The 144,179-nt window shown below is 39.4% G+C and overlaps 1 protein-coding gene across 3 annotated transcripts; it reads left to right on the top strand.

The window, feature by feature from the left end:
- The first annotated feature begins 24,676 nt into the window (after nucleotides 1-24,676).
- Nucleotides 24,677-132,137, top strand: spef2 (sperm flagellar 2). Of its 3 annotated transcripts, none has more exons than XM_031894702.1 (37): nucleotides 24,677-24,862; nucleotides 30,556-30,658; nucleotides 32,470-32,722; nucleotides 33,547-33,717; nucleotides 35,961-36,101; nucleotides 36,305-36,381; nucleotides 38,596-38,785; nucleotides 49,275-49,463; nucleotides 51,108-51,295; nucleotides 53,095-53,263; nucleotides 62,499-62,718; nucleotides 64,306-64,436; nucleotides 65,437-65,509; nucleotides 66,298-66,377; nucleotides 67,079-67,182; nucleotides 67,393-67,649; nucleotides 69,027-69,123; nucleotides 70,299-70,456; nucleotides 71,591-71,761; nucleotides 72,376-72,459; nucleotides 74,379-74,521; nucleotides 76,119-76,246; nucleotides 77,387-77,525; nucleotides 78,863-79,000; nucleotides 82,599-82,759; nucleotides 86,776-86,956; nucleotides 87,401-87,563; nucleotides 88,848-88,979; nucleotides 89,287-89,425; nucleotides 92,836-93,065; nucleotides 93,674-93,780; nucleotides 94,309-94,491; nucleotides 98,316-98,408; nucleotides 98,758-98,931; nucleotides 99,259-99,453; nucleotides 131,522-131,644; nucleotides 131,889-132,137. In XM_031894702.1, exons 1-37 carry the CDS (start codon nucleotides 24,805-24,807, stop codon nucleotides 131,967-131,969), a joined length of 5,424 nt encoding a protein of 1,807 aa, XP_031750562.1. In that variant the 5' UTR covers nucleotides 24,677-24,804; the 3' UTR covers nucleotides 131,970-132,137. The 3 variants fall into 3 exon arrangements, with proteins under 3 accessions (XP_031750562.1, XP_031750567.1, XP_031750558.1); XM_031894707.1 differs by having other exon boundaries at nucleotides 64,306-64,439; nucleotides 88,851-88,979; XM_031894698.1 differs by having other exon boundaries at nucleotides 64,306-64,439.
- The last annotated feature ends 12,042 nt before the right edge of the window (nucleotides 132,138-144,179 follow it).

Genomic DNA, 144,179 nt, shown 5'->3' with positions numbered 1-144,179 from the left:
TCATGATAAGGTGAGTGTTACCTGGCTCCTACGGTAAGGTGAGTGTTGCCTGGCTCTCATGGCAAGGTGAGTGTTACCTGGCTCCTACGGTAAGGTGAGTGTTGCCTGGCTCTCATGATAAGGTGAGTGTTACCTGGCTCCTACGGTAAGGTGAGTGTTGCCTGGCTCTCATGGTAAGGTGAGTGTTGCCTGGCTCTTATGCTAAGGTGAGTGTTGCCTGGCTCTTATGCTTAGGTGAGTGTTGCCTGGCTCCTACGGTAAGGTGAGTGTTACCTGGCTCCTACGGTAAGGTGAGTGTTGCCTGGCTCTTACGGTAAGGTGAGTGTTGCCTGGCTCCTACGGTAAGGTGAGTGTTACCTGGGTCCTTCGGTAAGGTGAGTGTTGCCTGGCTCCTACGGTAAGGTAAGTGTTGCCTGGCTCTTACGGTAAGGTGAGTGTTGCCTGGTTCCTACGGTAAGGTGAGTGTTACCCGGCTTCTACTGTAAGGTGAGTGTTGCCTGGCTCTCATGGTAAGGTGAGTGTTGCCTGGCTTCTACGGTAAGGTGAGTGTTGCCTGGCTCTCATGGTAAGGTGAGTGTTGCCTGGTTCTTATGCTAAGGTGAGTGTTGACTGGCTCCTACGGTAAGGTGAGTGTTGCCTGGGAGCTACTTCACCTCCACTCTACTTCTCCTCAATATGGCAGATGCTGCTCTTTTTAATTTGGTTTGTCTAACTAATGACTCTTATGAGTTCCCTATGACAGAAGCTGTGATCCACTGCCTTTACCTCGATCATGAGATCCCAATCTCTGCTCCCTAACTTCTCTAGGTGAGACCAAAGATGAAAAGCCATGTTCCACCTCTCCTTACATAAACTACAGTATGGACAGAATGCCTTTAATCTGGAAAACAATGAAAACATTGAAGCCTATAAATATTTTAGGCAGTATTTGCTGTCTGTGCGTGGAATGACACTCAGTGTAAGCTCAGAAGCTCATTTTCATTCCTTTTGTTGCATGGTTCATATTTTCGGTCCACTAATGCCCCTTATGGGATTTGTATCGCCACCGATTATAACCGATTATTGCCTCAATAATTAAAACAATATCATAAAACTGCTAAGATTTTGGTTAATCTCTTTGCAAGATTTTAGATTCAAAGTGGTTTGGTTAAACTGGAGGGTGGTTGTGGGGTTCCGGGAGTTGCTGGCTACAACTGTGGGATCTTGGGATAAACATCAATCCAATGATCCATCTGTCAGCTTTCTATATTTAGCAACATCAAAATATTGTTGCCTCTTGCTGTCAAATCTCTGGCTCGTTGGCCTATAAAAGGCAAATAGATTAGACTAATATGATCTGCCCCTTGTAACACGGCACTTACACCAACTAATAATATTGTCATACCAAATGTAATCCTCAATTCTATCCCCTAGTAATCTTTTGTTGATGCAATTGCCGGCTGGATTGATAACAGCTGGGCAACCTGAAAGAAAATGCCGTTTGATACAATGGGTTGGATAAATCCCTTCTAAAGCATCTTTGGCTGCAGACCAGTCTAGGGCAGGAGGCTGAAGCGGATGGCATTTGTCAGAGTAGAGATTTGTCGGCACCATTTCGACACTGTTGATCACATCACTTAACCTCGGAGATGGTTACAGTGATTAATAGCGCACATAGAGCAAATCAGCCTACTTGTGTAAGCCGCTGTAATGTAGGCCAGGGTACAGTGAGTAAAAGATCCAGCTAAAGGCATTCAAGTGGCTACTCAGGCAGGGGGGGTTGGTGAGAAAATATAGAAATACATTTAAGTACTCGGCCTTTAACATCACAAGTATAAAAAACAAAAACTAATTATCCAAGTTGGTATAACCCATTATATCTAGCTGTTTTAAAAATATGCAAAAGGGTCATAAGCAACCCCAAGCCCCTTACTAGTAGTCTATTCAGTGGTGGGCATTCAGTACAGGTATTCATTGTGCCCCAGCTTAATGTGCTCAATCTAATGTTCTGGTGCAGTGGTTCTCAACCTCATGTTGTGTTGACCCCCAACCATAAAATTATTCCTAAGACCATCGGAAATATGTCTTTTCGGATGCTCTCAGGCGACCCCTGTGAAAGGGTTGTTCGAACCAGAGGTTGAGACCCAGAGGGGTCCCGACCCACAGGTTGAGAACCGCTGTTCTAGTGCTACCTGAATAGCCTCGTAATGGTGCCCATTTATGCACCTAGCACTTTCTCCTTTTGTAAGTAACTGAGCACTTATTTGTATGTTGAAAAGTGATGAGGGAATTTTTTTGTGAAAATACAGTAAAAATATGCTGGAAAAAAAATTGCATAAATACAGCCGTAAGCACTCACAGAAACGCTACACTGAGTCCTCTATCAAAAGAAACACAGGATTTCTTGTCTCTTTTTTTGGGAACATGTTCTTCTGTATCAGACTTCCTCTCTTTTAGGGCTCCTTCATTTTTGGGGCTTGAGTCTGCTCAGTTCTCTCCTCTTTCTCTCTCCTGCTCCCCCTCCCAAAAGAATGCATAAGAACTCACTTCCCCCATGCTTATTAATGTGTGATCTGAGCTACCAATGGCTATAACTGCAGCAGGAAGCTACCAAGACCAAGCTAAAATGGCAGCTGCTATCGGAGGGAGCTCCTAGGGCTTTCTGCACTAATGTGGTGAATCTATTGGCAGTAAAATGCCAAAATGACTTTCCTTCTCCTTTAATGCATTTGAAGTGAGAAAAAAAGTAGCACACATAAAAAGTGCATAAAAAGTTGTGTGTGTGTAAAATAAGTTGCGCGGTAGCCACGGAAAAATTCTGTTGACTTCAATGCATTTTACAAATGTTTCGCTGAAGCGGAACGGGTCAGATTCGCTCATCACTAATGTTGTACAAAGTAACCACCCATTCAGTCTCAGGTCAGTTGTGTTTTAGTGAAGCTTCAAATGAGATATATTTATGACTTGGGTCAAAAAGCACTGCAGTTTGAACATTCATTTTTAAAAAAGAAATTAAGTAATTGGAATGTCTTCATTTTGTCAAACACAAATTCTTTGTGCTCCAATTGGAAATCATGGATGGGGAGAACCAACTTCAGGGGCTGCCATGATGGTCTAAATAGTAAATCACTGAGATTTAAACATTTCTCTTTGAAATCAGATGTCTCTCTCTGCTGCAATGAGCCGCAATGCGGAAAATCATTAGGAAGGCGGGAACGTAATAAAAGTCATAATTGGAAAAAAAAAAACTGAGAACAAATATGAATAAAAACATGCATTGCAATTTATTATTCTTGATTAGACTGTTATTGTAGTGCAAATTTTAATTGAGCACTGTGAATGTACAAGACGTGCTTGAAGACGGTGTAATTGTGCGAAAATAACGTCTCGTCCATTAAAGGAGAAGAAAAGGTATAAACTAAGTAGGCTAGAGAGTCCTCTATCAAAAGAAACAGGATTTCTTGTCTCTTTGTTTTGCCAGAGACACACAGCTCTCTCCTCTCTCTTACCTCTCCTGCTCCCCCCTCCCTCAAGAATGCTAAGGACTCACTCCCCCCCTTAGGAATTTGTGATCTGAGCCAATCAGCAGGAAACTTCCTCATAGTCTTACAAACTGAGCATGTACACTGGTCTTGGTCTCGGTGCAGGAGCGAGGCATTATGGGAATTTTATTTACACAGCTCAGCATTTTTTTTCCTATGAGGCTTCTGATCATCTGAACAGGAGAAATATGGGGAGACTTAAGGGTACTATTGAGAGAACTGAAGGTATGCCTGCAGCTTGAGATTAACTCTTTACTAGCCTTTCCTTCTACTTTAAGCAGTTTTATTACTTATACTGCGCAAGCTAAAAAAAATGTGCAACCGCTTTCCTACTGTCACATAAGGAGCAATGGCTTTGCTAAAGGTATTTTACATTACGCAAAGGCAAAATTGTTCCCATGAGCGACCTGTATTACACTCCCCCATAAATACAGTCTGGAATTTGGCAAAATCCTGACACTTTTTTGCAAGATTTGTGCCAAATTTTGTTCAAGGATTATGTGGTTTTGCTGACTGTACCCTAATCTCAATATTTACATTTTTTGAATTTGGTTTGGTATTAGTCAGACTTTGTTGTGATGGGTTGAGTATTATATTGAATTTGGTACAAAACTCATATACATTTAGCGCTGACAGGCTTTACAGAGATTGATCGATTAGTTCAGTCCCGGTCCCAATCATGCATGAAATGTAAGGTTCCTATTATGCACACATTCTATAGGAGCATCGTTAATGGAATCAACCTCAGGAATTGGAATCAAACTCAGAACATGGCTACATGGTGGTAATTGAAACCATTGCACCACTAGGTTATCTGTGGCCAATTCAACTATCATTTCTGTCCTTAGATTTAAGGGCCAACTGTCCTGTCTTTGCTGTGAAAAGTCATAAAATGGGTGGTGCTTAGAGGGTAGATCGGTAGATCAGTGAGTGGGCTACGGTGGAGAGGGTGGATCAGTGAGTGGGCTACGGTGGAGAGGGTGGATCAGTGAGTGGTCTACGGTGGAGAGGGTGGGTCAGTGAGTGGGCTACAGTGGAGAGGGTGGATCAGTGAGTGGTCGACGGTCGAGACAGTGGATCAGTGAGTGGTCGACGGTGGAGACAGTGGATCAGTGAGTGGTCTACAGTGGAGAGGGTGGATCAGTGAGTAGCCTACAGTGGAGAGGGTGGATCAGTGAGTAGCCTACAGTGGAGAGGGTGGATCAGTGAATGGTCTACAGTGGAGAGGGTGGATCAGTGAGTGGTCTACAGCGGAGAGGGTGGATCAGTGAGTGGGCTACGGTGGAGAGGGTGGATCAGTGAGTGGTAGATGGTGGAGATCGTGGATCAGTGAGTTGTCTACAGTGGAGAGGGTGGATCAGTGAGTGGTCTGCGGTGGAGAGGGTGGCTCAGTGAGTGGTCAACGGTGGAGAGGGTGGATCAGTGAGTGGTCTACGGTGGAGAGGGTGGATCAGTGAGTGGTCTACAGTGGAGAGGGTGGATCAGTGAGTGGTCGACAGTGGAGAGGGTGGATCAGTGAGTGGTCGACGGTGGAGAGGGTGGATCAGTGAGTGGTCTGCAGTGGAGAGGGTGGCTCAGTGAGTGGTCAACGGTGGAGAGGGTGGATCAGTGAGTGGTCGACGGTGGAGAGGGTGGATCAGTGAGTGGTCAATGGTGGAGAGGGTGGATCAGTGAGTGGTCAACGGTGGAGAGGGTGGATCAGTGAGTGGTCTACGGTGGAGAAGGTGGATCAGTGAGTGGTCTATGGTGGAGAGGGTGGCTCAGTAAGTGGTCTACGGTGGAGAGGGTGGATCAGTGAGTGGTCGACAGTGGAGATGGTGGATCAGTGAGTGGTCTACAGTGGAGAGGGTGGATCAGTGAGTGGGCTACGGTGGATCAGTGAGTGGTCTACGGTGGAGAGGGTGGATCAGTGAGTGGTAGATGGTGGAGATCGTGGATCAGTGAGTTGTCTACAGTGGAGAGGGTGGATCAGTGAGTGGTTGACGGTGGAGAGGGTGGATCAGTGAGTGGTCTGCGGTGGAGAGGGTGGCTCAGTGAGTGGTCAACGGTGGAGAGGGTGGATCAGTGAGTGGTCTACGGTGGAGAGGGTGGATCAGTGAGTGGTCGACGGTGGAGAGGGTGGATCAGTGAGTGGTCGACGGTGGAGAGGGTGGATCAGTGAGTGGTCGACGGTGGAGATGGTGGATCAGTGAGTGGTCTACGGTGGAGAGGGTGGATCAGTGAGTGGTCGACAGTGGAGATGGTGGATCAGTGAGTGGTCTACAGTGGAGAGGGTGGATCAGTGAGTGGTATATATACATATACATATACATTTAGCGCTGACAGGCTTTACAGAGATTGATCGATTAGTTCAGTCCCGGTCCCAATCATGCATGAAATGTAAGGTTCCTATTATGCACACATTCTATAGGAGCATCGTTAATGGAATCAACCTCAGGAATTGGAATCAAACTCAGGACATGGCTACATGGTGGTAATTGAAACCATTGCACCACTAGGTTATCTGTGGCCAATTCAACTATCATTTCTGTCCTTAGATTTAAGGGCCAACTGTCCTGTCTTTGCTGTGAAAAGTCATAAAATGGGTGGTGCTTAGAGGGTAGATCGGTAGATCAGTGAGTGGGCTACGGTGGAGAGGGTGGATCAGTGAGTGGGCTACGGTGGAGAGGGTGGATCAGTGAGTGGTCTACGGTGGAGAGGGTGGGTCAGTGAGTGGGCTACAGTGGAGAGGGTGGATCAGTGAGTGGTCGACGGTCGAGACAGTGGATCAGTGAGTGGTCGACGGTGGAGACAGTGGATCAGTGAGTGGTCTACAGTGGAGAGGGTGGATCAGTGAGTAGCCTACAGTGGAGAGGGTGGATCAGTGAGTAGCCTACAGTGGAGAGGGTGGATCAGTGAATGGTCTACAGTGGAGAGGGTGGATCAGTGAGTGGTCTACAGCGGAGAGGGTGGATCAGTGAGTGGGCTACGGTGGAGAGGGTGGATCAGTGAGTGGTAGATGGTGGAGATCGTGGATCAGTGAGTTGTCTACAGTGGAGAGGGTGGATCAGTGAGTGGTCTGCGGTGGAGAGGGTGGCTCAGTGAGTGGTCAACGGTGGAGAGGGTGGATCAGTGAGTGGTCTACAGTGGAGAGGGTGGATCAGTGAGTGGTCGACAGTGGAGAGGGTGGATCAGTGAGTGGTCGACGGTGGAGAGGGTGGATCAGTGAGTGGTCTGCAGTGGAGAGGGTGGCTCAGTGAGTGGTCAACGGTGGAGAGGGTGGATCAGTGAGTGGTCGACGGTGGAGAGGGTGGATCAGTGAGTGGTCAACGGTGGAGAGGGTGGATCAGTGAGTGGTCGACGGTGGAGAGGGTGGATCAGTGAGTGGTCTACGGTGGAGAGGGTGGATCAGTGAGTGGTCTATGGTGGAGAGGGTGGCTCAGTAAGTGGTCTACGGTGGAGAGGGTGGATCAGTGAGTGGTCGACAGTGGAGATGGTGGATCAGTGAGTGGTCTACAGTGGAGAGGGTGGATCAGTGAGTGGGCTACGGTGGATCAGTGAGTGGTCTACGGTGGAGAGGGTGGATCAGTGAGTGGTAGATGGTGGAGATCGTGGATCAGTGAGTTGTCTACAGTGGAGAGGGTGGATCAGTGAGTGGTCGACGGTGGAGAGGGTGGATCAGTGAGTGGTCTGCGGTGGAGAGGGTGGCTCAGTGAGTGGTCAACGGTGGAGAGGGTGGATCAGTGAGTGGTCTACGGTGGAGAGGGTGGATCAGTGAGTGGTCGACGGTGGAGAGGGTGGATCAGTGAGTGGTCGACGGTGGAGAGGGTGGATCAGTGAGTGGTCGACGGTGGAGAGGGTGGATCAGTGAGTGGTCTACGGTGGAGAGGGTGGATCAGTGAGTGGTCGACAGTGGAGATGGTGGATCAGTGAGTGGTCTACAGTGGAGAGGGTGGATCAGTGAGTGGTCTACGGTGGAGAGGGTGGATCAGTGAGTGGTCTGAGGTGGAGAGGGTGGCTCAGTGAGTGGTCAACGGTGGAGAGGGTGGATCAGTGAGTGGTCTACGGTGGAGAGGGTGGATCAGTGAGTGGTCTACGGTGGAGAGGGTGGATCAGTGAGTGGTCGACGGTGGAGAGGGTGGATCAGTGAGTGGTCGACGGTGGAGAGGGTGGATCAGTGAGTGGTCTGCGGTGGAGAGGGTGGCTCAGTGAGTGGTCAACGGTGGAGAGGGTGGATCAGTGAGTGGTCTACGGTGGAGAGGGTGGATCAGTGAGTGGTCTACAGTGGAGAGGGTGGATCAGTGAGTGGTCGACGGTGGAGAGGGTGGATCAGTGAGTGGTCGACGGTGGAGAAGGTGGATCAGTGAGTGGTCTACGGTGGAGAGGGTGGATCAGTGAGTGGTCGACAGTGGAGATGGTGGATCAGTGAGTGGTCTACAGTGGAGAGGGTGGATCAGTGAGTGGGCTACGGTGGATCAGTGAGTGGTCTGCGGTGGAGAGGGTGGATCAGTGAGTGGTCGACAGTGGAGAGGGTGGATCAGTGAGTGGTCTACGGTGGAGAGGGTGGATCAGTGAGTGGTCTACGGTTGAGAGGGTGCACTCAGTGAGTGGTCAACGGTGGAGAGGGTGGATCAGTGAGTGGTCTACGGTGGAGAGGGTGGATCAGTGAGTGGTCGACGGTGGAGAGGGTGGATCAGTGAGTGGTCGACGGTGGAGAGGGTGGATCAGTGAGTGGTCTACGGTGGAGAGGGTGGATCAGTGAGTGGTCTACGGTGGAGAGGGTGGCTCAGTGAGTGGTCAACGGTGGAGAGGGTGGATCAGTGAGTGGGCTACAGTGGAGAGGGTGGATCAATGAGTGGTCTACAGTGGAGAGGGTGGATCAGTGAGTGGTCTACGGTGGAGAGGGTGGATCAGTGAGTGGTCTACAGTGGAGAGGGTGGATCAGTGAGTGGTCTACAGTGGAGAGGGTGGCTCAGTAAGTGGTCTACAGTGGAGAGGGTGGATCAGTGAGTGGTCAACGGTGGAGAGGGTGGCTCGGTAAGTGGTCTACAGTGGAGAGGGTGGATCAGTGAGTGGTCGACGGTGGAGACGGTCGATTAGTGAGTGGTCTACGGTGGAGAGGGTGGCTCAGTGAGTGGTCTACAGTGGAGAGGGTGGATCAGTGAGTGGTCAACGGTGGATCAGTGAGTTGTCTACAGTGGAGAGGGTGGATCAGTGAGTGGTCGACGGTGGAGACGGTGGATCAGTGAGTGATCCACGGTGGAGAGGGTGGATCCCGAAAAAGCACTCATGTCTTAAGCCTTGCCTAGAGCCACAGCTACAGGCTCCCAGCCATGCCAAGCAGTGTGTTTGTGTATCATATGTACAGTTACAAAACATGAGAGCTCCTTTCATTACTGAAATATGTCCCTTACTAGGAAACATGTTATCAGCAATTCCTAGTTTCAACACAGCCAATAACAAGTTACTGCCACTTTACCTGTATTTGCCTTGCCCAAGGGATGGAGCTGGCATGAAGCTGTTGAACAGCGGGACTGGAACAGACACAAGGACACACACGTGATTCCACCCATGACTTTCCCTATCCAAAGAATTTCTCATTGAGCTCCTAAATCTGCGGTATGTGGGAAAACAGGATATTCATTACATGGGAGAAGGAGCAGCACAGGCATGACTGATAGCCAAGTCATTTATATTCCTTCTCTCTCTATCAAGGCCAGTCCCAGGCACGTTTATATCCCCCGGGGAAAGGTTTCTCATCACTGCCTCTTTCTCTTTATCCTGCAGCGCTTATCCTCCCTTCTTATAATGAAGCCACTGCTACATTTAATTATCTGCCCTCCACCAATTATAGCGGTGGGTTTAATGATAAAGATGCTGATTTGGTTCCGACAGCAATTAGATGACTCAGACAGCAAGTGGCAGACTTTATCATTGCAATTATTGCCTTCTAATTTCTCTTGTGCAATAAGTGATATATTTGTTTACTTTTTAAAATCTCTAATAGAACCCATTTATGCTAGCCAAACTCTAACTGCTCATTATTTGGATGCACCATTCCAAACAATTCCCAGCATGCCATAATTTTAGGTCCCCCTGGATATAAAAGTCCACCTGCCCCAGTTCCAGAGAGCAACCTTAGCACTGGAATTCATGGCTGCTTGCATGGAGGTACGGGCATAGAGACTGGACAGGCAGGAGTGGGAAGGAATGGGCATAGAGACAGGACAGGCAGGAGTGGGAAGGAATGGGCATAGAGACAGGACAGGCAGGAGTTGGACAGAATAGAAGAAGAAACAAGATGGTAGGAGTGGGAAGGAGTGGGCATAGAGAAAGGATAGGCAGGAGTGGGAAGGAATGGGCATAGAGACAGGACAGGTAGGAGTAGGAAGGAATGGGCTTAGAGACAGGACAGGTAGGAGTAGGAAGGAATGAGCATAGAGACAAGACAGGTAGGAGTAGGAAGGAATGAGCATAGAGACAGGACAGGTAGGAGTAGGAAAGAATGGGCATAGAGACAGGACAGGCAGGAGTAGGAAGGAATGAGCATAGAGACAGGACAGGCAGGAGTGGGAAGGAATGAGCATAGAGACAGGACAGGCAGGAGTAGGAAGGAATGAGCATAGAGACAGGACAGGCAGGAGTGGGAAGGAATGAGCATAGAGACAGGACAGGCAGGAGTAGGAAGGAATGAGCATAGAGACAGGACAGGCAGGAGTGGGAAGGAATGAGCATAGAGACAGGACAGGCAGGAGTGGGAAGGAATGAGCATAGAGACAGGACAGGTAGGAGTAGGAAGGAATGGGCATAGAGACAGGACAGGCAGGAGTGAGAAGGAATGAGCTGAGACAGGACAGGTAGGAGTATGTATGTATGTATGTATGTTGTATGTATATGTTTATTTATAAAGTGCTACTTATGTACGCAGCGCTGTACAGTAGAATACATTAATACAAACAGGGGGTTATTAAGATAATAATAGATAAATACAAAGTATAACAATAAATACAGATAAATACAAGATACAGTTGCAGGAGTGGGACAGAACAGGACAAGTAACAAGATAGTAGGAATGAGAAGGAATGGGCGTAGAGAAAGGACAGGCAGAAACGGAACGAAGGCGCAGAATCAGGGACAGGCAGGAGCAGGATGGTGGGTTAGTAGGTGAGTGGGTGTAGAAACAGGAGCAGAAACAGGACCAGAGCAGGAATAGAACCAGAACAGGAACAGGAACAAGAGCAAAGGGAGCAAGAACAAGGGACGAGAGGCTCAGAGAGGCCAAGGTGTAGGCAAGGAAGTGAGGTAGGTGCTGTGTTTATATAGTGCATAGCTGTCTCTGATTGGTTGACCAATAACACTGCCAGGCTGTGATGGGAAGGCCAGCTGAAAACATGAGAATAAATGAGGATGAGAGTGAATGATAAAGAGGTAATAATGTGTTAGATACCATGTGTGTGGTTTGAAGTGGGTGGGTGTGGTTAGAAAAGGGGAGTGGTCATTATTAGTCCTCCACTATGTAGGCCAGAAAAATTCTGGCCCTCAGTACCACAGAAGTTGGACACCACTGATATAGACAATGGGGCACAATGTGCTCAGGTCCAGTAACCTATAGCAACTATTCATCAGTCTAGAACAGTTAGAAATGTCATTGGTTGATGTGAGTTGCCTTGTTGGGGCACACCTTGCCTGTTTTACCTCATAACAATTGCACTGATTCCATATAACGGGTTAATGTGGTTATAGACATCTTGTGGCAGCCTGGCTGTTTACCTTCATGTCCCAGTTTTCCTTGGGATTTATAGTTCTGTTGTATTTAGGGCACCACCACCAAAATGCTGCAGGGTCACTTTTCACATTCTAATTTCTGCATCACTACGGAAGCACGTGGGGCTCAGCAGGACAAACCCACAGTGACGATTATGTCCCCATCTGTGTATCAGTTTTATCTTTCTCTGTGATTCCTACAGTATGGCTTCCTTTCCTTTATAAAGCAGGACAATATGCACTATGGCTGGGCTTTGCATTTTTTGACGGTAGCTTAAATATACAAAGTTCATATTTGCACAGATAATAATTGTTCCAAAGCTCTTTCCAGTAGGCAGGATTGTTATTTATTTTGACTTTTCAATGCAGTTGAGAGTATATTTTGGTGTGTAAGGAGCGCCGCCTAGTGGTTATACATAGAAATAACTTGTTCTTCAATGCAAAGATCTGATTTATGTTTTCCAGCTTCTCTGTAGGCCTCAAAACTGATTTAATCAATTATTTCCCTACTTATTTGAAGGTTAAAGTGGACCAAACCCAGATCACCATGGCCAGGTAGTTTGGTTAGTGTCTATTTAACTGCCCAGTGGGTGTCAGTTTTCATAGACAGCACAGCAATCCCATTGGATCACAGTTGCTCTGTCTTGGCCTTATTTATTCAGAATAATTAACAAAATGTGGAGGCAGATTTTTTTTTAAAAAAAATTGTAAATTCTTTTCCACAAATGTCTGACATTTATCCAAAAAATCTGACAATAAAAGTGATTTGATTTGATTTGATTTGAACTGAAGAAGCACATGCAGGAAAGCGTTGCGGAAAACTGCAACTTTTTCGACTTGTCGTACGATAATCGTGACTTTTTTGATCGCACAAAAGTCGGCGTCAAAAATCTGAAAACCTCTAACAATTTGAAGCAAAGAAAGATCTTCCAGAAAAGGGAAGGGACGTCTGTCATTGACTTCTACATGATCTCGACAAGTTTTAGACGGAGTGTTTTTTTAATCGAAATTGTCACCGTTTTTGACGCATAGTAAATCATGACTTTTTTGCCAACTTTTAGAGCAAAAAAATCAGATTCGAGAAATGGGGGAGGGGGCGGGAATGGGGGCGCACTATGGGCACCTGCATTAGAAATCCGGTGTTGATCTCTACACCCTCCTTACAGCTTGTACCTAGCACCCATATCCCATATGGAAGCCCTGCTACCATCGGTTTTACTAACAGGGTCCATCCCAATATCTCTGGGATGGTGGGATGGGGCCCTACAGGGTTAGTGGAGGAAGGCTATCACAGAATTACAACTCTCAGTTTGATTAAATCAGTTGGGGGCCATTCTCAAGAAAGTAGAAGAAGGCTAGTCACAGATAGCTATAGTACAATTATTTAGCATTTACACATGATTGAAGCTTCCAGAAGCTTTTACCCATCAAGGGTTAATAATCAATGCATGAATTATGTCAACTTGTAAGTGTCCAATCCCAAGGCACTCCAAGTGCAACCTAGGTGGGAACACTGCTAATCTGCTAGCAGGACTGCTAATCCTTCTATACTCTGCATTGGAGCCTCAGGTGACCCACCAGCCCTGATCCTTACTCTCAGCCCAGGAGCGAGCTACCACTAAACCATCCCCACACTACCCTCACCTACTGGGCCTGCCTCCGACAAGGCTCTAGGTACCATCCACCTTCTCCAACAGGCAGGATCCAAAGAGGCCGAGCACATCTACATCTACTGGACAATTTTTGGGACAATTTTTGAACTACCAGGAACATTCTTTAGCCCAGCATAAGAAAACAGCTTCCCCCCCCTTACTATAAATTAGGGACTACACTTATCTGGCCAAACCTTGGGGGCCTGGAAGAATAAAGGGTAACTAAACTTTCAGTCCCCTACAGAATTGAATCCCCTTTAAACAGAGAAATCTGCTTGCCGTTCAGTCAGACAAAAGAGAAATGCTAATTATTTAGTTGTTTGATGCCTGAACAAAATCAGGATATTCAACTAATAGCTAATTAGGGAAAATCAACTTTAGGCATACACAGGGGGCTACAAAAATGCCCACCTGGAACACAAACATTTAGTAAAACTGATATTAATATCAACCTTTATGCAAAGAAAATGAAGGTGCTATTTCCAGCTTTGATCTGTATATAGAAGGGTGTATCATTCTGTATCCCATAGTGCACAAGTATAAGGAACATACAGCTACATACAGTATCCATGTGGGGCTTGGCAGGGAAATTCCTGATAAACTCTGCTCAGAATCAGTTGAAGACAGAAGCTGTTATTATCCTGTCATTAACCATCCTCAACATCATTTCATATGATAGTTTTTCCCAATGTTCTTACTATGGGAACAGAGAATCACAGCACTCTTGGTGGCCAGGAATAAGAATATTTTTGTTATAGGAAAAGTAAAATCCTGCAACAGCTGGTGGGTAGGAAATAATATCCCCCTGTACTGAGCACAATTCTGCATTGTACAGTGACCCATTGAATAAAAGAGTTGGGCAGTTAAACCCTCCTCGCTTATAGTAGCGGTGGTTAGTGGTTATTCAGTTCATTGTAGCAATTATTATTTATGACGATAGTATCTCTTTAAAGTGGAATATATCTGTGAGGGTTCTCATTCATCCAGGAATATCTATAGTAATAAGTTAAATCATCTGGACTTGCTGTGTTTTTTCCTTGAAGACATTTCACTAGTCATCCATCTGGCTCAATTCTCAATTCAGAAGGGGAAAAGAAAAGAAATATTACTGTAATCTGTTCCTTCAAAAAGTATGAATAAATACTATTTTTATATGCTGAAATCCAGCTGCAAAACAGTTTCTGCGTCATTCGAAATCCTGGCAGGGGAGGAGGGACTAAAACAATGATGTTACAAATTGTAACTTCCACAGCTAACAGACAGCATGCAGGAACTACATAACCCACAATGCATTGCACTGTGATGTTTTTTTTCCTTATTGACATCACGTGTGCAGGGAATTGTGGGATTGGGAGGATGCAGGCTGAAGGCAGGCTGAGGACAGGCGACTACTGTCACATTTTATTTGAGTCACAAAATAGTCAGCCAGATCAGCAGGGGAACAGGGGGCGGGGCTTAGGGAACTGTGATTACATAAAAAATCACGAAAAGGCTGTATAGCATTTAACTGATGTATATTGCAAAGTTGCTTGAAATGATAACATTTAAATCCCTTTTTTCCCATTTCCATAAATGCGCCACTGTGCTCTAATTGCTAAGATACGCTCTAGTAGAAAATGTCAAATTATACACAAGGGTGTAAATCTTCAGTCAACCCCCAAACTACGGTTTGACAATGGGTTTTGCGTAAGAAAATGAATGTGACTATAGAAAAGAATGTAGAAACAGGTTAGAGCACATATATACATGCAATTCTTCTCAACGGCAATGGTACATAATGTGATGGTACTAACCAACGTACCAGTGAAAATGACATAGTAATTAAGGTTGAAAAAAGACACACATCCATGGAATTCAACCTTTTGTGTAAATGAAACCTCCCCAGCTGCTACACTTATGAAAAATACCACGTCATAAGGTGCAATCTCTGGCACATTATATATCTCTGCATCTTTAAAAGCCCACTGTCTGTGCAAAACTGCTTTTGAGGAATAGGGGTATAGCTATGCTGGCATTAGTGTATGGCATCTGTGGCTACACAGGTTACTAGAAGGCTTTTAAAGGGTTAACTGCTACAGCAACTGCTGTAGTTAGTTGCCCCTTCAACTTATTACACCCCAGTTACATAATTGGGTTAATTTACAATGTAGAACGTAATGTGCCAAGTATAAAAAAAGGGTATTTTTTGCACTTTGCACACTGAATTCTGTCACATGATTAAAAAAGTTTGTGCACAGAAACAAAATTATAAATAGGAGAAAATACAGGTATGGGAGCAGAATCTAGAATGCTTGGGAAATGGGGTTTTCCGAATGAGGATGTCCATACCTTGGGTCATTTAAATATTAAATAAACCCAATGGGATTGTTTTGCCACCAGGAAGGATTACTGTAGCCAGGTACAAGGTACAAGGTACTTGATCCCAACTTTACTATTACAGAGAAAAAAGGGAATCAATTTTAAAAATGTGAATTATTTGATTAAAATGAAGTCTATGGAAGATCCCATATTTCAGAGCTTTCTAGGTAATGGATTTCTGGATAATGGATCCCATACCTGTACAAGATGATTTTATCCTATATTTACTCCTTTTTTATTATGCTTTTTCTTTCTATATACAAGCTTTTATATTTCTATAGAAGTTCACATATCGATTTATATTTCTATAGAAGCTCATATATCCAATTATATTTCTACAGAAGCTCATATATCCATTTATATTTCTATAGAAGTCCATATATCCATTTATATTTCTAAAGAAGTCCATATATCCACTTATATTTCTATAGAAGTCCATATATCCATTTATATTTCTATAGAAGTCCATATATCCATTTATATTTCTAAAGAAGTCCATATATCCATTTATATTTCTATAGAAGTCCATATATCCATTTATATTTCTAAAGAAGTCCATATATCCACTTATATTTCTATAGAAGTCCATATATCCATTTATATTTCTATAGAAGTCCATATATCCATTTATATTTCTATAGAAGTCCAAATATCCATTTATATTTCTAAAGAAGTCCATATATCCATTTATATTTCTATAGAAGTCCATATATCCATTTATATTTCTATAGAAGTCCATATATCCATTTATATTTCTATAGAAATCCAAATATCCATTTATATTTCTAAAGAAGTCCATATATCCATTTATATTTCTATAGAAGTCCATATATCCATTTATATTTCTATAGAAATCCAAATATCCATTAATATTTCTATAGAAGTCCATATATCCATTTATATTCCTATAGAAGTCCATATATCCATTTATGTATATCTTTATTTATAAAGTGCTACTTATGTACGCAGCGCTGTACAGTAGAATAAATTAATACAAACAGGGGGTTATTAAGATAATAATAGATAAATACAAAGTATAACAATAAATACAAATAAATACAAGATACAGTTGCAATAAGTTAAGAGTCAAAGACACAAGAGGATGGAGGTCCCTGCCCCGTAGAGCTTACAATCTATATGGGAGGGTAACTTACAGACACAAATGGGCAAATATAAGTGCTGTAGGTCACAGTGGGTGACACTACAATATAAGTGCTTTATATTACTATAGAAGCTCATATATCCATTTATATTCCTATAGAAGTCCATATATCCATTTATATTTCTATAGAAGTCCATATATCCATTTATATTTCTATAGAAGCCCATATATCCATTTATATTTCTATAGAAGCCCATATATCCATTTATATTTCTATAGAAGTTCATATAAAAATGAAATGTGTATGACCAGTAAGGTAATCATCACCCACTTAGCCTGTCATCACATATCTAACACTTTCAGAAAAAAGTTTTATCTTCATAAGAAAATATTTGAGTTGAAAGAAACGTTTAGTTTGATCCTCAGAACTAAAGGATGTCAGCACTGGTGTAACTGTAAATAGTAGTTGTAGCATTTAACCCTGACAGGAGTGATTATAGCCCCTACCCTGATATTTCACTCTAGAATTTGGGAATGAGTTTCCTGAGCTACTAAGAATGCAGAATAAATTGTGATAATGTAATAAACGGGTGCAAGGTTTACTAATGTTCTAGTAACCCATAGCAACCAACCAACCAGCAGGAAGCACTTTCTGATCAGCTTGTAGAAAATAAACATCTGGGGACACCTTCCACCTTTTATAAGAGTAAAAAAGGAAGCAGAACATCCTTGTTTCCATTCACAACCCCATTTTGTTTCATAGACATCTTAAAGGAGAAGGAAAGTCATTTTGGCACTTTACTGCCAATAGATTCGCCACATTAGTGCCACCTAGAACGTTATATTTATTCTGCAGAAAATTTGCCATACCTGAGTAAAGAGCCCTAGAAGCTCCCTCTGTTTGTTTAGTTTGGTCTCCGTAGCTTCCGTGCTGCAGCTCTAGCCTTTGGTAGCTCAAATTACACATTCTGATGGGAGGGGGAGTGAATTTTTATGCATTCTTATGGGGGGGGCAGGAGAAGGGAGAGAGGAGACAGCTGAGCAGACTTGGGAATGAAGGATTTTTCTGAGAGAGGAAGTCTGATACCGAAGTACATGTGTACACAAAAAAGAGACAAGAAATCCTGTGTTTCTTTTGATAGAGGATAGAGGATTTCTATGAATGCTTATGGCTGTATTTACATAGACTTTTCTGATAAAGCTTACTTAGTTTTTAATATTTTTTTTTTTAAATTTGCCAAAGAATTGTCATTTCCAGGTTCATATTCTCATTGAGAACAAGGTTCATTTGGTACACCAGGTCCAACATACAGTTCTTAGAAAATGTATTTGTGGGGGTTTTTTTGTGCAAATGTGTAAATACACCACCTAAAAGCTGTCGAGATCATGTAGACCAATGGGAACTGTACTGGGCAAACTGTAACACAAACACAACTTAAAGGAGAAGGAAAGGCATTTGGGCATTTTATTGCCAATAGATTAGTCACAATAGTGCAAGCTACAATGCTATTTTTATTCTGCAGAAAGCTTTACCATACCTGAGTAATCAGCCCTAGAAGCTCCCTCTGTTTAAGATAGTAGCTGCCATTTTAGCTTGGTCTCAGTAGCTTCTGTGCTGCAGCTCTGGCTGCTGGTAGCTCAGGGAGGGGGAGAGAGCAGAAAGGAGGGGGTGAGGAAAAAAAGGGAATCATTTTTACAAATTAGAATTATTTGCTTAGAATGGAGTCTATGGGAGATGGGCTTTCCATAATTCGTAGCTTTCTGGATAATGGGTTTCCAGATAAGGGATCCCATACCAGGATTTCCATGTCAATTTTTTTATGATCTGGCATCGGCATTACGTCATTGTGTCGCGTTTTGGCACAAAAATTGACAATAAAAAAGATGCCAGAGACACAGGTTCAATGCCTCAATATGCTTGTAACTTCCTGGATGCGATCTAAATTGCTTTTTTGGACTGATATTTCAATTTTTGACCCTTTTGCCTGATCCTGACTTCGCTGTTTGCTGCCTAAACCAACCTGTGCCTACAAATTAATTTTGAGACTCGTTAACCCTTCTGATACTGTGTTTTGGACTATTTTTTTGCCTGAACTCTAGCTTGCTCCTTGGCTACAAACCCAACAGGCCCTGTCATTAACCCTCAGCTGGAATAATTCTCAGCTGCCAATCTCTTCATGACTGTAGAGGAGTAGGGGGTCGGTGACTCCCCTCCACCACAGCAGTAGCCCATCCTGGAGGATCGGGTAGGGGTTAGTCCCTATAGGTAACTGCTGGAAAGCCAGTGGATCACTATTTACAAACTTCACAGTAGTAAGTCATCTGCTGCCCTATAACCAGGGGTGGTTGCAGTTTGCAACACTGTGTAAAACATTTGGTGATATAGGAGGCTCTGAGCACATCTACTTTGGTTAGACAGGTAGTAATGGCAGGACCTACTGGAACAAGGAATATGATTTTGGACAAGGTAGGAGATGAGTGTTATGTTATCCCTGCAATCTAAATAAAACCAGTGCCATAATGTGGATTCTGGGTAAGCACAGGCGGAGACAAAACTGGTTAAGGTAAAGTTATGTTTAAAAAAAAATAACACTAATGGACTCCCTGTTCATGCAAAGGGCACTGGAGACATATTTCCTGTAGCACCAAACACCTTAACAGTGCGGTGATAATGTTACATACGACTGCCAAAAGCACAAGCCATAAGCAATTTATAACAAACCTCGGGCCGGTGAAAGGATAGGACGGCTGATCTTGGCTTCTTAAGTGACGTTAATGTATTGCATGTGATAACTCCTGCTGTTCCTTCTCACTTTACACCAAATAGCTGTTTTCTCTGACAACGATAATGCATATCTGGGATTACTCTGTTCAAATAAATGGCCATAAATGCTACTAAATGGTTCTGCACACAATATCCCTAAGCTGTAATTAGTATTTAGAAAATATAGTTACAACAAACAGAAGAACCCCTGCATGGATTTCATCTTTACAAGTTTGTGCAAAAGGAATTCCGCTCCTTAAACAGCTTCGGTAACTACAAGTAAACAACCTCATAAAGTCCCTGGTGTTTTGCACAGTAAAGTCCTTTACCTGGGCTGAAGGCCAACAAACTTTCACTGAGCCCAGGAGGTATAATGTGCTCACTTGGGGGCCTCCTGCCAAGATTTAACTTGCATCATTCACTCCTTGATCATTACACAAAATGTACAGAGGGTGGACATAGGAACATATTCTATTTTTTTGTACAAGCAAGACTTTTGGTATGATATAGACAGTGATATTCTGAGACAATTTTCTGGTCTTCATTTTTTATTTGAATTATTTACCTTTTTGTTCAGCAGCTCTCCGGTTTGGAAGACAACAGCTATATGGTTGCTAGAGTCCAATTTAACCTGGCAACCAGGCAGTGGTTTAAAAGAGAGAGTAGAAAATGAATGGAGGACTAAATAGAAAGCCCCTATAACAATAATACAAACAAAGGAAATCAGCCCTGCTCAGACTCACCAAGTGGAAATGCAGCAAGTTAAAAGTTGTCCTAATTGGAAAGTCGGGTGCAATCTCCTCTAGCCACTCCAAGCTGTATCAACATGAAGGGAAAGAAACAAGAAGACTTGAGTAGATCTTTATTAGAACAAAATAAAAATAGGCAGCAGCATCAGACATCTGACTCATTTCGGGCGCATCCACCCTTAATCATAGGCATTTTAGGACAGAATCAGACCCAACCCGCAATGACATCAAAACAGGGACGGGTTAGGGTCATTGTGTTTGCGTCTATAAATTCACAAGCCGGGAGAAGAAGCCGGCAGTGTTATGTCACAGATGGGGAGGTCGAAAGGAAGAGCTCAACCTGACCTCAACTCAAAATTTTCCAAACTTGAATGCTTGCTTATTTAATTATGAAATTTGAATTAAACCATCAAAAAAAACCTTGAATGCATCAAATTTGTATTCTACTGTAATCTGTCCCTTTCGCTTTGCCAAAAAATTCCCGAAACTATGGAAAAATTCTGCAAAAAATTCATGAAATGTGGGTGCCATGGGCTCAGCATGCAACTTTTTTTGACATGACTGTGCCTATTTTCCCGCAACTGTGCCCTTTTCTGACCGACCGTGGCTATTTTGACGCAAACATGCCCTTTTTTTACCCGACCACGACCTTTTTTTACACCGATTTTGACAGGACTGTAAAATTTCGTGGAGGTTTCCAGAAACAATTCGCCAACTGCAAAATGCAGAAATTTGCTGCGAATCCATGCCTGGCGAAAAAATTTGCTCATCACTACCAGTGATTTATCTTTCCTTCTCCTTTAATAAATATAAGCATTGTAGTTTTGGAAACCATAATCTGAATTTTGGAGATTTTGCACAAAAAAATTAAAATTTGAATGCTGATAAATCAGACCCATAATTATATTATGCAAATCTATAGCCCAGTGTAGAATATAAACTGAAAAGTGATGCATAAAAACCAACACTGAGTGCTGCTGAGTATTTTGCACAACTTTATAAACTTCCCCCCCAAGATGCGGGCGCAGGAAAGCCACAAGGTTGCCAAAGGTTGTTTCTTTGTGCCGCTGTTCCCAGTTGACATTCAACTCTTCATTCCTTTCTTCTTGATTTCTGAAGTCTCGGCAGCTGCTTTTTCACTGTCACCATAAGAGCCAGCCTTGTGGGAAGCCGCTAGTGGGTGTAGATTGCTTGACCTGATTCCAAGCTAATGCAGTATAGGGCTGTGCATCAATCATGTTTATTTTTATTACCTTCAGACCACTGCCACGTTCAAGATCACTCAAGGAACTGCTGCCAAGACATTCTTTGCGGTGAACGTTAAAGGTTTGGATAATCCCCAAATCAAAGCTGCAACAAAAGGGGAAGCAGAGAAAGCATTTACTATGGGGGATAAGCCATAAATTGATCTCCAAAATGTACTGTGGCCCCTAAAAAGGCACTCCCTGAACTCCTAACCGAAACACCTCTGAAAAAAATGAACATTCCATCAGGGAGTTAATTTTGTTGATGTCACCATGCTAAGAGTCCTCACCACTCCTCATTGGATGTGTAGGTAAAGACAATCTGGGGCAAGTGACAGTAAAAGGTAAGTTACCCTCTACCCATATACAGAGGTTGTAACTCCCTAGGATAGCTGGCTGAAGAGACAACTAACTCGACACTGCAAAGAGTCAATTGGCAGATGCAAAAGGCTTGCCATTCATTTTGTATAAAAATGGAATCCATTTTCCGGAAACCCATTATTAGACTCCATTATGATCATATCATTCTAATTTTCAAGGGGACGTCAACCCAAACACAACTTCAACTCTTTGAAAAGTAAACATAATTTTAAGCAACTTTGCAAATATACATCAGTTAAAAAAATATGCAGACTTTTTTTGCGTTTGTCCGCAGGCCGAGAATCAGCCCCATGTGGCATTAGTCTAAAAGAGAAGTTTAAATCACTAGGCAATTCCAAATTAATCATGTGAGGGCCCCAGGCCCTCCTCACCTGAGACCTTACTGTGCCCCACTTCTGACTCTGGCAGCTTCTATTTATAAGTGTGTTGCTGCCCCCCACCTTGTGACATCAGAGTTGGGGCAGGCACGGGTTTATAAACAGAGGTGAAATGTCCAATCAGGTTGGGTGCAGGCAGGTTAGGGTCGGGTGCGGGTTCACTTTTGGTATGCACCAGCACAAAGTCCACGCCATTGTGAGCACTGTGTCACCATCTTTGCACAACTTCCCAAGAGACTGCAAACCTTGTAGAGCCCATCATTTACAGTTGCAAGATTTACTAACGTGCCAACCCCCAAACCAACTGGACCAATATCCATAACTATACTGAATATGGTGAAATAATACTGGTGTGTGCATGGCCTGCTTTATTTTCAGCATCACTGGAATTGCTGCTAGTTATCCGACTACTGGGAAATACTGCAGAGCTTTGCTCTCAGAGATGGTCCTATACTCTTTTCTTAAGTTTCTCAAATACCAGTTCATAGTTAACAAGATAAAAATTTGTACTACCAAAAATTACTACAACCATTTGCAATTTGCCTAAAAAAATCGCTCCCACAATCAGAGGGTACGGGCCCAGTGAATTCTGCTTGTGAAAGGGGCCCGGCTGCATCACAAAAGTTATGCAATTTGCAAAAACTTACCAAAACCTACCCGGAAACATTATGGTATACGTTTTATTTATAAATGACACTGTTTACACGGCAAATAATTCACTCTACCATTAAAGATTTTATTCTTGAACCAACAAATATATTTTTAGCTGTAATATTGGTGTGTAGGCGCCATCTCAGTGCATTGTGCCTGAGTCTGAGCTTTCAGCCAGCGCTACACATTAGAACTGCTTTCAGCTAACCTATTGTTTCTCCTACTCCCATGTAACTGGAGGAGTCCCAAGCCGGACTTGGATTTCTTACTATTGAGTGCTATTCTGATACCTACTGGGAGCTGCTATCTTGCTCCCTTCCCATTGTTCTGCTGATCGGCTGCTGTGAGGGGGGGGGGGGGGATATCACTCCAACTTGCAGCGCAGCAGTAAAGTGTGACTGAAGTTTATCAGAGCACTGGTCACATGGCTGTGGCACCCTGGGAAATGAAGAATATGGCTAGCCCCATGTGACATTTCAAAGTTAAATATAAAAAAATCTGTTTGTGTTTGTGAAAAACAGATTACAATGCAGGATTCTGCTGGAGAATCTCTATTAACTAATGGGTTTTGAAAAAACATGTGTTCCCGTGACAGCATTCCTTTAGAAACTTGTGTATCAAGTAAAATACAATGCAGAGAAGCTTGAGTGGGCAGTGAGGGGGCAAACGCCATTGACCACCAATGAATTAAAAACTTACAGAAAATTCCACTGTCTGCTACATGAACTTTTCAGCAGGCTAATGTCTGATTCTTGGGCCCCACAGCAACATCATTGAGCCCCTGCGCTTAAAGGAGAAGGAAAGGCTAATAAAGAGTTAATCTCAAGCTGCAGGTATACCTTCAGTTCTCTCAATAGTGCCCTTAAGTCTCCCCATACTTCACATGTTCAGAAGATCAGAAGCCAAACAGGAAAAAAAAAACGCTGAGCAGTGTAGAGAAGATTCCCATAATGCATCGCTCTTTCCAGACTTGGCGACTTGGTAGGAGCGGGGAGCAGCATGGCAGGAGCGGGGAGTGGCGGGGTTTGTGGCAGCATCATGGTAGGAGCGGGGAGCAGCATGGCAGGAGCGGGGAGTGGCGGGGTTTGTGGCAGCATCATGGTAGGAGCGGGGAGCAGCATGGCAGGAGCGGGGAGTGGCGGGGTTTGTGGCAGCATCATGGTAGGAGCGGGGAGCAGCATGGCAGGAGCGGGGAGTGGCGGGGTTTGTGGCAGCAGCATGGTAGGAGCGGGGAGCAGCATGGCAGGAGCGGGGGGGTTGTGTCAGCATGGCAGGAGCGGGGAGCATCACGGCAGGAGTGGAAGCGGCAGGGAAGGGGGGTGGGTGAGTGACAGATACGAGTAGCCGGCAGATATGGCAGTAGTATGGCAGATACGAGTAGCGAGCGATGGCGGCGCCGTTCACTGCAACAAGTATGTAGGTTCTAGTATGTGTATCTCTGTAAATCTTTCTCTGGGCAAGCCAGGAATATAGCGTTTTTACACAGCAATAGTAGTACTATTTAATAGTGTGCTTAATAGGTTTTGACTTTCCTTCTCCTATAAGCAATTTACATAACTTATGCAAAAACGTAGATTACTTTCTAATAAACTTATGCAACTTATTTTTTCACCTTCTTACACGCTGCCCCCTCACCAAATTAAACACTGACCTAGTAACACATTTTATTTTACTATTTTTGTGAACTAATACTGACTTGTTATTGGGCCCCTCAATTTGCATCATTTACGTAACTTCCATATGATGCAGATCAACTGCAGGAAGGAGTGTAGGGGTTAAACTTATGGGAAAACTCCACTAACCCCAAATGAACTGTTAATTACCACAAGAATTGATAGAACTCTATGAACTGGTTATTGTAGAGTAACATCAGCTGTTTATATTGCACACACAAGGGGCGTGGTCAAAATGTTAGTACTGCCCACTTGTGTTTATGGGGGTCCAAATAACTACGGGACCCAAATTTTCTGAGGGCGGCTCTGCCCACAAACATCAGTACACAGAGCGTAAGGAAACACACAAGCCACCGCTTCAGGGCTGCTCAGTGCTCAGAAAACAAAATGATTGGCTGCTTAAGGTCACCTGAGCGCTGTTCTACACTTTCTGAACCCCTCCAGGCTTCCGTCAGCGCTCTTGGTAACCGCTGCATAGCAACAGGTTGCCCTAGGAGACGGGACGCGACCAGGCAGCGCTGAACCGAATTAAGGGCAGCGAATCAGTGTTATGGTACCGGGCGGCGGGGCTCGCTAAGGCTCGGTCAGCATGTCGGACATTATCTGCCAGTGGCTTAATGAGGACCTCAAACTCTCCAAGCGTGTGGGTGAGTGACGAGCCATTCGGCTTCCTATTGAAATATAAGTATGGCCGGATGTTTAAAGGGGATATAAACCTACCAGAACCAGCAGGGCAGCCAGTAACAGACAGGTACTGCTTTCTATAGCAGCTACACAGAACAGTGATTATGTTTAATGAATGTATACTCAGATTTTACATCCTTTTATCTGACTGACAGGCACAATGCTTTTATTTTTCCCTCAGGGGGCTGCTAATAAAGTATAAATACCAGCATTTGTGGCATTCTTTGCTTGGGGCAGGTTGGGAGGTTTGTAGTATGGGACCCGTTCCCGATCCAGAATGCTTGGGACCTGGGGTTTTCCAGATAAGGGATCTTTCTGTAATTTGGATCTCCCACCTTAAGTCTATAAAAAAATGATTTAAACAGTAATTAAACCCAATAGGACTGTTCTGCCCCCAATAAGGGGTAATTATATCTTAGTTGGGATCAAGTACAGGTACTGTTTTATTATTACAGAGAAAAGGGAATCATTTAACCATGAAATAAACCCAATAGGGCTGTTCTGCCCCCAATAAGGGGTAATTATATCTTAGTTGGGATCAAGTACAGGTACTGTTTTATTATTACAGAGAAAAGGGAATCATTTAACCATGAAATAAACCCAATAGGGCTGTTCTGCCCCCAATAAGGGGTAATTATATCTTAGTTGGGATCAAGTACAGGTACTGTTTTATTATTACAGAGAAAAGGGAATCATTTAACCATGAAATAAACCCAATAGGGCTGTTCTGCCCCCAATAAGGGGTAATTATATCTTAGTTGGGATCAAGTACAGGTACTGTTTTATTATTACAGAGAAAAAGGGAATCATTTAACCATGAAATAAACCCAATAGGGCTGTTCTGCCCCCAATAAGGGGTAATTATATCTTAGTTGGGATCAAGTACAGGTACTGTTTTATTATTACAGAGAAAAGGGAATCATTTAACCATGAAATAAACCCAATAGGGCTGTTCTGCCCCCAATAAGGGGTAATTATATCTTAGTTGGGATCAAGTACAGGTACTGTTTTATTATTACAGAGAAAAGGGAATCATTTAACCATGAAATAAACCCAATAGGGCTGTTCTGCCCCCAATAAGGGGTAATTATATATTAGTTGGGATCAAGTACAGGTACTGTTTTATTATTACAGAGAAAAGAGAATCATTTAACCATTAAATAAACCCAATAGGGCTGTTCTGCCCCAATAAGGGGTAATTATATCTTAGTTGGGATCAAGTACAGGTACTGTTTTATTATTACAGAGAAAAGGGAATCATTTAACCATTAAATAAACCCAATAGGGCTGTTCTGCCCCCAATAAGGGGTAATTATATCTTAGTTGGGATCAAGTACAGGTACTGTTTTATTATTACAGAGAAAAGGGAATCATTTAACCATTAAATAAACCCAATAGGGCTGTTCTGCCCCCAATGGCACATACTACTAAAAAGTATATTTTTATGAAAATGGTTTATTTAGATAAAGCAGGGTTTTACATATGAGCTGTTTATGCAATATATTTTTATAGAGACCTACATTGGTTGGGGTATAGTTTTCCTTTAATTAGGCATCTTAAAGGTGTGGTTCACCTTTATGTTATAGAATAGCCAATTCTAAGCAACTTTTCAGTTGGTCTTCATTATTTATTTTGTATAGTTTTGTAATTAAGCACCTTCTTCTGACCCTTTCCAACTTTTAAATGGGGGTCACTGACCCTAACCTCTGTGAGGTTACAGTTTTATTATTACTTTGTATTACCGTATATACTCGAGTATAAGCCGAGTTTTTCAGCACAAAAAATGTGCTTAGAAACTCATGCTCGGCTTTTACTCAAGTGAATACTGGCATTCGGCGCGCGCACCGCAGCCGCACCCCAGCTGCAAATTTAATTATCATGCACATTTAACTATCATGCCATAACTTACAGCTGAGCATGTGTAGATAAGTTTTCCCTCCATCATCAACTTCACTTTGCTATTGCCGAGTACTGTAGCTCAGCGCGCGGTACGCACGCTGCAGCTGCACACCCCCCCCGCGCGTGTACTCGGGCGGTCAGGGGGGGGTGCGGATGCGGCAATAGCAAGGTGAGGTGGATGCTGGAGGGAAAACTTATCTAGACACGCTCAGCTGTAAGTAATGGAATGCTGCAAGGATCAAATCTAGTCAGGATAGATGGCATGATTAAATATATGATAAGCAATAGCAAGGAATTCTATTAAAGATGCACATAATACATGGCCAATTAGTAACCAGATCAGCTGTATACACTATGGATTTCATGGAAGTCTATGGCACGTATCTGAACTTATTCCTAAGTAGCAGCCAGACATGTGTATATGAAGTAGTACCCCGTCTATTACCCTGCCCTTTTCATGTTCTTGTACCTTAAACAGATTCTTAGCACTAAACATAATCAGGATCCTGGCCATTCTTGCCTCACATTCTGGCTTTCGCCATTTTATGGTATCTGGATAAGAAAATCCAGCTAGGTCAGTTTTAGCTGACTTTTAGGGGCACATTTACTAACCCACGAACGGGCCGAATGCGTCTGATTGCGTTTTTTTCGTAATGATCGGTATTTTGTGATTTTTTCCGAAAATTGTCGCGAGTTTTTCGTTACTGATACGATTTGTGCGAAAAAACGCGAGTCTTTCGTAGCCATTCCGAAAGTTGCGCAAAATCTGGCGATTTTTCGTAGCGTTAAAACTTGCGCAAAAAGTTGCGATTTTTTCGTAGCGTTAAAACTTGCGTGAAATGTCGCACCTTTTAAGTTTTAACGCTACGAAAAAGGCGCAACTTTTCGCGCAAGTTTTAACGCTACGAAAAAATCGCCAGATTTTGCGCAACTTTCGGAATGGCTACGAAAAACTCTCGTTTTTTCGCGCAAATCGTATTGGTAACGGAAAAGTCGCGACAATTTCCGAAAAGTCATACAGACACCGAAAAAAATCGCAAAAAATACGAAAAAGTCGCAAAATGTTCGTTTTCAAATCGGAATTTTTCCAATTTGGTTCAGATTCGTGTCTTAGTAAATGTGCCCCTTAGGGTTGCTGGTTCCACTAGCTGTAGCAGGATACAACTAAACCTCCAAATGGCATAAAAATCTATATTGACGTAAATGTGCAATACCAGGGGGCAGTAGCTCCAAAACATGATCATCTGAAGGATCCATCTTTATGGTATTAATTCCATGGTATTAATTCCTGAGCCTTCCAGATGGGAGTGACTATAATTATTTTAGGCTCCATCCACCTTTCCCTAATCTGCAGCTGCCAACATTTTATATTTATGAAGAGTTCACAGGGGGTCACGCTGAGTGTCCTTTATTAATTATTTGATTATTGAAACTTTCCCACCCTAGGCTTATACTCGAGTCAATACGTTTTTCCAGTTTTCTTAGGTAAAATTAGGTACCTCGGCTTATATTCGGATCGGCTTATACTCAAGTATATACGGTACTTCTATTTAAGTCCTCTCCTATACATATACCAATCTCTCATTTTGAACCCTAGCAACCAGGTAACTGTTCAAATTCCAAACTGAACAAAAAAGTGAAATAATAAAAAAACACAAATAATGAAAAAATGAAGACCAGCTGCAAATTGTCTTAGAATCTTACTCTCTGCATTATACTAAAAGTTAACTCAAAGGTGAACATCCCCTTTTAAATCTATAACCAGTGTTGGACTGGCCCAGCAGGATACCAGGAAAACTCCTCGTGGGACCAGGTGTCAGTGGGCTCTTCTGCTCACCCAGCCATTTGCCTTGTATGCCTATACCATGGCCATTACTCAATTCTATATGAGAAGAAACAGAAGAAATGGAGGAAACCCCTGTTATGCAGAATGCTCGGGATCTGGGGTTTTCTGGATCTTTCCATAATTTGGATCTCCATAAATTAAGTCTGCTAAAAATCATTTAAATATTAAATAAACTCAATAGGATTGTTCTGCCCCCAATAAGGGGTAATTATATCTTAGTTGGGATCAAGTACAGGTACTGTTTTATTATTACAGAGAAAAGGGAATCATTTAACCATGAAATAAACCCAATAGGGCTGTTCTGCCCCCAATAAGGGGTAATTATATCTTAGTTGGGATCAAGTACAGGTACTGTTTTATTATTACAGAGAAAAGGGAATCATTTAACCATTAAATAAACCCAATAGGGCTGTTCTGCCCCCAATAAGGGGTAATTATATCTTAGTTGGGATCAAGTACAGGTACTGTTTTATTATTACAGAGAAAAAGGAATCATTTAACCATTAAATAAACCCAATAGGGCTGTTCTGCCCCCAATAAGGGGTAATTATATCTTAGTTGGGATCAAGTACAGGTACTGTTTTATTATTACAGAGAAAGTTGAATCATTTAACCATTAAATAAACCCAATAGGACTGTTCTGCCCCCAATAAGGGGTAATTATATCTTAGTTGGGATCAAGTACAGGTACTGTTTTATTATTACAGAGAAAAGGGAATCATTTAACCATTAAATAAACCCAATAGGACTGTTCTGCCCCCAATAAGGGGTAATTATATCTTAGTTGGGATCAAGTACAGGTACTGTTTTATTATTACAGAGAAAAGGGAATCATTTAACCATGAAATAAACCCAATAGGGCTGTTCTGCCCCCAATAAGGGGTAATTATATCTTAGTTGGGATCAAGTACAGGTACTGTTTTATTATTACAGAACAAAAGGGAATCATTTTAAAAAATTAGAATTATTTGCTTATAATGGAGTCTATGGGAGATGGCCTTTCCTTAATTCGAAACTTTCTGGATAACAGGTTTCTGGATTAGGGATCCTATACCTGTATGTAAAAAGAAGTAGTTAAGAGACTAAAGAAAGCGAATGAACAAAGAAGGGGAGAGTGGGCCTAAGATTTTCTGGGGGGCCCTTGGCACCCCAGTCTATAACTGTGACCCTTCATGGGAAATTTTAACCCCTCATTTATATGCACGTGGAATAGATTCTTATTCTGAACATTGCAGATTCAAACTGCTAAAGGAGCAGAATTCAAGCAGTGAAGCATTGAATATGTCAAATATAGTTTATTTTAGTTTCCTTACTGAGCTTTTAGGGGGTTCTTAAAATGTTAAATTAATGTCTCAAAGGTAAAAAAAAAAAAAGTTAGCATGCCATTTCCCTGAGCTAAACAGCCCGTAATGTATATTGATGCCGTAGTTAGTAGAATCAAATACAGATTCCTGCCAGAAACCATCTCTGCACACTCATATCTATGTTTTATCTGCAGTATTGCCTTGATTTAATACATACAAATGAAGACTTGGCTCTTTAACTAAAAAAAAATTCAAGTTACGAAATGTAAAAGCACAAATAAAATTTCTTCCATTATACACCCCCAAACTGCATCCCCTTTACGCACGTAAGACATGTCCTTTGGGGAGATGGTAATGAAACAAACATTTCTGCCCCTAAGGATTTAGCAGTTGGAAGCTGGTATTCTGATTATGGGAGGTGCAGATATGGCAATGTATCTGTAAAGCCTGCAGCGGCTTTAGTAGCGGCTGTGTATTATGTGGGTCCTTTTTTACTTAAAGAGACAATAAATCATATAAATGAGTGGAATTTTTGAAGTGCTAATTGTTGCTTCTATAGATGATTGCATGACATATGTTACAATGTGTTTTCTATTTTGTGTTTCAGAACCAAAGTATTTAGCAAAGGAGTTTTCCAGTGGATATCTCATTGGGGAAGTTCTGAACAAATTTCAGCTACAAGAGGACTTTGATCAGTTTTCTCAAACTAGGTCAGTACTAACAGTGTCTGGTATTGATGCACGGGTTGAACCGTGACCCACGGGACCTGCTGGTTCACCATTTCACTGTATTGTGCATGATTGTGTATGACAATTTGTAAACCCACACAAATAATGTAATCATATCTAGGATTGCCACCTGTCCAGTTTTGACCCGGGCAATTCAGTTTTCAGAAGGGCTGTTCGGGTCAAACTGCCTGCCTGGTTTTACAAATTAGTAAAACCGGACAGGACTCTCCTAGATTATTGCGGCGGTCGGCCAATCACGATCATTGCTTAATATCTCCACCCCCTGTCCGGCTTTCGAAATGGGGAAAGGTGGCACCCCTATTCATATCCCCCTCTAGTAGTAAATGCAGATAAGAATATGTCATACTAACCAATAAGGCTTGTTCATTACTTCTTGCATCTGCATATTTAGGCAAAAGCAAACGAGCAAAAAAAAAAAGATAAATAACTTGCTTTCCACAAAATGACTGATGCTGCAGTGATAACCAGTAAGTTCCTAAGTGAACCAAAATCATAAAGAAACTCTTATATGGTTCTGAAAGTCCTGTATAACTAACCAATAAATGCTTGGGACTCGTGGGGAAGAGAATCGTCAACCTTTGACAACTTGCTTATTTTCTTATAAATATGTGAAATATGTTTAAATATCATAATATAGCAAAAGTGGCCGCTCATTGAACATTTCTTCATACTACAGAAGCCTCGTTGTTACAGGTCTGTATGTTTAAACTCTATTCAGTCTCCTGTTTTTGCCGCTTAATGGCACAGATGTTACCCCCGGACCTTAAAACATTTCCTGTTGAGACATCAGTAGCACATAAGTGCTTATAATGCACAGTCCAGGAATTATTCATCTAGTTCAGTTTAATGGCTCTCTCAATAGCTCTTATATAAAGGTATTCCTTCCTATGGAACGGCAGACACAGGCCAACTGTACAGATTAACTGCACTTTCTACTAAAACTATGACATGCACATGAGTAATTATGATCCATAACACACAATCCAAAGCAATTATGTCTTCTTTAGAGGCTCCCAAATAAGTGTCTTGAATAATCAGGTTCTTTTTTTAATACAGTAGGGTCAATTAACCAAATGCAAAGTCAGATAGGCTCGTGCCAGATGAGAGTAAACTTCATCTAAAGGGGATGTAAACCCAAAGATGAAATTGTTTTTCTATATTACTTTCTGATATAAATGAATGTTTTAATGATTGTAAAGTTATTTGTAAATGTAATTGCTATTGAAGTCATACCTGAGTGTCCCTTTCTATTGTCTGCACTGCTGGTTCTGACTTTTGAAATGTAGAAGCAGCTGATAGAGAAAACCTTGTGTTTATTTCAAATAAGTCTACTGCAACTACAACTTTTTTTTTTTTTCCACGATTCAAATTTTTTTTACGCAAATACTCCTAAATTCGAATGATGGTTTCCAAAATGTGAATGTTTGATTTTTATTAAGAGCAAAAAATTTGAAAAGCTTAATTGTAAAACTTGTTATCTTAAAGCTAGCAAGTTCAATGAGAGTTGTCCTAGGTAAACTTTTTTTTTATTTCCATTTTTTTTCAATTCAAGTTTTTGAATATCTCACATTTTTTGAGAGTTTGTGAAAATAACGAGAGGAATAAGCAAATATTTGAGTATAGTAAAATTTTGAGTTCATTCTAATTGAAAAAATGCAAACAGATGTGGTTCCAGAGTCACCATTACTAGTTTATACTGGTATATATTGGAATGAGTTAAGTAACACCTGATAAATGATCCTCAGTGTTTAACACAATTCTTCTTTCTGTAGAGTGGCCAACGGCAAGCTAAATAACTTTACCCGCATTGAACCAACGCTCCAGCTTTTGGGTGTTCCTTTTGACCAGAATGTGGCTCATAGTATTATGTCAGAACAGCACGGAGTGGCTACCCGGCTTCTGTATCAGTTGTTCATAGCATTGCAGAAGAAAAAGAAGGCAGGATTGACAGGAGTAGCCATGGAGACATTGAGACCAGCTGCTCCAGCAAAGCTTCAGAGCATTGGAACTGAGATGTACAGAGAGGTAGGAAACAGAGTTTTGCAGAATGTATTCTCTGAACAACAGCAACCTGTGCCATATGCAAGACCAGGCAGGACTGGGCAAGTTGAGAGCAAGTGTATTGAGAGCTGGGGCAAACCACAGTGCTCCAGCTAATGCTCAGGTAAGGTAAACGAAGAGCTTAAATAGGGTGTAACCAGCTTTTATTGCTATCAAATAAGGCTGCTGGGCTCTAATGAAAATGGAAGGTAAAAGGATCAGATTCACCGAGAACCTGCTAGCTGATCTCCTGGCGCCGTAGTTTAAGGTAGAAAATCCAGCAACCAGGAGGTTCCCTTTCAAACCCTAGCAGAGTTTTATAGATACATAATTGAGTGTTGGGACATAAGTGCCCCTTGGCACACCACAACTTTATGCATCATTCAGAATGGTCAAGGTAGGAGGCCCTGGGGACATTGGCAGGTGATAAGTACACATCCCTTCTCCATAGTAAATTAACCCTTATATTTTTTTCAACCTCAACAAATAAGCTAAACAAGTATTTTATGTTGTAATATTATTACATTGTATGAGAAATAGTTTATGGTATAATATATATTTACATGCAATATATACATGAACATATAAACAAACACATGCATGTCAGTCTAGAGATCCCTTTGAACTTGTTGCCCAAAAGGAATGGAAAAACAGTAGAGATACGAGTTCCTTTTCATCTTTTTAATTTGAAATGTATTAATGTAATGGATATGTTGTTCAAAAATGAGTAACACTTGCACTTACATAAACATATACTGACTTATATATATATATAGAGGTACATATCATGTTCTTTTATCTTTTCTTAGCGTTTGAAAACCATAATCCCCCGCCAAAGTGAAATCAGCCTGCAGAGGGTGTCAGAACAATTTGACCTGAAAGCAAAAGAAATCGAAGACAAAGTTGCACAGATTCAAAATGATGAACTTCGGAAAATACAGAAAATACAAGAAGAGCTAAGAATTCAGGATATTGAAAAGGTTATTACAAAATGGTCAATGCTTCTTGCCACTTACTTTTATATCTGAACTATCCTTTAGTTCTCTGTCATATAAGGATGCTTATATATTTGTTCATGTTTCCTCTGACCAGCACTTCCTTTGTTCTCCTCTTGTCTGCTCAGGTTTCCGTCCCTTCTTCTAGTTATCCAAGTCAAGTTTCTCTTCACTATCTCTCTCTCACCATCTGCCTCTCTTCATGCAGGAGTCAGATTTTGATTGAGAGTAAGGTCTAATACATCCTTTTGAGGGGTTACACCATGTGCCTGTAAGATGTATTAGAGCTCACTCTTTCAAAATAGAGAAAATTTTGTTTCTCTTCCAGAGTCAATTATTTTGGTAGTCTATGTTTGTGCTGGAGTCAGTTATTTGAGTTAGCTCTAATACATCTGCTAGAGTAAAGAGACCCTCTAAACGATTTATTAAACCGGCCATACAGGCACCAATATCATTGTACGAAACCTCGTTTCATATGATATTCAGTGTGTATATGGCGGTCAATAGGGCAGGTTAAAAGATTTTGATCTGGTGCCGTTGAAGGCACCCAAGCAAAATCTATGTTTAGGGTTGAATCAGCAGGTGGAGGTAGAATTTCTATTGTTTCTACCTCCATATCTGATGATTCAGCACTAAACGTCAATGGAGGGTGGGGATGATCTTTCTTGCAACCAGTGGTCGCACAAAAGATCGTTATTGCTACATGTATGGCCACCTTTAGATCTGTCAATCAGAATCTGACCCCAACTTCTTCATGAAAAAAGATAAAAAAAAGGGACAGATTGCAGAGATGGAGACAGTGAAGAGTAAATTGATTATTTCAGAAATGGTACAGAATTTCTTTATTATATTTAGAAAATGTCTTATTTTCATGAACTAAAGCTTATATTAAATAGGGATGCACCAAATCCACTATTTTCGGACAAACAGTCAGGGGATTTTAAGGATTCGGTTCGGCCAGGAGCGTGGATCCGGTTGAATCTGAATCCAGCTGAAAAAGGCCGAATCCCGAACTAAATCCTGGATTCGGTGCATCCCTAATATAAAAGTATGATTTTCGCTATAGTTTCCCTTTAAAGTAAAGTCGTGACTTTGTAAAAAGCTGAAGTGACTAATTGCCTCAGGCACAGGTCTCAAATGGTACGGGGGATTGAAAATAAACAACCCAGATTCCTTAAGTCTTTTCACTTATCCGCTGGTTTTATGTCCATTCAAGATGTGACAGCCCCCCTAAATAGGAAATGTGTGACTTGTGTGAATAAATCGATGTAAATCTACAAACCTACAAATTAACCTATACGGTTAATATGTTGCATTTTATGTAATGAACATACTTTACCAGCACAGCGGTTCATTAGCTCTGTAGCCGTAATGAACTGTATCGTCAAAGTTGTCCACAGGAGCACACCATCTTGGATCTTATTAGGCTATCTGTTTAGTGTCAGTGACAATCACATGCTTAGTATGCTTTGGGCAGTTAATGAGAGCAAAACTTAAAGCTTGCCAGAAATCATCAAGCAGAAAATCATCTGTCTTAGAATCTGATGCTACAAGGCTGATTATTACAATATGTTGCAGAATGCACTGGTTTCAGTGCCTCCGTGTAATGAAAACTTGAGTACATTACTAATCATATATTCTATATATACAGTATACACTGTATAGTGCGTGGGTCCCTAAGCTCAGGTAAGTGACAGCAGCACTAAGAAGATGGGGGGCTACTGGGGCATCTTCAGAGACAAAGATTTTCCCTGCTAAAGGGCTGTGGTTCTTTTGAGTTAGTAAAAAAGCCCAACACATTATAGGGGTCATTTACAACCACAAGTGCAGAGAGCAATGTACAACTTTGAGTGCAATTGCCATGTTTTTTTAACACAATGCAACATTTTTCTCAGGGTCATTGCAGTCACCCCTTAAATGCAGTTAAATTTGTGCAACCTTAACTGCACAAGTAGTCCTAAATGGTCCCTAATGTATTTCATTTCTAGCCTACTTCTTTGTTAACATTTAGTTCTCCTTTAAGCCCTTGTGTTCAGTATATTACTGTGGAATAAACCTTGTAAAGTCTCATTCAAATCCTCTTTGTATGTGGAACATACGACTTTATCCATGTCAGCTTTTTTTATTTAATATCAAATAATCTGTTATAAGCAACTAATGAATAACTAGGCCAGTCTAAACAGTCTCAAAACACTGAAGTTAACTAAGGTTAAATTGTTTCCCCTCAGCTGCGACGAGCTAGAAGGAGACAAACCGAAATAATGGCACGAATTCAAGCAGCAATTGTTCAGATTCCAAAACCACCTCAAAACCGCACATTGAAGGCCATCGAAGCACAAAAGATGCTGAAAAAGAAGAAAGAAGCTGAGGTCAGTTAGAGTTTCACACCATGTGCTATAAATTCTGTGTGGCTTGGATGCACGCTTTTGTTATTGAACAAGTGACAGCTCATTCTAAAGCCTTCCTATTTAGCCTGCGCGTGAACCAGAATAGCGCTCTTACCCATTTCCTTTGCTACCCGTTCAAGACAAGTTATTAAAAGATGAATAATAAATCTTTTTTTTTTTATTAGGAAGTTTATACAGAAATCACAAAGTTTGAAAAAGGAGTGAAAGATGGATCTGTTGGAAGCTTGTCTGCTAATACCAGGTATAGAGATGATCATAATCCTTGTTTTATAGCTTATAACAGTTCTGCCTACAATTTCCAGCACCCTACATAGGTAGGACAACCAGAAAATTACTACACCCACTTTGTTTTTTAAATAAACCCTGTAAGTTTTTTAATAACCATAGTAACCAATAAACAATTAAATTGATCATTCACTTTATAATAGTAGAAAATGTCTGTCTTTACTGCTCTGATGCAACCTCGTTGCTATGCATTCTATAAGGCAGGAGTCCCCAACCTTTCTTACTCATGAGCCACAGTCAAATGTAAAAAGACTTGGGGAGCAACACAAGCACCATAAAAGTTCATGGAGGTGCCAAATAAGGGCTAAGATTGGCTATTAGGCAGCCTCTATGCACACTATCAGCTTACAGGGGGCTTTATTTGGTAGCAAATCTTGTTTTTATTCAACCAAAACTTGCCCCCAAGTCAGGAATTTAAAAATAACTACCTGGTTTGGGGGCACTGAGAGCATCATCCAAGGGGTTGGGGAGCAACAAGTTGCCCCTGAGCCACTGGTTGGGGATCACTGCTATAAGGTGTCATGATATCCATGATATCCTTATCCATAACTTAACATGCTTGGACACCTCATATCCTCCCTTAATGAAGATGAGTGGGATTAAGTCACATCTAATCTCTATCCCTTCCTTGTCTCCTTGAGAAGAGTCCCTCTGACCAGCAGTGGAGGTAGCAGAGGGAAGTTCTAGCTTTTTACACTTCTAGGACTGGCCAACAAGTAAAGCCTATTAGCATTCTGTCTTAGAGTGCTCTTGTTGGCCAGTACTAGAAGCACAAAAAAATTGAACGTGACACGCAATTTTGCATGAGCCGCGGGTCACCCGTGGGCCCCCCTACATAAGAAGCAGAACAGAGCTGAGCCACAGGGTCTGCTTCCTCTGTATTTATACCACAGTCCTATCCAACCAGTAGATGTGGAATCAAATCTCTATTTGCATGGAAATGCATGCAAAATTGTTTCCATGAAACAAGTCCGATCCAGTCTTATATTAAATCATGTTTCTCTGCAATAAATGTTATTGCTTAAAAACTAGAGCCAATCAGTTGCATCTAAATCACAGCTGCAATCCTAAATGCCACATTCACTTATTATTAGAGTTATTAGTTATAACAGCTTTGTAAATGCCTGAAGATTTAAAACTTTTCATACCACACATGGGTGGCAGCTCACTATGCAAGTTGGCAGGTTCCAGACTGTGTTGGCATGAGTCTGAGATGCCTTTTACTAACACAAGCAAAATCAGTTCATGTGTTGACCAGAATCAGCAAGCAGCAGGGCTGCCTTGCATTTCAAAAGGCTTTATGGGGAGAGCTAATTAAAGGGCTGGTATTTTGTAAGGCAGCCGCTTAGAAAACCATGTTAAATAGCAATTTGTTCTTTAGTCCACATCTTGGATAATATATTCAGACAAAAATTGAAATGCAGTAAGTGTTTGGTGTTACTAACAAGGGAAAAATATAATCAGTTTCCATTTGTTTATAGGAAAATATTTAAATTGGGAAATGCCCACACCGCAATACGGCTCTGAATTCATACAGAGAAAATACTGCTATTATGTATCCTGTGCATGTAAATAATACGGAGTGAGAATTTCTGTAGCGCTGTCCTTAGCTTTCAGAGATAGTCTGGCCGCTCTTAGAACTCCAGTAGGGGGGCCTGGGACAGGAGGCCTCATCTGGAGGAAGAAGACTATGGTCTGATTTTCATACCGTGTGTAGGCTCAAAATTATTGTCCCAATAATTTTCGTACTATGGTGATAGGTCATTTAGTAGATCGGACAGGTTAGAAAATTTTGTGCTTATTGTGATAAAATCTGCGCGTGTATTGAGTATCTGACGATATCCTTGGGGACCTACAATGGAAGTCACTTTTGTACGATTGGTGTCTGCCAACTATTTCATATTCAGAACATCCTCCCATTTGTTATTTAAGGCAGGGAAACACGTTCAGATTTTAGTCTTCTTGAGTGCATTTAATAAAACAACCCTTTCCATTCACTATAAGTGGTTTGATGTGCAGCTGAGTATGTTTCTACAGGTTGCTCAGGTGTTACTAGGCATTAGGATGTTTAATAGCATATTAAAACAGTACCAGTACCCACATATATATGTACTAAAGCTATAAAGCCCTCCTACATTATCCTCCTAATTATACTTTCAATTTATTGTAGGGGCCCAACACTCCAGAGATTAAGGTCATCAGTTAACATTGGCACTGCTTTGCTAAAACTGGATACTAATGATGATTACGTAAGGAAAATTCAGAAGCGATTAGAGGAGGATTCTGTAGCACGTGAGCAGCGCGAAAAGAGACGTCGGCGGATTCTTATGGAACAGCTTGTGGGTCATGGGGCACAAGAGGTAAGATAAGTATCTACCCCGGGCATGACAAACTTGCTGCTTGCTTAGGATTTATTTTCCTATAGCTAATGAATATTTTAATTGTGTAAATAATTAATGATGTTGTTTGCAGAGAAGGGGCAGTCCATAATACTGTCCGTGTTCTTCTTGCCCCTGATTCTCCTCATTTGTGCCCAGTTGTATATTTACATTGACAGAGGGATTTGGAACTTTGAGACTCGAAATAAAATGTATTAGCCCAGAATGCCCTGCATAGGACTGCTACTTTGAGACTCAAAATAAAATGCATTAGCCCGGAATGCCCTGCATAGTACTGCTACTTTGAGACTCAAAATAAAATGCATTAGCCCGGAATGCCCTGCATAGTACTGCTACTTTGAGACTCAAAATAAAATGCATTAGCCCGGAATGCCCTGCATAGTACTGCTACTTTGAGACTCACAATGTATTAGCCCAGAATGCCCTGCATAGTACTGCTACTTTGAGACTCAAAATAAAATGCATTAGCCCGGAATGCCCTGCATAGTACTGCTACTCTGAGACTCAAAATAAAATGCATTAGCCCGGAATGCCCTGCATAGTACTGCTACTTTGAGACTCAAAATAAAATGCATTAGCCCGGAATGCCCTGCATAGTACTGCTACTTTGACACTCACAATGTATTAGCCCAGAATGCCCTGCATAGTACTGCTACTTTGAGACTCAAAATAAAATGCATTAGCCCGGAATGCCCTGCATAGTACTGCTACTTTGAGACTCAAAATAAAATGTAACAGTAGTCACCTGTCCTCAGCCTGCCTTCAGCCTGCATCCTCCCAATCCCACAATTCCCTGCACATGTGATGTCAATTAGGAAAGGAGTACATTGTGGGTTTTGTAGTTCCTGCATGCTGTCTGTAAGTTGTGGAGAAGTTTTTACAATTTGTAACATCAATGTTGTATTGCCATTATATGGGGGGCCAAATAATGCTCAACCATTCCTAGGCCTGGGGACCAACAATCGCCACATACTGCAGGCCTACAGGAACCCATCGACAAGGACTGCATCAACACGCCAATGCAGTCAACCCCAAACTATATTTAAGTTAACTTTTGTATGCTATATAATGTCATGTTACTAGCAACTTTGCAATTGGTCTTTATGATTTATTTTTGTATAGTTTTTGAATTATGTGCCTTTCTCTTCAGCTTTTAAATGGTAGTTACTGACCCTGATAGCTAAAAAACTATTGCTCTGTGACCTTACAGTTTTATTATTATTGTTACCTTTTATTACTTATCTTTCTATTTAGTCCCCCTCCTACCCATATTCCAGTCTCTTATTCAAACTACTACCTGGTTGCTAAGATGAACAAGACCTTAGCAACCAGATAGCTGCTGAAATTCCAAACTTGAGAGCTGCTAAACAAATAGCTTCACAACTGAAAATCCACAAATAATAAAAAATGAAAACCAATTGCAAACTGCCTCACAATATCAATGTCTACATCATACTAAGGGGCTGATTTACTAAAGTTTGTCTTTTTCTGAAAGTCGTATAAACTCGACATGGTATTAATTTGAATTAAATGCGATTTATAAAATGTCTCAATAATGCTTGAATCGTTTGTATGAAAGTTTTGAGTTTACATTCGAAAATCCCACATTTTTCAAGTTGAAGTATCGTTAAAACTCAAACAATTCGAGTTTAAACAGGCATTCGTTTTATATTTCCCAAACAGGAATTGCTCCAGTAGCCATTTTAGGTGCATTTCCACTTATTTTTGGAAAACAATAATGTGTTTAAGTTTCACTTGAAACTGGGTGAAATAGAAAACAATGATGGGATTATCTTCCCTTGAAAATGTGTGAAATAGAAAACAATGAAGGGATTAGCTTCCCCTTGAAAATGTCTGAAATAGAAAACAGTGAGAGGATTAATTTCCCTTGAAAATGTGTGAAATAGAAAACAATGAAGGGATTAGCTTCCCCTTGAAAATGTCTGAAATAGAAAACAGTGAGAGGATTAACTTCCCTTGAAAATGTGTGAAATAGAAAACAATGAAGGGATTAGCTTCCCCTTGAAAATGGTTAAAATAGAAAACATTGAGGGGGTAAACTTCCCCTTAAAACTGGGTGAAACAAAAACATTGAGGGCATTAACTTCCCCTTGAAACTTCAATTTTTTCTCAAAATTGCTTGGTAAATGTGCCCCTAAAAGTTAATTTAAAGGTGAGCAGCCCCTTTCAAATGCATCTATCCACCTATCACTGCTTCCCATAGTTACTTATGTGTATCACAGAGCAGACGTGGCAGTGACAGACATGCCGCCACTTAGAAACAATCACTTTGTCATTTTAACATTATGGATCAATGTTGGGTGCCTGAGGCACCATTAGATGAAGTGACCTGACAGATACAATAATTGAACCCTGGTATCCCTTGTGCATTACAGTAAATACCATGTCACAGAACTAATTCTTTATGTTCCGCTGCGCACTCTATAACCATGGAACACAGTAATACGCACTATTGGGCTGCTGAAGGTGAGAACACGTACAGCAATTCCCCGCAGCGCTGCTTGCGTACATAGATGCAGACGTCTGGCACCGAATACACAGTCCTACCCTCTGTCATTGCCATGTTTTCCCCAATGCCCAACAGCCAATCCTTTTTCCACGGCACTGACCTCAGTCACTGTGACTAATTTTGCACTCGGGAGAAGTAATTACTTTTGATTCGGACGCAATTCATTAGGAGGCTGTGTCTGAGCTAGAGGTTTGCTCAGTGCAGATTATCACAATTGTCAGGGTATTGTGTTACATAGTAACATAGTAAGTTAGGTTGAAAAAAGACATACGTCCATCACGTTCAACCATAATGCCTATATATATCCTGCCTAACTGCTAGTTGATCCAGAGGAAGGCAAAAACCCCATCTGAAGCCTCTCTAATTTGCTGGAGAGGGGAAAAAATTCCTTCCTGACTCCAAGATGGCAATCGGACCAGTCCCTGGATCAACTTGTACTAAGAGCTATCTCCCATAACCCTGTATTCCCTCACTTGTACTGAGAGCTATCTCCCATACCCCTGTATTCCCTCACTTGTACTGAGAGCTATCCCCCCTACCCCTGTATTCCCTCACTTGTACTGAGAGCTATCTCCCCTACCCCTGTATTCCCTCACTTGTACTGAGAGCTATCTCCCCTACCCCTGTATTCCCTCACTTGTACTGAGAGCTATCCCCCCTACCCCTGTATTCCCTCACTTGTACTGAGAGCTATCCCCCCTACCCCTGTATTCCCTCACTTGTACTGAGAGCTATCTCCCATACCCCTGTATTCCCTCACTTGTACTGAGAGCTATCTCCCCTACCCCTGTATTCCCTCACTTGTACTGAGAGCTATCTCCCATACCCCTGTATTCCCTCACTTGTACTGAGAGCTTTCTCCCCTACCCCTGTATTCCCTCACTTGTACTGAGAGCTATCTCCCCTACCCCTGTATTCCCTCACTTGTACTGAGAGCTATCTCCCCTACCCCTGTATTCCCTCACTTGTACTGAGAGCTATCTCCCATACCCCTGTATTCCCTCACTTGTACTGAGAGCTATCTCCCCTACCCCTGTATTCCCTCACTTGTACTGAGAGCTATCTCCCATACCCCTGTATTCCCTCACTTGTACTGAGAGCTATCCCCCCTACCCCTGTATTCCCTCACTTGTAGTGAGAGCTATCCCCCCTACCCCTGTATTCCCTCACTTGTACTGAGAGCTTTCTCCCCTACCCCTGTATTCCCTCACTTGTACTGAGAGCTATCCCCCTACCCCTGTATTCCTTCACTTGTACTGAGAGCTATCTCCCCTACCCCTGTATTCCCTCACTTGTACTGAGAGCTATCTCCCCTACCCCTGTATTCCCTCACTTGTACTGAGAGCTATCTCCCCTACCCCTGTATTCCCTCACTTGTACTGAGAGCTATCTCCCATACCCCTGTATTCCCTCACTTGTACTGAGAGCTATCTCCCCTACCCCTGTATTCCCTCACTTGTACTAAGAGCTATCTCCCCTACCCCTGTATTCCCTCACTTGTACTGAGAGCTATCTCCCCTACCCCTGTATTCCCTCACTTGTACTGAGAGCTATCTCCCATACCCCTGTATTCCCTCACTTGTACTGAGAGCTATCTCCCATAACCCTGTATTCCCTCACTTGTATTGAGAGCTATCTCCCCTACCCCTGTATTCCCTCACTTGTACTGAGAGCTATCTCCCATACCCCTGTATTCCCTCACTTGTACTGAGAGCTATCTCCCATAACCCTGTATTCCCTCACTTGTATTGAGAGCTATCTCCCCTACCCCTGTATTCCCTCACTTGTACTGAGAGCTATCTCCCATACCCCTGTATTCCCTCACTTGTACTGAGAACTATCTCCCATAACCCTGTATTCCCTCACTTGTACTGAGAGCTATCTCCCATAACCCTGTATTCCCTCACTTGTACTGAGAGCTATCTCCCCTACCCCTGTATTCCCTCACTTGTACTGAGAGCTATCTCCCCTACCCCTGTATTCCCTCACTTGTACTGAGAGCTATCTCCCCTACCCCTGTATTCCCTCACTTGTACTGAGAGCTATCTCCCCTACCCCTGTATTCCCTCACTTGTACTGAGAGCTATCTCCCCTACCCCTGTATTCCCTCACTTGTACTGAGAGCTATCTCCCATAACCCTGTATTCCCTCACTTGCTAAGAATCCATCCAGCCCCTTCTTAAAGCTATATAATGTATCAGCCAGCACGACTGATTCGGGGAGGGAATTACACAACTTCACAGCTCTCACAGTAACAAATCCTTTCCGAATATTTAAATGGAACCTCCCTTCTTCTAAACGGAGTGGGTGCTCTCGTTTCCGTTGGAAGGACCTACTGGTAAATAAAGCAGAGAGCTTGTTATATGATCCCCTTATGTTAGAATTATTAGTAGCCACATACATTTTTATAATTCAAATATATAAACTAAAATTGCCCTACAATCCCAGAATCCTATATTAGACAGTAAAAACTAGAGTATTTTTTATTGAGAGAATCACATTTCACCGACCGCCCTTGACTTGGCGGTTCCCAAAAGTATTATTTTGCCTACTAAAAACATGAGTTATTATTTCCGTACTACCTTTAGGGAGACTCAAAGAGGGGCAACTCCACAGGGCCCCTGTCCTAGGGGGAATAGAACAGTAGCTGTACATAGGCTGCAGGGAGCCCTGAGCAAATATCTGGGTGAGCCCCCCTTCCCCTGTACCAAGTAAATGAATCATCACTAAACTATTCATTCAGAAAAGTATTTTGGATTGTTTCAAATATTTGTACAGGTATGGGACCCTTTTTCCAGAATGATCGGGACCTCAGGTTATCCGGATAAGGGGCCTTTCTGAAATTCGGATCTCCTACCTTAAGTCTGCTAAAAAAATTATTTAAACAGTAATTAAACCCAATAGGATTGTTTTGACTCCAATAAGGATTAATTATATCTTAGTTGGGATCAAGTACAGGTACTGTTTTATTATTACAGAGAAAAGGGAATCATTTAACCATTAAATAAACCCAATAGGGCTGTTCTGCCCCCAATAAGGGGTAATTATATCTTAGTTGGGATCAAGTACAGGTACTGTTTTATTATTACAGAGAAAAGGGAATCATTTAACCATTAAATAAACCCAATAGGGCTGTTCTGCCCCAATAAGGGGTAATTATATCTTAGTTGGGATCAAGTACAGGTACTATTTTATTATTACAGAGAAAAGGGAATCATTTAACCATGAAATGAACCCAATAGGGCTGTTCTGCCCCCAATAAGGGGTAATTATATCTTAGTTGGGATCAAGTACAGGTACTGTTTTATTATTACAGAGAAAAGGGAATCATTTAACCATGAAATAAACCCAATAGGGCTGTTCTGCCCCCAATAAGGGGTAATTATATCTTAATTGGGATCAAGTACAGGTACTGTTTTATTATTACAGAGAAAAGGGAAATCTTTTTTAAAAATGTGAATTATTTGATTAAAATGGAGTCTATGGGAGATGAACTTTCCATAATTCAGAACTTTCTGGATAATGGGTTTCCGGATAAGGGGTCCGATATCTGTATATTTAATAATACTTTTTTGTTTTTTAAAACTTTGCTGCAGCCCCCTCCCCCACCACATACAGTACATGTAGCCTTTCCCCCACCAGTTGTCCACCTACTGTAAGGTTTACCCCAGTTCATATATTGGGGTCCGTCACAGCACCCAACACATGTCCCCCTTTATTAACCCACTTTCAGAAGGCTTTACCCCTCTATCCCATCAGCATTTTCCAGATTCAGTCCCAAACGTCTGTTTTTATTCTCTGTTGCTATTGCTTTTCTACTCTCATTCTCTGTTACACTCTCCTCTACATGAGACCTGTGCCCACTGCCATGTTACAGTCCTGGAAAAAAAAATCTTGATTATGATTTAGTAATTTCCCTTTGAGTTCCCTTATTTCCACTTTAGGTCTATATGTCACCTATTAAGCACTATCTACATGTAATTGTTGAGTGGGCCCTCTGTCATTGCCCTGTTTTCCCCAATACTCACAATACAGAGAATTGCAGTGAAAGAACAGTACATTTTATTTCCATCACCACTAGATGGCAGTATTCAATAGCACAACAATGCTTGGGGAGCTGAACTACTAAAGGGATAACTTTCCATATATAGTTTTATTATATCGTTTTATTACAGTTTTATTATAAGACACAGAGAAAAACAACATGTGGCAGTCTGATGTACAATCACAACTAAAAGACAAGCCATTTGGGTTTTGCAGTTTGCATCCTGCTGTTTTAGAAGTGAGTAGCCCTTTGTTATGAATAGATCAGGTATTAACTTTTAGTATCAGCTCTCCAGTTTTAGAATCTTGGCAGTTACCTGGTTGCTTTGTTTTAAATTACCCTAGCAACCAGGCAGTGGTATGAATTAGAGACCGAATGGTGAATAGGAGACCTGAGTAGAAAAATAAGTAATACAGAGTAACAATACCATTAAAATTGTAGCCTCACAGTGCAGGAAGGCAAATAATTCAAAAACTATAAAGAAGGAAGACCAGTTGAAACAATGCAAAAAGAATAGGACATCCTATAACATTCCAATGGTTAATTGTAAGTGAACTTTTCTTTAATTGGATAATGATGGAACCGTTTGTGTGTGAATATGAATGCAGATTGTGAGCTCACTGGGGGGGGGCTGATGGGAATGCTGCGCAATCTCTGTAAGGCCCTCCATACATGTGTCAGCGCTATATAAATCATGGATAAAGAATCCCCTATATAAATGTCTCCTATTTCTACTTTTAGGTGTAACTGGTCTTGTGTTTTGTAGTCAGTTACAACTTTCCTGATTGATTTAAGGCATACCTCCCAACCGTCCCGCTTTCAGCTGGACAGTCCCGATATTTATGGCACTGCCCGCTGTCCCGAATTCATTGTTAGATGTCCCGCTTCTCAGCATTGCCATTTAATTGATTGCTGTGCCTGCTCTGCTCCGTAATATAGCCCGCCCCCTTAACCCTTGAATCTCCCCTGCTACCTCAAGCTCACCTTGATGTTTAATTGTCCTGGGAGGAGCATTTGTGACAGGCAAGGGTCAACTATCGACATTGGCAGCATCTCTCTCCCTGCTTCTGCTCACCGGGTCAGGGGCTGAGGGTGCGCTCTGTCTTTTATCAGGCAGAAGAAGCTGTTGCCTTTATTTGTGTGCTGGACAGTTTCACCTTTCCACCCCTAACATATATCTCTCACTCCTGGGAATCTCTGGCAGAGCACAGCATGCAGGAGAAGACAGAGGTATCCCTGATCCGTTCACAAAATATAGCAGACATTTAAAAAGGGCCCTTATAAGTTTGGGAACCTTAGGCCTTGTTAATATGGCTAGAAATTCTAGTGGTACATTAATACTGTTTCGCTTTCAACTGATTAAGAATAGAAGGAAATAACATAGTTTATGTACCACTGGAATTGGCCCTGTTTATAACTTTGGCATGTCTGAAGCCGATATGCCCTTTATCAGTTTAATTTAGTAATTTTACTGGGATGTCTGGGGTTAATATGCCCTTTATCAATTTAATGTAGTCATACTGGCACCTTTGAAGTTAATATGTCCTTTATTCTTTTTATTTAGCGATTATACTGGCACATCTGGGGCATGTAAAGTGGGTGTGGCATGTGGGGGCATGGTCACAAAGCAGGCGTGGCCAAAAAAATTTCGCTGCACTACCTGTGCCACATATTTTTGTCCCTCTTTCTCTTAATGAAATGTTGGGAGGTATGATTTAGGGCTCTGATTCCCAAGGTATTGGGCAGGCCACCCAGGGAAGGCCCAAAAGGTGGAAAAAGGGGTCCCAGGCCAATTTCCAATTTTCTGCAACTAAAGAATTGTTAGGCCCATTTGTATTTGTCTGCAACGAGGGGCCCAAATGACTTAATAATAAATAACCGCCGTTGTACTGTAGGAGTCAGGGAGGCAGAACATCTCTCGGAAAAAAATAATAAGCAAAATAACAAATGACTAATTGTGAAACTAGCCCTCGGTTCATTGTGTGTTTGTGCTTGTGACTGGGTTACATTTGGATCAGTATCACCAAAAAATGAAAGTGGTTTAAAAGTATTAAAATATAACGTACTGTTGCTCTGCACCGGTGACATGGGTGTGTTTGCTTCAGTTACACTACTATAGTTTATTTAAACAAGCTGTTGTGTAGCAGTAGGGGCAATTACGGATGCAGATAACGGCTAAGCTCTTTAGGACACCATTGTATTCCACATAGCTTATCTGTTATGCAACCTGTGTCTTTTCTCCTTTTCCCCAGTTGAATGGTTACCCCCATGGCTACACAGCAGCTTATTTATATGAACTGTAGTAGAGTTTCTAAAGCAAATACCCCAGTTGTACCAGTGCAGGGTACAACACTTTCATTTTTTTGTGTTACTGTTCCTTTAAGTAAAATAGAACCCAAAGCAGGAAGCATGAAGGAATCCCTCTGGCCTTCTGCAAAAAAATACACTTCAACATTCTGCTCTTAGTGCTAATATAACTCCTTGGTGCTGGTAACTGGAGGTTTCCATAAAAGTCTAATAGTCCCAATTTTAACAGCTCAGCCCACAGTCCCAGATTTTTTCTGAAAAGTCCCTCATTTCCCTTTGATCGCCTGCACTGACCACTAAAAAAGATACAATGTTTTTCAAACTTAATTAAAAAAGTAGATTTTGGCAGAGCCCAGAAACTCAAAAAGCTACACCTGCACTGAGATACAATTGTAACTAATAAGTGTAGGAAACTGGTAAATTGTACCTTTTCTAACTCTGGGTCTCCTAGTATTTGGATAGCTATGAAGGGTCCTCAATGTAATGGCAAGTAAGTCCCTTGTTCCTGGGTCATAGCATGACCTTTCATGCAGTTCCACAGTTTGGCCATAAGGTGGCATAAGGTGGTATAAAAGGCTGAGAGCCATGAGGCCAGAGGCCATTTTTGTGAAGTCTCTGCCTGAGTAAGCAGGCAGAGAGGTACTGGTAGGTTTAGAAAGAATAGGCAGCTCCAGTTATAGGTCACACTAGGGGGCTGATTTACTAAGACACGAGTTCGAATCCGAATTGGAAAAATTCCGATTGGAAACGAACATTTTGTGACTTTTTCGGTAATTTTGCGATTTTTTCGTATTTTTTGCGATTATTTCGGCGTCTTTACGATTTTTGCGTAAAAACGCGAGTTTTTCGTAGCCATTACGAAAGTTGCGCAAAGTCACGATTTTTTCGTAGCGTTAATACTTAAAAGGCGCAAGTTTTAACGCTACGAAAAAATCGCGACTTTGCGCAACTTTCGTAATGGCTACGAAAAACTCGCGTTTTTACGCAAAAATCGTAAAGACGCCGAAAAAATCGCAAAAGATACGAAAAAATCGCAAAAGATACGAAAAAATCGCAAAATTACCGATCATTACGAAAAAAACGCAATCGGACGCATTCGGCCCGTTCGTGGGTTAGTAAATGTGCCCCTAGGTGTGACAGACAGGCAGGGCTATTTAGTAAACAGCATTTTGGCTCTGACCAGGAATTGTAGTGGGATTATAATCCCGGGTATAATACTGCCCAGAGTAGGGTTACCAGTGTACAGACCTAGGGTTAGATAGTAATCACCCAGGTTCCACTGGCAGCATATACCTGAAAGCTGGGAGTTACCCATTGTGCCCTGCAGCTAAAGGGTTATCGTGACTATTCCTTGTAAATGCTGCCTATGCTGTGAGATGCTACTAGCAACCAAATAGCTGCTGAAATTCAAGACTGGAGAACTGCTGAACAAGAAGTGAAAAAAACCCCACAAATAATAAAAAACAAATACCAATTGCAAATTGTCTAAGAATATCACTCTCTACATCATACTAAAAGTTAACTTAAAGGTGAACAACCCCTTTAGTAACAATGCACTTTGCTTCCAGGAAGCTTTCCGGGAGGAACAACTGATAAACCGATTAATGAGACAGTCCCAGCAAGAGCGGAGAATTGCAGTTCAGCTTATGCACGCGCGCCATGAAAAGGAAGTTATGCAACAGAACCGAATGTTCCGGGAGAAGCAATATCAGGAGAGGCGCGAGAGGGAGTTCCAAGAAGCTCTTGACAGAGAAGCGGTACAGTATATTGTTTTTTTTGCATAAATAGCTTAAAGTACATTAGTGTGTCCAAAAAAAAGTGCCCTGTTTAATAATGCCTATTTGCTTTCATAAACTGGAAGTCCAACTTGGCAACTTTATTTATTAGGGTGCCATATGACTAAGCTTTCATTGTTTCGGGGAGGCTGGCCTTACACGTTCTAGTACGCAGTAGGGGGCTTGGCGAACAGCCCATAGCCCACTCGTGGGGTTGTGATCCCATGGCAAAGCCCAGACAGGGATACAGCATATAACTAAGGATCGTCCTAGGGGGCTGTAGGAGGAGGAGCTGTACAATGTTTTTCAATATGTTAGAGACGGTAGGGTGAACAGCACTCTGCTTGGGGTGAGTCATTAAATACCTTCTGGAAGCTGTGCTTTGTGTGGTGTTAAAGGAACAGTTCAATGTAAAAATGAAACTGGGTAAAATAGACAGACTATAAATAAAAAATATTTGTAATATAGTTACAAAAATGTAATCTATAAAGGCTGGAGTGAGTAAAAATGAAACTGGGTAAAATAGACAGACTATAAATAAAAAATATTTGTAATATAGTTACAAAAATGTAATCTATAAAGGCTGGAGTAATCCAGCCTTTATAGATTACATTTTTGTAACTATATTACAAATATTTTTTATTTATAGTCTGTCTATTTTACCCAGTTTCATTTTTACTCACTCCAGCCTTTATAGTCTAACATAATGGCCAGAACACTACTTCCTGCTTTCAGCTCCCTAACCTCTTAGTTAGTCAGTGACTTTAGGGGGGTGGGGGCACATGGGACATAACTGTTCAGTTAGTAATGCAAACTAACTGAGCAGTAATGTCCCATATGCCCCCCCAACCTCAAGTCACTGATTGGTTACTGACTGCTAACAGCTTAGAGAGCTGTAAAGCAGAGGAAGTATTATTCTGGCCATTATGTTAGACATCTGCCCACTCCAGCCTTTAGAGGTTACATTTTTGCTTAAATAACTATATTGAAAACATTTTGTATTTTACACAGTGTTTTACGAGAGTAACTGAACTGTTATTATTAATGCATATTTATGAAGCAAATTCTGCAGTGCTGATGTGATTAAGTAGAGGGCAACATGGTGGCTCCGTCTGCCTTGCATTGCTGGGGTCTTGAGTTCAAGGCAGCTTGGGTGCTATCTGCAGGAAGTTTGTATGTTCTCCCCATGCTTGAGTGGGTTCCCACCAGGTACTGCTGTTTCCTCAAGCGCTACAAAAACATACAGGTGGGTTAACTAGTTAAATTGACCACAATGTGTGTGTGAATGTGATAGGAGACTTAGATTGTAAGCTCCTCTAGGGCAGGGACTGGTGGGAATGATATATAGTTTTATATAAATAAGCTACTATGTAGCCATGGGGCTGACACTGAAGCTGTAGTAGGCACAAATTTATATGGCAGATAAAATAGATATATAATGCCTTGCCACACACTGTCACACACTGTCATTATGTGGTTAGTTCTCTACTGGTTTTGACCTTGCTAATGAATCCACAGCCTCAGGGACTTGAAACCATATGCAGAATGGTTATGGTCTGCACAACAGTAAATAGCACCACTGCTTTTAAGAGTTCTCTGATGTGTTTTATTTTCTTTTATTAAAAGGCGTTGCAGAAACAAGCGATGCTCGACCACAAAGAAGAAATACGCAAAGTGCAGGAGCTCCATGACCAGATAGCAGCGGAGCGTGCAGAGGCTCGCTATAAAAAGCACTATAACCTGTGCCAGGAAATCATGAATCAGATTTTAGACTTTGTTATTAAAACAGGGGAATACAGAGAGCTAACAAACAGGTAATGCCCCCGGGTAACAAAGATACACAGATATAATGCCATTCACTGTAACTGCAACCATCTTCATGTTGGAAACACAACAATGAGAATTAGACTGATTATGAGGTACAGTAACAATACTGCCAAATACTGGATGATGGCACCCCTATATTTATGTTTAAAATATTAAGGTAGGGCTAAACCCAGACTAGTACTTATGGTAATGATTGCTGGGGTCACTTGTGAGGCATTATTATTATTGTTACAATACTAATTATTGTTGCTGGTATTTCTCTCATGTGTTCAGTAGGCTTCAATTTGAAATTCCTGTAACATAAGAAAAACCAAACCCCAGGGGAGTAACTAGATTCTGGTCAAGGTGTGCTCTTCTGCCTGTAAAAACCAACTTTGGCTTTGGGCCTGGCCCTCAACTATTTGGGAGCTGCCAGGTCTTACTGCACAAGAATCTAGAAACTCCCACTGGGTCAAGCGAGGAAGTCAAGCAGAAACCTGGAGAAGGTGTCGATAAGGACAGAACTAGGCTTAGTGAGACGGGCAGGGAATAAACCACCAAATAACTCATAACCAAGAACAGGCCAGGATCAAAAACCAGGAATCAACACAGAGAACCAGGGCACATTGGGAACCAGATTATAGTGTATTCAGGAATCAGACCAGCTGAAACAAGCTGCCTTGATCTACAAGAGGGAGGGAATGAGCTCAGACCTAGGGATTAAATAGGAAAGCTGATGGGAAACTCAGAGCACCTGTAGTCAGACTAATAACATAAGAAACAGACTGTGTCTATCTGAAAACTCAAGGACAGGACGGCACCGAACCTGGAGCTTAAAGGGCTTATTTCCCCCACAAGAGATGCTGGTGAGCCCACAGTCCAGTCGGGGAAAACAATATTATTTTGAGCAAAAAATTTTGGCAAGTATTATTTCTCCCAACCAGAGTATGGGCTCTATTAGCCCTCACCTCCAGTGGGAGATACATTTTTCCCCAATAGGTGCCCTTTTATTGTCATATAGAGCAGAGTATTGCAGACAGCATAATAAACTGCAAATGATAGCCTCAGTATATCTTGCAGCATAATACATTACAAATGATAGCCTCAGTATATCTTGCAGCATAATACATTACAAATGATAGCCTCAGTATATCTTGCAGCATAATACATTACAAATGATAGCCTCAGTACATTTTACAGCATAATAAACTGCAAATGATAGCATCAGTATATCTTGCAGCATAATAAACTACAAATGATAGCCTCAGTACATCTTTACATTATTCTTTTCCTGAGAGAGACAGCTGACATGGACCAATGGTTGCACCTCTGCAACCACTCGGATCACTCCTGCAGGCCCCATCTGTATAATTCAACTTAACTTAACCTGTGATATAGTATAGCCTAAGTATTGTCTGTACTACCAATTGGAGCCTGATTTCTGTTGTCATGGAATATCCCATTGCTCTGTGTTTGGGATTTAATAAATTAGAACATCACTAACTGGTAAATGGCACTGGCAATGGGAGCAGGATAATGCTCTCATAGGCTGGGGCACTGTATACATTTCCAGCCTATCAGAACGTTGTTCCACCCCCAAGTGTACTGTCACTCACATGGCTCTTCAACTTAAAGCTGTACCGGAGCCCAACACAATAAGGGGAGAGCTATGGGTGGCATAGTGACACATTCCTGTTAAAACATGGAGCGTGTCACAATCCTTTTAAAGTATGAATAGTGTCTTTCAGGTCTTTCATCTTTTTTGATATATTGCTAAAATTGTATTTATTTCCCACTCTTACTTTAGACTTATACCTGTTAAATTGATGCGGGAGTGGAAAGAACTATTCTTCGCTGGTTACCCGCTTTACGACAAAGCACCTATAGATGCCCTCCCTTCCGACCCAACTGCAGAGCAGCTGCAAGAAACAGAAAAGCAGAGTCTGTTAGATGAGAAGGATTATGAAGAATACAAGGTACCCCTGACGGTTGTAACTGAGTGATGTGACTGCCGCTTCCATGTTTTCAACTGTCAAAATAAAAGGTGTTCCATTATCAATTTTTTGACTGCTATGTTGATTTAATTTTGTGTGGTGTGTCGTTAGATCAGGGATCCTCAGCCATAACCAAAAATGGGTCCCCATGTTGTTTAGGGTTGGGTTTCCACGATTTCCCTAAATAATGTGAATTTTTTTACGTACAATTAAACATAGAGATTATTACAAAACAAAAAAGTTGAACTTTAAACCTGTTGTTAGGCTATATCTGCTAAATCTGCAACATTACTTGGGATACCTAAGACAAAGGGTAAAGAACCACTGCTTTAGGTTTTAGTAGTAGAGTTAGTACAGGTATGGGATCCCTTATCTGGATCTGGAAACCTGTTATTCAGAAAGTTCCGAATTACGGAACGGGCATCTCCCATAGAAATAATTCTAATTTTTAAAAATGATTTCCCTTTTCTCTGTAATAATAAAACAGTACCTGTACTTGATCTCAACTAAGATATAATTACCCCTTATTGGGGGCAGAACAGCCCTATTGGGTTTATTTAATGGTTAAATGATTCCATTTTCTCTGTAATAATAAAACAGTACCTGTACTTGATCCCAACTAAGATATAATTACCCCTTATTGGGGCAGAACAGCCCTATTGGGTTTATTTAATGGTTAAATGATTCCCTTTTCTCTGTAATAATAAAACAGTACCTGTACTTGATCCCAACTAAGATATAATTAATGCTTATTGGTGGCAAAACAATCCTATTGGGTTTATTTAATGATTTTTAGCAGATTTAAGTAATGGAGATCCAAACCACGGAAAGATCCCTTATCCGGAAAACCCCAGGTCCTGAGCATTCTGGATAATAGGTCCCATACCTGTAGTTGTATAATCTCAAACTGGCTCTAGGTCCCTTGAGGCTCGTACAGATGAGTGTTGTCAAGGAGCCACATAAAGAAGCACAGGCTGTTCCTTTCAATAAGTGCGTACTCTAGGGATCAGTACAGTATTATGGCGAACACCAAACCGATTTACACTGGGTTTTATGCAACTAAAATTTGCCTCCAAGCCAGAAATTCAAAAACGAGCACCAAAAATGGGCCCCTGGGAGCAACATTCAAGGGGTTGAGGAGCAACATGTTGCTCACAAACCACTGGTTGGGGATCACTGTTTTAAGGATTCATTTCGGCCAGGAGCGTGGATTCAGGCGAATCCAAATCCTGCTGAAAAAAGGATGAATCTTGGCTGAATCCTGGAATTGGTGCATCCCTAGTGTACTCACTGCTGCAGGAAAGCACCAGACACAGGTTAATCGCAATAAACTCATTAGATAGAACCACCAATTTGTCTAGGCCCCCTGTACGGACAGCTCAGCTTGCTCTTGTTACACAGGTAATTACCCAGTCCCCCAATACAGAATGGATTAGTAAGATCTGTACAATAAAGCGTGAAACACCGAGTTAGACAAATAATGAGGCACACAATATTGTAGAATACTCTGGCACCAATCTATTTAAACATTTCCTGCCTTCAGTACTTGGCTACTGTGCAGGCCTCTGAATACTCTGTAATTGAAGATCCATGACTTGAAGGATAAGTAAACCTTTAAAGTAATTTGATGTAAAATTGATGAGAGTGCTATTCTTAGCACTTTTTGCTTTCATTATTTATTTTTTTTAGTTACAAAATATTAAGAGTTAAAGTGCTGTTAATATGAATGCATTTGGTTACAACACCGCCACCTGCTGGTCACTTTCTGAACATGAAGTTGTCAAGGACCTTGCGAGGAAGTTGTCAGGAGAAAGAAAGGATGGCTGCTCTGATGTTCTTCTGCTTAGGAAAGATGTGAGAAAAGTTATCTGAGGTTTCTAATGTTTTTCTCTCTTTCTGTTGTAACAAAATGCATTTATATTTACTTAGTACTTTATTTAGTATTTATAATGGCAGTTTTTCTATTTAGGATTTTCCAGTGCAATACTGCTAGAAAAGTATATTCATTTGTAAAACATTTTAGCTGAAGCATTGTATTACATATGAGCTATTTTATGCAATAGATTTTTATAGAGACCTGAAATATTAGGGGTTTAATTCCCATAAGTTACAGTATGCAAACTGCAGCATATGTTGGGTTATTGCATGCAATTTACATTCAAAATATTTGACATTTTGGTTAGATTATCCAAAATATATTAGGGCTTATTTACTTAGCACAGAAGCAGGGTGCATTTTTGGACACAATCACTATGGCCAGTGTGTTAAAATAAGAATTTTATGTGTGCCAGTCAGTGGCATTTGCACTAAGTCCAGTTGGCATCACTTCTGCCATTTGGTGTCAAAATGGTGTCTGCACCCGATTCTTTAGGCAACAGTTTGCTGCAGCAATTGATGCTGGGAACCCTGGAGCTCCCGCCAACTTCAGGCACACTTGTGCAAAATTCGTATCAGAAGGCAGTGGCCCAAAGTGCATATAGAACTATAGACTATAGAAGTTGATCAACTTTGGGCACAACTACCTTGAATGAATTTATCACGTAACGGCACTTTGTGTGACTGCAGCTGCACCTTTGTTAAATAAATTGCCCTTATAATCAGTTTGTGGTGCTTATTGGTGCAAGGGGTGAAACTTTACTGGCCTGGGACACGGGCACTGCCTCTTACTTTAAACATAATTGTATGGGACCCCTATCATTGCTTTTTGTGGTAACATATTTGACTATGCACTTGTTTATTGTCCCACCCCTAAGGGCTTGATATGAAGTTTATAGGCACAGGCAAACCATACAAATACAGGCCCAAACCTTACCTTCAGTGGAGATTGTATGCATTTAACCATCTTATGGATAGGCAATATAAGTGGGGTACATAACCAACCTAAATATTTTACCTGGAGGCAGTGTGAAGGGTTATCTCACTATTGTCTTCTTCCTGTTGCATCATTTATTTAAAGAATAAGTAAGCATTTTTTTTTTTTAATCTCTAAAATTACACTATACAGCCCCAGAATAAAATACCTTTCTCTCTGCATTCAGATTTATTTAGTTTCTCTATTACAGTCAGTTCAGCTGCAGCTCTTTTACTGACTTCCTTGTCTAGCATGAAGCTCCACCCCCTTTGCTTTCTGAGCCCTTCTTCTCTCTCCTACTATATGCATGCCTAATTGATTTTAATTGGAGCAGAGGCAATGAGCACCTCTTTGAGTTCAGCATAGTAGGGCTCGGAAAGCAAAAGGGAGTAGAGCTTCATGCTAGACAAGGAAGTCAGTGAAAGAGCTGCAGATTAGCTGCTTGTAATAGAAAAACAAAATAAATCTGCATGCAGGGAGAAAGTTTTGTTATTTTGTGGGCTGTCAGAGTAATTTTAGGGGATTTTAAAATAAAAGACTTGCTTATCTTTTAAAGAAACAGTAACACCAAAAAAATAAAGTAAAATTAAGTAATTAAAATATAATGTACTGTTGCCCTGCACTGGTAAAGGTTGTGTGTTTGCTACAGAAAGACTTCTATAGTTAATATAAAGAATCTGCTGTGCAACCATGGGGGCAGCCATTCAAGCTGCAAGAAAGGAAAAAAGGCACAGGTTCCATAGCAGACAACAGATAATCAATGTTTAATATAATGGGAATCTATGCAGTTTATCTGTTATCTGTTATGTAACTTTTCTTTTTTTTAAATTTGAATGTTGACTCTCCCTTGCTACCCAGCAGCTTTGTTTATATAAGCTATAGTAGGGTTTCTGAAGCAAACACACAACTATTACCAGTGCACTTTCATTTTTTGGTGTTACTGTTTCTTTAAACCATGCATTAATATGGCCACAAATAAAGCCCTAAGAAATTAGGCTGCTTGTAAAAGACTTGAGTGCTTGACCCTACAGCACAGGCACTGCTCAGCCTGATGGAATAAAAATAAAAAATACTTCATTTATTTTTTTATTTATATAATTATAAAGGTATTTGTCAAGAGACTGTTGAAAAATCCCCTTGGTAAGGTGGAACAGCCCAGAAAATACAAAAAGGGGATCTGGAACCATAAATTCAGGCACAATTCTCCCTATAAAAGTAGTGGCACAGAGTATTGATCCTATAAAACATTATTACAGATGGGGACAACATTGCTAGTAGAAAACAATATAAATCGATACAATTGCATGAAATGTGTGGGTTTATACGAGTGTATATTTATAAATGCATTGCTATACTGAGCTACAGATGCGTACACAAGCCTAGGTATATATAGCTATAAAGCGAAGTTGACAGGCGCTTTAGCTTTTTTAATCTTGTTTGGAAAATATTTACCACAATAGTCGTGCTGCGTTGCCCACTTCCTGACACTGCGAGTAAATTTTGTTGTTTCAGGAAGTAATAAAGTTTTTTTGGTAGGTTGGAGGTAGAGGATGACTGTCACCTGAACTTCTTTTTTAGCTTCTTTCTTCCTTTGTTTCAAATTGTATTTCTTTCTTTATTGCTACATTAAAATATATATATATATATATATATATATTATTTAAAGGGCAATTACCTCCTGGAGTGTCATTTAAACCAGGACACTGTCTGCATGGAGACCCCAAAAACACGCAGGCACATTAATTGTCTCCTGGTCAATTACCCATGAAGGTAGTTATACACTCCCCCCTCCCATCATAATGAAATACAAATGGGTATTTCTTAATATTGTTATCTCAATATAACCCAGCAGGATACAGGTATGGGACCTGTTATGCCTACTGCTGGGGACCTGGGGCTTTCTGGGTAACAGGTCTTTCTGTAATTTGGATCTCCATACCTTAAGTCTACTAAAAAATAATATATACATTTATTAAACCCATTAGAATTGTTTTTGCATCCAATAAGGGGTAATTATATCTTAGTTGGGATCAAGTACAGGTACTGTTTTATTATTACAGAGAAAAGGGAATCATTTAACCATGAAATAAACCCAATAGGGCTGTTCTGCCCCCAATAAGGGGTAATTATATCTTAGTTGGGATCAAGTACAGGTACTGTTTTATTATTACAGAGAAAAGGGAATCATTTAACCATGAAATAAACCCAATAGGGCTGTTCTGCCCCCAATAAGGGGTAATTATATCTTAGTTGGGATCAAGTACAGGTACTGTTTTATTATTACAGAGAAAAGGGAATCATTTAACCATGAAATAAACCCAATAGGGCTGTTCTGCCCCCAATAAGGGGTAATTATATCTTAGTTGGGATCAAGTACAGGTACTGTTTTATTATTACAGAGAAAAGGGAATCATTTAACCATTAAATAAACCCAATAGGACTGTTCTGCCCCAATGAGGGGTAATTATATCTTAGTTGGGATCAAGTACAGGTACTGTTTTATTATTACAGAGAAAAGGGAATCATTTAACCATGAAATAAACCCAATAGGACTGTTCTGCCCCCAATGAGGGGTAATTATATCTTAGTTGGGATCAAGTACAGGTACTGTTTTATTATTACAGAGAAAAGGGAATCATTTAACCATTAAATAAACCCAATAGGACTGTTCTGCCCCCAATAAGGGGTAATTATATCTTAGTTGGGATCAAGTACAGGTACTGTTTTATTATTACAGAGAAAAGGGAATCATTTAACCATGAAATAAACCCAATAGGGCTGTTCTGCCCCAATAAGGGGTAATTATATCTTAGTTGGGATCAAGTACAGGTACTGTTTTATTATTACAGAGAAAAGGGAATCATTTAACCATTAAATAAACCCAATAGGGCTGTTCTGCCCCCAATAAGGGGTAATTATATCTTAGTTGGGATCAAGTACAGGTACTGTTTTATTATTACAGAGAAAAGGGAATCATTTAACCATTAAATAAACCCAATAGGGCTGTTCTGCCCCCAATAAGGGGTAATTATATCTTAGTTGGGATCAAGTACAGGTACTGTTTTATTATTACAGAGAAAAAGGAAATAATTTTTAAAAAGTATATGATAAAAATAAATGTAAAATTAAATCTAGGAGAGATGGTCTTGCCATAATTCAAAACGTTTTGGATAATGGGTTTCTGGATAATGGATGCCATACCTGTGCCAGGAAGACTCTTAGTGGTCAGTGGGCTCTTCTGCATTAAACCATTTGGCCTGTTTCATAGTGATTCCCTATTTCTGTATGAAAACAAAGAGGTGAAATAGATGGAAGGAGAGATTATAGTGTGCTTATAAAAGAGACTAGGAGTATATGGAGGTTGACTGATGAGAGGAGTAACATTATAGGGAGCAGCCCACAGGCGCCTGTGTATTTGGGAAAAAAGAACATTGTGTGATTGTCAGTCAGTCAGCAGGTTTTAAAGTTCTAATAAAATAAAAGCCAAGCAAACAGCTGATTATTGTTTGTGGGTTACAAGTCTATATTATTGGATGGTAGTTTATTTGCCTCCACAGACACACAGAACTGCTTTATATGCATCATGTGAACTGCATTGAAGATCAAGTACAATACACTTGCAGCTGTAAGCCCCTTATCAATATACAGGTATAGGACCCATTATCCAGAATGCTCGGGACCAAGGGTATTCTGGATAAGGGGTCTTTCCGTAATTTGGATCTTCATACCTTAAGTCTACTAAAAAATCAATAAAACATTAATTAAATCTAATAGGATTGTTTTGCATCCAATAAGGATTAATTATATCTTAGTTGGGATCAAGTACAGGTACTGTTTTATTATTACAGAGAAAAGGGAATCATTTAACCATGAAATAAACTCAATAGGGCTGTTCTGCCCCAATAAGGGGTAATTATATCTTAGTTGGGATCAAGTACAGGTACTGTTTTATTATTACAGAGAAAAGGGAATCATTTAACCATTAAATAAACCCAATAGGGCTGTTCTGCCCCCAATAAGGGGTAATTATATCTTAGTTGGGATCAAGTACATGTACTGTTTTATTATTACAGAGAAAAGGGAATCATTTAACCATGAAATAAATCCAATAGGGCTGTTCTGCCCCCAATAAGGGGTAATTATATCTTAGTTGGGATCAAGTACAGGTACTGTTTTATTATTACAGAGAAAAGGGAATCATTTAACCATGAAATAAACCCAATAGGGCTGTTCTGCCCCCAATAAGGGGTAATTATATCTTAGTTGGGATCAAGTACAAGGTACAGTTTTATTATTACAGAGAAAAAGGAAATCAATTTTAAAAATCCTAATTATTTGATTATAATGGAGTCTATGGGAGACAGGCTTTCCGTAATTCGGAGCTTTCTGGATAATGGGTTTCCGGATAAGGGGTCCGATACCTGTATATATATTTATTAATATGCCCCTACTAATGAATGGAAAGCTGTAAAATGCTCATCAAATTATGATGAGCTCTGTTTTCACCCTCTGATAAATATGTTTCACATAGATACTTCTTGCCAGAATGTCACAATGAACTTTTGGCCAAGAGGTTTCACTTTTCAAAGTTCAGAACCTTTCATTTTCTCTGACTTATACAGAACCTGACCTACTTATTACCTGGTTTCCAAGAAACCATTTCTACATGGTCACTGGTGTTTTCTCATCTCTATGTAATATAATCTAAAGTGCAGAATAGGAATGGCCATAACTAGGGGTAGGCAGAATAGACACCTGCCTAGGGTGCAACAATGGGGGGATGCTAGGCAGCTGCCTCTTCTGCCTACCCCAACTCTGCGCTCTCTTGCCCCCCACTGCCACTTGGCACTGTGTGCCCTGCCTCACATAACGTCATCGTGAAAGAGGGTGGGAAGAGACGCGGCGGCCACCAGGTTGCCTAGGATGCCCGGTCAGCTTTCCCCACCCCTGGGAATATGCATGCAAACCATTCCTTATGACTGTATTGCAATAAGTTATATGAGATTTTCAGATCCTCCCTCACTGTTGAGTTTAATGACAGTATTCTGAGAAGTTACAAGGGTCAGGAGATAAATAAAAATATACATACATACATTACATACTAAAGCATTATACAACCATATGGAAGGTCTTCCAAACTTTTGCATATGGCACAATCTTTGATTTTGTTTTTAATATTGATTGAATAAATAGCTGTTGTGTCTGTTCAAGGAATGATATCAGTTATATCATTAGACTTTTTTATTGGCTTAAACAAACGATCTTATCTGCTGGCGTATAGTCACTCTGATTATATCAATTGTGGCAAAGGTAGATGTTCCTGACTGGTCCCAACTGGCATCTTTACATGAGTGATCCGTCTGTATGGATCTGGAACTACAACAAATCTCTTCCCATTATAGATAAGGGAATTTATTTAGCAAATGTGAGCAGCTCTTTGTGCAAAACCTTGGGAAATCTAATGGCAAAATTGGATTGGATTTGGAGTAGATACTTCATTAGTATCGCCTAGGGCCATGACTGCGAGTGTGGTAATGAAATATGAATTGACAAGAACCTGCAGAAGAAATGGTTATAAAGGTAGATGGTTAGAAAGCATGGTCTAAGTACTGGATGCCAGGGAGCATTAGAATTTCTTCTGTCATTCAAAATTTTTTGCATAAAAACATCCAAATTTGAATTATGGTCTCCAAAACTCAAATGCTCAATATTTAAAAAGTGCAAAAAATTTGAAAAGCTCAGATATAAGACTTCAGCATCTAAAAGCTTGCAAGTTCATGTAGAAACGAATAAGCGTTATTCTAGGCAAAAATAAATTGATTATTTTTAATTCAAATTTTTTGATTTATCTTCCAGGGGTTCGCTTGGACAGCAGGGGTGATTATCAGGGTCACAAGGCGGTACCACAGGGATATAAACCTCAGTCTCTAACCTGAGATACAGCATTAGGGGCAGATCACTGAAATATGGATGTTACATTAAGATGATTCAGATTCCTTGTTCCTTTCAAAAAACTTCCTCTGCACATGTAGGGGTTTGCAATTATAGACACTAAAATTTGCCCAGGAGCAGTAACCCATAGCAACCAATCAGCAGGAAGCATTTAATAGTCACCAAACATCTTATTGGTTGCTATGGGATACTGCTCCTGGGCAAACTTAGTGTCTTTTTTTACATATGGGGGATAGAATAGGATAGAAATAGGTTGTTCCTTATTATAACCATAACGTGTATGCGTCGCTATAGTAGTTTCGTAAAAAGGATAAAACATTTGCAAGATGTGGTCACTTTTTACTGATGCAGGTGTAAGTTTATCTAATGTATATTTATATATTCTTATGGTTTTTCCCTTTTTCTTTATTGCAGACCATGACAGGGGAATGGGGCCCACCCGAAGCCAGCAGTGTTAAAGCACCTGCACCGAACAACAACATATTGGGCTATGTGGTTCATAGACTGTTGGAAATTGTCAGCCCCCCATTGGCACCCACACCGCCACCTGTGTTTCCCCCCTTCCCCATCAAGGGTTGTGTTCTTGGGAAGATTTACTCTGGGAAGAGCACGTGCCTGAAACATCTGGCACAGGGTATAGTTTTGTTATCTTTCATGCAAGATATTCTTTTTCTGTTCTAAAAACAGTATACTTTGCAAATTTAATATGTACAATATGCATTATTGTTTTTCTTCCTCAGTCTTAAAGGGGTTGTTCACCTTTAAGTTAACTTCTAGAATGATGCAGAGCTCTGTTTGCAGTCCATATATTGCAATATATACAAGCTGACCAACTACGTCACAGTCATCCCTTCTGGCCAGTCCTGCACACACTCACCCCCGGTCTGGCCAGTCCTGCACACACTCACCCCCGGTCTGGCCAGTCCTGCACACACTCACCCCCGGTCTGGCCAGTCCTACACTCACTCACCCCCGGTCTGGCCAGTCCTACACTCACTCACCCCCGACCTGGCCAGTCCTACACTCACTCACCCCCGGTCTGGCCAGTCCTACACTCACTCACCCCCGACCTGGCCAGTCCTACACTCACTCACCCCCGACCTGGCCAGTCCTACACTCACCCCCGGTCTGGCCAGTCCTACACTCACTCACTCCCGGTCTGGCCAGTCCTACACTCACTCACCCCCGGTCTGGCCAGTCCTACACTCACTCACCCCCAGGCTGGCCAGTCCTACACTCACCCCTGGTCTGGCCAGTCCTACACTCACTCACTCCCGGTCTGGCCAGTCCTACACTCACTCACCCCCGGTCTGGCCAGTCCTACACTCACTCACCCCCGGTCTGGCCAGTCCTACACTCACTCACCCCTGGTCTGGCCAGTCCTACACTCACCCCCGGTCTGGCCAGTCCTACACTCACTCACTCCCGGTCTGGCCAGTCCTACACTCACTCACCCCCGGTCTGGCCAGTCCTACACTCACTCACCCCTGGTCTGGCCAGTCCTACACTCACTCACCCCCGGTCTGGCCAGTCCTGCACACACTCACCCCCGGTCTGGCCAGTCCTACACTCACTCACCCCCAGTCTGGCCTGTCCTACACTCACTCACCCCCGGTCTGGCCTGGCCAGTCCTACACTCACTCACCCCCGGTCTGGCCTGTCCTACACTCACTCACCCCCGGTCTGGCCAGTCCTACACTCACTCACCCCCAGCCTGGCCAGTCCTACACTCACTCACCCCCCGACCTGGCCAGTCCTACACTCACTCACCCCCGGTCTGGCCAGTCCTACACTCACTCACTCCCGGTCTGGCCAGTCCTACACTCACTCACCCCCGGTCTGGCCAGTCCTACACTCACTCACCCCCGGTCTGGCCAGTCCTACACTCACTCACCCCTGGTCTGGCCAGTCCTACACTCACTCACCCCCGGTCTGGCGGCCAGTCCTACACTCACTCACCCCCGATCTGGCAGCCAGTCCTACACTCACTTTTATCTGATTCATTAAGATTGCTACTGCTTTATTATAATTTAACAAAGAAACTGAGGTTTACCTGCAACTTGCTTGTTTTCAAAAATTGCCATCACCTAGTGTCATGTGACAAAGATTGTTTGGGTTATTTTTCTTACCCTTAGTGCACATATTACATATGCCATAGTCTTAAGTTAATACATAAAAACAGATCTTTCTATATTTATCTTAAATGGATGTTTTGTGTCAGTGTATAGCATCCAAGTTCTCTCTGTGGACACCCTTCTGGAGGAAGCTATTCAAGCATTTAATGACGGGGAACTGGAAAAGACCGAGGATGTTCTGAGGCCCATACAAGAAGGAGCAGATAAAGAGAACAAGGTAGTAGTACATCTCAAGGTCATTGTGTAGAAAACACACAGCTTCTTATTCTTTCTAAACTAAAACCCAAACTAAGATTTCCTAGGCTGCTTGTCTGTTGTGCTTTACCCATTGGTCCATAGTTGTCCCACATTGTAATCTTAGTATTAATAGGCTCAGATATATCTCTTGATTGATACCATTAATGCACTGATACCATTTTACAATCTGGCCTCTATCTGTCCCTCATTGTGTGATTTTAACCCTTATTTGCCTCACACTCAGGGTATACCTATTACATCTAGGCATGCACTAAACCTTAAACATAAGTACACAAACCTGAATCTCTGTAGCCTAGGGTGAATGGCTGCTTGCTCTCTTGATACAGACGAAACCCCAGCTTGTAGGTCAACTAGTGTAATATTTGGGGTCAGTGCCTATATTGCTGTCCTAGATATTCTCAGAACTCTCAGAACACTAATGTTCTCCTATATCTGTAGCCTTGTTATACTTTATGGGTGGGGGGTTTGTTTGAATAGGAAAAGTCAGATAAACAGTGCCCAAAGGCCATAGGTGTTGATCTCAGAAGCATTAACTCCTATTACAGGCAGCTTGGGCTTGTCCATGTGTAGCAGAATTTTATAGTGGGCATACTGGGACAAATAAAATTCAAGTTCATAATATACAGGCTGCGTTTGTGAAAGCAGCAAAGTGATAGCAGAGAAATGCTCTTGTCAATGTCACCTTACGGCATCTCACAGTTTATATAAATCACTAGTTTCAGATGCTTCTCTGTTGTACTCAGTATTACATATTTTGTTTTATGCATGAATGAACCTTTTATAAATGAGAAAACCACATCACTCTATGCAGAATCCTTATCTTCTATGCTTGACACGAATGGGAGATAAAAATGAAGAATGCTCTCCTCCTCTTATTAAATTGGTCATTTGCCCAAGATGTAGAGCATTTGGTTCCCTCACACACAGATGCTAATGGTTCTTCACTTCTATCTTTGTAGCCCATAGACAGTCCTGCTCCTGTTACTAATGGCGAAGAGATACCTGTTGTGGGAAGTGGCAGCAAGCCTGCATGTAAGTAATTTCTATATCTCAGGAGGATCTCAGAACGTGTTAACGTTGGGTGTTTGTGGAGAGAAAGATAAGTGTTTGCTTATCCACTGTTTGAGCTTTATTCACTTTGAAGCCCTCCCATTGCAAAGAACACCCTAGTACACAGAAGAAACAGACTTTAGGCCAGTGATCCCCAACCAGTGGCTCGGGGGCAACATGTTGCTCCCCAACCCCTTGGATGTTGCTCCCAGTGGCCTCAAAGCAGGGGCTTATTTTTGAATTCCCGACTTGGAGGCAAGTTTTGGTTGCATAAAGACCAGATGATTGTACTGCCAAACAGAGCCTCCTGTAGGCTGCCAGTCCATATAATGCAGGGATCCCCAACCTTTTATACCCGTGAGCCACATTCAAATGGAAAAAGTATCAGGGAGCAACACAAGCATGGAAAAAGAGAGTGCCAGAGTGCCAACATAAGCTATAATTGGCTATTTGGTAGACCCTATGTTCACTGGCAGCCTACAGAAGGCTCTGTTTGGCATTATACTGGGTTTTTATGCAACCAAAACTTGCCTCCAAGCAAGAAATTCAAAAATGATCACTTGCTCTGAGGCCACAGGGAGCAACATCCAAGGGGTTGGTGAGTAACACGTATTTTTAATTGGATTGGATATTTTACCTTTTGCATTTCAGTGCAAATGGTAACATCCTAGCGCAGCCTTACACCAATGCTGTGAAACTACATAGATCTGCATTTTACACTTACATGTTCATTTATTGCTAAAGTGCTGAAAGTATTTCTCTTATTCCAGCTGCAGAAGCCCGTGAATCAGATAAAGAGTTATCTCTACATCAAATATTAAAGCCTGCAATAGAAGATACTGTGCCAAAGGTAAATGTGGTTTCAGGCTGGTTGGGTGCTGCTTTTTCTTCTGCTCTGCAATTTAGCTGCTAACTGCTGTGTGGGTTATTGCCTCCTCCAGAAATAGGTATTAAATATATATAAATAATATGATCATGGTGCATGAAACTGGTTGCAAAGTTTTAGAATTTCAGTAAAAGATGAACATATTTTCATCGCTACAGGAACCTGCAGCAGCTAATCAGCATTGAGCTTTGGCAGCTCCAATTCAGCCATTTGTAATGGATTTGCCTGTTTTTTTGGCCGCCCTTATAAACCAGTGAACTATTATGTATTTTGCATCACTGAAATGGACAACTATGGGAAATCTAAGTAAAGAGAAGATTTCTGTTTGATTAATTTGGGTTACTGAATTAGTTGCATCCAAGTTCATAAATTTCCCCATGCTATATATCTTAGAACTGGAATTCTATTGTCAATTATCCCTAATAAAAACCAACAGTTAGGACACAAGAGTAATATATTATACGGTGCAAAGTATCTCCGTAACCCTAGTAACCCTTAGCAACCAATCAGAGGCTTGCTTTGAAACAGATTTCCAGTTAGTGCTACTTGCTCAGGGTTAGCCCTATAGTAGGCTGTGCCTCTGTCATTACATTGCCCCCTTTGTGTGCTTAGGGTTTTAATGTTTGGATTTTCATGTCTAAGAGTTGCCTTATTGCTTTTTACAGCTCTCTGCACGGGCACAGCTTGGTGGACTGGCAGAGACACATTTAAAGAGTGGGAAGAGTGTCCCAGATGAGCTGCTTATCAGTATACTTGTTGAAGCCATCAAGTAAGCTATTCATAAACTAATCAGGGTAATGGTATGGGTTCAGTTATTTGCACCACTAATCCAGAATTTTTTAGAAGTACAGCACTGCTATGCAGTTAGGGATGTTCAACTATGAGTTAACTTTTCTGAGACATTTTGCAATTTTGTCTTCAGTTTTTATTATTTGTGGTTTTTTAATTATTTTGCTTTTTGTTGCTTTTCTCCTTGTAGTCGCATCCCAGCTAACACAGGGTGGATCATGGAGGGATTCCCTATGACGGAAACTCAGGCCACATTATTTGAAAAGGCTCTCACTGGCTCACACACTGATTTGAATGGAATAAAGGGGAATAATAACAAGTTTGCCTCTTTAGTAACAGATCCAGCAGCACCAAAGGATCTCCCTGTGGCTCCATCTGCTCTTGACTTTGCTGTGTTAATAGAAATATCAGACAATGAAGTGTTACAGCGCATGTCTACAATAATCAGTAAGTTGAAGAATGAAAGAATATTCCACGTGTTTCCAAACATGAGCAACTCTAGGTAAATATTTACCCTAGTGGAATACAGGAGGATAATTCCATAGACCTGCAGTCCTACTGTACTGTGTGCTAGTGCCTAGACATGGCTTGGGCAACAGCGGAGGCAGAAGAAAAAGAAGCTGTAACTGTGTTTCATTTCAGTCAGATAATAGACAAGGTCATATTTAATGTGTGACCAGCAGTCACATTGGATTGTGTGTCCCCTCTGCCGCCTAACTTGTGCCTCATAATCTGTTACTGTTTATATGTATTATTATATAGCAATGTTTAGCCCCTGTACTGTAAAACAATAGTGCAATACATGTATATTACATGATCATGTTATAACTTTTTCCCACTAGGTAATTTGCACCTTGTGCTACTGTATAATTTAATTGGCATTTTTTCATATCAAAGGTGCATGTGAAAGGTGCTCAGGAGAGGTCTAATTTGTTTAGAGGAACAGGGGAAGGCAAATTATTATTATTAACATTTAAGCACCAACATATTCCGCAGCGCTGTAAGTGGGTTTCATACATTGGACATACAGAGTAACATATAAAGCAATCAAAAACCCATACAAGAGGTGAAGAGAGCCTTGCCCAAAAAAGCTTACAATCTACAAGGCAAATGTTACATGGGGCACTTCAGTAGACCAACAATTAAGAAATGAGTTCTCTAACCACCAGCCCAAAACAAGGCCACCAAACCCTTTCACACAATAGTGATGTTGGCTGAATAGTTTGTTTAGTTTATATATGCGAGAGCCCTGAAGCAGTTGTAGGAAAACATATTCTTGCCTACTTGCTTTATTGCTTGCCTTAAAGGAACAGTAACACCAAAAAATGAAAGAGCTTTAAAGTAATAAAAATATAATGCACTGTTGCCCTGCACTGGTAAAACTGGTGTGTTTGCTACAGTAAAACTACTATAATTTATATAATAAGCTGCTGTGTAGCCACGGGGGCAGCCATTCAAGCTGGAAAAAAGGAGAAAAGGCACAGGTTACATAGCAGATAACAGATAAGCTCTGTAGAATACAATAGTGTTTTATATGTTATCTGCTATGTGCCTGTGCCTTTTCTCCTTTGAATGGCTGCCCCCATGGCTACATAACAGCTTATTTATATAAATTATTGTAGACTTTCTGAAGTAAACACACAACTTTTACCAGTGCAGGGCAGCAGCACATTATATTTTAGTTACTTTTATACACTTTCATTTTTTGGTGTTACTGTTCTTTTAAGCATTGTAGCAACTTATGCTGTTGTGACCCCTCCCGCCCCACCCCAGTACTTTACCACTTGAGCCTGCTTTTAAAACTGTTCTATTATCTTTTTGCAGGTGAAATAGATAAATCTGGAGAGAAAATTGATAGTCCTCCCTGTATTCAAACTACGAGAATGGAAGCAGATCAAACAATGGACCAGATACAGCACAGGTGGGGTAGGACTGTACGGCGCATCTAGAAATTCTCTTGCAATATGGCAGCACCCACTGAAATATATATGCAAATATACAGAGAATGAGTTCAGTACACACGAAAGCTATGTCCTTCTACTTTACTCATGCTGTATAGTATCTCAAGGGATATCATTTAATCCCAGACTGTGGGAGGGGGGCAATTATTTTTGAGCCCAACCCTTATGCTAATTATTATCTGTTATTAGTATTAAAGGGGTGGTTCACCTTTAAGTTAACTTTTAGTATAGTAAGGCCAATGCTAAGCAACTTTTCAATTAGTCATCATTATTTTTTACAGTTTTTGAACTATGTGCCATCTTCTTCTATCTCTTTCCAGCTTTCAAATAGGGGTCACTGACCCCAGAGCCAAAAAACTATTGCTCTGTGAGGCTATAGGTTAATTGTTATTATTACTTTTTATTAATTATTTTTCTATTCAGGTCCTCTCCTATTCATATATCAGTCTTTCATTTAAACCACACCCTGGTTGCTAAGGTAATTGGCATCCTAGCAACCAAATTGCTGCTGAAACTCCAAGCTGGAGATCTGCCGAACAAAAACTGCAAATAATAACAATGAAGACCAATTGCAAGCTGTCTCAGAATATTAATCTCTGTATGATACTAAAAGTTAACTCAAAGTTGGAAAGCCCCTTTAAAGGAAAACTATACCCCCAAACAGTGTCTCTATAAAAATATATTGCATAAACAAACTAATTTGTAAAACCCTGCTCCATCTAAATAAACCAATTTCATATAAATATACTTTTTAGTAGTATGTGCTATTGGGTAATCCTATATAGAAAATTGTCATTTTAAGTACTAAGGGCCGCCCCCTGGGGTCATAGGATTCACAGTGCACACAAACAAGCCAAGGCACACATACATGCTAGGCCCTATCAGCCAATGAATGGGCAGAGTTCTTTATGTAGTGTTAATAAATGCCCAGTGCTGTACAGAGATTATGCATCATTTACATTAGTCCCTGCCCCAGAGGAGCTTACACTCTACATCCCTATCACATTCACACACAGTGGTTACTTTTGTACCAGCTGATTTGCAGTAAGGCCTGTGATCCATAAAAGCTAAGTAGCAGTTTTCTTGCATATTCACTGCCCAGATTTGCTGCCCTAAATCTGCGCTTCTTTTACAGAATTACAGGATTTCTTGACCACTGGAAGAATTTAGAAATGTGGTTTTCAGAGCAGCAGAATATTCTAATCAAAGTTAATGGGGAAGTGGAAGTTGGCGTTCTGTGCAAGAGAATAGAAGAAGTATACTTGACAGCTCTCGTCAATAAGCAAAACCGAGGTATGGAAAGCATGACTGTTTTGTTTGCGGTTTGTACACCATGTGTAGCTTACAGCATTTAGCTGTGGTCAGAGTTTGACACAGATAGGCTTTGTAGGTAGAGTAATGAAAAGTGGTAAAATGACAGAATAACAACCATATTGCAGAAATGACACAATATTAATGTGGGTGTTCAACAGCTGATTCCAGACCAACCACTGGGAACAACAGTGATTTGGTGCCGGTACTGAGAATTTCCTGCAGGTTCTCAGAGCTGTCCAAAGTAAATGCAAGTATGACTGAACAGGGGGAAAGGTATTGGTTCCTATATAGAACTGAATATAGAAGAATGTGCCTCCCAAATTAGTCTACTCCAGTCAGCTGGCTATTAGCATTCACTCCTACAGCAGCGAGCAGGCTGTTAAAGCACCCATACACGGGCAGATTTAAGCTGCCGAATCAAGTCCTTTAGGGTGAAGACACACTGAGCTACTAGTAGCAGCTACTTTTTCATGGCTACTAAACCCCAGAAAACACTCTGCCATAGACAATACTGAGAATTGCCTCTGCTAAAACACACATAGAGGCAATTATCAGTAAATGATCAGCATTGTCTATTTTAGTAGCCACAAGTAGCTGCTACTAGTAGCTCAGTGTCACCCTTAGACAGATTCAGCAGCTTATCTGCCTGTGTATGGGGCCAGACTGGCCCCCCCAATCGATATCTGATCACAAATTGGCAAGGTGTCAGTCGGCAGGTATGATTTTCCTGTTGGATTGGAAACCACATCGGCTCATTCATGTGTTTCTCGGTCCGACGGCTCCTATACCCAGTGTTGTAATTCAGTTGTTTGACCCTAGGTCCAAACAATCAAATTAGCTCATTAATTTCTACAGAAAACCTGAACCCCCAAACAGTCTGAAACCTATTTATTATTAAGGAAAAACCTGTATTAAATAGTAAGGAAAATAATATTCTTATCCCCATATGTAATAAAAGGCACTGTGTTTGCCCAGGAGCAGTAACCCATAGCAACCAATAAAAGACAAACTTAGTGCCTTTTCTCACATAACCCCCATAGTGGTGTTAATATGTGTCGATAATAAAAATCAAGCTTTTCTAAGAATCATTTATATTTCTACATACATTCACAGGCAAAAAAAACGAAAAGAAAGAAGATCTCCCACCACCAGAAGTAGCCGCACCAACACCGCCACCGCCATCTCCTCCTCCAGCTCCAGAAGCCACTAACAATTTACGACCTCCATCAGCTTCAAGCAAGGAATCAGCAAAAAAAAGCAGGAAAGGCTCCAAATCTCCAAGAGGTTTGTATTGTTTTTAGGGTGTGATTGTCGTATTACAGCATTGGCAATTGTATTCCCCATGAACAATTGTGTAATGTAATCCTTTCTGTTGTCCCTCACTCAGTAAGTTGACCAGTCCTGTCAAGTGACAGGCATGTATTGTTTGAGAATCACAGTGTGATTTCGACCATTTTGTTCCCTTTTTCTAAATGGCAGACTGGGTATGGTGGTGGCCAACTGGACAAAGATCCACTTTTTTGTGGCCTTGCTAAATGAGATCTTACTATGTAGTCCCAGCATAAGTTTTTAAGCAGCAGGCATCTATTCCAATCAGTAAAGGTGCCCTCAGGCCAAACGGTCATATAACAACAAGGGAAATAGGAGCCGTCGGACATCATTGATGCGGTCCTTGACAGGAAAATCAAACTGGGATCGGGGAAGCCTGTCAGGGGACCCCATACATGGGCAGATAAGCTACCGAATTGGTCTCTAAAGGACTCGAATCAGCAGCTTAAATCTGCCCATGTATGTATGTACCTAATGTCAGATAGCTTACTCACTTAGCTGTAAGGCATGTAGCTAAAATTGAGACACCACCATCGGACAAAATGATATTTCTTTTGCATGTTTTGCAGAATCTCGAAAACGGTCTGACACCTCGAAGGACAAGAAGGACAAGAAACCAGAGACACCTAAAGGAAAAGACTCTCGAAAATCTGGTTGAGTGCAATTACATTTTTACGTTGTGTCTTGTGCTGTACCTGTAGTTAAAGAATGCTTATGGGCAGCTATATTTACTATTAATGGGAAATTAGTGGCACAGTGATTGTTACTGGATTTTAACACAAGAAAAAATAATCCGTTTACTTTTACTAAATGTTCATGTTTGTGGTTGTATCACGCATTTCTTCGTGCCTTAGGCAACATTTTCCTATGAACAAGCCACTAATTTCCTTTTGCCCTAGATAAACCTTTTCCAAGCCATCAATATACATATGTCTACAGGTTATGTCACATTATGCATTTTTTCCACCAATGGAAAAATGCCGATCCTACCCAACGCCTATGTATGCGGTACCTGGCATCCACCTGTCATTGCGCTAATGGAACAGATATCAGACAGAAAATGCACACTTGTGGCTTAAATCTCTGCTTTTCTGCAATTTGCCAAAGTCACAGAAGTTGCCTTGAGTGGAAACTTCCACGACTTCGGCAAATTGTGGCACCGTGTATGCCATCCCACCGGTGATTTACATTCTAGCCAGTGGGATGGCATTTAGGGGAGATTAGTCGCCCCCCAACAAGGGAGATTTGTCGCGTGGCGACTAATCTCCCTGTCTGTCACAGCCTTTAACCATCACTTTCCCAAAAGTCAGAAATCTCCACATGCTTTAAGCTGGCCATACATGTTCCCTTTCACTATGGTGGCCCCTTGATCCCCACTAATATCAATGTACTATGGATATTGTTAGCTCATCAATCGGGCATGCTTGAAAAGCTAATCCACCAATGCACCATACTGGCAGATGTCTGTACAAATAATCAGTAAAAGGTCATACTGTGTCTGTGGGTTGACTTCCCATAGGAAGTCCCTTGTGTCTTGTATCTTAAATGACAATGCTTAACTAAAGATGTAGGGAAGAAATACTGTACATTATTTTTTGTGCTTCTGTACCTGCCCAAGGCAACCACAGCCCTTTAGCAGGGAAGATCTGTGCCCCCAAAGATGCCCCAGTAGCCCCCCATCTTCTTTTCTGCTGATTCCCTGCACTGTGTTGCTGTCACTTGTTGGTGCATAAATATGTATCCTAGATGGAACCTTAGAATTCAGAGACACATATCATGTTAAGGGGAATCTGTATTCTGGATTCTCAGTTGGCCTTTTTGTAATGAATGCCAGGCCGGCGTGGATATGGAGATTTCCAAACCAAATCAATAAAATAACGTATCCAAGTTGCTAGTAACACTGTATCTGAGTGCCCAGGACGTCTTTATTACAAATGTCATTCTCTGTGAGAACAATGCTCTCCTTTGAAGACTTACAAAAATAGTTTGTTATCAAGTTGTGGCATTTTGTGGCCTCTAAAAAAGACAGTGGTTTTTCATTTATTTAAAAGAAAACCATAAAGAAGATAACACTTTTGACTTGCACGTGTTGAAAGGCCTCCTTGCGTGTTCGCTGCACCGGATATCTATTCACGCTACAAGCCACAAGCAAGTTCACTTTTTTTGCTTTTTTCATTAATCTAAATTTAAAAACCAAATGGTTAATCCATATATTTATACATCCGATTAATAGGCGCTTCGGTTTATAGAGGGAAAACTTTTTTTTTAAGGGAAAGTTTTGCTTCCTTTGACATCTGGTCAGCACTTTAAATATAAATATCCATTAAAGGGGATTCTTAAGGGGCATGTTCGGTGCATCAATTGACACAGGCCACTATGGGAACCCTGGAGCTACTGCCACCTTCAAGGAGAGATGCAATATATTTTTGAGGAGGCCCAGCAATGTTTGTTGGTATAGTTTCCTTTTATTTCCAGTCCATCTCTTCCTAGATTATCCAAGCAAATCGCATTGTCTCTCATTGGTCACATTTTATTACAGAGGTAAGATTCATTTTTCCCCTGTATATTTAAGGTTCACCACGTGGAAGGTCTCCTGGAAAGAAGGCTAAGTCTGTACCTGCCAGCCCTGAACCAGTCGCTGTCACTCCTGTTGGACCACCACCCATCCAGCCTGGATCCCCTGAATGGGTGTACGTAAATGAGCCACTTCCGAAAGTGAGTGCAGCCCAATTCCGTTCTGGGTCTTGATTTCTGCCAAAGGGAGTTTAAAATATAAAGAATGCTATTAAAGGAGCAGCAAAATCATTTTGGCATTTTACTGCCAATAGATTCGCCACATTAGTGCCACCTAGGGCTCACCACAGTAAAATTCCACCCCTGCCTTAATTCATTTCTTTTTTTAGGGGCATCTGCCTCACATTTTTGGGACAGAAGAAAATCTGTTATCCATAAAGCTCTGAAATAGGGGAAGGCCATCTCCCATAGACTCCATTTTAATCAAATGATTTAAGTTTTTAAAAATGATTTCCCTTTTCTCTGTAATAAAAACAGTACCTGTACTTGATCCCAACTAAGATATAATTACCCCTTATTGGGGGCAGAACAGCCCTATTGGGTTTATTTCATGGTTAAATGATTCCCTTTTCTCTGTAATAATAAAACAGTACCTGTACTTGATCCCAACTAAGATATAATTACCCCTTATTGGGGGCAGAACAGCCCTATTGGGTTTATTTCATGGTTAAATGATTCCCTTTTCTCTGTAATAATAAAACAGTACCTGTACTTGATCCCAACTAAGATATAATAACCCTTTATTGGGGGCAGAACAGCCCTATTGGGTTTATTTAATGGTTAAATGATTCCCTTTTCTTTGTAATAATAAAACAGTACCTGTACTTGATCCCAACTAAGATATAATTACCCCTTATTGGGGGCAGAACAGCCCTATTGGGTTTATTTCATGGTTAAATGATTCCCTTTTCTCTGTAATAATAAAACAGTACCTGTACTTGATCCCAACTAAGATATAATTACCCCTTATTGGGGGCAGAACAGCCCTATTGGGTTTATTTAATGGTTAAATGATTCCCTTTTCTCTGTAATAATAAAACAGTACCTGTACTTGATCCCAACTAAGATATAATTACCCCTTATTGGGGGCAGAACAGCCCTATTGGGTTTATTTCATGGTTAAATGATTCCCTTTTCTCTGTAATAAAACAGTACCTGTACTTGATCCCAACTAAGATATAATTACCCCTTATTGGGGGCAGAACAGCCCTATTGGGTTTATGTAATGGTTAAATGATTCCCTTTTCTCTGTAATAATAAAACAGTACCTGTACTTGATCCCAACTAAGATATAATTACCCCTTATTGGGGGCAGAACAGCCCTATTGGGTTTATTTCATGGTTAAATGATTCCCTTTTCTCTGTAATAATAAAACAGTACCTGTACTTGATCCCAACTAAGATATAATTACCCCTTATTGGAGGCAAAACAATCCTATTGGGTTTAATTACTGTTTAAGACATTTATTTAGCATTATTTAGGTAGGAGATCCGAATTATGGAAAGATCACTTATCCTTAAAACCCCATTCTGGATAATGGGTCCCATACCTGTAATAAAAAAACAGTGCCTTGTAGTGGAACTAAGATATAATTGATCCTTAATGGAGGCAAAACAATCCTGTTGGATTCATATATGGCTTAGACTTTACCCGCGAAAATGAACTTCTATAGTTAAGAAGAAAATGGAAATGTCCATTCATTAACACAGTCATTCTAAATAAATATGCATTTGGTAGGAAATCCCAGCATTCCTTGTACCATATTGGAAGACTATAGAAAATGTCTATGGAATGACCATCAAAACTGTGCTGAGGAATCTGAGGCAGGAACGACTAACTGTGATTCACTATTTATATGATATCAGGTATGTTATTTTTTTCCACCATAACATTTTCAGTAAGTATATAGCTTCTTTTTATTTTAATGAAATACATTAACAGTACACCTAACTGTGTGTGCAGATTTCTTTTGCTTTAATGCACCTTTCTTACTCGTGGGCCACAGTCAAATATAAAAAGACTTGGAGAGCAACACAAGCACCATAAAAGTTCATGGAGGAGCCAAATAAGGGCTGTGATTGGCTATTAGGTGCCTCTATGCACCCTATCAGCTTACAGGGGCTTTATTTGGTAGGAAATCTTGTTTTTATTCAACCAAAACTTGCCCCCAAGTCAGGAATTCAAAAATAACTCCCTGGTTTGGGGGCACTGAGAGCAACACCCAAGGGGTTGGGGAGCAACATGTCGCCCCTGAGCCACTGGTTGGGGATCACTGCTCTAATGACATAAAATAATATTGCGCTATTAAAGGAGATGAAAAGGTAAAATCACTGGGGGCTACCAAAATGTTAGGCACCCCCAGTGATTGTAATCACTTACCTGATACCCCGGGTTGGGATAGCTACGAGCCTACGATCCTCTTCTTTCTTCTGTCTTCGTGCCAAAAAGAAAATGGAAGAAAAAGAATGTAAAATCAGGATATGACTTTATGTGATATTAAATATTATCAGTCTTAATAATGGGCCAGATTCAGTTCAGTGAGAACAAGTTATATTATGGTTTATCACATGAAAACTTATGCACGGGATTCAACAATTTTTCTCCTAATTCCATTTCAGTTTTTTCCCCATTCATAGTGTTTTTCTAAATGAAATTGAATTTCAAATTTAATCTGCTCCATGAGTTTTCACCTTTTTCCCCTTGAACTGATTCCTGCCCATAGGACCAGATTCAGTGGACTCAGTTTGAGATTCAATTTGAGATTCAGTTCAATTCAGAATAAACATGTCTCACTGTTTATCACGTGAAAACTCTAGTGAAATGTATGGGACAGAACTAGAACATTTTTCTCCTTCAATTGAATCTGGTCCATTCGTTTTCACAGGATAAACCATGAGAATTTTTCTCACTGAACTGAATGTGGCCCAGTACATTTTCCATAACAAATGTATGTATGTATATCTTTATTTATAAAGCGCTACTTATGTACGCCCATTCTGTTGCAGGGTTCATTTGAAGGATTACTTGAAGCGGCCGGATCACAAGCAGGAATTCGTGTCTCAGTGGCAGTCGGACTTTAATTCTACCGCAGACGACTTGTGGGAGGACGAGGAAACAAAAGCAGAGCTTCATCAAAGAGCTGATGTGAGAACATGTTAATCGTTATAAGAATAATATCCTGTAATTTCACGTTTATTATAAGTACAGTTGTAGTTAGAAACGCAGTTGCAGGGCAGTAGTACTTCTAGTAGGCTATGGGGTAGAATATATACAGTATCTGCACTTACATCCTTGTCCCCTCACATTCACACTTATATCTGTCATCCATTCTCACAGACACCCTGAAAAACCAGACATCTATGAGTTTGTGGTAAAAATCTGCCACTTAAAGGACATGTAAACCCCCCACAAGAAAATGTAATCAGTAAACAACCTTTATAATTTTTTTAAATACCTGCCACTCCTGTTATTAATAGTAAGGCTACAGGATCTCCTTAATCACGTGTGATTTCTTCTCCTCCTCTACCCCACTCAGCCTCTCCCTTAGGAACTGACTTTGGCTCTTGGCAATTGAGCATGCTCAGTTCTTCTCAACTCAGGCTACCAATCACACCCTTCAGTCTAGCAGCCAATGAAGACTTGGGTTCCATAGAAACTCTGCTCTAGCTGTGGTGGAGAAACAGGTTTTTTTTCTACTAACCTCCTCTCCCAAACTCAGTTTAACTGTAGCGTGGCACAATCCCAGCAGGACTTTTTATCAAAATAAGTTCTGCCTGTGTAAGCCTGAATTTTTCATTGCAGCACACACGTGCTGTTTCCTGATGTAAATGTCACTGATGATGTCAGAAGGAAAATGGCTGCCGGGTGAAAGCTGCTATTTGTTTTAGGAAATTGTTATGATGCTGCCAAACAAAGGGGATATATGCAGTACACATGAGTAGGAGAGATGTGCCCAACTTACATACATGGTGGGAAAATGTAGGGTGTACATGTCCTTTAAAATGCAAATAACACTTGTTGGTAAATGTTATCATCAAATAGCTAATGGTTGTGATTATAAGGCTGATGTACCACGCAGAGATTGGAGATTGTCTCCTGCAATCTCGCTACCATGAGCAACTAATCTCTCCTAAATGCAAAGGGAGTCGCCGGTGGAAAGGCCTATGCATTGTTTCGGTTTTCTGAAGTCCCCTCATTCAGGAAACTTTGCGCGACTTCGGGCGACTTCTGGTGAAAAGGCATTATGGGGAGATTAGTCGCCCGATGTAGCAGAGATCTATCGCTGGCCAGTAATCTCTGCGTGGGACATCAGCCTTGAGACAAGCCAATAAGCTTCACTTACACACCTGTCTCATTTGAGTCACATATATGTTGTTCCTATCTATGCAGTGTGCTGGCTGGTCACATAATATAACCATAGGGGTCCATCAAAAAATGTCCCCTTGTTACCCTTCATGTTTCCTGCGTGCTTTTCCGCTTAGGATCTCCGGGACCGTCTGTGGGACATATGTGACAACAGGAAGGAGGAGGCAGAACAAGAGCGCACAGACATTATGAATGATGGGTGGCTACAGGATCACACCGGGATACTTATTAACCACTTTTTCTCACTGATGCAGGTAAGGAGCAGAATGCCAGGTTTTAATAAAAATAAATTATATTTTTATAAATGCTATCTTTTCTTTCAGAATTGACATAAAGCAAGCATCTTTACATAGGCAGGATAACAAGACCAGATCCTTACAGGTTATGATAACCATAAACTTACAGTTACCAACCATCACTTGCCATAGGCTGTACCTTAAAATCCAGTAGGTATAATACAATAGGGGGAGTATTTATTAACACTGGAGACAAACATCACCGGTGATGTTGCCCATAGCAACCAATCAGACCTTTGCTTTTGTTTTCTAACTTGTAGACAACCGATTAAATCCAATTGCTGATTGGTTGCTACGGGCAACACTACATATGTTTGTCTCCAGTGTTAATAAATACACCCCTAGGTGCACAAGTGATGAGCACATTTTTTCATCAGGTTTCACTGCAAAAAAAACCCTATAGCAGTGGTTCTCAACCTTCCTAATGCCGCGACCCTTTAATACAGTTCCTCATGTTGTGGTGACCCCCAACCATAAAATTATTCCTAAGACCATCGGAAATATGTGTATATGGGCGACCCCTGTGAAACCGCTGCCCTATAGACTCGAATGGCCGCAAAAAAAAGTTCCATAGTAAGAAATAAAAGTCCCACTTTCGACACAAAAAAAACCACCCATTGACTTCAATGCATTTTGCAAAATTTTGCAGAATAAATTCGCTCATCACTAGCATGCACCTCTAATCCTAAAACTCACCTGACTGACTGTGCACTGCCAATACGACTGTTAGCATTTAGTAGGCTTGGCAGTGCCGGTGTGGTTATCTTCTCCATGAGAGAACCCCCTTTGATGTCACAGCTTGCCTTGCTCTTTTTTAATAATGATTGTGAATGTGGTTTTGCTTCTTTTCCCAGGGCAGGGCACTGCCGTTTTGTCAGTTACTCACATCTTAATTGTATTTCCACTTTTAAACACCATAAATCTTACTGACAGGTGCAGTCGCTTGGTGCAGAATATGGCGGCACTATCCTTCTTATTTACATGTTTATTTGTACATTTTGGGACTGTAAAAAAAAAGACATTTTGCTTGAAATAAGTAATTTGTGTCCTTTTGTGCATTGTAAGTACATAAGTTATGAATATATATATATATTTTTCTATGGAGCACATTTGCTAGAGACACCTCCCCATTAGTGATGGGCGAGTCTGTTCTGTGTCACCAAAAATTTTTTGACACCCACTACTTTTTTTACACCTTTTTTTGATGCATCCACACCTTTTTCGAAACAACTGTGCACTTTTTTGACGCGACCACACCTTTTTTATGTGACCGCGCCACTTCCCCAATAGTGATGAGCAAATCTGTTCCGTTTCACCAAAAAAATTTGCAAAATCCACGTTACAACCACTTTAAAAAAAAAAACAGGCTGAATTTTCTTCATGTGTTTCCTTACAATAGAAAGGTGTCCATACACATTCCAATCTTTCGTTCCCATCCTCCATTGACATTCAGGGCTGAATCATCAGATATGGGGGTCGAAACAATAGGGATTTTAGCAGATTTTGCTCAGGCGCCTTCAACGGCACCCGATCAAAATCTTTTAACCTGCCTGATCGGTGAGTCGACCGATATCCGCAGCCTTCTGTGATATCGGTTGCATCTTCGAGCTGCCATACACGCACCGAATATTGTACGAAACAAGGTTTTGTACGATATTATCAGTGCGTGTATGGCCGGCTTAAGCTGTTGAGTGATTCGGCAGCTCATCTGACCATGTATGGGACCCTCAGACAAGCCTACCCAACTGATATCTGGGCAAAAATCATCCAGATGTCTATCAGGTAGGCTTGATTTTCCCATCGGATTAAGGGCTGCATCGGCTTGTTGATTCCAGGATTATTACGGCTTGTTATGCCTGGAGGCGCAGTGGGCTACTCGGGCTTTTTCCCACAGTGAAATTCCATCTAAAACCACTTTCATTAGAGGTACTTGCATCTAGATACGTTCTGCACACTTCCATATAGTTGCACTCAGCAATCAGTCCTTCCTGCCTTCTGCTCTGAATGGAGCGCTGCTGCGTCTATTGATTGGTGGCACTGTGCGAACCCTGGAGCTACTCTAACCACCTGACTAGTTGGTAGCTCAGGGGTTCCCTCAGCGCCCTGTGTCAATAGACACAGCGTACTTGAACCTAAAGAATCGGGTGCAGTACCATTGGCACACTGAATGCCATGACTGACATTAGTGACACAGGACTTGACACCAGACAGACTGAGAAAATATTTAGCACAACTGCGTCTGATTTCTACTGCACTAAAGAGCAGGGCAATGCTCTGCAGCATGGGAACTGAAATGTACAAGGCATTTAGAGACATCATGCTTGAAAGAAACCTAATAGAAAACCAGAGAGCGTTGCTATGTGGGGAGTGGGGTTGGAGGAGACCTATGTACATTTTGCATATCACGTCTGTGACCTAATTTACACACAGTGGGACACTCACTCTTTCTCACTCACTTTGGTTACTTCTGACATTTGCGAGGTTAAAGTTGCTGGTGGTTGTTTGTTCCATTACCAAGGATAAAATGGCAGTCACACTCTTTGCATTTTATACACAATGACAACATTAGGCCTCATTTACAATGCAGGGTGCAGCATCACAAAAGGGCAGCTGTTCTTACACTTTGCAGCTGTGTCCTGCATTTTATGCCTTGCCGCAGGCCTCACAGATCCTCTTGGGTGTGTATAGATCTGTGGCACACCTTATGGGCCAATCAGATTTCTAATCTGGCGCTCAGTACAGAAACCAGCAATCCCCGGGGCACAAGTGTTCTGTAAGTGAGCAATAAGGGGCACGCTCTTGCACCCTGGGGAAGTAAATGCCCACTATTCATTTGTATATACGGATTTAATACAGCAACACTGCAGTCATTAATCCTTGTCTTGTTGTATCTTTTATAATAGAATCACTTGTCATTTACTGTTAAATCTGTTGTCCTTCAACAACATGAGACAAATTCATCAGATAGTCCATGAGGTCGAAAGCTCAAAAACCAAGGCCATGCTTTTATCACTAGATGTGGAGAAAGCTTTTGACCATATAGACTGTAGATATATATACCAAGTACTACTTCGCATGGGGTGCGGTTATAAATTTACCAAAGCCATAATGAAAATGTATCAGTTTCCCACTGCCCAAGTATCCATCACTGTTCCTTATTAAAAATGGAACCAGGCAGGGCTGTCCCCTATCCCCTCTAATCTTTGCTATGTGTATGGAACCCCCAGCACAAAATATGTGACTTAATCCAGACATCTCAGGGATTACAATAGGCTCTTTTTCATAATCGCCCTATTAGCAGAAAACAACTATACCCTACCCAAACTTTATAGAGAACTACAACGATTTCTATGGCCAGCCTTATTCTGCTAGAGCTGAATTTTGCAAATCTTAATTCTAACAGGAAAGAACGTATGTAACACGCAATTTCTTGACAAAATCAAGGTTGCCCTTATTTTCCCAACTATTGTAAGATGTCCCATAGATTCGCCTGTTTGACTTTGTCTGCGGATGATGCTGGTTCTGTTTTGCTTATTTATCTTTCATTTTCATTAAGGCGGAAGTTGATCGCTTCCAAGACACCACAAGACTTCTCAGTGATTACTACCAAGGAATGGAGGGACAAGCCCCATCTGAGGCCAGCCATACCTTTTCCCGTATCCCACTGCTGGACATTGCTAACTCAAGCACGCAGGGGGATTCTGAGAACCCTAAAAGGTAAACATTTCCAGTACCTTGATAATGTCATCTTTGATTATCCAATAATTCTAAATCACCATAGTACAGTGATCCACAACCAGTGGCTCCTGAGCAACATGTTCCTCTCTCCTCTCACAGGCAGGCTAGTCAGTTGCAGGTAGATCCTTTTTCCAACACAGCAGCTAGGTAATGGAACAGCATTAACCCTAGAGCTGCTGGCAGAAATATTGCTTCTCTTGCCCACAAAATCCCACACTCTGCCACAATGTATATACACTAAATACACTGCGGCAACTCATTGAGCCTCATTTGCAAAACCAAACTCAGCATGAAAAGTGCACAAAACATCTGCAATTGATCTGCTTTAAAGCAGGTGGTAGCTGCTCTCTGTACATTTGCACCCAACTGTGCACTGCACTTGCACCCCACAGGGTGAAAAATGACCCCTACAATAGGGGCAAAAAAATATACAGCACTAAGTACAGAGAGCAGCGTCAGGACGTGCAGCACAGCCTAGGTAGGTGGCAGGGACAGGGCCCCCTGTCCTTGCAAATGAGGCCTTGTTTCTCTTTAGTTAATAATGTTCCTAAGCATTTTGCCATGTTAGTATTACCATAGATGCCTGTTTGCCATACTGATAGTGACTAGTTGGCTTATTGCAGCTTTTATAGTGTTGGTTGGCACCCCTGAACCAATAACCACTCATCATTTCCTCTGTGAACTTGCTTGAGGATTAGTGGTGCCAAGGGGAAACCAGTTGGTTAGTGTGAAAGAGAATATTTATTGTATAAAGAAGTCCTACATATCCCCTCCTATCATATATTACTATAATTATATGCCCTATGTTGTGACAAGAAGTGTTTGCTAATATATATATAGAGCAGTGCTGTCCAACTGGCGGCTGCGGCCCGCGACCCCCCTCTGTGTGGCCCCCCCACCTGTCTGGCTGCTTTGATGGCTTACTCTTGTGTAAGCTTTTAATGGTATCAGTACTAACTGCCCCCCCTACATGGTTCTCACCTCAGATTCAGGCTGTAATCAGGCTGTATTGTTTAAATATGTAATTCCCTGTACTGTTCACACCTTTTAATCTCTGCATTGTTCACCCCCTGCAGTGTGCACACCTCAGGCTCAGGCTGTAATCACCCCCATTGTTCCCCTGTTCACACCTCAGGAGCAGTAGAAACCCACAAATAATCCCTGCACACTACAAAAAGAACATATACTGAGGTGGTACTGCAATTAAAAAGTTTTTTAATATATAGTTATTGTGCAGACAGTAGGAGCAGTGCCATCATTGTGTCACTGTAGGCTGCCTGTGTGTGCCATACACACAGGCAGCATAGGGCAAGCAGAGTATGGCACACACAGGCAGGGTAGGGAAGGCAGAGTATGGCACACACAGGCAGAGTAGGGAAGGCAGAGTATGGCACACACAGGCAGAGTAGGGCAGGCAGAGTATGGCACACACAGGCAGAGTATGGCACAAACCAGCCAAGAATGGCACAAACCAACCAAGAATGGCACAAACTAGCCAAGAATGGCAAACACAGTGAAAGTATGGCACACGCAGGCAGGGTAGGGAAGGCAGAGTATGGCACACACAGGCAGGGTAGGGCAGGCAGAGTATGGCACACAGGCAGGGTAGGGAAGGCAGAGTATGGCACACACAGGCAGGGTAGGGAAGGCAGAGTATGGCACACACAGGCAGGGTAGGGAAGGCAGAGTATGGCACACACAGGCAGGGTAGGGCAGGCAGAGTATGGCAGGTTTTTGCTGTACTACAACCATTAATATGGGTGATGTGATAACATGGGTGTGGTTTCAAGTGGGTGCGGTTTCAAAAAGGGGAGTGGTCAAAACTGGCTTCCATTATCGGCCCTCCACCACGTAGGTCGGAAAAATTCCGGCCCTCGGTACAACAGAAGTTGAACAGCACTGATATATAGAGTATTGCAGTACAGAGTATCCCAGATAGAGTATAGTACATAACGCACTCCTTTCCATATTCCCTCTAATTGCTGACTTCTTTACTGCTCTAAACAGACTTTTCAGATTAACATTACACTATATTTAACATCCATTATATAACTTTGAAAGAAAAAATCAGTGCCTGGCCAGGAGTATTACAATATTCCCAACATCTACTCCCCCATATTTATCTTCTTCTCTCTGGAATTCCCTGTAAACACACAGGGGCCTCACCAAATTCTGTGCTTTCCCCCCTCTCACTTTTGCCCTGATAACTTTCATTCCATCTCTACACTCACACATTCACCCTCCCCATGTGGCATCCATTTATCCCGCACACAATTCCCATTTGAGTAAGTGGTGTTGCATTTCTGTAGATGATCCAGTAAATCTTCTACATCTGTATAGTTCCCACTTGTAATATTTTGTTCCCCTATGTTGAATGGGAAAAACACAAACCTTCCTATCTTCCTTTTTGTGTGCATTTGGCACTAACAACATCAACTTTGCCACATTGCTGCTTGAGAATTCCCTTCAAGCCTTGCCCTGTGATTGGGATGTCTCTGCTGCCGTAGGGTATCAGGGGTTTGGAGCCTCAGATCTCACTTTAGTAAGGGCCCTTCTAGCACAGAGATTAGTGGGGATGAACCCAAAGCCACAAGCAAGGCTACAGTTAGAGGGGATTGGACTTGGGGCAACAGAGAAAGGCTTCAGCCCCCCAGCCTGTGTATACATACACCAGTCCTTATATTAAATACACAAAAAAGTTTTCAGACCGGCACACCCTGTAAAAAATCTTCCCAGCTTTATTGTAGAGACATTGTACAAAATGTTCTAGTGGGGACCGAAACGTTGGAACATTTTGTACAAAGTGTCTACAATAAAGCTGGGAAGATTTTTTACAGGGTGTGCCAGTCTGAAAACTTATATATATATACATATCTAGTTGGCTAGTGTTTGGCGCTGTATTACTAACAGTTTTCTTATTTTTACCTTGGCAACTTGGAACTGATGTTCTCCACCTTACTTATCATCTGTGATCTCTCGCTCTGTGCCTGCGCGTTTCCTGTGTTACACACACAGTCCTCCCTTCTCCTGGCGTATGAGTAGCACCAACCTTCATTGCTTTTGTTTCCTCAGCTCCCACATCTGATTGTGCTGCTTACTGTGAGGCTAACAGTGTCCCAGCAGCACATATATATACAATAGCAGATATTAGCTCAGGGCCAGGATTAACACAAGAATTATCCTGGAGGCTTTAGCGTTCCTGTACAAATAAATGGAAAACTGTACGTTTGGCCTATAAATGCAATGTACCTGAACCTGCACAATACCAGAGAACTCTGGCACTCCAAACACTGGGCTTTTGTTATCAACAAATTGCAGTCAAAATATCCTCTTCGAGGTCTTTAGGGCCCCATCAATTTTGGCTTTCACGTTAATGAAGCAGAAGTTTCTAAAGAGGATGCCTTGGCCCTTATATCTCCTTAGCTAACCCTCTGCAGGAGCCTTCATACATTAATTAGCAGGGAATTCTTTATTATTTCATTTTCCACCCATCAAGGACTAGAATTCTAACTTTTTTGCTGCAGGATGGGATCTAAATCTAACAGTGTAACAAATAAAATATAATTGTGTTCCATAGGACCCTTTCCCCATCACTGGATGCACATTTATGTGGAGACTACCGCTTCTCTGAGAGTTTTGATCATTTTTCAGTATACAGAGAAACAGTATTACCCTACTACATGGGCTGTGACCCGCTGTCCTCTTTGCAAGCCATTGTCTGCCCACCCTATGCTTACTAATTGCATTCCCCTCAACTCAGTGACTTCTACTTCCCAACTGTATTGCCCCTCGGCACAGAGACTTTTACTTCCCAGTTGCATTTTCCTTTGGCACAGTGACCCCCTTCTCCTCTCCTTGTCTAATTCTGTAGGTTGATATATATATATATATCATCAACAAATGCCAAGCCCTACTGTCTGTGGTTTTTGAGTTCTACAGATTGCAAATAACAAGCTCACTCTTAGGAATAATTTATTTTTCTTTTTTCTCTGCAGAATTCCTCTTATACCCCGAAGAGCCCAGTCACCTGAACAGAACACAGGCAAACAGAAAGCCAAAAGTCAAGCCAAGGCAAAGGAGGAGCCCCCCACAGACCACCTTGGGCAGATCTCCGAGGCTGATGAAAAACTTATCACTGACACCTGGCAAACTGCTGTTTCAGCCATTGCAAACATGGTATTATTTTAATTTGCTTGTTCATAAATGTCTCTCTTTTCAACCAATAACGGTAAGAGATTAAGCAAAATACATGGCTCTTTAAGCCATTGCAGTGAAGTATAGAGACAGGGGAACCATCTCCCCATTTGCAGTACCCTATAGCTATTATTCACTTGTGTGGTGCAGGATAGCAAACATTAAATTGGTTGCTATGGATTACAAGATCTGAATAAATGTTGCCCTTGTTACTGCACCCGAAAAGAATGGGCAGGCTCATTAAATCCAGTAATTCTGCACGGGCCTTCCTGCCCGGGGGGGCACATGACCAAGCACATAAATGGCTACCAGCATTCAAATCTCTCCTTACATTTTCCAGGTAATATTATGAGCAGAGTTTGTATTTATTTAATATTTATTTTCAATTTTTTTTCTATCTTTCTTTGTGCCATCAATGTCTCCCAGGTGTCGAATGAAAAACAGTCCAAAGAAGCAGAAGAGGAAAAAGAAAGGCAACTGATGGAAATGAAGGAAAAAGAGAGAGCGAAAGCTTCACAAGCTGCATCTCGGGCTAGTGGCAAAGGAGGGAAAAAGAAAGCGCCGCCAAAGTCGCCAAACAGGAAAAAAGGTATTTGTAGGGGAGTCAGATTTATCAGTAGAAGCCAGTGTCCCTTAAGTAGATGTTAGTTTGCAGCACCCAGTATCACCCATAACTTATCACTTTTTTCATTGTCACCCAATTATACTCCCACCTCTTTATCACATTTTCACATTCATTAAATAAACAGTCATACTCATACTCTTACTTTCTCTTCTTCCTATCATTTTATCCCACTCACTTTCCCTCCCACGCATTCACTCTTCTCTAGCACTTCTCATACTCCTGCTTTCATCTTTCTTTCTTTTCATTCTTTCTTTCTTTCTTTTTTCTTTCTCTTTTATATTTTAATTTCTCATTTACTAACTCAACCACTTTCTTCTCACATCATGTTTTCACTTCCTCTGTTTATCTCCCACCCTTACACTATTGCACTACTTTTCCCTTACTATTACTGTCCCATATTCATACCCACACTCCTTCTATCTCAGGCCATCTCAGTATATGATTTTCCTCTTTTCCTCTCTCTCATTCTGACCTTATTCTCTTACTCTCTTTGTCCTTGATAATCAAGATCTTCATTATGTTTCCTCCTCACTGACTACTTTTTATTTTCACTGACATACAACCCACTATATAATTAAACCCACTCTCTCTCATTCCCACAATCTTCTTCTCAGTGATCTGAGTGTTGGGTAAATTTCCGAAATTAAGGGTGTCCAACCCGTGGCCCTCCAGCAATTCAAGTACCAGCCTAACCCTAACATACATAGCTGCTGGAGGGCTGCAGGCTGGACAATCCTGGTCTATATACTAGCAAAAACTAACAGTTGCTACACAGTATGCTGCATCCTTTGTACTTGTATCTCCCACCCTGGAGGCCCCCTTGATGCCCTACGACAAAACTAGCCTTTCCCTTTCATCTACCTACCCTTTCTTTCATCTCCATACTCACTCATCCATATCTTGTCATCTTCCTGCAATCTCACTTTACTGCTCTATCCTTCTCACCTTATTTTCTTCCGTACTCTAACACTCCAGCTGTTAGATTGTCTTATATTTCATTATATATTTTAATCACTCCATCACCTTTTCTCTCATTTTAATTTGTTTCTTACTCACTTTGCTCTCAGACTACTATCCTACTCTCATTATCCCACTCTCATTTAACCGTTCTTCCCCGTACAGTATAATAAATGGGGGCTGAATAATGTTTCCTTCATCAGTGAGAAAGAACTGAAGTTAAAGAGCTGCAGTTAGTAACATATAAAATATCAATGTATATATATATATATATACACATTCTTTTCTCAGAAGCAAAGTCCCCAGGCCCTGCAGACCCCACACCTTCTCTTCAGACCCTAGAAGACAGTACTGAGTTGCAAAAGAAGCAGGAGCTAAAGATGAAGTTGAAGCAGGAGCATATTGCTGCTTTAGAGTATGAAGGTTGGTACTGATTGACATACTCTTCCATACTGCATTAATGACATATTTCCCAGAATACATGCAGTGCTGATCTGCAAAATAATGTGTTATTAATGCTCAGTAGATTTCTAATGATTTATATAGGATGACACCCATATATATATATATATATATATATATATATATATATATATATATATATATATATTCCTGTGTGTGAATACAGGCATGCAATCTATTATCCAGAATACTTTGACACACCCCAATGACATTCCTCCTTTTAAACTAATACTTCTATGTACTGGACTGGTTTATACTTACCTTTCAGAGATGGCTGCTAACTTACGGCTGGAAGTTATTAAAACAAAAGCCTTAGAAGTGTGCCAGGATATTGCATCGAGAGCTGAGAGTGCCTACAAAGATATGGAAATGTGGATGGGAGCAAGATTCCTGGCAGAAATGGCAAGGTAATACATGAAATCAAGCTTTTAAAGAAGGAAAGTCATTTTGGTATTTTACACTATATTTATTCTGCAGAAAGCATTACCATACCTGAGTAAACAGCCCTAGAAGCTCCCTCTATTTATTTAAGACAGTGGCTGCCATTTTAGCTTGGTCTTCATAGCTTCCTGTTGCAGCTCTAGCCGTTCAGATTACACATTCCTAAGGGAGGGGGGAGTGAGTTTTAAGGATTCTTATGGGAGGGGGGAGCAGGAGAGAGCTGCTCAAACTCTGGCCCAGGGAATGAAGGATTTTTCTGAGCGAGGAAGTCAGATACACAAGAAAATGTTTACAAAAGAGGAAGACAAGAAATCCTGTGTTTCTTTTGATAGAGCACTCTGTGAGTGCTTATGGCTGTATTTACATAGACCTTTAGTCTTAGTTTTTACCTTTCCTTCTCCTTTAACATCTACATGCTACACTTTGGCTGCTTTATCACAAACATTATGACAGAGTGGAGGGGCTGTGGTATAAATACACGCAGCCTTTGGTTTGCCATAACACATATATATCTTTTATATTGCACAACATCAGTGAATTTTTCCAGTTAATTCGACAATATGGTTTTTTGTTTGTGACCTACTTTGGCAGCCATTTATGTTTTTATTCAGTTTGCTTGCATGCACTTGTATGTATGTCACATAAGCATAAGATGAGTAAATGTTACTATTTGCAGGACAGGCGGGGGCAGGCCAAGCCGACTGGGTGCCATAGGCAACCCGGTCAGCCTCCACACCCCCCCCCCCCATGCTTTGGCGGAGTTTTGGAGGGGGGGGTTGCGATGCGATGGGTCATTGCCCCCACCGCTAATGACAAGTGGAGGGGGAATGACATAGAAGGAAGACTCGGGGTAGGCAGGAGAGGCTCCTGTCTGGTGCCCCCTAATCATTGCGCCCTAGGCAGCTGCCTCTTCTGCCTACCCCTAGTTCCGGCCCTGCCAAGCAGCCACAGCTGATGTATCTAAACGGATTACTAATGAACTCATTTGTGTCTTTATACAAAGGAATAATAAAGTGGTCAGGTTCCATTTGCCAAAACACTTTCCAGTCAGGGGTCCCACCATAAAACTGGGCAAATTTTAAATGTATTTATTCCCATTCATTCCTGATAGTGGAGGGCAGCCCTGGGCATTGCGGGGTTAAACTGAGAGCAAATTAAACACATTGATGGGAGGAATTCACAAAAGTTTGAGACAAAATAAAAGTGGATTTAAAAGTGAATTTTACCAGCAGGATTTTGCATTTCATTTGTCACACACAAGCAGCATAGGGTGTGTGTGCCATACTCTTCCTGCCCTATGCTACCTGTATGTGCCATAGTCTGCCTGCCCTACACTGCCTGTGTGTGCCATACTCTGCCTGCCCTATGCTGCCTGTGTGTTCCATACTCTGCCAGCTCTATGCTGCCTGTGTGTGCCATACTCTGCCTGCCCTTTGCTGCCTGTGTGTGCCATGCTCTGCCTGCCCTATGCTGCCTGTGTGTGCCATACTCTGCCTGCCCTACCCTGCCTGTGTGTGCCATATTCTGCCTGCCCTATGCTGCCTGTGTGTGCCATACTCTGCCTGCCTTATGCTGCCTGTGTGTGCCATACTCTGCCTGCCCTATGCTGCCTGTGTGTGCCATACTCTGCCTGCCCTATGCTGCCTGTGTGTGCCATATTCTGCCTGCCCTTTGCTGCCTGTAGTAGGTGAACCTGGAAGAGGTTTTTTCTGGGAGTTTGCTAGTAGGTAGAAATAGCCGTTTAATGGTCCCTAAGGTGTGTAATTATGTACTGGGGGTTGCTGTGCTATCCACAGGGCAGGAGGAGGCATATGGATTTAAGGGTGTGTCTTAATATGACATAATATAATTCTTTCACATATGAATGATGGTTGATATCCCCGTAGTGAGCACCAACCATTTGGGTTTTTGCTGCGCTACCACCACCAGTTGTAATGTAGCTGCTATCTTGCTGACTTTCCATTGTTCTGCTGACTGGCTCCTGGAGGGGGGAAAGGAAGGGGGTGATATCACTCAAACTTGCAGCGCAGCAGTAAAGAGTGACTGACATATATCAGAGTACAAGTCACATGGCTGAGGACACTTGGGAAACTAAGATTATGGCTAGCCGCATGTCGAATTTCAATATTAAGTATAACAAAATCTGTTTGCTCTTTTAAAAAAAACAATTTCAAAGCAGGATTCTGCTGGAGGGGCTCTATTTACCGATACGTTAAAAAAAAAAAAAAAGTTACAAGTTAATATGCAAAAATTTGCTATGATAGAACCCCCCAAAGTATTTTGTGCAAAGAAGTTACCCCAAAAAACTAGGGTTACCAGATCATTTGAATATTCATGTCTTGTAGATTGTAAGCTCTTTTGGGCAGGGCCCTCTTCACCTCTTGTATCGGTTATTGATTGCTTTATATGTTACTCTGTATGTCCAATGTATGAAACCCACTTATTGTACAGCGCTGCGGGATATGTTGGCGCTTTATAAATAAATGTTAATAATAATAATAATAAATACATGTTGCAGGGCAGCACTGATTGCATTTAAAATAATCTGTACTCAGTTCAGCCCTGCCAGCTGATCACTACTCACCTTACATAAATCAGTAGGAACTCTTCTCACTCTGCACAAGTTTCTCTTGCATGTAACATTCCTATTGATAATGTGGATGTGCAGCCAGTCTCTAATGAGGCAAATGGCAGGCTCTGTCACTTCCTAGACAACTGCCCAAGTACTGAGTATGTTGCAGACTACACTGATTCCCAAGCAGCAGGGGTGGGCCAAGCCAACCGGGCGCCCTGGGCAACCTGGTCAGCCACCACGCCAATGCGCGATGCGATGGGTCATTGCCCCCGCCGCTAATGACAAAGAAGGAAGACTAGGGGTAGGCAGGAGAGGCTTCTGTATGGTGCCCCCTAATCGTTGCACCCTAGGCAGCTGCCTCTTCTGCCTGCCCCTAGTTCCGGCCCTGAGGGCAGGTATGGCCATTTCCAGAGCAATGTGCAGGGGAGAGGCAGTTAGAGTTGGACCACCCCTCCCCTGGAAGTCTCCCCCAGGTAGTCAGTAAACTCCTACAGGGGCAGGCAGAAAAACATGGAGTTGCTCATGATTAGTGGACCCTATAAAAAAACTGAATCTGTATAGGAACAGTTACTGGGTGAAAGGAAGGGGTAAAAGTAATGTGAAGGATGCCACGTGGATTTTCTTTAATTAAGATACAGTTACTTTGAATTTGGCCCTTTTCTCTATTGAAACTGGATATGTACATATATGATCATTGCTGCACAGGGTTGTACCTGAATATCTGTCCTAAAGGCAAATAAGCGCTGTATAACGATAATAACCATGGTGCTATCTCTGAACCTACATGTTCTCTCTTTCCAGCGTGGAGCAACTCATCCATATTGCTCGTCACCATATTGAAACGGGCACCAAAATAAAGTATCAGCTTGTCCTGGAGAATACAGATTTCTACATTAATTCAGATGTACAAGTGGTGCCCGATCCTCCGCCACCTTCTCGCCCTCCTGCAGTAGAGATATCAGCCAATGCGACACTGACTGTCGCTCAGCTCCACAGATTATACCAGCAGTTTGCTCAGATCGCTCCTGAAGGTACCATATCAATGGGTCTCATTGGTAGAGCACAGACAGGTGACTGCTCAGGGAATAACAACCTTAGAGTCGGTACTCACAGACATTGTTGCCTAATGGCACAGATACTGTACATGAATGCTCAGCAATCAACTCAAAATAGCTGTGTTATAGCAGCACAGACTGTAAGGCAGGGATCCCCAACCAGTGGCTCCGGGGCAACATGTTGCTCCCCAACCCCTTGGGTGTTGCTCTCAGTGCCCCCAAACCAGGGAGTTATTTTTGAATTCCTGACTTGGGGGCAAGTTTTGGTTGAATAAAAACAAGATTTACTTCCAAATAAAGCCTGTAGGGATATCTCATAGGAGACTGGAAATAAATGGATGGGTTGGCATCTCTGAGAGAGGTTTGTTTATGGCCCCTTGGCAGCCCAGGTGCTTTAGGAGTTTTTATGATATAATACTTTTTATATAAAACATGCACTGCACAAATGCAGTTTATTGGGTATTCAGCTTCTGCATGAAAAGAGTTGGATTTGAGCTGGATCATAGGCCCAATAAGACAAATTCATAAATAAAGTTAAAAATGGCACAATATTGTCTTACTAACTATTATTTATCTTTAAACAGGACTAATATCCAATAAAACGTTTATCGATATTCTCCTGGATATTACATCAGCGAGACTTGGAAACGATGCCCTCCCTGATTCGTGGATGCAGCTTACACTTCCAGAGGTAGGAGGATTAAATGGATGCTCTGCCTCTCACTCTCATATTAAAGAATCTCACCAAACTGGAATATATATATCAGTAAATATTGCCCTTTTACATCCTTTCCCTTGAGCCGCCATTTAGTGATGGGCTGTGTGCTCCCTCAGAGATCAGCTGACAGGAAATAATGCAGCTCTAACTGTAACAGGAAGTAGTGTGGGAGTAAAAGGCAGAACTCTGCCCATTCATTGGCTGATGGGGCCTAGCATGTATGTGTGCCTTGGCTTGTGTGCACTGTGAATCCTATGATCCCACGGGGCGGCCCTTAGTACATAAAATGCCAGTTTGCTATTTAGGATTACCCAATGGCACATACTACTAAAAAAGTATATTTATATGAAAATGGGTTATTTAGATGAAGCAGGGTTTACATATGAGCTGTTTATGCAATATATTTTTATAGAGACATATTGTTTGGGGTATAGTTTTCCTTTAAAAATAAGACATTGTTTGACTGGGAAGCATCAGTGATTATTCCCCCCTCTGTTCCAGATAAAAGAAATGACATCTGAATTATCTCAGAACTCTGATGTGGTAAACTGGCGCCTATTCCTGCTGTCAGCATCTCTGCCATGGCCGTACCCCTCCGTAACGCAGCTTCTCAGCACTCTGCAGAGCTTCAAGGCTGTGGATCATAATGGCTGCGGCACACTAACCCACGAAGGTTTCAGTCAGGTAAATATTCACTAAATAGATTTTTTTAAACATAAACTCAACTAAACTATATTTAAACTGAATTTGACCGATAGTTAGAGACTAAATTAGATAAACGAAATTAGATAGACAGATAGATAGATAGATAGATAGATAGATAGATAGATAGATGGATACATTTAGGTTATAAGCCTTGCAAGTAGGGATCTCTCCTTATTGTATCTTTTATCCTTTTTTCTCTGTAATAATAAAACAGTACCTGTACTTGATTCCAACTAAGATATAATTACCTCCTTATTGGGGGCACAACAGCCCTATTGGGTTTATTTAATGGTTAAATGATTCCCTTTTCTCTGTAATAATAAAACAGTACCTGTACTTGATCCCAACTAAGATATAATTACCCCTTATTGGGGGCAGAACAGCCCTATTGGGTTTATTTAATGGTTAAATGATTCCCTTTTCTCTGTAATAATAAAACAGTACCTGTACTTGATCCCAACTAAGATATAATTACCCCTTATTGGGGCAGAACAGCCCTATTGGGTTTATTTCATGGTTAAATGATTCCCTTTTCTCTGTAATAATAAAACAGTACCTGTACTTGATCCCAACTAAGATATAATTACCCCTTATTGGGGCAGAACAGCCCTATTGGGTTTATTTCATGGTTAAATGATTCCCTTTTCTCTGTAATAATAAAACAGTACCTGTACTTGATCCCAACTAAGATATAATTACCCCTTATTGGGGGCAGAACAGCCCTATTGGGTTTATTTCAGGGTTAAATGATTCCCTTTTCTCTGTAATAATAAAACAGTACCTGTACTTGATCCCAACTAAGATATAATTACCCCTTATTGGGGCAGAACAGCCCTATTGGGTTTATTTAATGGTTAAATCTGTCTATACATCTGAGGAGCCAGATAATGAAGGCTTCCCTTGTAATATACCCAGTGCTAGTAATTTAGCTACTGACGCATGGGTCACTCGGGAGGAAATTCAAAAGAGACTTGAACATGTAAAGGTAAACAAAGGTCCAGGGCCGGATGGGATTCATCCCAGGGTATTAAATGAGCTGAGGGCTGTGATTGCCAAACCTCTTCACTTAATTTTTCAGGATTCATTGAGGTCTGGCATGGTGCCAAGAGACTGGCGGATTGCTAATGTGGTGCCGTTATTTAAAAAGGGATCCCGTTCTCAGCCTGAAAACTATAGGCCTGTTAGTCTGACATCAGTAGTAGGAAAACTTTTGGAAGGGGTAATAAGGGATAGGGTACTTGAATACATTGCAGTTCACAATACTATTAGTTTGTGCCAGCATGGTTTTATGCGTAACAGATCTTGCCAGACTAATTTAGTCGCCTTTTATGAGGAGGTGAGTAGGAACCTTGATGCTGGAATGGCAGTTGATGTCATCTACTTGGACTTGCTAAAGCGTTTGATACAGTACCTCACAGAAGGTTAATGATCAAATTAAGGAATATTGGCCTAGAACATAATATTTGTAATTGGATAGAGAACTGGCTGAAGGATAGAGTACAAAGAGTGGTGGTAAATGGAACATTTTCTAATTGGGCCAGTGTGGTTAGTGGAGTACCGCAGGGGTCAGTCCTTGGGCCTTTGCTTTTTAACTTGTTTATTAATGACCTGGAGGTGGGCATAGACAGTACTGTTTCTATTTTTGCTGATGACACAAAATTGTGCAAAACTATAAGTTCCATGCAGGATGCTGCCGCTTTGCAGAGCGATTTGACAAAATTAGAAAACTGGGCAGCAAACTGGAAAATGAGGTTCAATGTTGATAAGTGCAAAGTTATGCACTTTGGTAGAAATAATATAAACGCAAACTATCTACTGAATGGTAGTGTGTTGGGGGTTTCCTTAATGGAGAAGGATCTGGGGGTTTTTGTTGATAACAAGTTGTCTAATTCCAGGCAGTGTCTGTGGCTACTAAAGCAAATAAAGTGCTGTCTTGTATAAAAAAGGGCATTGACTCAAGGGATGAGAACATAATTTTGCCCCTTTATAGGTCCCTGGTAAGGCCTCACCTTGAGTATGGGGGGCAGTTTTGGGCTCCAGTCCTTAAGAAGGATATTAATGAGCTGGAGAGAGTGCAGAGACTGACACTAAACTGGTAAAGGGGATGGAAGGGTTAAACTATGAGGTGAGACTGTCAGGGTTGGGGTTGTTTTCTCTGGAAAAGAGGCGCTTGCGAGGGGACATGATTACTCTGTACAAGTACATTAGAGGGGATTATAGGCAGATGGGGGATGTTCTTTTTTCCCATAAAAACAATCAGCGCACCAGAGGTCACCCCTTTAGATTAGAGGAACGGAGCTTCCATTTGAAGCAGCGTAGGGGGTTCCTCACGGTGAGGGCAGTGAGGTTATGGAATGCCCTTCCTAGTGATGGGGTAATGGCAGATTATGTTAATGCCTTTAAGAGGGGCCTGGATGAGTTCTTGATCAATCAGAATATCCAAGGCTATTGTGATACTAATATCTACAGTTAGTATTACTGGTTGTATTTATAGTTTATGTATGTGAGTGTATAGATTGGTAGGTGTGGGTTAGGTGTGCTGGGTTTACTTGGATGGGTTGAACTTGATGGACACTGGTCTTTTTTCAACCCTATGTAACTATGTAAATTATTTTCTAAAGGTAAATCTAAAGGTATGGAGATCTAAATTACAGAAAGACCCCTTATCTGGAAACCCCCAGGTCCCAAAAATTGTGGATAATAGATCATATACATGTATGTTATTGGAAATCAATTGTACTTGGTACTTAATGCTTATGGGAGAGAAGCAGATTTCTGTTAGAGAACCGACTAGATATACATTACTGCTAGTGCCACATGATTTATCTTACATATTTTGTGATAAAAGGAGCCATGACTGTTTCTAAATGAGTGTACAGGTATGGGACTTGTTATGCTCAGGACCTGGGGTTTTCCAGATAAGGGATCTTTCTGTAATTTGGATCTTCATACATTAAGTTTACTGAAAAATAATTTAACCATGAAATAAACCCAATAGGGCTGTTCTGCCCCCAATAAGGGGTAATTATATCTTAGTTGGGATCAAGTACAGGTACTGTTTTATTATTACAGAGAAAAGGGAATCATTTAACCATTAAATAAACCCAATGGGGCTGTTCTGCCCCAATAAGGGGTAATTATATCTTAGTTGGGATCAAGTACAGGTACTGTTTTATTATTACAGAGAAAAGGGAATCATTTAACCATTAAATAAACCCAATAGGACTGTTCTGCCCCAATAAGGGGTAATTATATCTTAGTTGGGATCAAGTACAGGTACTGTTTTATTATTACAGAGAAAAGGGAATCATTTAAACATGAAATAAACCCAATAGGGCTGTTCTGCCCCCAATAAGGGGTAATTATATCTTAGTTGGGATCAAGTACAGGTACTGTTTTATTATTACAGAGAAAAGGGAATCATTTAACCATTAAATAAACCCAATAGGACTGTTCTGCCCCAATAAGGGGTAATTATATCTTAGTTGGGTCAAGTACAGGTACTGTTTTATTATTACAGAGAAAAGGGAATCATTTAACCATTAAATAAACCCAATAGGGCTGTTCTGCCCCCAATAAGGGGTAATTATATCTTAGTTGGGATCAAGTGCAGGTACTGTTTAATTTTTAAAAATGATTTCATTTTTCTCTGTAATAATAAGAGTAATTTGCTATAGCAGATAGCCTTCCCGTAATTTGGAACTTTCTGGATAACGGATCCGATACCTGAAAATGCTGAAACCATGCTTTTGATACGAGTGCTATATTTGTAATTTCTACTGATCATGTGTTTATTATATAAGGCTGAGCTGTGGTTTCATGGAAATGCAGAGGAACCTGTCCCTGAAAATCCCACAGAGCCTTTGCCATTTAACAGACCGGCCCATCTAATAAAGGTAAGTGGAATTCTGCCACCCATTGGTAGGTCCGGGGACATCAGTGCCAGGGGTGACTGCTGTATGGGGATCTCAGTTGTGCTTAGTATTGTGGGGCAGTTATCCATATGGTAATACTGAGTGGGGAGGGTTGGGGGCAGTTATCCATATGGTAATACTGAGTGGGGAGGGTTGGGGGCAGTTATCCATATGGTAATACTGAGTGGGGAGGGTTGGGGGCAGTTATCCATATGGTAATACTGAGTGGGGAGGGTTGGGGGCAGTTATCCATATGGTAATACTGAGTGGGGAGGGTTGGGGGCAGTTGTGCCGAAGATAAAAGAAAATTTCCTTTTTTTTTCTCATTTAGTATTTCTTTGACTTGTTTGCTGACCCCCGGGGAATCCCCCCCCAGCTGAATTACACAGAGATGCTGCTGTATTTTGCCTCACACCCCGACCCTATGGAAGGCTTCTATCGGGCGCTGAGTGTTACGGCGGGGAAGCCTATTCTGAAGGCACCAGGAAATAATGTTTTGCTTGAGGTAAATATAATCACTTGCTCTATTTGTATCCACAGTAGGGAGCCACGGAATCCGCATTCGCTTCAGGAATCAGACAAGATTTGGGCGACTCCATGTGCCTGGCCAAACCCAATCTGGCCAATATTTAACCCTTCCCAATCCTAATTAGCATATCCTAATTCGGATTTGTTTCTGGATTCTGCAGAATCCATCAGGGTGGGTTTGGAGGTTCTGCCAAACCCAATAAAGTGGGTTCCGTGCATCCCTATTTACAATATTCCGTAGGTACCGGTAACAGCCAGGGTATATAATCATGGCTGTGTGTGTATTTAGTGTCTGTGTGTTTAGTCTCTCCCAGCAATGGAGGCCATTCAGCAGATGAAAGAACCAATCAGCAGCAATGACACAGTGGGGACACGAGGCTTGGGAAAGGCAGCGGTCACATTACATGAAGTGGTGAGAGTGCTGCAGCACGCTGCTGGGACGGGTGAAGATAACCATAGGTTTTGCCTGGAAGAAAATGGCAGGAACAATATTTATAAGGTACTTTTACCTTTGTCTCATGAAAACAAGAGATAAATGCATTATATAGTGATACTGACACTGAAAAGCTACTCTTCAGTATATTAATTAAAGTTCCCTATAGGCCATGTGGATCATTTGCCACTGATTGGGCTGCTTTTGTAAGTAATTGTTACCTGAAGTTCCTAAACCCGACTGTTTTGCCAACCTGACTGTCCCTTACATAGTTACATAGTTACATAGTTACATAGGGTTGAAAAAATACCATTGTCCATCAAGTTCAACCCATCCGAGTAAACCCAGCACACAACCTATACTAACCAATCTATACACTCACATACATAAACTATATATACAACCAGTAATACTAACTGTAGATATTAGTATCACAATAGCCTTGGATATTCTGCTTGTTCAAGAACTCATCCAGGCCCCTCTTATAGGCACTAACAGAGTCTGCCATTACCCCATCACTAGGAAGGGCATTCCCCAACCTCACTGCCCTCACCGTGAGGAACCCCCTACGCTGCTTCAAATGGAAGCTCCGTTCCTCTAATCTAAAGGGGGGGCCTCTGGTGCGTTGATTGTTTTTATGGGAAAAAAGAACATCCCCCAACTGCCTATAATCCCCTCTAATGTACTTGTACAGAGTAATCATGTCCCCTCGCAAGCGCCTCTTTTCCAGAGAAAACAACCCCAACCCTGACAGTCTCACCTCATAGCTTAACCCTTCCATCCCCTTTACCAGTTTAGTTGCAGTCTCTGCACTCTCTCCAGCTCATTAATATCCTTTTTAAGGACTGGAGCCCAAAACTGCACTGCATACTCAAGGTGAGGCCTTACCAGGGACCTATAAAGGGGCAAAATTATGTTCTCATCCCTTGAGTCAATGCCCTTTTTTATACAAGACAGGCACCTTCTCAGCCTGTCAGTTATAGCTTCTAATGCTAATGGCCTCCTGCTGCACAAATATGGCCGCCCCCTCATAGAGGAACATGGGGGATCAGATAGGGAATGTAAAACAACTGGGCAAATACATTTATGGCAAAATGATAAATATCATGCGAAGCCAGCATTATGATAGATACAAAAATACAATATGATAAGAAAAGGCTTCATTTCTGGTGTCAGTGTCTCTTTAGAAACATGTCATGGGGCTCAGTTCCATTCCAGGGCTCATTAAAAGAATTCAATATCCCAAAGCTGCTCGTTTTTCCAAGAACTGGGCCCAACCTACAGACCAGAGCCTTACAGTGATTGGCTGCCCATTCCCTTGGGAAACCTGCCCTGTATGGCTGCAGCATTATTGCACTTACAGGGGACCCTGCGCTGTTCCTCTTAAGCAGCAACTCAGCGTGGCCCTTGGGTAATACTCACACTCTGTAAATCTGCATGTGTATGTTTTATACTGTAGGGTAAATCACTGCAGTGCCAGAAATGAAACTGCCCCCACACACACACAGGCTTTATCAGCTGCTTATTTATCAACTCTACAAATCACTGCAGCTCACTTAAAGGAGAAATTCACTTTAGTATATCAATGATAAGCAGCTTCCAAACTAGCACACTAGTTGCTAGGGTAATTGAACTCTAGGAACTGGATAGCAGACCCACAACTTAAAGGAATCCTGTCATGGGAAAACATGTTTGTTTCAAAATGCATGTATTTCCCATGGGGTTAGCCATATTCTTCATTTCCCAGGGTGCCACAGCCATGTGACCTGTGCCCTGATAAACTTCAGTCACACTTTACTGCTGCGCTGCAAGTTGGAGTGATATCCCCCCCCCCTCCCAGCAGCCGATCAGCAGAACAATGGGAAGGGAGCAAGATAGCAGCTCCCAGTAGGTATCAGAATAGCACTCAATAGTAAGAAATCCAAGTCTGGCTTGGGACTCCTCCAGTTACATGGGAGTAGGAGAAACAATAGGTTAGCTGAAAGCAGTTCTAATGGGTAGCGCTGGCTGAAAGCTCAGACTAAGGCACAATGCACTGAGATGGCGCCTACACACCAATATTACAGCTACAAATACACTTGTTGGTTCAGGAATAAAAATGTAAATGACAGAGTGAATTATTTGCTATGTAACAGTGTCATTTAGAAACAAAAAGTACCCCATAAATATCACGACAGTATCCCTTTAAATCTAAATACTTCAAGGGTCACAAAGAACAAGAAACAAATCTCCTTTGCAAACTTCCCCTTTCAATTCTGGTATTACAGATACAGTATTACAGATACAGTATTACAGATACAGTATTACAGATACAGATACAGTATTACAGATACAGTATTACAGATACAGATACAGTATTACAGATACAGATACAGTATTACAGATACAGTATTACAGATACAGTATTACAGATACAGTATTACAGATACAGATACAGTATTACAGATACAGTATTACAGATACAGTATTACAGATACAGATACAGTATTACAGATACAGTATTACAGATACAGTATTACAGATACAGATACAGTATTACAGATACAGATACAGTATTACAGATACAGATACAGTATTACAGATACAGTATTACAGATACAGTATTACAGATACAGTATTACAGTATTACAGATACAGTATTACAGATACAGTATTACAGATACAGATACAGTATTACAGATACAGATACAGTATTACAGATACAGATACAGTATTACAGATACAGTATTACAGATACAGATACAGTATTACAGATACAGTATTACAGATACAGTATTACAGATACAGATACAGTATTACAGATACAGACACAGTATTACAGATATAGTATTACAGATACAGTATTACAGATACAGTATTACAGATAGATACAGTATTACAGATAGATACAGTATTACAGATACAGATACAGTATTACAGATACAGATACCGTATTACAGATACCGTATTACAGATACCGTATTACAGATACCGTATTACAGATACCGTATTACAGATACAGTATTACAGATACAGATACAGTATTACAGATACAGATACAGTATTACAGATACAGATACAGTATTACAGATACAGTATTACAGATACAGATACAGTATTACAGATACAGTATTACAGATACAGTATTACAGATACAGATACAGTATTACAGATACAGACACAGTATTACAGATATAGTATTACAGATACAGTATTACAGATAGATACAGTATTACAGATAGATACAGTATTACAGATACAGTATTACAGATACAGATACAGTATTACAGATACCGTATTACAGATACCGTATTACAGATACCGTATTACAGATACCGTATTACAGATACAGTATTACAGATACAGTATTACAGATACAGTATTACAGATACAGATACAGTATTACAGATACAGATACAGTATTACAGATACTGTATCTATCTGTAATACTGTATCTGTAATACTGTATCTGTAATACTGTATCTGTATCTGTAATACTGTATCTGTATCTGTAATACTGTATCTGTAATACTGTATCTGTAATACTGTATCTGTAATACGGTATCTGTATCTGTAATACTGTATCTATCTGTAATACTGTATCTGTAATACTGTATTACAGATACAGATACAGTATTACAGATACAGATACAGTATTACAGATACAGATACAGTATTACAGATACAGATACAGTATTACAGATACAGTATTACAGATACAGTATTACAGATACAGTATTACGGATACAGTATTACGGATACAGTATTACAGATACAGATACAGTATTACAGATACAGTATTACGGATACAGATACAGTATTACAGATACAGTATTACGGATACAGATACAGTATTACAGATACAGTATTACAGATACCGTATTACAGATACAGATACAGTATTACAGATACAGATACAGTATTACAGATAGATACAGTATTAGAGATACAGATACAGTATTACAGATAGATACAGTATTACAGATAGATACAGTATTACAGATACCGTATTACAGATACCGTATTACAGATACAGTATTACAGATACAGATACAGTATTACAGATACAGTATTACAGATACAGTATTACAGATACAGTATTACAGATACAGATACAGTATTACAGATACAGATACAGTATTACAGATACAGTATTACGGATACAGTGTTACTTATACAGTATTACAGATACATATTACAGATACAGTATTACGGATACAGATACAGTATTACAGATACAGTATTACAGATACAGATACAGTATTACAGATACAGTATTACAGATACAGTATTACAGATACAGATACAGTATTACAGATACAGTATTACAGATACAGATACAGTATTACAGATACAGATACAGATACAGTATTACAGATACAGATACAGTATTACAGATACAGTATTACAGATACAGTATTACAGATACAGTATTACAGATACAGATACAGTATTACAGATACAGTATTACAGATACAGTATTACAGATACAGTATTACAGATACAGTATTAAGATACAGATACAGTATTACAGATACAGATACAGTATTACAGATACAGATACAGTATTACAGATACAGTAAATTACAGATACAGTTACAGATACAGATACAGTATTACAGATACAGTATTACAGATACAGATACAGTATTACAGATACAGATACAGTATTACAGATACAGTATTACAGATACAGTATTACAGATACAGATACAGTATTACAGATACAGATACAGATACAGTATTACAGATACAGATACAGTATTACAGATACAGTATTACAGATACAGTATTACAGATACAGTATTACAGATACAGTATTACAGATACAGTATTACAGATACAGATACAGTATTACAGATACAGTATTACAGATACAGATACAGTATTACAGATACAGTATTACAGAATTACAGATACAGTATTACGGATACAGATACAGTATTACGGATACAGTATTACAGATACAGTATTACAGATACAGTATTACAGATACAGTATTACAGATACAGATACAGTATTACAGATACAGATACAGTATTACAGATACAGATACAGTATTACAGATACAGTATTACAGATACAGTATTACAGATACAGTATTACAGTATTACAGATACAGTATTACAGATACAGTATTACAGATACAGTATTACAGATACAGTATTACGGATACAGTATTACAGATACAGTATTACGGATACAGATACAGTATTACAGATACAGATACAGTATACAGTATTACAGATACAGATACAGTATTACAGATACAGTATTACAGATACAGTATTACAGATACAGTATTACAGATAGATACCGTATTACAGATACCGTATTACAGATACCGTATTACAGATACCGTATTACAGATACCGTATTACAGATACCGTATTACAGATACAGTATTACAGATACAGTATTACAGATAGATACAGTATTACAGATACAGATACCGTATTACAGATACCGTATTACAGATACCGTATTACAGATACCGTATTACAGATACAGATACAGTATTACAGATACAGTATTACAGATACAGTATTACAGATACAGACACAGTATTACAGATATAGTATTACAGATACAGTATTACAGATAGATACAGTATTACAGATAGATACAGTATTACAGATACAGATACAGTATTACAGATACAGATACAGTATTACAGATACAGATACAGTATTACAGATACCGTATTACAGATACCGTATTACAGATACAGATACAGTATTACAGATACAGTATTACAGATACAGTATTACAGATACAGATACAGTATTACAGATACAGATACAGTATTACAGATACAGATACAGTATTACAGATACAGTATTACAGATACAGTATTACAGATACAGTATTACAGATACAGTATTACGGATACAGTATTACAGATACAGTATTACGGATACAGATACAGTATTACAGATACAGATACAGTATTACAGATACAGATACAGTATTACAGATACAGTATTACAGATACAGATACAGTATTACAGATACAGTATTACAGATACAGTATTACAGATACAGTATTACAGATACAGATACAGTATTACAGATACAGATACAGTATTACAGATACAGTATTACAGATACAGATACAGTATTACAGATACAGTATTACAGATACAGTATTACAGATACAGATACAGTATTACAGATACAGACACAGTATTACAGATATAGTATTACAGATACAGTATTACAGATAGATACAGTATTACCAGTAATACAGATAATACAGTATTACAGATACAGTATACAGATACAGATACAGTATTACAGATACCGTATTACAGATACCGTATTACAGATACCGTATTACGAATACAGTATTACAGATACAGTATTACAGATACAGTATTAACAGATACAGATACAGTATTACAGATACAGATACAGTATTACAGATACTGTATCTATCTGTAATACTGTATCTGTAATACTGTATCTGTAATACTGTATCTGTATCTGTAATACTGTATCTGTATCTGTAATACTGTATCTGTAATACTGTATCTGTAATACTGTATCTGTAATACGGTATCTGTATCTGTAATACTGTATCTATCTGTAATACTGTATCTGTAATACTGTATTAGCCAGATACAGATACAGATACAGTATTACGATACAGATACAGTATTACAGATACAGTATTACAGATACAGTATTACAGATACAGTATTACAGATACAGTATTACGGATACAGTATTACGGATACAGTATTACAGATACAGATACAGTATTACAGATACCAGTATTACGGATACAGATACAGTATTACAGATACAGTATTACGGATACAGATACAGTATTACAGATACAGTATTACAGATACCGTATTACAGATACAGATACAGTATTACAGATACAGATACAGTATTACAGATAGATACAGTATTAGAGATACAGATACAGTATTACAGATAGATACAGTATTACAGATAGATACAGTATTACAGATACCGTATTACAGATACCGTATTACAGATACCGTATTACAGATACAGTATTACAGATACAGATACAGTATTACAGATACAGTATTACAGATACAGTATTACAGATACAGTATTACAGATACAGATACAGTATTACAGATACAGATACAGTATTACAGATACAGTATTACGGATACAGTGTTACTTATACAGTATTACAGATACAGATACAGTATTACAGATACAGTATTACAGATACATATTACAGATACAGTATTACGGATACAGATACAGTATTACAGATACAGTATTACAGATACAGATACAGTATTACAGATACAGTATTACAGATACAGATACAGTATTACAGATACAGATACAGTATTACAGATACAGATACAGTATTACAGATACAGTATTACAGATACAGTATTACAGATACAGTATTACAGATACAGATACAGTATTACAGATACAGTATTACAGATACAGATACAGTATTACAGATACAGATACAGTATTACAGATACAGTATTACAGATACAGTATTACAGATACAGATACAGTATTACAGATACAGATACAGATACAGTATTACAGATACAGATACAGTATTACAGATACAGTATTACAGATACAGTATTACAGATACAGTATTACAGATACAGTATTACAGATACAGATACAGTATTACAGATACAGTATTACAGATACAGATACAGTATTACAGATACAGTATTACAGAATTACAGATACAGTATTACGGATACAGATACAGTATTACGGATACAGTATTACAGATACAGTATTACAGATACAGTATTACAGATACAGTATTACAGATACAGATACAGTATTACAGATACAGATACAGTATTACAGATACAGATACAGTATACAGATACAGTATTACAGATACAGTATTACAGATACAGTATTACAGTATTACAGATACAGTATTACAGATACAGTATTACAGATACAGTATTACAGATACAGTATTACGGATACAGTATTACAGATACAGTATTACGGATACAGATACAGTATTACAGATACAGATACAGTATACAGTATTACAGATACAGATACAGTATTACAGATACAGTATTACAGATACAGTATTACAGATACAGTATTACAGATAGATACCGTATTACCGATACCGTATTACAGATACCGTATTACAGATACCGTATTACAGATACCGTATTACAGATACCGTATTACAGATACAGTATTACAGATACAGTATTACAGATAGATACAGTATTACAGATACAGATACCGTATTACAGATACCGTATTACAGATACCCGTATTACAGATACCGTATTACAGATACCGTATTACAGATACAGATACAGGTATTACAGATACAGTATTACAGATACAGTATTACAGATACAGACACAGTATTACAGATATAGTATTACAGATACAGTATTACAGATAGATACAGTATTACAGATAGATACAGTATTACAGATACAGATACAGTATTACAGATACAGATACAGTATTACAGATACAGATACAGTATACAGATACCGTATTACAGATACCGTATTACAGATACAGATTACAGTATTACAGATACAGTATTACAGATACAGTATTACAGATACAGATACAGTATTACAGATACAGATACAGTAAGATACAGATACAGATACAGTACAGTATTACAGATACAGTTATTACAGATACAGTATTACAGATACAGTATTACAGATACAGTATTACGGATACAGTATTACAGATACAGTATTACGGATACAGATACAGTATTACAGATACAGATACAGTATTACAGATACAGATACAGTATTACAGATACAGTATTACAGATACAGATACAGTATTACAGATACAGTATTACAGATACAGTATTACAGATACAGTATTACAGATACAGATACAGTATTACAGATACAGATACAGTATTACAGATACAGTATTACAGATACAGATACAGTATTACAGATACAGTATTACAGATACAGTATTACAGATACAGATACAGTATTACAGATACAGACACAGTATTACAGATATAGTATTACAGATACAGTATTACAGATAGATACAGTATTACAGATAGATACAGTATTACAGATACAGTATTACAGATACAGATACAGTATTACAGATACCGTATTACAGATACCGTATTACAGATACCGTATTACAGATACAGTATTACAGATACAGTATTACAGATACAGTATTACAGATACAGATACAGTATTACAGATACAGATACAGTATTACAGATACTGTATCTATCTGTAATACTGTATCTGTAATACTGTATCTGTAATACTGTATCTGTATCTGTAATACTGTATCTGTATCTGTAATACTGTATCTGTAATACTGTATCTGTAATACTGTATCTGTAATACGGTATCTGTATCTGTAATACTGTATCTATCTGTAATACTGTATCTGTAATACTGTATTACAGATACAGATACAGTATTACAGATACAGATACAGTATTACAGATACAGATACAGTATTACAGATACAGTATTACAGATACAGTATTACAGATACAGTATTACAGATACAGTATTACGGATACAGTATTACGGATACAGTATTACAGATACAGATACAGTATTACAGATACAGTATTACGGATACAGATACAGTATTACAGATAACAGTATTACGGATACAGATACAGTATTAACAGATACAGTATTACAGATACCGTATTACAGATACAGATACAGTATTCACAGATACAGATACAGTATTACAGATACAGTATTACAGATACAGTATTACAGATACAGATACAGTTTACAGATACAGTATTACAGATACAGTATTAGAGATACAGATACAGTATTACAGATAGATACAGTATTACAGATAGATACAGTATTACAGATACCGTATTAACAGATACCGTATTACAGATACCGTATTACAGATACAGTATTACAGATACAGATACAGTATTACAGATACAGTATTACAGATACAGTATTACAGATACAGTATTACAGATACAGATACAGTATTAAGATACAGATACAGTATTACAGATACAGTATTACGGATACAGTGTTACTTATACAGTATTACAGATACAGATACAGTATTACAGATACAGTATTACAGATAATATTACAGATACAGATTACGGATACAGATACAGTATTACAGATACAGTATTACAGATACAGATACAGTATTAACAGATACAGTATTACAGATACAGTATTACAGATACAGATACAGTATTACAGATACAGTATTTACAGATACAGGATACAGTATTACAGATACAGATACAGATACAGTATTACAGATACAGATACAGTATTACAGATACAGTATTACAGATACAGTATTACAGATACAGTATTACAGATACAGATACAGTATTACAGATACAGTATTACAGATACAGTATTACAGATACATGTATTACAGATACAGTATTACAGATACAGATACAGTATTACAGATACAGATACAGTATTACAGATACAGATACAGTATTACAGATACAGTATTACAGATACAGTATTACAGATACAGTATTACAGATACAGATACAGTATTACAGATACAGTATTACAGATACAGATACAGTATTACAGATACAGAATTACGGTATTACAGATACAGTATTACAGCAATACAGTTTACAGATACAGTATTACAGATACAGTATTACAGATACAGATACAGATTACAGTACTATACAGATTACAGCATACAGTATTACAGATACAGTATTACAGATACAGTATTACAGATACAGTATTAACAGATACAGTATTACAGATACAGATACAGTATTACAGATACAGTATTACAGATACAGATACAGTATTACAGATACAGTATTACAGAATTACAGATACAGTATTACGGATACAGATACAGTATTACGGATACAGTATTACAGATACAGTATTACAAGATACAGTATTACAGATACAGTATTACAGATACAGTATTACAGATACAGATACAGTATTACAGATACAGATACAGTATTACAGATAACAGATACAGTATTACAGATACAGTATTAACAGATACAGTATTACAGATACAGTATTACAGTATTACAGATACAGTATTAAGATACAGTATTACAGATACAGTATTACAGATACAGTATTACGGCTACAGTATTACAGATACAGTATTACATACAGATACAGTATTACAGATACAGATACAGTATACAGTATTACAGATACAGATACAGTATTACAGATACAGTATTACAGATACAGTATTACAGATACAGTATTACAGATAGATACCGTATTACAGATACCGTATTACAGATACCGTATTACAGATACCGTATTACAGATACCGTATTACAGATACCGTATTACAGATACAGTATTACAGATACAGTATTACAGATACAGTATTACAGATAGATACAGTATTACAGATACAGATACCGTATTACAGATACCGTATTACAGATACCGTATTACAGATACCGTATTACAGATACCGTATTACAGATACAGATACAGTATTACAGATACAGTATTACAGATACAGTATTACAGATACAGACACAGTATTACAGATATAGTATTACAGATACAGTATTACAGATAGATACAGTATTACAGATAGATACAGTATTACAGATACAGATACAGTATTACAGATACAGATACAGTATTACAGATACAGATACAGTATTACAGATACCGTATTACAGATACCGTATTACAGATACAGATACAGTATTACAGATACAGTATTACAGATACAGTATTACAGATACAGATACAGTATTACAGATACAGATACAGTATTACAGATACAGATACAGTATTACAGATACAGTATTACAGATACAGTATTACAGATACAGTATTACAGATACAGTATTACGGATACAGTATTACAGATACAGTATTACGGATACAGATACAGTATTACAGATACAGATACAGTATTACAGATACAGATACAGTATTACAGATACAGTATTACAGATACAGATACAGTATTACAGATACAGTATTACAGATACAGTATTACAGATACAGTATTACAGATACAGTATTACAGATACAGATACAGTATTACAGATACAGATACAGTATTACAGATACAGATACAGTATTACAGATACAGATACAGTATTACAGATACAGTATTACAGATACAGTATTATAGATACAGTATTATAGATACAGTATTACAGATACAGATACAGTATTACAGATACAGATACAGTATTACAGATACAGATACAGTATTACAGATACAGTATTACAGATACAGATACAGTATTACAGATACAGTATTACAGATACAGTATTACAGATACAGATACAGATACAGTATTACAGATACAGATACAGTATTACAGATACAGTATTACAGATACAGTATTACAGATACAGATACAGTATTACAGATACAGTATTACAGATACAGTATTACAGATACAGTATTACAGATACAGATACAGTATTACAGATACAGATACAGTATTACAGATACAGATACAGTATTACAGATACAGTATTACAGATACAGTATTACAGATACAGTATTACAGATACAGATACAGTATTACAGATACAGTATTACAGATACAGATACAGTATTACAGATACAGATACAGTATTACAGATACAAATACAGTATTACAGATACAGATACAGTATTACAGATACAGTATTACAGATACAGTATTACAGATACAGTATTACAGATACAGTATTACAGATACAGATACAGTATTACAGATACAGTATTACAGATACAGTATTACAGATACAGTATTACAGATACAGATACAGTATTACAGATACAGACACAGTATTACAGATATAGTATTACAGATATAGTATTACAGATACAGTATTACAGATATAGTATTACAGATAGATACAGTATTACAGATACAGATACAGTATTACAGATACCGTATTACAGATACCGTATTACAGATACCGTATTACAGATACCGTATTACAGATACCGTATTACAGATACAGATACAGTATTACAGATACAGTATTACAGATACAGATACAGTATTACAGATACAGATACAGTATTACAGATACAGATACAGTATTACAGATACATTATTACAGATACAGTATTACAGATACAGTATTACAGTTACAGTATTACAGATACAGTATTACAGATACAGTATTACAGATACAGATACAGTATTACAGATACAGATACAGTATTACAGATACAGTATTACAGATACAGATACAGTATTACAGATACAGTATTACAGATACAGTATTACAGATACAGATACAGTATTACAGATACAGACACAGTATTACAGATATAGTATTACAGATACAGTATTACAGATACAGTATTACAGATAGATACAGTATTACAGATAGATACAGTATTACAGATACAGATACAGTATTACAGATACAGATACCGTATTACAGATACAGTATTACAGATACCGTATTATAGATACAGTATTACAGATACAGTATTACAGATACAGATACAGTATTACAGATACAGATACAGTATTACAGATACAGATACAGTATTACAGATACAGTATTACAGATACAGATACAGTATTACAGATACAGTATTACAGATACAGTATTACAGATACAGATACAGATACAGTATTACAGATACAGACACAGTATTACAGATATAGTATTACAGATACAGTATTACAGATAGATACAGTATTACAGATACAGTATTACAGATACAGTATTACAGATACAGTATTACAGATACAGATACCGTATTACAGATACCGTATTACAGATACCGTATTACAGATACCGTATTACAGATACCGTATTACAGATACAGTATTACAGATACAGTATTACAGATACAGATACAGTATTACAGATACAGATACAGTATTACAGATACTGTATCTACTGTAATACTGTATACTGTAATACTGTATCTGTAATACTGTATCTGTACTGTAATACTGTATCTGTATTGTAATACTGTATCTGTAATACTGTATCTGTAATACTGTATCTGTAATACGGTATGTATCTGTAATACTGTATCTATCTGTAATACTGTATCTGTAATACTGTATTACAGATACAGATACAGTATTACAGATACAGATACAGTATTACAGATACAGATACAGTATTACAGATACAGTATTACAGATACAGTATTACAGATACAGTATTACAGATACAGTATTACAGATAGATACAGTATTACAGATACAGATACAGTATTACAGATACAGTATTACAGATACAGTATTACAGATACAGTATTACAGATACAGTATTACAGATACAGTATTACAGATACAGATACAGTATTACAGATACAGTATTACAGATACAGATACAGTATTACAGATACAGATACAGTATTACAGATACAGATACAGTATTACAGATACAGTATTACAGATACAGTATTACAGATACAGTATTACAGATACAGTATTACAGATACAGTATTACAGATACAGTATTACAGATACAGATACAGTATTACAGATACAGATACAGTATTACAGATACAGTATTACAGATACAGATACAGTATTACAGATACAGTATTACAGATACAGTATTACAGATACAGATACAGTATTACAGATACAGATACAGTATTACAGATATAGTATTACAGATACAGTATTACAGATACAGTATTACAGATAGATACAGTATTACAGATAGATACAGTATTACAGATACAGATACAGTATTACAGATACAGATACCGTATTACAGATACCGTATTACAGATACCGTATTACAGATACCGTATTACAGATACCGTATTACAGATACAGTATTACAGATACAGATACAGTATTACAGATACAGATACAGTATTACAGATACAGATACAGTATTACAGATACAGTATTACAGATACAGATACAGTATTACAGATACAGTATTACAGATACAGTATTACAGATACAGATACAGTATTACAGATACAGACACAGTATTACAGATATAGTATTACAGATACAGTATTACAGATAGATACAGTATTACAGATAGATACAGTATTACAGATACAGTATTACAGATACAGATACCGTATTACAGATACCGTATTACAGATACCGTATTACAGATACCGTATTACAGATACCGTATTACAGATACAGTATTACAGATACAGTATTACAGATACAGATACAGTATTACAGATACAGATACAGTATTACAGATACTGTATCTATCTGTAATACTGTATCTGTAATACTGTATCTGTAATACTGTATCTGTATCTGTAATACTGTATCTGTATCTGTAATACTGTATCTGTAATACTGTATCTGTAATACTGTATCTGTAATACGGTATCTGTATCTGTAATACTGTATCTATCTGTAATACTGTATCTGTAATACTGTATTACAGATACAGATACAGTATTACAGATACAGATACAGTATTACAGATACAGATACAGTATTACAGATACAGTATTACAGATACAGTATTACAGATACAGTATTACAGATACAGTATTACGGATACAGTATTACGGATACAGTATTACAGATACAGATACAGTATTACAGATACAGTATTACGGATACAGATACAGTATTACAGATACAGTATTACGGATACAGATACAGTATTACAGATACAGTATTACAGATACCGTATTACAGATACAGATACAGTATTACAGATACAGATACAGTATTACAGATAGATACAGTATTAGAGATACAGATACAGTATTACAGATAGATACAGTATTACAGATAGATACAGTATTACAGATACCGTATTACAGATACCGTATTACAGATACCGTATTACAGATACAGTATTACAGATACAGATACAGTATTACAGATACAGTATTACAGATACAGTATTACAGATACAGTATTACAGATACAGATACAGTATTACAGATACAGATACAGTATTACAGATACAGTATTACGGATACAGTGTTACTTATACAGTATTACAGATACAGATACAGTATTACAGATACAGTATTACAGATACATATTACAGATACAGTATTACGGATACAGATACAGTATTACAGATACAGTATTACAGATACAGATACAGTATTACAGATACAGTATTACAGATACAGATACAGTATTACAGATACAGATACAGTATTACAGATACAGATACAGTATTACAGATACAGTATTACAGATACAGTATTACAGATACAGTATTACAGATACAGATACAGTATTACAGATACAGTATTACAGATACAGATACAGTATTACAGATACAGATACAGTATTACAGATACAGTATTACAGATACAGTATTACAGATACAGATACAGTATTACAGATACAGATACAGATACAGTATTACAGATACAGATACAGTATTACAGATACAGTATTACAGATACAGTATTACAGATACAGTATTACAGATACAGTATTACAGATACAGTATTACAGATACAGTATTACAGATACAGTATTACAGATACAGATACAGTATTACAGATACAGTATTACAGATACAGATACAGTATTACAGATACAGTATTACAGAATTACAGATACAGTATTACGGATACAGATACAGTATTACGGATACAGTATTACAGATACAGTATTACAGATACAGTATTACAGATACAGTATTACAGATACAGATACAGTATTACAGATACAGATACAGTATTACAGATACAGATACAGTATTACAGATACAGTATTACAGATACAGTATTACAGATACAGTATTACAGTATTACAGATACAGTATTACAGATACAGTATTACAGATACAGTATTACAGATACAGTATTACGGATACAGTATTACAGATACAGTATTACGGATACAGATACAGTATTACAGATACAGATACAGTATACAGTATTACAGATACAGATACAGTATTACAGATACAGTATTACAGATACAGTATTACAGATACAGTATTACAGATAGATACCGTATTACAGATACCGTATTACAGATACCGTATTACAGATACCGTATTACAGATACCGTATTACAGATACAGTATTACAGATACAGTATTACAGATAGATACAGTATTACAGATACAGATACCGTATTACAGATACCGTATTACAGATACCGTATTACAGATACCGTATTACAGATACCGTATTACAGATACAGATACAGTATTACAGATACAGTATTACAGATACAGTATTACAGATACAGACACAGTATTACAGATATAGTATTACAGATACAGTATTACAGATAGATACAGTATTACAGATAGATACAGTATTACAGATACAGATACAGTATTACAGATACAGATACAGTATTACAGATACAGATACAGTATTACAGATACCGTATTACAGATACCGTATTACAGATACAGATACAGTATTACAGATACAGTATTACAGATACAGTATTACAGATACAGATACAGTATTACAGATACAGATACAGTATTACAGATACAGATACAGTATTACAGATACAGTATTACAGATACAGTATTACAGATACAGTATTACAGATACAGTATTACGGATACAGTATTACAGATACAGTATTACGGATACAGATACAGTATTACAGATACAGATACAGTATTACAGATACAGATACAGTATTACAGATACAGTATTACAGATACAGATACAGTATTACAGATACAGTATTACAGATACAGTATTACAGATACAGTATTACAGATACAGATACAGTATTACAGATACAGATACAGTATTACAGATACAGTATTACAGATACAGATACAGTATTACAGATACAGTATTACAGATACAGTATTACAGATACAGATACAGTATTACAGATACAGACACAGTATTACAGATATAGTATTACAGATACAGTATTACAGATAGATACAGTATTACAGATAGATACAGTATTACAGATACAGTATTACAGATACAGATACAGTATTACAGATACCGTATTACAGATACCGTATTACAGATACCGTATTACAGATACAGTATTACAGATACAGTATTACAGATACAGTATTACAGATACAGATACAGTATTACAGATACAGATACAGTATTACAGATACTGTATCTATCTGTAATACTGTATCTGTAATACTGTATCTGTAATACTGTATCTGTATCTGTAATACTGTATCTGTATCTGTAATACTGTATCTGTAATACTGTATCTGTAATACTGTATCTGTAATACGGTATCTGTATCTGTAATACTGTATCTATCTGTAATACTGTATCTGTAATACTGTATTACAGATACAGATACAGTATTACAGATACAGATACAGTATTACAGATACAGATACAGTATTACAGATACAGTATTACAGATACAGTATTACAGATACAGTATTACAGATACAGTATTACGGATACAGTATTACGGATACAGTATTACAGATACAGATACAGTATTACAGATACAGTATTACGGATACAGATACAGTATTACAGATACAGTATTACGGATACAGATACAGTATTACAGATACAGTATTACAGATACCGTATTACAGATACAGATACAGTATTACAGATACAGATACAGTATTACAGATACAGTATTACAGATACAGTATTACAGATACAGATACAGTATTACAGATACAGTATTACAGATACAGTATTAGAGATACAGATACAGTATTACAGATAGATACAGTATTACAGATAGATACAGTATTACAGATACCGTATTACAGATACCGTATTACAGATACCGTATTACAGATACAGTATTACAGATACAGATACAGTATTACAGATACAGTATTACAGATACAGTATTACAGATACAGTATTACAGATACAGATACAGTATTACAGATACAGATACAGTATTACAGATACAGTATTACGGATACAGTGTTACTTATACAGTATTACAGATACAGATACAGTATTACAGATACAGTATTACAGATACATATTACAGATACAGTATTACGGATACAGATACAGTATTACAGATACAGTATTACAGATACAGATACAGTATTACAGATACAGTATTACAGATACAGTATTACAGATACAGATACAGTATTACAGATACAGTATTACAGATACAGATACAGTATTACAGATACAGATACAGATACAGTATTACAGATACAGATACAGTATTACAGATACAGTATTACAGATACAGTATTACAGATACAGTATTACAGATACAGATACAGTATTACAGATACAGTATTACAGATACAGTATTACAGATACAGTATTACAGATACAGTATTACAGATACAGATACAGTATTACAGATACAGATACAGTATTACAGATACAGATACAGTATTACAGATACAGTATTACAGATACAGTATTACAGATACAGTATTACAGATACAGATACAGTATTACAGATACAGTATTACAGATACAGATACAGTATTACAGATACAGATACAGTATTACAGATACAGTATTACAGATACAGTATTACAGATACAGATACAGTATTACAGATACAGATACAGATACAGTATTACAGATACAGATACAGTATTACAGATACAGTATTACAGATACAGTATTACAGATACAGTATTACAGATACAGTATTACAGATACAGTATTACAGATACAGATACAGTATTACAGATACAGTATTACAGATACAGATACAGTATTACAGATACAGTATTACAGAATTACAGATACAGTATTACGGATACAGATACAGTATTACGGATACAGTATTACAGATACAGTATTACAGATACAGTATTACAGATACAGTATTACAGATACAGTATTACAGATACAGATACAGTATTACAGATACAGATACAGTATTACAGATACAGATACAGTATTACAGATACAGTATTACAGATACAGTATTACAGATACAGTATTACAGTATTACAGATACAGTATTACAGATACAGTATTACAGATACAGTATTACAGATACAGTATTACGGATACAGTATTACAGATACAGTATTACGGATACAGATACAGTATTACAGATACAGATACAGTATACAGTATTACAGATACAGATACAGTATTACAGATACAGTATTACAGATACAGTATTACAGATACAGTATTACAGATAGATACCGTATTACAGATACCGTATTACAGATACCGTATTACAGATACCGTATTACAGATACCGTATTACAGATACAGTATTACAGATACAGTATTACAGATACAGTATTACAGATAGATACAGTATTACAGATACAGATACCGTATTACAGATACCGTATTACAGATACCGTATTACAGATACCGTATTACAGATACCGTATTACAGATACAGATACAGTATTACAGATACAGTATTACAGATACAGTATTACAGATACAGACACAGTATTACAGATATAGTATTACAGATACAGTATTACAGATAGATACAGTATTACAGATAGATACAGTATTACAGATACAGATACAGTATTACAGATACAGATACAGTATTACAGATACAGATACAGTATTACAGATACCGTATTACAGATACCGTATTACAGATACAGATACAGTATTACAGATACAGTATTACAGATACAGTATTACAGATACAGATACAGTATTACAGATACAGATACAGTATTACAGATACAGATACAGTATTACAGATACAGTATTACAGATACAGTATTACAGATACAGTATTACAGATACAGTATTACGGATACAGTATTACAGATACAGTATTACGGATACAGATACAGTATTTACAGATACAGATACAGTATTACAGATACAGAATACAGTATTACAGATACAGTATTACAGATACAGATACAGTATTACAGATACAGTATTACAGATACAGTATTACAGATACAGTATTACAGATACAGTATTACAGATTACAGATAACAGTATACAGATACAGATACAGTATTACAGATACAGATACAGTATTACAGATACAGATACAGTATTACAGATACAGTATTACAGATACAGTATTATAGATACAGTATTATAGATACAGTATTACAGATACAGATACAGTTTACAGATACAGATACAGTATTACAGATACAGATACAGTATTACAGATACAGTATTTACAGATACAGATACAGTATTACAGATACAGTATTACAGATACAGTATTACAGATACAGATACAGATACAGTATTACAGATACAGATACAGTATTACAGATACAGTATTACAGATACAGTATTACAGATACAGAAGTATACAGATACAGTATTACAGATACAGTATTACAGATACAGTATTACAGATACAGATACAGTATTACAGATACAGATACAGTATTACAGATACAGATACAGTATTACAGATACAGTATTACAGATACAGTATTACAGATACAGTATTACAGATACAGATACAGTATTACAGATACAGTATTACAGATACAGATACAGTATTACAGATACAGATACAGTATTACAGATACAATACAGTATTACAGATACAGATACAGTATTACAGATACAGTATTACAGATACAGTATTACAGATACAGTATTACAGATACCGTATTACAGATACAGATACAGTATTACAGATACAGTATTACAGATACAGTATTACAGATACAGTATTACAGATACAGATACAGTATTACAGATACAGACACAGTATTACAGATATAGTATTACAGATATAGTATTACAGATACAGTATTACAGATATAGTATTACAGATAGATACAGTATTACAGATACAGATACAGTATTACAGATACCGTATTACAGATACCGTATTACAGATACCGTATTACAGATACCGTATTACAGATACCGTATTACAGATACAGATACAGTATTACAGATACAGTATTACAGATACAGATACAGTATTACAGATACAGATACAGTATTACAGATACAGATACAGGATTACAGATACATTATTACAGATACAGTATTACAGATACAGTATTACAGTTACAGTATTACAGATACAGTATACAGATACAGTATTACAGATACAGATACAGTATTACAGATACAGATACAGTATTACAGATACAGTATTACAGATACAGATACAGTATTACAGATACAGTATTACAGATACAGTATTACAGATACAGATACAGTATTACAGATACAGACACAGTATTACAGATATAGTATTACAGATACAGTATTACAGATACAGTATTACAGATAGATACAGTATTACAGATAGATACAGTATTACAGATACAGATACAGTATTACAGATACAGATACCGTATTACAGATACCGTATTACAGATACCGTATTACAGATACCGTATTACAGATACCGTATTACAGATACAGTATTACAGATACAGATACAGTATTACAGATACAGATACAGTATTACAGATACAGATACAGTATTACAGATACAGTATTACAGATACAGATACAGTATTACAGATACAGTATTACAGATACAGTATTACAGATACAGATACAGTATTACAGATACAGACACAGTATTACAGATATAGTATTACAGATACAGTATTACAGATAGATACAGTATTACAGATAGATACAGTATTACAGATACAGTATTACAGATACAGATACCGTATTACAGATACCGTATTACAGATACCGTATTACAGATACCGTATTACAGATACCGTATTACAGATACAGTATTACAGATACAGTATTACAGATACAGATACAGTATTACAGATACAGATACAGTATTACAGATACTGTATCTATCTGTAATACTGTATCTGTAATACTGTATCTGTAATACTGTATCTGTATCTGTAATTACTGTATCTGTATCTGTAATACTGTATCTGTAATACTGTATCTGTAATACTGTATCTGTAATACGGTATCTGTATCTGTAATACTGTATCTATCTGTAATACTGTATCTGTAATACTGTTTTACAGATACAGATACAGTATTACAGATACAGATACAGTATTACAGATACAGATACAGTATTACAGATACAGATACAGTATTACAGATACAGTATTACAGATACAGTATTACAGATACAGTATTACAGATACAGTATTACGGATACAGTATTACGGATACAGTATTACAGATACAGATACAGTATTACAGATACAGTATTACGGATACAGATACAGTATTACAGATACAGTATTACGGATACAGATACAGTATTACAGATACAGTATTACAGATACCGTATTACAGATACAGATACAGTATTACAGATACAGATACAGTATTACAGATAGATACAGTATTAGAGATACAGATACAGTATTACAGATAGATACAGTATTACAGATAGATACAGTATTACAGATACCGTATTACAGATACCGTATTACAGATACCGTATTACAGATACAGTATTACAGATACAGATACAGTATTACAGATACAGTATTACAGATACAGTATTACAGATACAGTATTACAGATACAGTATTACAGATACAGATACAGTATTACAGATACAGATACAGTATTACAGATACAGTATTACGGATACAGTGTTACTTATACAGTATTACAGATACAGATACAGTATTACAGATACAGTATTACAGATACAGTATTACGGATACAGATACAGTATTACAGATACAGTATTACAGATACAGATACAGTATTACAGATACAGTATTACAGATACAGTATTACAGATACAGATACAGTATTACAGATACAGTATTACAGATACAGATACAGTATTACAGATACAGATACAGTATTACAGATTACAGTATTACAGATACAGTATTACAGATACAGTATTACAGATACAGTATTACAGATACAGTATTACAGATACAGATACAGTATTACAGATACAGTATTACAGATACAGTATTACAGATACAGTATTACAGATACAGATACAGTATTACAGATACAGATACAGTATTACAGATACAGATACAGTATTACAGATACAGTATTACAGATACAGTATTACAGATACAGTATTACAGATACAGATACAGTATTACAGATACAGTATTACAGATACAGTATTACAGATACAGATACAGTATTACAGATACAGATACAGTATGACTAGACTTACAGATACAGTATTACAGATACAAGTATTACAGATACAGATACGAGGTATTTACAGATACAGTATTACAGATACAGATACAGTATTACAAGATACAGTATACAGATACCAGTATTACAGATTACAGTATTACAGATACAGATACAGTATTACAGATACAGTATTACAGATACAGTATTACAGATACAGTATTACAGATACAGATACAGTATTACAGATACAGTATTACAGATACAGATACAGTATTACAGATACAGTATTACAGAATTACAGATACAGTATTACGGATACAGATACAGTATTACGGATACAGTATTACAGATACAGTATTACAGATACAGTATTACAGATACAGTATTACAGATACAGTATTACAGATACAGATACAGTATTACAGATACAGATACAGTATTACAGATACAGTATTACAGATACAGTATTACAGATACAGTATTACAGTATTACAGATACAGTATTACAGATACAGTATTACGGATACAGTATTACGGATACAGTATTACAGATACAGTATTACGGATACAGATACAGTATTACAGATACAGATACAGTATACAGTATTACAGATACAGATACAGTATTACAGATACAGTATTACAGATACAGTATTACAGATACAGTATTACAGATAGATACAGTATTACAGATACCGTATTACAGATACCGTATTACAGATACCGTATTACAGATACCGTATTACAGATACCGTATTACAGATACAGTATTACAGATAGATACAGTATTACAGATACAGATACCGTATTACAGATACCGTATTACAGATACCGTATTACAGATACCGTATTACAGATACCGTATTACAGATACCGTATTACAGATACAGATACAGTATTACAGATACAGTATTACAGATACAGACACAGTATTACAGATATAGTATTACAGATACAGTATTACAGATAGATACAGTATTACAGATAGATACAGTATTACAGATACAGATACAGTATTACAGATACAGATACAGTATTACAGATACAGATACAGTATTACAGATACCGTATTACAGATACCGTATTACAGATACAGATACAGTATTACAGATACAGTATTACAGATACAGTATTACAGATACAGATACAGTATTACAGATACAGATACAGTATTACAGATACAGATACAGTATTACAGATACAGTATTACAGATACAGTATTACAGATACAGTATTACAGATACAGTATTACGGATACAGTATTACAGATACAGTATTACGGATACAGATACAGTATTACAGATACAGATACAGTATTACAGATACAGATACAGTATTACAGATACAGATACAGTATTACAGATACAGTATTACAGATACAGATACAGTATTACAGATACAGTATTACAGATACAGTATTACAGATACAGTATTACAGATACAGATACAGTATTACAGATACAGATACAGTATTACAGATACAGATACAGTATTACAGATACAGTATTACAGATACAGTATTATAGATACAGTATTATAGATACAGTATTACAGATACAGATACAGTATTACAGATACAGATACAGTATTACAGATACAGATACAGTATTACAGATACAGTATTACAGATACAGATACAGTATTACAGATACAGTATTACAGATACAGATACAGATACAGTATTACAGATACAGATACAGTATTACAGATACAGTATTACAGATACAGTATTACAGATACAGATACAGTATTACAGATACAGTATTACAGATACAGTATTACAGATACAGTATTACAGATACAGATACAGTATTACAGATACAGATACAGTATTACAGATACAGATACAGTATTACAGATACAGTATTACAGATACAGTATTACAGATACAGTATTACAGATACAGATACAGTATTACAGATACAGTATTACAGATACAGATACAGTATTACAGATACAGATACAGTATTACAGATACAAATACAGTATTACAGATACAGATACAGTATTACAGATACAGTATTACAGATACAGTATTACAGATACCGTATTACAGATACAGATACAGTATTACAGATACAGTATTACAGATACAGTATTACAGATACAGTATTACAGATACAGATACAGTATTACAGATACAGACACAGTATTACAGATATAGTATTACAGATATAGTATTACAGATACAGTATTACAGATATAGTATTACAGATAGATACAGTATTACAGATACAGATACAGTATTACAGATACAGATACAGTATTACAGATACCGTATTACAGATACCGTATTACAGATACCGTATTACAGATACCGTATTACAGATACAGATACAGTATTACAGATACAGTATTACAGATACAGATACAGTATTACAGATACAGATACAGTATTACAGATACAGATACAGTATTACAGATACATTATTACAGATACAGTATTACAGATACAGTATTACAGTTACAGTATTACAGATACAGTATTACAGATACAGTATTACAGATACAGATACAGTATTACAGATACAGATACAGTATTACAGATACAGTATTACAGATACAGTATTACAGATAGATACAGTATTACAGATACAGTATTACAGATACAGTATTACGGATACAGTATTACGGATACAGTATTACGAATACAGTATTACGGATACAGATACAGTATTACAGATACAGTATTACAGATACCGTATTACAGATACAGATACAGTATTACAGATACAGATAGATACAGTATTACAGATACAGATACAGTATTACAGATAGATACAGTATTACAGATACCGTATTACAGATACCGTATTACAGATACCGTATTACAGATACCGTATTACAGATACAGATACAGTATTACAGATACAGTATTACAGATACAGTATTACACATACAGTATTACACATACAGTATTACACATACAGTATTACGGATACAGATACAGTATTACAGATACAGATACAGTATTACAGATACAGATACAGTATTACAGATACAGTATTACAAATACACTATTACAGATACAGTATTACGGATACAGTGTTATGGATACAGTATTACAGATACAGATACAGTATTACAGATACAGTATTACAGATACAGTATTACAGATACAGTATTACAGATACAGATACAGTATTACAGATACAGTATTACAGATACAGTATTACAGATACAGATACAGTATTACAGATACAGTATTACAGATACAGATACAGTATTACAGATACAGTATTACAAATACAGTATTACAGATACAGTATTACAGATACAGTATTACAGATACAGTATTACAGATACAGTATTACAGATACAGTATTACAGATACAGATACAGTATTACAGATACAGTATTACAGCATACAGTAAATTACAGATACAGATACGTATTACAGATATAGTATTACAGATACAGTATTACAGATCAGATACAGTATTACAGATACAGTATTACAGATACAGATACAGTATTACAGATACAGATACAGTATTACAGATACAGTATTACAGATACAGTATTACAGATACAGTATTACAGATACAGTATTACAGATACAGATACAGTATTACAGATACAGTATTACAGATACAGATACAGTATTACAGATACAGATACAGTATTACAGATATAGTATTACAGATACAGTATTACAGATACAGATACAGTATTACAGATACAGTATTACAGATACAGATACAGTATTACAGATACAGATACAGTATTACAGATACAGTATTACAGATACAATACAGTATTACAGATACAGTATTACAGATACAGTATTACAGATACAGATACAGTATTACAGAAACAGTATTACAGATACAGTATTACAGATACAGTATTACAGATACAGTATTACAGATACAGATACAGTATTACAGATACAGTATTACAGATACAGTATTACAGATACAGTATTACAGAATTACAGATACAGTATTACGGATACAGTATTACGGATACAGTATTACGGATACAGATACAGTATTACGGATACAGTATTACAGATACAGTATTACAGATACAGTATTACAGATACCGTATTACAGATACAGATACAGTATTACAGATACAGTATTACGGATACAGTATTACAGATACAGTATTACAGATACAGTATTACAGATACCGTATTACAGATACAGATACAGTATTACAGATACAGTATTACAGATAGATACAGTATTACAGATACAGATACAGTATTACAGATACAGTATTACAGATACCGTATTACAGATACCGTATTACAGATACCGTATTACAGATACCGTATTACAGATACAGTATTACAGATACAGTATTACAGATACAGAAACCGTATTACAGATACCGTATTACAGATACCGTATTACAGATACCGTATTACAGATACCGTATTACAGATACAGATACAGTATTACAGATACAGATACAGTATTACAGATACAGACACAGTATTACAGATACAGTATTACAGATACAGTATTACAGATACAGATACAGTATTACAGATACAGTATTACAGATACAGTATTACAGATACAGTATTACAGATACAGTATTACAGATACAGATACAGTATTACAGATACAGATACAGTATTACAGATACAGATACAGTATTACAGATACAGTATTACAGATACAGTATTACAGATACAGTATTACAGTATTACAGATACAGTATTACAGATACAGTATTACAGATACAGTATTACAGATACAGTATTACAGATACAGTATTACGGATACAGATACAGTATTACAGATACAGATACAGTATACAGTATTACAGATACAGATACAGTATTACAGATACAGTATTACAGATACAGTATTACAGATACCGTATTACAGATACAGATACAGTATTACAGATACAGTATTACAGATAGATACAGTATTACAGATACAGATACAGTATTACAGATACCGTATTACAGATACCGTATTACAGATACCGTATTACAGATACCGTATTACAGATACCGTATTACAGATACAGATACAGTATTACAGATACAGTATTACAGATACAGTATTACAGATACAGTATTACAGATACAGACACAGTATTACAGATATAGTATTACAGATACAGTATTACAGATAGATACAGTATTACAGATAGATACAGTATTACAGATACAGATACAGTATTACAGATACAGATACAGTATTACAGATACCGTATTACAGATACCGTATTACAGATACCGTATTACAGATACAGATACAGTATTACAGATACAGTGATACAGATACAGTATTACAGATACAGATACAGTATTACAGATACAGATACAGTATTACAGATACAGATACAGTATTACAGATACAGTATTACAGATACAGTATTACAGATACAGTATTACAGATAGATACAGTATTACAGATACAGATACAGTATTACAGATACAGATACAGTATTACAGATACAGATACAGTATTACAGATACAGTATTACAGATACAGTATTACAGATAGATACAGTATTACAGATACAGTATTACAGATACAGTATTACAGATACAGTATTACGGATACAGTATTACAGATACAGTATTACGGATACAGATACAGTATTACATATACAGTATTACGGATACAGATACAGTATTACAGATACAGTATTACAGATACCGTATTACAGATACAGATACAGTATTACAGATACAGTATTACAGATAGATACAGTATTACAGATACAGATACAGTATTACAGATACAGATACAGTATTACAGATAGATACAGTATTACAGATACAGATACAGTATTACAGATACCGTATTACAGATACCGTATTACAGATACCGTATTACAGATACCGTATTACAGATACAGTATTACAGATACAGTATTACAGATACAGTATTACAGATACAGTATTACAGATAGATACAGTATTACAGATACAGATACAGTATTACAGATACAGATACAGTATTACAGATACAGATACAGTATTACAGATAGATACAGTATTACAGATAGATACAGTATTACAGATACAGTATTACAGATACAGTATTACAGATACAGTATTACAGATACAGTATTACGGATACAGTATTACGGATACAGATACAGTATTACAAATACAGTATTACAGATACAGTATTACGGATACAGTGTTACGGATACAGTATTACAGATACAGATACAGTATTACAGATACAGTATTACAGATACAGTATTACAGATACAGTATTACAGATAGATACAGTATTACAGATAGATACAGTATTACAGATAGATACAGTATTACAGATACAGATACAGTATTACAGATACAGTGTTACGGATACAGATACAGTATTACAGATACAGTATTACAGATACAGTATTACAGATACAGTATTACAGATACAGATACCGTATTACAGATACCGTATTACAGATACTGTATTACAGATACAGATACAGTATTACAGATACAGTATTACAGATACAGTATTACAGATACAGTATTACAGATACAGTATTACAGATACAGATACAGTATTACAGATACAGATACTGTATCTGTAATACTGTATCTGTAATACTGTATCTGTAATACTGTATCTATCTGTAATACTGTATCTATCTGTAATACTGTATCTGTAATACTGTATCTGTAATACTGTATCTGTAATACGGTATCTGTAATACGGTATCTGTAATACGGTATCTGTAATACGGTATCTGTATCTGTAATACTGTATCTGTATCTGTAATACTGTATCTGTAATACTGTATCTGTAATACTGTATCTGTATCTGTAATACTGTATCTGTAATACTGTATCTGTAATACTGTATCTGTAATACTGTATCTGTATCTGTAATACTGTATCTGTCATACTGTATCTGTAATACTGTATCTGTAATACTGTATCTGTATCTGTAATACGGTATCTGTAATACTGTATTACAGATACAGTATTACAGATACAGATACAGTATTACAGATACAGATACAGTATTACAGATACCGTATTACAGATACCGTATTACAGATACAGTATTACAGATACAGTATTACAGATACAGTATTACAGTATTACTGATACAGTATTACAGATACACTATTACAGATACAGTATTACAGATACAGATACAGTATTAGAGATACAGTATTACAGATACAGTATTACAGATACAGTATTACAGATACAGATACAGTATTACAGATACAGTATTACAGATACAGTATTACAGATACAGTATTACAGATACAGTATTACAGATACAGATACAGTATTACAGATACAGTATTACAGATACAGTATTACAGATACAGTATCTGTAATACTGTATCTGTATCTGTAATACTGTGTCTGTAATTCTGTATCTGTAATACTGTATCTGTAATACTGTATCAGTAATACAGTATTACAGATACAGTATTACAGATACAGTATTACAGATACTGTATCTGTAATACTGTATCTGTAATACTGTATCTGTAATACTGTATCTGTAATACTGTATCTGTATCTGTAATACTGTATCTGTAATACTGTATCTGTATCTGTAAAACTGTATCTGTAATACTGTATTACAGATACAGTATTACAGATACAGTATTACAGATACAGATACAGTATTACAGATACAGTATTACAGATACAGATACAGTATTACAGATACAGATACAGTATTACAGATACAGTATTACAGATACAGTATTACAGATACAGTATTACAGATACAGTATTACAGATACAGATACAGTATTACAGATACAGATACAGTATTACAGATACACAATATGGTTCCAGGCAGTAAGTTATGAATATTATCTGCTTCCAAGTTAAAGTCAGTAGCGGATTCCCATTATAATGGTGTCTGGTCACAAATCTTCCATAATCCACAGGGGGGGGGGGGCCTGTGTTGTCACATGGAGTGGGGCAGTTGGAGTAGAATGGGGGACAGTTCAGGGTCCAAAGGATATTTAATTTACTTTATCTTTAATGGCCAATCACTGTTTTGCTGAATACAAATCCCAGAGTGCTTACTGGCTTTTATGGCCTATGGAACCACACACAGAGTGTAACATGGTTTCCCTGTTTGTTAATTCTGCAAAATTCAGCCACACTTTGCGCCACATTGAGCCGCAGGGGCACCATCCAGCTCAGTTCTTATGGCCAGAGCCAGGAGTCATTTATTATTCCTTCATTTATGTTTCCTGTGTATGAAATCCCTTGCTCCCTATTGCTGTGAGACTCCCATGTGCCTGTGCTTGTGTTGTTCTGCAGAGCCTCGGGCAGATATTTGCGGAGCTGGGCACCGAGCAGCAGGAATGTGTAGCTGTCGCAGCTCTTATGAGCCACCCTGCATTCCAAGACCTTCTCAGCAACTGTCACATCTACAAATTCCCAGTAAGTTCCTCTGTTAAATTGACACAATAGGGCTCTTGTACATTGACCCCAGGTTCTAGAGCACTAAAGTGCACCTGGAGTCTGTGGGGCCATGCTCTGCACCTAGCACACTGAGGCGCAAGTAGGGGACAAGATGGGGGAGTCTATGTGGGTAGGGACCCACCCGTTATGAGTACAGTGCTGGGGCTGAGTCAGACTCGGTCTTTATCCCCGTGTAAATGTAACCTGTTCTCTCGTTTTCTAGGATATTCATAGAATTCTAAACAAGCTGAAAGCCCCCCAGGCGAGTGATGGAGAGACTTTGCTGCCTGTGAGTTCAAGATGAGAATATCTGACTGCAAAACTAGACCCTTCTGTACATTCTCATCTGTCACACTATGAACTGTTACGTCTTATGCACAAAACACGAAATCTGGAACAAATTTGCTTATTTTAGAGTCATTTTGTAAAAGTGAAACAAAACTTATTAATAATTATTTATCCTTGCACTTTTCAGTGTTGGTTTCATAATTTTTTAAAGGGTAACTAAAGCCTAAAGATCTGCTGATGACAGTTGCACACTTGTGCACAAGGGAGGAGTGGGGCGGAGCATTAGCAGTGGGGGGTGGGGGAGGTAATCATAAGTCTTTTTGGACATTATTCTGCAGTGGAGCCCAGCTGAGACCTGCTACACTACTGGTTACTGCTGTTGTGCGTCCGTTTCCAGAATCTGATGACTCTTCAGTGACTTCATTATGCCTCATCTGTTCATACTCACCAGTTCATCACTGGATGTTCCATCACCCCATGTGCCCTTGTCCCACAAGGAGCTGCATTGTCAGGGGGATTGGATCAAGAACCCCCACCCCCCGCCCTGCCCAAGTGATTGGATGCTTCTTACCCTTCCATTTGTGTGGCCATATGAAGAAGATCAAGAAGATCCCTGGACATTCAGAGGACAGCTGAGCCCTCCCAAATCAGAGTATAAGAACATTTAGAGATCTAGGCCAACTGTAGGCAGATCATAAATTACCCAGGGCTAGGAGGGGCATAATTACCCATAGCCTATCAGGGCATAATAACACAAGGCAAACAATAGCCAATCAAAGTATAAGAGCATTTCATGGGTCAAAACATAATCAGTAAAAAAATTAAACATTTGTAGGTCGAGACCAAACTATAAACAACAAGAACATAAGACAGCGGTTTAATTCATTTTTTGGGGGATCAATTTATAGAACAGGTTTAGGTACTAACCCCCAAATCTCTCTCTAGCTGACCTTCATGCTAAGCTTCCAGCAGTATCTAGAGGCACAAATAGACTTTACCCCAAATCTCACCCTAATTAGTCATCAGTCTGAGCCCCCCGAGACATTGCTCCAGGCTATCCCAAGGGGAACCACTAGCATAAGTTCTAGGCCAAACTATAGCCAAGGAGAGAATTAGAACATTCACAGGATTAGGCCATAATATAGACAAAAGAGATTTCTAGTTCAAAAAGACCAACAAAGCAAAATGCACATTAGTGATGTGCGGGTCGGGCCGATACCCATGCGTCAGGCTCTTCCACTCGCCTTCCCCTCCCCCGACCTAACACTGCCGGCCCCCCCTTCCGGCTTCTGTATTTATAGCCGCGCCTCCGCCATGTTCTTTCCGTTTTGGTCCCGCATTTTAATTCGTTGGTGCTTTTTCAATTCGGATGTTTTAATAAATGACCAGACATTTGTGGTTTTAGCGGAAATGAGTTTAGTCGCGGTTTCAAAAACATCTAAAACGACGAAAATGAGAATGTTGATAAATGGGCCTCTCCATCTATTTGCCCGTTTGCACTACTATTCTCTGCCACAATCCACATTCTACATTACTATACAGGGGATATGGACTCGCATTAATATTCTCTATTTTGCCATTTACTAACAGTCAATTTTGTCGCAGAAAACCAATTGATCTTTCGCCATTTATTATGCAACAAAAACTGCGACAAATTAGAAAGAAAAGATGTAGAAGTCAGCGGCAGGCGTATGTTGTACAGTTAGAAGGTCTCTCTCGCCTTCGTGGTTTTAAAGCTTTTTGGGGTTTTTTTACACTTTCATTTGAGTGAGTATTTTAATAAATGATTAGATATTTGTGGTGTTTTTGGAAATGACTTTATTTAAAAAATTCACTTTCATAAAATCAGGGCCGGATTTCTCTTTGGTGCGCCCCGAGGCCACCCCTGTGGGAGTCCCCCATGCGCATGCGCGAACGCGCACCCCAGTGCGCATGCGCAAACGCGCCCCCGGTGTGCATGCGCAAAGCGCCAGCTCCCCATTGCGCATGCGCAAAGCGCCAGCGCATGCGCGAACGCTCTTTTTAACTCCCATACGGAGCAGTGGGGAGAGGTCCCGACTGCTCCGTATGGGAGCAAAATTAAAAAATGTTCTTGCGGCGGGGCGGCATGCCGCCCCTAAACTTCTGCCGCCCCTAAACTTCTGCCGCCCTAGGCCCGGGCCTTTGTGGCCTCTCCACAAATCCGGGCCTGCATAAAATCCAAATGTTGATAAATCTGCCCCATTATTTCATCTTTTTATTCACTTACACTTGAAACTGTGTGCTGGGGCCGGTGATCAGTCCGTACTTTCATGTTATTAATCTGATAATGCCCCCCCCCCGTGTTGGTGTGGTATCTGTAGATTGGCCGGGATTGCTATCTCGCTCAGTACCTGCTGATGGAAGGGTTAATGGGAACCAAGAGCCGGTAGATTAGGTTCCAGGTACTCGTGAAGTCGTTTTGCTGTAAGAAACTGGTTGTTTCCCTTTGCACACAGAGACCATGTAACGATTGGTTCCTTTATCGCAGTTTATAAATGAATCCCCGCTGCACCCAGAAGTATAACTTGTAATGGAATGAATGGAGTATTCCACATGCAGTAACACAGAGAGATATCTAATAAAAACGGTTTCCCTGAAAAAGGAGAGAAAAAAGTCACAAAAATATGAGTAGAAGTCTTCCTGGGGGGCTTTCAAGTAGCACAGGGCTGTCCAGCTGGGGGCCAGGGGCTGGGAGGGACCCTCCAAAAGATTTGTATGGCCCTCGGTCAGCTGAGCGGCACCATGTGGCCCTCTAACGTGCTGGTATGCATGCTGATATTGTCATCGTTGTATCTTTGAACCAGCTTTTATACAACATGAAAGAAGAGTTTATAGGCATATTTTCCCTTTAATATTAACACAGTATCTTTCCAAAGTGCAATTCATTGGCACCTGTGGAATCAGATGTGAGCTACACACTGTTGTTTCGTTCGTATCAGTGCATAATTAGTTTTCTGTCTAAATCTATAAACTATTTTAGTTATGGAACCCCGAAACCCCAACCTGGAGCAGCTGCCATGATTTCCTTGCCAAATGCATCTCTGAGGAACTTTGTTGTAGAACAGGATTTCTGACCAATAACGCAGAACCCTATATGTAATATTCACACACACACAACAACTCAGGGAGAAGGAAAGTCATTTTGGCATTTTCTACATCAGTGCCACCTAGAATCCTATATTTATTCTGCAGAAATCTTTACCATACCTGAGTAATCAGCCCTAGGAGCTCCCTCTGTTCATTTAAGATAGCAGCTGCCATTTTAGCTTGGTCTTCATAGCTTTCTGCTGCAGCTCTAGCCGTTGGTAGCTTAAATCACGCATTCTGATGGGAGGGGGGAGCAGGAGAGAGCTGCGCAGATACTGGCCCAGGGAATGAAGGATATTTCTGAGAGAGGAAGTCACATACCCAAGAACATGTTTACAAAATAGGAGACAAGAAATCCTGTGTTTCTTTTGATAGAGGAATATCAACTGGTCCTTAAGAGTATTCTCAGGTATATTTGCGTTCCCATTTTTTTCACCATATTTTTTTTTTTTGGAATTATAAAAAAAAAACCACAAACTGGAATTTTGATAAATTGGCCTCTAGGTGGCCAATTAACCACTTTTACATAACCTCTTTAGGGTTCTAATTTGGTTCAGCTAAATTTGAAGCCAAACCAAATGCAAATTGGAAGAGTCGTGTGATTTAATGTCACTACAGGTTCAAGGCAAGACTTTTTGTTCCTATTCAGAATATGGGGATTTTTCTCACATCTCAAAATTCAGTATTTGGCCAAATGTTTGGTGGAGGACTCAGTATTTGGCCAAATGTTTGGTTGAGGACTCGGTATTTGGCCAAATCCAAGAATTTCTTCATACTGTGTGATTAAATGTGGGACAATAAGAGGAGAGCTTCAGGCACAAAGGCCGATGGCCGCTGAATATACATCTAATGAACATTTAGAGGTTGTAATCAAAACAGAACTTGTATCTCGCAAAGACTGAGGCATCAAATAAGGTTCCAGCCTCCATCTCAGCATGTTCCCCAGACGTCTCGCGCTAACCACACAGGAGCTCATCAGCTAAAGCTCAGGCTGCTCAAAAACAGCTCTAACCCGACCGTGGCCCCACGAGCCGCTGCCAAACCACAACATCCTTCTTTGTTATACAAACTTGCTAGCAGACTTCTTGTTTATCTATGGGTTTTTGTCTCAATTACTATAGCTTGTTGTTATTGTCTCTCTTCTGTGAATCTTGTTTGTATGAGCCCAGGAGCCTGATGGGATGTATAATGTTATATATTGTCTAAAGCCTTTCCATCCTAATCAGTGACACAGAGCCACCAGGCCCCAGATGGTGCCCTTCTGTAACTGTTTTCAATAAACATTATCCATAGACTTACCTTTCCAACTGATGGTGTTAGAAGACCTCTCTTACCACTTTGATACAATGTTTTTGGGGGGAAAGCTGCTGATGATGTTGATATATTCACCTGCAAGATTCCAGACATTATCATTAAGGAAACTATAGGTTAGATCAGGGATCCCCAACCTTTTTTACTCATGAGCCACATTTAAATGTAAAAAGACTTGGGGAGCAACACAAGCATAAAACATGTTCCTGGGGGTGCCAAATAAGGGCTGTGATTGGCTATTAGATAGCCCCTATATGGACTGGCAGCCTACATAAGGTTCTGTTTGGCAGTACATCTGCATCCAAGCCAAGAATTCAAAAATAAACACCGGCTTTGACGCCACTGGGAGCAACATTCAAGGGGTTGGTGAGCAACATGTTGCCCCCGTGCCACTGGTTGGGGATCACTGGGTTAGATCATACATAGGGATGCACATTGATGACTTACAACTGCTCAATTTGCCTATAACACATGTCACTCTCCTTGCTGCTGAACCTGTTACCTTCCAAAAAAAGCTCTTTAGCGATTTGACAAAATTGGAAAACTGGGCAGCAAACTGGAAAATGAGGCTCAGTGTGGATAAGTGCAAAGTTATGAATTTTGGTAGAAATAATATAAACGCAAACTATCTACTGAATGGTAGTGTGTTGGGGGGATCCTTAATGGAGAAGGATCTAGGGGTTTTTGTTGATAACAAGTTGTCTAATTCCAGGCAGTGTCATTCTGTGGCTACTAAAGCAAATAAAGTGCTGTCTTGTATAAAAAGGGCATTGACTCAAGGGATGGAACATAATTTTGCCCCTTTATAGGTCCCTGGTAAGGCCTCACCTTGAGTATGGGGGGCAGTTTTGGGCTCCAGTCCTTAAGAAGGATATTAATGAGCTGGAGAGAGTGCAGAGACTGCAACTAAACTGGTTAAGGGGAGGGAAGGGTTAAACTATGAGGTTAGACTGTCAGGGTTGGGGTTGTTTTCTCTGGAAAAGAGGCGCTTGCGAGGGGACATGATTACTCTGTACAAGTACATTAGAGGGGTTTATAGGCAGATGGGGGGGGTTCTTTTTTCCCATTAAAACGATCAGCGCACCAGAGGTCACCCCTATAGATTAGAGGAACGGAGCTTCCATTTTAAGCAGCGTAGGGGGTTCCTCATGGTGAGGGCAGTGAGGTTGGGGATTGCCCTGCCGGGGAATGTTGGGTAGGGGTTTCCTCACGGTGAGGGCAGTGAGGTTGGGGAATGCCCTGCCGGGGGATGTTGGGTAGGGGGTTCCTCACGGTGAGGGCAGTGAGGGGGTTGGGGAATGCCCTGCCGGGGGATGTTGGGTAGGGGGTTCCTCACGGTGAGGGCAGTGAGGTTGGGGAATGCCCTGCCGGGGGATGTTGGGTAGGGGGTTCCTCACGGTGAGGGTAGTGGGTTGGGGAATGCCCTGCCGGGGGATGTTGGGTAGGGGGTTCCTCACGGTGAGGGCAGTGAGGTTGGGGAATGCCCTGCTGGGGGATGTTGGGTAGGGGGTTCCTCACAGTGAGGGCAGTGAGGGGGTTGGGGAATACCCTGCCGGGGGATGTTGGGTAGGGGGTTCCTCACGGTGAGGGCAGTGAGGTTGGGGAATGCCCTGCCGGGGGATGTTGGGTAGGGGGTTCCTCACGGTGAGGGTAGTGGGTTGGGGAATGCCCTGCCGGGGGATGTTGGGTAGGGGGTTCCTCACGGTGAGGGCAGTGAGGGGGTTGGGGAATGCCCTGCCGGGGGATGTTGGGTAGGGGGTTCCTCACGGTGAGGGCAGTGAGGTTGGGGAATGCCCTGCCGGGGGATGTTGGGTAGGGGGTTCCTCATGGTGAGGGCAGTGGGGTTGGGGAATGCCCTGCTGGGGGATGTTGGGTAGGGGGTTCCTCACGGTGAGGGCAGTGAGGTTGGGGAATGCCCTTCCTAGTGATGGGGTAATGGCAGATTCTGTTAATGCCTATAAGAGGGGCCTGGATGAGTTCTTGAACAAGAAGAATATCCAAAGTTATTGTGATACTAATATCTACAGTTAGTACTAGTGGGTGTATATATAGTTTATGTATGTGAGTGTATAGATGGGTAGGTGTGGGTTGTGTGTGCTGGGTTTACTCGGATGGGTTGAACTTGATGGACACTGGTCTTTTTTTTAACTCTATGTAACTATGTAACTACTTAGCAGTTCTGGGTGGGGTTATCCCATCACACTTTACCTAGCTAAATGTATTAAAGTGGTGATAATTACATGTGATCTCCTAATATTATCACACCCTCATATCATATTTGTACAGGTTTCATTCACTGATTTATGGAGTTTTCCTCGATGGCTTTTGTAGAGCACTTTGCTCATTGTCTTTTACTGTCTGGCTGGAGGAACAGAACTCCCGGGATGTCCACCTAAGGGAAAGGATCTTCAGTAGGAAAGAACACAGCAGGCGTTTGACCACTGGCAGAAGATGAACAACTGTGTCCTTTGGGGCCTTTAAGTCTCAGTTAAAGAACCGCTGCACCATTATTGTGTTTGCTCTTTTTAGGGATATCAAAGTAGAACTGTAGCAGCTTCTAGGAAAGAACAGAGGTTCCATATGAGTGAGTAGGAAGCAAATAAATACTTGATCCTAGATAGACTGGTATAGTTGGACCTTTAAAGATCTCTGTTGGAGACCATGGGGAGCACCAAGAGCTGCAAGAATCAGTATAAGATGTTGTTGAACAGTTGTTTGTTTATCAGATGACAGAAAGTCAAGTCTATTATGGTTTATATTCAACCAGGTCATGATATGCAGTATCCAGTAGGGATAAGTCTAATGAACTGAGGGCCACAAATACACTTAGAAAGAGCCAGACACACATATAAGAACACTATGTATAATAACATAAATAGCACATCGACACAGAACAGTATTGACTATCTACAGTCAATATGTCTCAGCCCTCCCTTTTAGAATGTAAGCTCTTGCGAGCATTGCCCTCCCCCTAGCATCTCCGATCCTCATCCAAATGTAACTGCAAACCATTTTTGTGAATTGTTTATACAGTGGCTTGCAAAAGTATTCGGCCCCCTTGAACTTTTCCACATTTTGTCACATTACAGCCACAAACATGAATCAATTTTATTGGAATTCCACGTGAAAGACCAATACAAAGTGGTGTACACGTGAGAAGTGGAACGAAAATCATACATGATTCCAAACATTTTTTACAAATAAATAACTGCAAAGTGGGGTGTGCGTAATTATTCAGCCCCCTTTGGTCTGAGTGCAGTCAGTTGCCCATAGACATTGCCTGATGAGTGCTAATGACTAAATAGAGTGCACCCGTGTGTAATCTAATGTCAGTACAAATACAGCTGCTCTGTGACGGCCTCAGAGGTTGTCTAAGAGAATATTGGGAGCAACAACACCATGAAGTCCAAAGAACACACCAGACAGGTCAGGGATAAAGTTATTGAGAAATTTAAAGCAGGCTTAGGCTACAAAAAGATTTCCAAAGCCTTGAACATCCCACGGAGCACTGTTCCACCGATCATTCAGAAATGGAAGGAGTATGGCACAACTGTAACCCTACCAAGACAAGGCCGTCCACCTAAACTCACAGGCCGAACAAGGAGAGCGCTGATCAGAAATGCAGCCAAGAGGCCCATGGTGACTCTGGGGGAGCTGCAGAGATCTACAGCTCAGGTGGGGGAATCTGTCCATAGGACAACTATTAGTCGTGCACTGCACAAAGTTGGCCTTTATGGAAGAGTGGCAAGAAGAAAGCCATTGTTAACAGAAAACCATAAGAAGTCCTGTTTGCAGTTTGCCACAAGCCATGTGGGGGACACAGCAAACATGTGGAAGAAGGTGCTCTGGTCAGATGAGACCAAAATGGAACTTTTTGGCCAAAATGCAAAACGCTATGTGTGGCGGAAAACTAACACTGCACATCACTCTGAACACACCATCCCCACTGTCACATATGGGGGGGCAGCATCATGCTCTGGGGGGGCTTCTCTTCAGCAGGGACAGGGAAGCTGGTCAGAGTTGATGGGAAGATGGATGGAGCCAAATACAGGGCAATCTTGGAAGAAAACCTCTTGGAGTCTGCAAAAGACTTGAGACTGGGGCGGAGGTTCCCCTTCCAGCAGAACAACGACCCTAAACATAAAGCCAGGGCAACAATGGAATGGTTTAAAACAAAACATATTCATGTGTTAGAATGGCCCAGTCAAAGTCCAGATCTAAATCCAATGGAGAATCTGTGGCAAGATCTGAAAACTGCTGTTCCCAAACGCTGTCCATCTAATCTGACTGAGCTGGAGCTGTTTTGCAAAGAAGAATGGGCAAGGATTTCAGTCTGTAGATGGGCAAAGCTGGTAGAGACATACCCTAAAAGCCTGGCAGCTGGAATTGCAGCAAAAGGTGGTTCTACAAAGTATTGACTCAGGGGGCTGAATAATTACGCACACCCCACTTTGCAGTTATTTATTTGTAAAAAATGTTTGGAATCATGTATGATTTTCCTTCCACTTCTCACGTGTACACCACTTTGTATTGGTCTTTCACGTGGAATTCCGATAAAATTGATTCATGTTTGTGGCTGTAATGTGACAAAATGTGGAAAAGTTCAAGGGGGCCGAATACTTTTGCAAGCCACTGTATGTACATGTTAACTGTTCTGTCTTTTGTACCCCTCTATTCTGTAAAGTGCTGTGTAAATTGATGGGGCTATATAAATAATAATAATAATGGTCTTTTATTCACACAATGGGGATCAGTAAGCTTCTGATTGCTATATTTCCCACCCAACACAGGCAAACATTTGTATATTCAATCTGCTGGCAGAAAAAGCAGATCATTCTAAAAGTAAAAAACATCAATAAAAAGTCATAAAGAAGGACTGGAATAAATAAAGATAAAAAGACTATAAAAAGAAATAGAATCAGTTTCAGGTTTCCATTTCCTAGGTTCCAAAATCGATTTGGTTGTTCTGCAATGAGAGAAGATCTGGAAGAACATGGACATCAACCTAAGAACTGAGAAAAGTCAATGCTATTGGGTACAGGATCTACAGGATCATTACTGTTCTAGAGATGATGAACCTTTAGGTTGGTTCAAAAAGTTCAGTATATAAATATAGCATTTCTAGCCCTATTCCGGTTAAGGGTTTAGTTCTGTAGTAGTTTTGTGTAAATGTGTCAAAGCTATCTGTTTCTTTCTCTAGTCTGTAATGGAGTGTGAGATTTGCTACTTTTGTGCATGTCACTCTGTTGAGCCCCTTGCTTACTAATTTAGAAATTAATGTAAACAGAACAGTGTTAGGGGGTATCTACTGTAAATAAAATAGCCTTTATCACACAAAAATATATCCCCAGGGCACATTGCCAACTTCAGTGCTTCCATAATATATCCAAACCCAATTATCAGATTTATTAGTACATTCAGTATAGGTAAAACCATATGTAAGGTGGGTAATATCATTGCTAGTGATCAATACAACGCCCACTGTAGCACCGGGGAAACTCCTGCCGTTGTGATTTCCTAGAACCCATTAATGCCTAAAGGTGCACAGGTGAATCTCTTTCCACAGAACAGAAAGTTATAAGAAATGCCAGTGGAACAGAAATACTAGAAATACCACATGAAGTATCAGTTCCAAAACTGGTAGAATCATTAAACTCCCCAGTACCATCATCCACCCACCAGCCGTCGGGGCCATTAGGCACAATTCTCAGGGCCTCCTTAAGCTTCGTCATTAAGAACAGTCTTTGGAAAATTATTTTTTGATAAGGAAATTCCAACTAAACTATTGTTCCATATTGGACTGAATTGTGTTCATGTTTGGAAAATGTTGCCTCCGGAGAGAATCCTCCCTCAGTCTTTTTAAAACTAAACTTAAAGACTCCCTTTTGGGGCACTCACCCAGCACCTGATCTGGGAACTGGCACTTATATTGTAGTGTCACCCACTGTGACCTACAGCACTTATATTTGCCTATTTGTGTCTGTAAGTTACCCTCCCATATAGATTGTAAGCTCTACGGGGCAGGGACCTCCATCCTCTTGTGTCTTTGCCTCTTAACTTATTGCAACTGTACCTTGTATTTATCTGTATTTATTTTTATACTTTGTATTTATCTATTATTATCTTATTAACCCCCTGTTTGTATTAATCTATTCTACTGTACAGCGCTGCGTACATAAGTAGCACTTTATAAATAAAGACATACATACATACATACATACATTTGTGTATCTACTTTGCAAACCAAATGACTTAAATCCATGAACAGTGCTCTCCTCTACTAAAGTCCTCTGTTTCTGACTTTCTATGAACTTCAGCTGGGTGGTGGGGTGAGTCCCCTGAGGGTCCCGTGCCCTAATATGCAAGGCCACACTTCACTCATGTCTGGGTCATGTCTGGGTCCCACAAACCAATCATTGGTACAACACTCTAAGCTCTTTCCATGTCCAGGATGAGGTTAAAAGAGTGGCTTGGGAAAGCAGTGATGGCTTAACATAATTTTTGATATCCTCCAAGGGACATGTCAAGGGTACTGTGTGCCATTCCGTATGCACTACCGTTGCCCAGTAGTTCAGGGTGGGCCTTACACCTTAGATGGACCTGTCTGTGACAAAGCTTGATATCCAACCATTAACACCACTCATTGGGGCTCATTTATCAACACTGGGCAAATTTGCCCGTGGGCAGTAACCCATAGCAACCAATCAGTGATTAGCTTTTTCCAGCCAGCTGCAGGTAGAACAATGAATGTAAAAATTTGACTGGTTGCCAAGGGTTACTGCCCATGGGCAAATTTGCCCAGTGTTGATAAATGACCCCCATTGTGGCTGCTCTACTATAATGATATTCAAAGTCTGCACCAAATGCAAAGACTGCAAGTCTCAGGACTCATGGGTCACGTACCTACATCTGGATGGACTTTTCATACGCAAAGACTACACAAAGAATGAAACTTTCGATTCCTGGTTCTGCTCCTGTGCAACTTTTTCATATTCAGTGAGTCTATGCCAGATATGTGTGGTAAGAGGGGTTTTTACATCTCACAGTAAGATGACAAGGCTTGCCACTGTCACGGGTATAAGAACAAAGGTTTGTTTGTGTCATTAATAGGGGTAGGGTCATTAGTGTCCCTCAAACTCATGTCACCATTAATAATGCAGGGACTTAGTTTGGCAACTAATTTGTTTTTGATTTGGATTGAGCACATCCAGCACATCCTTGGATTCTATTATGATTCAATCTGATTGTTATGTTTGACATGCCATGCCAATGCCTATACAGAAAATGGGGGCATTGTAAGGATTTAATCTGGCCAATTAAGTGCTCTTTTTCTTTTCAATTACATTACTAAGCAAGTCGTTCACCCGCATTTCTCTGTGCTGTTACTTACCTCTCTGGAGTTTTGCTCAATTCTGACTGTTTCTGACTGTTTCTGACTGTTTAGGGCCCCAGCGGTAGATTTTGCAGATGTGTCAAGACTCTTTACTGTGCATTTCACCTATTGGCCAGTTACCCTTGGGTACGGCTGTCAAGATGAAGCATGGACTGGGTTTGCATAACCATCTCAGTAGCATACGGGGTTCTGTCTCTTCAAGGTTTTCAGCCTCAGACTGTGAGGTTCCTTAGCCAAGTCACACCACTCTTGTTGTCAAGGGCCCCTTTTTGTATGTCACCCCAGCAAAAGGGTATGTAACCCCACTGCCTCCAGGGTTAGGTGGGAACTGTCCATCCATGTCCACTTCTCCATGTATGTGTTATCAATAAATGTTTCTCTTAATGCAACATCAACATCTGTGTCTATGATGGG

The sequence above is a fragment of the Xenopus tropicalis genome, chromosome 1, assembly GCF_000004195.4.
Source record: "Xenopus tropicalis strain Nigerian chromosome 1, UCB_Xtro_10.0, whole genome shotgun sequence".
Lineage (NCBI taxonomy): Eukaryota > Metazoa > Chordata > Amphibia > Anura > Pipidae > Xenopus > Xenopus tropicalis.
This window is presented reverse-complemented; position numbering and strand designations above follow the sequence as displayed.

Coding starts and splice junctions, on each gene's coding strand:
- spef2 (XM_031894698.1), top strand. CDS start 24,805: ATGTCGGACATTATCTGCCAGTGGCTTAATGAGGACCTCAAACTCTCC. Junction 62,719..64,305: donor CCTGAAACATCTGGCACAGG/GTATAGTTTTGT, acceptor GTTTTGTGTCAG/TGTATAGCATCCAAGTTCTC. Junction 131,645..131,888: donor GTCACATCTACAAATTCCCA/GTAAGTTCCTCT, acceptor CTCGTTTTCTAG/GATATTCATAGAATTCTAAA.